The sequence below is a fragment of the Choloepus didactylus genome, chromosome 1 (genome assembly GCF_015220235.1).
Source record: "Choloepus didactylus isolate mChoDid1 chromosome 1, mChoDid1.pri, whole genome shotgun sequence".
NCBI lineage: Eukaryota > Metazoa > Chordata > Mammalia > Pilosa > Megalonychidae > Choloepus > Choloepus didactylus.
This window is the reverse complement of record NC_051307.1, coordinates 66,550,909-66,695,087: the sequence shown is the minus strand read 5'-3', so window position 1 is coordinate 66,695,087 and position 144,179 is coordinate 66,550,909. Positions and strand designations below refer to the sequence as shown.

The window sequence follows — 144,179 nt, the reverse complement described above, 5'->3', positions numbered from 1 at the left end:
AGTGATTTTTGTAAATTACTAATTGGCATCTACCACTCCTATATTGCACTCTAGCTATTCTTTCACCTATATTTTTTCATATATATGGACTACCATCTATCCAATACGTTTTGATTCAATTTAGCCAATGGCACAGATTTCTTTCATTTTAAGGAATATTTCACAGGAAAAAAAGACATCAGTAAGAATCATTTATTAATGAAATTTTAAAATTTCCCTCAGCCAGGAAAGAAAGATCTTAGTGCCAACTACAGAATTTATAGTTCATGCTGCCATTTAGTTGGACCTCTGTGTTCTGCACTAACTGAACTCAAGTTAGATAAAGGATGATCTGGGGAACACAACCTTGTGAATATTAATCCCTCCCTCAATACATCTTGTTTGGTAATCCTGTTGCAGTTTATATATCTCATAAACAAATTCTAATTCTTTCAGAAACAAGTCATATTTTAAATTAAAATATATAAAAGGAGTCATATATCTAGAAATATTTTATTAAAAATGATTTCTGAAAAGAACAACATTTGGATTTTGAAGAGAAAGTATTTGTAGAAGCCTATTAGTTCATTTTCATATTTCACTAACCCAAAAAGGCAAAATAAAATATTGTGGTGGTTTTCTCAATCAAAATGCTTAATTCCAGAAATGCAACATTTATCATTTTGCAGTTTAGTTTATTTGAAATACAAATATAAGAATATCCAATATTTTAGTTAAAGTTTAATTTGAAGTACCTAAGTCAGGTTTTACTAAGAAAGTATAATAATTACTAAAGATTATTTCTGAGCTACCATTTAGTATAATCTCCCTCACTTTGAAAAACAGTAAATTGTAGTCTTTAAATTTGAAAAAAAAGTAAGAAAATATTTAAACAGTTTTTAAAGAATATATTTCTTAGAAACTTTTTTAACAGAATTCAGATTCTAAAATCCTATGAGATAAATTATTCTTGCAATTTAAAAACTTGAAATCAAAATTATAGCAAATTTTATATCTGCACTAGATATTGTACAGAACTTATATTATGGATAGTTGTCCCTTTGTCTCTAATCATAGAATAAACATGTTTCAGTTTGTTGCTTAGCTGCCTTCCTCCATTCTGAGTCTGTTCATATCTGTACCACAAAATTCAAGGTAACTCCATACTGTGTGCTATGTTGAAAGAGACTGGCCAAGTAGGGGAGGAATTAAAGTTTTCCTCAACCAAGCAGATTACTAATACTTAACACTTACTGTCCATTATGTTCACAAATTGCCATTTCAATAATTGTTAGGGATAGGGTATTTTATTTTCCCCTTTTGTCAATTATCTAATCTTATGAAGGACTACAGAAAAAAAATTGTATTATTTTTCTAGTGGACATACATAATATTTTAACTCTGCACAAATCTAATCTGAAATTTAACCAAATTACTAAATAATAAAGTTGGAAATGAAAATTATAAGATAGTAAAATAATAAAGAATAAAGTGCTTAATGCAAAATATATACCAGAAAATGAAACTGAGATTGTCTTCGTGATAAAAATGACAAAAGCCAAAGACTTTTTAATACAGTGCCATTCAGCGTATTCTGCCCTTGTATATTATCCAATTCTTCCACATCTAAACCTACATATCCTTATAATGTAGCCTTTAGCAGCTGCTCCTGATGAGAAACATTGTACTTTAGAAAAGGTTTATTGATAGCAAACATTTTCAAACTGATAACTGTATAAATCTATACCATATCCCACTGATATAATCCAGAATAAAATCGACTTTTAGGGATTTATACTCAGAAGGCAGTTCTGTTTTTATTTAAATAATGTTGTCATTGGTTATTGAGAATAAAAATGAAAAAGATACATTCTGCTATTTAATTTTCTACAGTTTCTATATTTTCCAAATGTTTAGAAGATAAATCATTATAAGTATCTATATCTGTACTTATCTATAAAAGTAATGACAATTTCAAAAGGTAAATATAAATATTTCTGGATCCTGATGACTCAAAAGTTTTGCTTCTTCAAAGATTGATACAGTTTAAAGATTCAAAGGGTAACTGTACATTTACAAATAGTTCTGCCTTTCCCTCCAGAAATTCAAGAGCATTGAAAGATTGTAAAACAAAACAAAGCAAGCAAGCATCTATGAAAATTGTCTGTTAAGATAGATAAAATTCTCAGGCCAGGCTTTACCTTTTGCTGATTGAGTAAAAAATTACATTTGAAACAAAGAAGCAGAATTTTTAATATGAATCTAATTCCATGAGAGATGTATCAACTATATTCAAAGAATATAGTTCTTTGTGTGTGCACGTGTGGATCGATACAAACAATAAAAATTAGAACCATTTTTATCCTATGGATTTATGTATCAGGGTGTGATGAATACATGGGAAAAATATGTTTTTCAAATCCAATACAAAATTGCAAAATCATTCTTGAAATGCCACACTTGTAGTAATAAAATTGGACACCTCTTAAATGAAGCAGTTTCAACAGGACAGCAAGAAAGATATTTTAATTAAAGAGTTAATTAAATTTGTTGCTTGTACATAAAAATAAATAAACATGAGAGAGAGAGTGATAACTTCAGAAGGAAATACAATGAACTTTATGGAAATAGTACAAATCAGTGTAGTTATAAACACACAAGTCCTGGACTTACCAAGACTGGAAGACTGGCTTTACCATTTAGTAGATATCATCTATTATTTAGCAAGTTACTTAATTCTACGAATCTCAATTTTATCAAGACAGGATTGTGGTGAAAAATCAACAAAAAAAAAATACATGTTAACTGTTTAGCATCATGGTAGAGTATGCTTTCTCAATGTGTTAGCTGATTTTTTTGTTTAAGTCCATCAATCTGATCATTTCACTCTTCACTTTGAGAAGATCTCTGGAGTCACACTGTGTGTGTTCCTTATGGCAAGAAGGGCATTATCTGTTTCACATTTTTCTTTTCTTCATATTTCCTTAAATACAACTTTGTTGGTCTTTTCTCAAAATAAAGTGATGCACCTTTGCAATTAAAATAATTTGGAAAAATATTAAGTAAACTTTTTATGTCTTTCTCCCATTTTCCAATTATACCATCCTAAAATAACTAGTATTAATGTTGTGGTGTTTATCCATACATAATATTTTCCACAGCACACAAACCCACACATTTATCTGTAGGAGCTTCTTTTTCCAAAAATGTGTTCTGCAACTTTCTTTCACTATTTAAAAATGTATACCATGAGCCTCTTTTGCAAGCCAATACATGGGAATTTTTTTTCAAATTCTGATTACATACTATGATTGGACCATAAGGTACTCATCCCTTTATCTGTTAGAAGCATGTTTAGGTCATTTCTGACATTTTCTCCTTATAAACAATGCTCTCGTTTTTTGTGTCTTTATTTGCATCTGTAAATAGCCATACCTTTCAGTATACAAATCCCTATGGATTGGCTCACTTGTCTTGTATGGAATTCCTCTCAATTGTTAATGGTATTAGAAAATTAGAAATGTACAAGCAATCACTTTTTTCTCCAGCAAACATGCTACAACTTACCCACACAAAGCATTGATCTTAAAATAATGAGCCCTGGGAAGTGTATGCAATATTTTCATCTTTTTTTTCATTTTTTAAAACATTCTTGGTATTTTCTTAGAAGAGCTTTCAGAATTCAACCTCATGGATAACAGAGAGTTTATTTACTCATATGGTTTTTAATCATGGAGAAGTTTGTCGATTGAAATCAGACAGTTTATCAGTAACCCTAGAAAATCAATCTCATTCTTTAGTTAGAATCTTTTTTTTTTTTAACTAAAAATATCACACACACACACACACAAAAGGAGCTTTACATAATTTGGAATATTCAAAAGAACATACTTCCAATTGCAATCATGATTTCCAAAAATTAGTTACACATAATGTTTTGAGCTGTTGTGGAGAAATGCACAACATTCCAGGAGATTATATTGAGGCAAATTGCACTCATTTTGTTGTTAATATTCTGATATGTTTAATTAAAATTCGGTCACATTACTATTTAGCTAGAATTGTTTTAAGTATTTTTTAATAGTGGATTTGACTATTTTTGAAGGATATGAAAGGACAGGTCAAAGGAATGCTTTCTGATAACAGAAGTTTAAAAATCCTTCCTCTTTTTTTTTTTTTTTTCTTTTATTTATAACCAAAGTTCCTGTGTCAGGAATGTACAAAATTCAGTTTATATTTACATACAAATCAAATAGATAACATTCTGACCAATCAACAACCAATGGTTTTAATAGTTTCACATTCTATCTAATGCAACCATCTCAGTGTTTAAAATAAATGAAAAAGCCAAATGCCCACTTGGAATCCAGTTCTTATTACAAAAGGAAAAATAGAACTAAGTTTCTGTTCCATAATGTGAATATACACTTCACAATATTTTAAAATCACTCTTACTGTCTAATGTGTCCATTATTTTGAAACTTTAATTAATGTTGATATTCAGCTCCTGATAAGTGTAGAGTTTACAGCAATCATCTTCTTTAATACAATAGCTATTTGCCTTCATGAGAAGTTTTAAGCTTTCAAAGTTTACTAGTCTATTAGTTTCTAATTACATTTTAATAAAATATCACTCCAGCTTCTCTTATAATCAGATGAAAATACTTTATCTTTCCTTTAAAAAACAGCTGTCTTATTAATGCTACTGGACACAAAATCAAACCATCTTTTCCTTTTTCAAGTTTTTAATATAATTGGGATCAAATACCAAAAGATTCAGGTCTAGATTTTATGATCTCATCCTGCAGCATGGAATAAACCCTGAACCTTCTGTGTCTACATTTAGCATTACTACTTTGCATTCATTCCATGTCCATTATTCTTTTTCTTCTAATTGAGTTGCCTTAACTTCAGTAAATTGCTTTGGTGAACAGATTTTTTTGGCATGTATACAAATTCTCAACAACATTTCTTGGCAATTTATCCATATTAGCAATGATTTTTAATTTCTAATAACCCAGGAGAATACTTTATGGTTGTTTTCTTCTTTTTGTTCTAGTGATCATAGAATAAGCCTCAATCTTCTGTTAATGGATTTGAGATTGCAACTCTTATAAACTGCTTCCAATTTTGGCTTCCTTGAGGACAGAGACTCTCTTAGCTATAGGTGTGTTTTTCTAATTGCCTAACATATTACATTATGCCCAGTAGGCAAATAATATCCTTTGAATTCTTGAATTAAAACATAATTGATGGAAAAGTAGAGAGGGTTATTTGGTGTAATGTGTATCTAAAAGTATGCATGTCCAAACGTTAAATAGTTGGGTGGTTAGGGGAATGGACTAAGAAACACCTGAAGGTAACTGATAGAAAGAAGCATTATACCTTAAAACGCTCACCCGGTTGTGGAGGAGAAAAGAATTTATTCACGATCTTGCAAGAACAGAGGCACAGCAAGAAACATGGTGGGTGCACCCAAAATAAAGAACATGGTGATAGTTATATCCTACACCTAATATGCATGTCCCTCCCCTGCTTCCCCATTGGCTGGGTACTCCAGAGGTTGTAGCCTATCTGAGAGAGCTAACTAGCCGGTCTTTGAAATTTTGAATTGTACAGCCTATCCAAGAGAGCTCATCTAGTTTAAATTTCCCATCTAGAGTTCCCGCCTTTGCTTATAGCTAGCACCAACTCTGGGCTTACATCAGGGGGCGCTCTCCTTCCCTTTAACAGCGGAGCCTGTTTGAGCCAGTCTTGTTTAGTTTCCATTTTCCCTACTCCATGTTGCCTTTATGTGAAAGCTGAACTTAACCCTTTCTTACAGTAACTAATATCATTGAACCTCAGTATCTCATATTCCACCACTCTATAATGGGGATAAAAAATAGCAGAAACTACCCTATAAAAGAGTTGTGAGGATTAAGTGAAACAATACAATTAAAGCAATCAGATACTCTCCAGTCCACAAAATGCACCAAATAAAGGTAATGTTTTTATAAAGCATAATGACTCTAGAACTTTTCTTGGGGAGGAAAAGAACAAGGAATGTTTTTGAATCCCTACCACATACGTGGTGATAAATGCTTTACTTAGGTAACCTTTTTTTTCTCATGAAAAGCCCATCAGACGAATAATCAAATCCACCTATAATAAATAAAAATTGAGACTCAAGGGAAGTATAGTTACTTACTGAGATGTGGTTAATGTATTCAGGATTCAAACCCAGATATGTCTGAGAGCAGAGACCTTTCCCCTTTGAGTCTGAAAGCCAAGCTACTAGAAGGCTTGAAGACAAAGAGAATGAGGGGAACAGGCTCTGACACAGCTTGCAGCAACTAATTCATGGTGGATGGTCTGGTAGGTTCATTGTGAGATCATGATCATTTGGAGGAAGTAAAAAAGAAACTTACGTTTTCACATACTGCTTAGATATTTTAAAAATGTACATTTATAAGCAAGTGGTAAGCATACAACACATATTAACCATTGCTGCTATTATCTGATATAGAGGTTATAGAGTTATTTTTACAGCTTTGACCATAACTGTAAAGTGGTTACAAACTGATGAGGTCAAGTGACCCAGTAAAGTTCCTTTTCATTTTCCTTTACTTCCCACCACTACTCATGATAAAGACAAATCCTGCTGACTTAGTCACTAATGAGAGAAAGGCACTGTGAAAAAATAACAGTTTTTGAAAATGCTAAGTGAAACAGTCAAACCTTCCTCGTTGAGGAAAATAGGATATTCTCAGCACCTAATGCAGTCTCCAATCTAGCATAAACCAAAAATTTCAGCTATTTATGAAAATTACTTGCAGCAATTTTAATTTTAAAGCTTTTAAAATGCAGGGACCCCCTAATGAGAATCCTTTTCTACTTCAAAGTTTTCAATGTTGTTATTTCACTTAACATGGTTCCTAAGTTTTCATATTTCTTTTTCATGTTCCTAATATATTAGTGCCTTACTGTGGATTAATGAAGACAAAAAAGACAAAAATTCATTTTTATATTATTCTTGCACCTATAGTTAGCATCTTTCTTATATGGTTTTGCAGTACCACAAAAAACACAATGGCAAAAGAAAAGGCTAAATTATACATGTTAAGCTTGATTTTAAATTTCTTTGTTGGTCCTTTAAAAAAAAAAGTGAATCTTATGTCTACCTATATGGCTAAATTCCTTCATAGAGAGAAAGCCAAAAAAACAAAGCATTAAGTGAGTATTTAGGAAGTTCTAGATTAAACACTCTTACTAGAAATGCTGTCTGGGCACCCTGAGATTCCAACATATCCCAGAAACTGATTTTCATGTTTTCTTACTCTCAGAGACAAATAAAATCAGGTCTCTGGTTCCTGGTCATTTTTCCACCTGGAGACCATGTTACTCCAGCCCAAAATGGATCTCTTCCATGATACTAATTATATGAGGAGAACTAAAGTCCATAGAGTCCATTAAGATAACTTTATACTCTAATTAAGATTCATGCATGTATTTAAAAACACTTGTATTGAGCACCTGTGGGCATTATATAGAATGATTAGGGCTTTGAGCAGAATCTCAAAGAAATAAAAAGTTACATCTTATGAAATAGATTATAATCTGACTATAAAATTTAAATTTTATGTTATTTTTCATGATCCTGTGTCTCTATATGTGAATGTTTTTCATGAATTTAAAAAGTGTGAAGGGAAGGGGACCACGGCACCATCGTTTTTATCCATTTAGGTAGGGAATGCATATAGGTTAACATTGCCAGATAAAATACAGAATGCCCAGTTAAATTTGAATTTCAGATAAACAGTCAATTTTAGTATATGTCCAATATATGGAGTGGAACATACTCATACTAAAATATTATTTATTGTTTATCTGAAATTCAAATTTAACTGGGTGCCCTTTTTTTTTTTTTTTTTTTTTTTTAATTTGCTAAATCTGGCAACCCCAATACAGGTACAAATATTCTGGAAAAATTTGGCCAAGTCTCAATTATTCCATTTATAGGAATATATTATAAGGAAATAGCATCCTCAGAAATGCAGGAAAAGATGTGTCTTTACAAAGACATTGCTTTTCACACACAGGGTATTTCACACATTTACAAGGCACTGGAAAAGCAGAGAAGAATACAGGAAAGATCATTGCTCTCATGGAGGTGACATTCTCATAGAAAACAAACAAACAAAAAAAATTAAACCTAATAAAAATAAATTAATTAAGAAATTATCAAATCCATGATGTAAATAAAACCAGGTAATGTGAAGGGGGAGAATAAGGAGCTACTTTTTATTGAGTGTTAAGGGAAAGCCTCAGTGGAGATAAGATATTTAGACTGAGAAATGAATAAAAAGTAAGAGCCAGCAATGGGAAAAAGGAAAGACAAACCAAACATAGGGAATAAAAGTAAAAGTTGGAAGACTTGGCATGTAAAGTAGCAGAAAGTAAAAAAAATGACAATACTGCTGGAGACTATAAATTCTAGGGGAGACCATAAATTCTAGGACAGTAGTAGGAGATGAAGTCAGAGGTGCATGCAAAGTCTGAGTAATTTGGGATCCAAAAGGTCAGGGTAATGAAATGGATTTTATGGTAAATGTTTTGTGAAGCAAATGGAAGGGGATTAAACAGATAAGAGGGGAAAAAATTGAATTTGTGTTTTACAATGATAACTCTAGTAAACAAATTGTAAGCAGTAAAGTGTGCAATCCAAGAGACCAGTGAGGAGTTTCTTGTGGTCAGAGGCCAGGGTGTTAGTAGGAAAGACAGAGAGGATTAGACATAAAGGGAACATAATGAGGTCGAGCTGACTAAACTTTCTGACAGATTCCATGGGGGGATTAAATTAAGAGAGGAATCAGTGGTACTTGGTATGATTTGCTTTAAGAAACTGGTAGATGGTGATACATTACTGAAGTGTGCATAACGAAAGGGGAAGTAGAATTGGATTTTGAGTCCCAAGAGTTGAGTTTGGGATATGTTAACTCTGAGATGCCTGTTAGATATTCACTGGAGATGCAATGTGGTGGCCGACTATAAATTTGGAGTTCAGGAGAGAGATTAGGGCTGGAGATGGAAATTAGCATTTAGATATATAAAGTCATGGCAATGGATGAGACTTGCTAGAAGACAGTATAAATAAATAAAGAAATTGTAACAAATTTGAGTCCTGAAAAACCCAAAGGAGCAGCCAGCAAAGGAGACTTAAAATGTGATGGGTCAAACAGTACAGAATGTACCTAGAGATGAGATACAGTGACATTAGAGAAGGGTTCAGTGTATGTGGCAATATTATGGTCATTGATGATTGGATAAGAGCAATTTCAGTGGTGCAATTAAGAACAGAATTCTGGCAGAATTTCATCAAGGGAAAAATGCAGGTGAGGAAGTGGATATGAAGGTATTAAAAATTCTTTCAAGAAGCTTTGGTATAAAAGGGAGGAAAGAAATGTGACTGTTTTTTAAGAAAGAGGAATTTTTTTAATAGATAGAAGAACCTAAAGGATGTTTTAAATTGATGGAAATACTGCAATCAAAAAGGAGGAATTGATGATGCAGAAGAAAGAAATTTTAAGATCAATGACCTTGAAAGATAAGACATATTAGGATTTGAAGCACAAGAGTAGGGATTGGGCTTTGATAAGAGCAGGGTGTTTCATTAATTGTAGCAGGTAGTAAAACAAAGATTATGGGCACAAATGTTGAAAAAATGGGAGAATTCCCTCATAATTCCTTCTATTTTCCCAGTGAAAAATGAGGAAAGTGATCAGATGAGAGCATAGGGTGAGAAAAGTACACAGAACTTTTGAAATAAAAGAAAACATTTAATATTTTGTAAATTGGATTCAACTTTACAAATGTAAGAAATGATAAAATAATCCATACCATGAAATATAATGCAGCCATTGAATATGGATCTTTTAGTGAAGTAGGGAAAAAACCCTCATGACAGAATGTTAATTCAAAAAAGAGGATTAAATCTGGGAATATATGGTATAAAAGAAATATGTAAGAAATGTGTAATAGGCACACCTATGTGAAAATATGAATTGTAGATAAATATAGGTTTGTTACATGAGAATAGTTATCTCATATTTTGTGTCCATATAATCAGGGAATAATTTTAAAAGGTATTTCATAATAACTGATTAATAATACAACATGAAGAGTAATTCTCTATCCCACTTCACAAAACTCCCCCATATAAGCAGACACTAATTCCTAATGTTAATTAGTATGCTTTTTAGAAATATCAGGTGGAAAGCCAAGTACTAAAGGAATTATATATAATCAAGGGCTGCTTTTAGAAATGTCTGAGTATACTGAAAAAGAATCTGTAGAAATAAAACAATTTGGATCCAGTATTTCAGAATGATAAACTAGTGAGAACTATTTTTCACCATGAGAAGAGGAGGAAATGGTCAATAGTTCACATGTAAGGGCCAGAAGAAGACATTATAGAACTAAATACACATCCAATCGCCACGTGTATCTGCACAAGGAAAATTACAGAGGAGATTTTAGGGAGGGAACTTGATTTGCTTAACATTGAGGATTCTGCAATTTCAATTATTTGTATGTACTGTGACATGGTCTCATTGACACAGCTTTAATTCAGAGGGAAGAGATTTTCACTTTCAGTGGGTTTTTTTGTCTGTTTGTTTGTTTTTATTGTAAGTCCCCTCACTCAACATATGTTACTGAATATCTGCTATTAAAATATGAAGTTTTTAATTAAAGTTTGAGGCTTGTCTATTGCCATCTTAAATGGTAAAAGGAAAACACTCTTTTTAGGACATAAATCTGGTAGGATTTTTTAAAAGATATATCTTTGATAGCGCTTTTAAAGTAAGTATTTTGTTATTTTTTTTTTAATAACAAGTGAAGATCTATCAGAAAGGATGTGGTACTCTGCTGGGTATTTTATTCTTAGTCGTTCATCTCACTATATAGACTGTTAGGTCCTGGAAGATAGGACTTGTGTTTTATTCCTGCTAACATACCCAGAATGCAGCATGGGGCCTGCAATATGGTAAGTGCCCAAAACAGGTTTGTAGAAAAAAATTTAAAAAGAAGACAGGAAAGAGGAAAGAGTACATGTCCTCCAGAAACCCTAGAATCTATAAAGATGTTAAATACTTTTTAAAACATAATGTTTCTTTTCATGGCTTCTGAAGAAATCATTCTCCAAAATTTCATGGCGCAATCATATTCATTGACCATGACTGGGGATTTGAGAGGCCATCAGTCTTTAAGGCTGTTTGCTGATCTGGAAACTTTCATCAAAAACAAGTTGTTTTGAAAATTAGAAATGAAAAAAAAAAAAAAATCCTTTCTACTATCCTAAGGGAAACTTATTTCTAATCGATTGAACATGTCTGAATGCATTCTTCAGTCTTTGTAGGAATAGTAAAACAATGGCTCATCTTGTAGTAACATACTAGACAGCATTAGTTGTCAATATAGGGCAATCAGCCTCTTATAAACATCATGAATATATCCAAAGCAGCCCCTGGGCCAGATGTTAAGTGACTTATCTCACAGTAACAAAACTCGTTCTGTAGAACTAACCAGATCAAAACAGGAAAAAAAAGTGGCATAATTCAAAATTCAAGCACTTAACCTTACATTTTTTAATCTTTCATATATGGGTGTTTAATATGTAGTAGTACAGAAGTATAGGTGAAAGGAGAATGCTATTTTTGACCTTTATGATATAATTATCCTTTATTTAGGGATCAATTGCTTGAATATATTAACAGAGCTATTCTTAAAACCCTGATTTGAGTATCTTCCATAGTTAAGAAAGCCAAGTGATATTCTGAATCATCACTTTTTCCTTTGCTCTTTAAAACAATAAAAAATATATAATTATCTTTATCCCATTTCAATCTTGAATGGATTCTTAAGAAAGCCTGTTCTAAACAAAATGGATCCTTAAATGTCTTTTAAAAAAGAAAAAAAAAGGTCCATAAATCATAATATACTGAAGAAACAGTATCTATAAACAGCAGTTTGACACGGAAGGTCCCCTGGCTCGATAGATTATACATTGGGCCCATTTCCTAAAATCTGGAAGCCTGAAGGTAGGCTCCGGGCAAAGAAAAGGCCAAAAGCTTTGCATGTCTGAAAGCGGACTGCAATTTAGATGAGGGAATAGTCTCTGAGCTCCTGCTGGGCTCCTTCTGTGCTCCTGTCTCCTGCCCCCACTATTTCCCATCTAGCCCCCAAAGAAATTGTCCCTTAAGACTAAAGATATGTAAATACACCTCATGACTTTAGAAAAAATGTACCCCTCCCGGAGATAACAGACTGAAAACAAACTGATAACAAACTGAAAACAGTCACTTAGGAAACTACCTTGTATGCTATAAAGACCTGTAGAAATGAGTAGAATAAAACTTTCTTTTGCATGAACACTGGAGTGCGCTCCCCTTCTTTCACAATTGGTGCCCCGTGTGAGGATCACCAATCCTGACCTTGACGTTTGGAAGCTGTGCAGTAAGTACAAGTGAGTTGTCTCGTGGTGGGTCAGAAGTTTCAGCCACTCAACAATATGGGTCAGTCTCTCAGTGTTCCCCAGCGCTGGTATGTGTTAGTTTTACAACAGCTGTTGCAGGCTAGTGGAGCTTTTGTTTCAGAAGATAATTTGTATTCTTTACTGCATGAGGTGGTTCAGTATAACCCCTGGTTTCCTGAGGAAGGCACGTTAGACTTAGAATGTGTGGGAGTGCGTTGGATGAAATTTAAAGCGCCAGTTTAAGCGAGGACAAAAGCTTTTCTCTGAAACATTTACTACATGGGCTCTTATTCACACTGCCCTGGCCCTTCTTCATATTGCTGAGACTGAGAGTTCTAAAACTGATGTCCCTGAAAGAGAAACCGCCGCTCTCTCTGATAAATGCCTCCCGCCTCCCAAGCCCTCTGTCCCCATACTGCCAGCTGATAAAGGTAGCAGGGAAATGACCATAGCCTCTCTCCTTCCCCTTTCTCCTTTACCACCGCCTTCACGGCCACCGCTGGCTCCGCCGCCACTGCCACCACCGCTGCCTTCCATCCCTAAAAGTGCTGCACCAGTTTTGCAATACCGTCTTCACAAAGCAGCATTAGCCAGAAATTTTGTTTGCCCCATTATGCTTAACCAGTTGCTCAGAAATTCTTCCTAGAGTACCAGGACTGGAAAATCCAGATGAAAGTGACTGCCACAATCACCAAATGCATCTGAGTTAAGGTAGCTTTACAATTCAAACTTTCCCTGTGCTGGGTAAGTGTGTAATTTTTTGTTTATTGTCTTCACTTTGCTTTCTTTTATTTCAATTAGTCTATTGTGTAGTAAAGCTAATTAAGTTAATCCAAGGTTTGTGCATGCAAACTCAGTGGGTTTGAGCCCCACTAACAGTAACCCCAGTTCTCCTTTTAAAAATTCAGTGGGTTTGAGCCCCACTAACAGTAACCCCAGTTCTCCTTTTAAATTTTGTGCAGTTTGCAGTTTGCATTTGTGTGAAAAACCAGTGTCATAAAATAATCTCTACTAAGAAATCTGATAATGAAAACTTTGACTCCCTCTCTCTATAAAGAATGTTTTGTTTTAAATATTAAGCATCATTCTAGCAAGTTTGATTTTGGTGGTAATAGCATGTTGTATAGAAGGTATAAAGAATGTTTTTCTAATTAAGGGAAAAAGGCAAGTAGCTTTGTCCTAAATGACTAATTGTTTAGAAATGTAAAATAAAGCCTGGAAGGATAGGAATGTGGAATAAAGCTTAGATGGATACAGAAAGTTGTAGAAGGTTTGTAGAAAGTGGAAAATTTATTTCTGTAGTCAAGGTTGAAAGACAGGTACAGAAAGCTGTAAAAAGTTTATGAAAACAATTATTTCTGTGGTCAAAGTTAAAAAATGGTAAAAACTAGTAATAACATTGCTTAACAATAAAACCTCACAACTTAAAGAAAAAAAGGTGGTTTTATAAAACAAAATAGCATTAAATATTTTAACCACCACCCAAAGCAGTAGTTAATATTCAATGTTGTGGGTATGTGCCTAATAATTCACAAAATATAAAACATTCCTCACCGTACTACAAGCTCCTCATGTTACAGTCTCCTACTGTTTTTATTAAGAAAAGGTTTCCTTAAATTATTAAGGTGTTATTTAAGTTTGTCATGTCCTTGGTTGTTTAAAAATAGTCTTCTCACTTTTTAAAAAAAAAGCTAAGTCTTTTCCTTAACTTTAACTAAATAAAAAATATGTATATACTGTTTCAAACCTAATCACTTTTAACATTTTGCTTTCTCAAAGTCAAACCCTAAAGAATATCTTTTTATTTCCAGGAGTTACAAAGAATTTATTCTTTCACCTTGAAAAGTAAATAAACTACTAAAAATTATTAAATATATGCAGTATGTTATAAATTGCAGAAAAAATGTTTAGATAATGTTATAAAAATTAAAAACTTCTAAACTTCTTTTGGTTCCTAATGTGCATAACATCAAACTACAATATAATACTAATAATTATAATTTCAGTTATTTTTAAAAGGTTATCTGTCACAAAATAGCCCAGTGGAACCTTGGAGCCCACTGTCCTGCTTCCCAGAGGACCAGTGATGCTGTAACAACTGGACAAAGATGATACCTCCCAAAGCTGACTCTGGTGTGGATGGACCAGCCTAAGAAGATGTGACACCTGTTCCCAGAACCCCCATGATATCCCTATGAATAAGCTTTATGTCACTACACCAAATTGTAATCATAATAAAAAGGGGGGAGATGTGGAGACACGGAAGTCCCCCTGGCTCTATAGATTATACATAGGGCCCATTTCCTAAAATCTGGAAGCCTGAAGCTGGGCTCCAGGCTAGGAAAAGGCCAAAAGCTTTGCATGTCTGAAAGCAGACTGCAATTTAGATGAGGGAATAGTGTCTGAGCTCCTGCTGGGCTCCTTCCGTACTCCTATCTCCCGCCCCCACTGTCTAGCCCTCAAAGAAATTGTCCCTTAAGACTAAAGATATGTAAATACACCTCATGACTTTAGAAAAAATGTACCCTCCCGGAGATAACAGACTGAAAACAAACTGATAACAAACTGAAAACAGTCACTTAGGAAACTACCTTGTATGCTATAAAGACCTGTAGAAATGAGTAGAATAAAACTTTCTTTTGCATGAACACTGAGGACGGAGTGTGCTCCCCTTCTTTCACAGTCAATAAATCATAATATACTGAAGAAACAGTATTTATAACAGCAGTTCATTATAATGAAATGGGTACAGAAAAATCAACAAATTAATTATATTATTTGTCATAAAATTGTTCCTGGACTACTGTTCTAGTTTGCTAATGCTGCAGAATGCAAAACACCAGAGATGGATAGGCTTTTATAAAACGGGGGTTTATTTCACTACACAGTTACAGTCTTAAGGCCACAAAGCGTCCAAGGTAACACCTCAGCAATCGGGTACCCTCACCGGAGGATGGCCAATGGCGTCCGCTAAACCTCTGCTAGCTAGGAAGGCAGCTGGCATCTGCTCCAAAATTCTGGCCTCAAAACGGCTTTCTCCCAGGACATTCCTTTCCAGCAAGCTTGCTTCTCTTCAAAGCATCACTCCCAGCTGCACTCCGTTTCCAGTCTCTGAGTCAGCTCATTTACATAGCTCCACCGATCAAGGCCCACCCTGAATGGGCGGGGCCACGCCTCCATGGGAACATCTTATCAGAATCATCTCCCACAGCTGGGTGGGGCACATTCCAAACAAATCTAACCAGCACCGAAACTTCTGCCCCACAAAACTACAGATAATGGCATTTGGGGGACACAATACATTCAAACCGGCACAACTACCAAATACTTTTTAAATGACTCCCCAACTAAAAGGAATATATAATCATTCCATAAGGTATGTTGTATTCATTCATTTTAAATACATTGATAGAGCGCTTACTTCATATCAGAATCTCTGCAAGGAACCAGGGATGCACAGCCCTCTGCTCATGAAGATTCTAGTTTAGTGTGTTAGGAGGAATAGATGTTAATCATATTATTGGAAATGGATGTAAAGTTGCACCCATGGCAAGTCATGGATTTGGCACACCTGTAATAGGCAGTTTGATTTGTATATAAATCTTCTTAAAATCTCACACATGCACAATCCAAAAAGGCTAGAACATTTGCATTAGTACCTAGCCAACTAAAAGCTATCTTCCATTGCCAGTTTCCCAAAAAAAAAAAAAGTTTCAAGATAAAATTGCAAACAGTTTTGAAATTTTAGTCATCTGAAAATAATAAAAATGCATGCGTCTAATGTAAGATAATAATATAAAGAAAACAATCATTATATTTAAGGGGTTTCACATCAGTTAGAACAAATTTAAATTTAAAGAGGAAATGAATATATGCTATTATTGGTTTGACTACTTTTCTCAAGGAATTTGTCTAGTTATGATAGACTTTTTATTTGCCTAAACATTTGCCTGTAAAGGGAAACAAGGGCCTATCTCCTCTTACTCAGATTATTTGCATAGCAAAACACCTCCATTATTAACGTAGTCTATTGTCCTGAAGAATAAACTTTGTGAGAGGCTAGTGGCACGCTTTGTAAGTACAGGGACAAGAAATCAAATAACATAACTGTGAACCTTGGCAGTTCTGAGCCTGCCTACTCATTTGCAAAAAATGGAATGAGGTTCTGGAGTCAGAATGCCTGGGTTCAAATCTGAGCTCTCCCACTCAGGAACAACTCCATAAAATTGGGCAAGCCACTTCTCTCTAAGCATCCTTTTGTTTTCTGGTAAGCAAAGCAAATTTGCCCTGAGACTACATAAGATAATGTGGTAAAGGTTTAGCAAAAGATTTGGCACACAGTAAGCACACAGTACATGTTAGCCTTTTTTAATAAGAGGTACAACTATAGGAAGAGCCATAGGGCAATAAGCAGGACATGGACCTTAAATCTTCTTCCTCTGTGCTCTTTTTAAACATAACCACCTATTATTGACCTTATAACATATAGTGTCTGTCATCCTTAATTTACAATGACAAAGCATGTTCACCCTACAGATACGTGACAAGGATTTTAGTTTGCTAAAAGCCTAACTCTTCTGTGTAGATGTAAATTAAAATTACGGGGGAAAAATAAGATTTTCCTAGAATTTGCTATTTCTACGTCATCGACTAGAATTCCTCAAAAGTATTGCACGGTCGGGATTGATTAGCCATGTCTGAAGTGGGAGGCTGGGGGTGGGGGGGGTTTGGGCTGAGATTGATTAGCGATGCCTGAGGCTGGAGGCGGTGGGTAGGGGAGTTTGGTACTGGTTAGCGGCGGGCTGTGGGCCGCAGAGCGTGGAAGTGGGGCAGACCCTGGATCTGCCACCCTAAGCTCGGGCAGACCAGGCTGTGGGTGTGGCACTGTAATGAGAGGTGCCGGCTGTCATGTGACAGAGAAGTGACAACGATCAGCTCCTCAGCCTCTGAAGAATCATGCTCAGGTCTATCATGCACCTGCCTGCCGGAGTCTGACTCAATCTCCCCAACAAACCCCTGCTGCTGGGGTCACTGTCCAGCACCCGGCGCCTCCTGTCCACCCCGAGGCACCCACCTCTACTCCAACAGGCTGTTGCGCATGGACTCCTCCTTCTGCAGGGCAGCCATGGCCAGACGGAGGTGCTCTTTCAGCTGCTCCGTCTCCCGCTCTGACAGCATTTCGATGTGGTTCCACTCCACATACACGTCCGGCAATGCAGTTTATTCTTCACTGGAATGATGATCCGCACGGGCAGGTGTATCCCCAGCATCTAGCACAGTACCTGGCATATATGGAGATAAGGATACCAACTTGAAAGGGGCACCAGGAAAGCCTGGTGATATGAAGCAAGGAGAGGGCCTGACACAGAGTAGGTGTTCAAGGTGACTGGACACTGAGGTGGACCTAGAGGCTCTCGTCCTGCAGACACCCCCAACGCAGCTTGCTGTGACTTACCGTCTGCATCATCTGGAGCTCATCCTGGAGACACTGTACCTTTTTTTCAGCCCTTACATGTCAGGGCAGTGATCTCCAGGCACTTCTGCAAGTACTGCTCCAACAGGACCTGCAGCTCCCACTTCAGGGCCTCCATGTCTGATCTGCCTAGCAGAAGGGGAAGTATGGCATGGTCTCATTTGCCCTCTGCCAGGCTGGGATTCAGGTCATGGAAAACTCAAAGACTCCTGGGCTCCGTTCCTAGTTCTGCCTTCATTCAGCCCACTCTGGAACTATGAACAGATGACTTGGCTTCTCTGGGCAGCAGGTGCCTCCCCTAAGAGCAGGTGGGTGGGCAGAACCCATCTCTAAAACCCCTAGAGCCGCAACATTTCAAAACTGTGCTTTGTGGCAGGGAGAGACACCTCCTGGCCAAGGGCAATACTGCAGCCCAACTCTCCAGGACACATACCACGTATGGCAGTCTCGGGGACACAAAGGAAGGGAAAAGGAGAGTGGCGGCAGCGTCTGACCCAGACAATAAAAGGCCTGAAGAATCATCTATGTGGACTGTCATGGAGGTCAGTGAAGGACCCACTGCTTCATTACTTCTCTTCCCTGTATCCACTCTACAGCAGCACAAGATGATGTGCCATCTCCCAAAAGCCTCTGCCTCATTCCTTGACACATAACCACCAGGACAGGCAGCTGGGTCCCTGGCTCATGAGGAAGGCCCAGCTGACAGACCCCAGAGCCCAGATGCCATCTTACTGGTGCTGCTTCCGGAAACTATCCAGGCCCTACTGGGGACTCTGTGTCTTGTTCAACTCATGGCTCAACTCCTCTTGGTAGGCCTTCTTCCTGGCTTTGATGGCTGGAAGCAGGGCAGAGAGGTGAAGGGAGATTGGAGAGTGGTCAGGAGTAGGGAGTAGTGTGCAAAGAGCACTGAACCAGGAGTACAGAGCTGTGCAGGCTGTGTCACAAAGTGAGGAGCCATGGGCAAGTTGCTCAACCTCTCTGAGCCTGTCAAGGGAGGATAATAATTCCTGCTGTGGAGACACCTCAGTGTCTGACCAGTGTACCTCTGGCTGTTAGGATTATCAGGCAAGAGCCCACACAGCCTGTCAGCCCTACATAGCCTGCAGGATTCTTTAGCAAGGCCCAGCTGCCTTGTCCAGTCAAGAGCTCAGGACCTGTGGTCAATAGGAGTCAAAGTTCCCTCATATCTGTGTGATTTGGGGCAAGTGACTTAACCTCTCTGTGCCTTAGGTTCCTTCACTGTAAAATGGGGATAGCAGTAGCACTTTCTCTTCATGGGGTTATCAAAAGATATGTATAAAGCATTTAGAACAGTGCATAGCACTAGGTAAGTTCCCCTCCCCTACCCAATATATTGCATAGTTAGAGCCGTCTTTTATTTTATGCCATTATTGCTCCATTTAGGACCTAGAAAAAAATTTCTTCAGCACTGTCATCTTCTTATTCCCTCCTTTATCTTCTTCAGTTCAATTATCTCTTACATGTTTTAGGTGGTGAAATCCTGAAAGTTATTAAGGATTCTTGGGTTTGCTCTAACAGCAAACAAATTGTGATTCTTCAAGGGGTCACTGGATCATAAAGATTGATTAAAGCATTAAGTAATTTATTTTAGGACTATGGGTTTTCAAAGTATTTTTTATTGTTAGATGATTATTTCTTTTGCCATTTTTGCCTAGGGGCTTTGGACTATTGCGTTCTCTAAGAATCAGTCTAGAAATTAGCCATGTCAAATTTCTCCCCCAACAGTCACAAGCTTCTAAGTGATACTAAGCAAATGGCTTCTCCTTCGTATTCTATTGTTTGCAAAATAGGGATACCAACATCAATATATTTCACCTAAACAAGTATTAGTCTCTGAAGATTGTGTAATCCCCACTTATAGGAAAATAATGGGCAGTTACAAATCACTGCAAAAATGTGGCAGGAAGTGAGTGAGGCTAATTAATATCTTATTCCAAAGTCAACCAAAAAGCTTACCCTTTACACGTAAGACTGAAGAAATAGAGGAACTCAGAATTTGTCCATGGAGAACAAATAACTTCACTGAATACCCAGAACCGATGTGATACTTGTTGTAAAAAGGGAAGATTTTCTCATTACTGCTTTAACACCTCCATAAATTTCAATCACATGAAAAGGGTGGGACATAATACCTTTGGAGTTTTTACTTTTTAGTTCTATTTCCTTTTTCCTTCTTCTATTTCCTTTTTCCTCCCTATTTCAGTTTCTTTTTGTAGTATATTTTGTGATTGCATAATCTACCAGAAGACCATATGGTGCATCATTTGGTCATTCTGATCATAAAATAATAAGTATTGCATTTCACCTTTTTAAATACTTGATTTTCAAGGAAAAGCTTTTTTTGAGAAATGTAACAACTTAAAAAATTCTCTTTTAATTACATAAAAGACAAAAGGAAAGGAAAGTTATTATTCTTAAAGGGAGGCATTATTAATGTTAGTCACAGAGGAAAGGGCAAATATGGACCAACAAACCAACTAATTTTTTTTTTAAAGGAGGCACTTGCCTTTCAGGAGTAATTTTATTCTGAAAAATGCTGAAAACATTGTTTGTTTTTTTCCACCATAAATCAGAGTTCCAAAAACTATTAAAATATTAAACATAAACAATGCAAATATAGAAACTGCCCACTCTCACTTAAATAGCTAGATAATCATCAAAAAAAAAAAAAAAAGAGAAATTGCAAAATAATTATGATAAAAAGGAGGTGGAGTGGGAAGGGGAGTGAAAGTTTAAATTTCAATAATCTGTTTCTACTCTAAACTGCCCTATTATGTATATTACAGAATATTTAATAATAGGAAAAAACTATCTTCTGTGGAGTGCAAGGTGGCTCTCCAAAGCATGGCTGGATCACGCAATTCTGGCTAACACTGTCAGAGTGAACATACCAATGTCTTCCATTCATCTTCTTCATGGTATTCAAAAGTGTTGAATTCACAAATTGAAACAGAGAATAACTTGGAAAACTGTCTGATGTATCTTCACAGAGAGGTACAAAACCAGTTTTCTGTTCAATTTGGTAATCTCACTCTTTGGCAGTATTTAAATATGCACAACAGCTGCAACTACTTTCAGATCTAACGCTTTATCCACTGAGAGCAACTTTCATCAGGAGTAAACACTTAGAAAATGATGGAACAGCATTTGGGCACTGCACCATGTTGTTAATCAAGCAATAACAGAAACTCTTTCTAAATCATTAGAAGTGTCATCTTACATCATCATGCATGTATGATAACCCAATTATAAATGCCATATTAAAATCGCCTCATTTTCAAAAGGACTATGCAAAAGTCCTTTGTCTATCACCATATTTTAGCTATTTTATCTAAAAAACATTGACTATTTATATTATCTCTGTAGCCATCAATGTTAAATTCACCTTGGAATCTTGTTTATCTTGAGGTTTTGCCCATTAAAGCAAGTAAAATGACTGGACCAAGCATCATGTTACCCATGGAATCAGAACACAACTAATTTTCACCAATCAGTTGAAGATTCAGGTAAAAGCCAATATGGTTTAATTAATATTCTCAATTTAATAATGAGGCACCTGGGCTCACTTTTGAACATAGAGTTCCTACAGATTTTGGCTTTAGAAACTAATCAATGCATTACTGCTTTGTTCATGGCATCTGAAGAAGTTTAGTCTTTTATGAGCCTGGATTTGGCACTTTATTTTCCTGTTATAATTTATGTCTTGTCACTTTATGTTTGGAGATAGAACAAGGGCTTTAAAACCCTTTATACCAGAAATCTACAATAAATTACCAAAATTGACTCAAAAGAAATTTAGAGAAGCATAAGCCTATAATCACTAAAGGTATTGAATGGGTAGTAAAGTCTCTCAAGCAAAAAGATACCCAAAAGGTAACATGGCCAAACTGATTTGCAGGCAAATTCTCTTTTTTTTTTTTTTTTTTTAACTTGAAGGGTCAGATCACTTCTATCTTATGCTAAATATTTTAAATAAATGAAAAGGGGGAAAGTATACAACTAGTTTTGTAACATTGGTATAATACCATTAACCAAAAATGGCAAGGACTAGTATAAAAAAAAAGAAATTGTAGGCCATATAAATATATAAATATATAATATATAAATATTCTAACTAAACTTATAAAAAATTGAATCCAACAGTTTATTTATACATTAAAAGAACAATGACTACAAATTATCGTTAGCTGAATAAGCTTTACCCTAAGTATAAAATGTTCAATATCAAAAAATTTATCAGTATCATTGAACAAATTAACAAACTATAGGAAAAAAGCCATGGGGCTAAATGTATAATATATAAATTCAACACATATTCATGAAAACAATTTAGCAAGGCAGGAGTAAAGGGAACTTCCTCAGGCTGATAGGAGATATCAATCAAAAGTCTACCCCCCAAAAAAATCTACCGAAAAATGTTGAGAACATTTTATTTGAAATCAAAATAAAGATAAATATTCCAGGTGAAACTTAATACTTATATTTGAAATGTTATAACTTATATAAGTGAAAAGAATTGGAAACAATAGACAAAACTATTCTTAGTAACAGAAAAGATAACGTATCCAAATTAGAAAATGGAGGAAAATTTATTTTTAAAAACTGATTGCAGTTAATTATGTATTTCAGCATTGCCACTGTATACAAGATCACCATATAAATCTTATGCTGTACCTGTATACCTTCAATTAACATGTAATAGAATTAAAAAAGAAAACACTACTTTCATATAAACAACAAATACCAGAAGATAATGTTAAATTAAGAACTAGAACAAAATAGACTTTCTATGGCTAAGAGATTTAAAATGGAGTTGGAGAGTCATTCTGGACTCTTAGGGAGGTCTCAGCCAGATATCACAAACTGCCAAAGTATGCAAAGCTTCAAGCAACAATGTTCCTCAAAACCCTAGGGATATCTGGACACCACAAACAAACCACAATATAAAGAACTCAGTTAGCAAACTAACCTGAAGGACAATTAGAGTACCCCAAATATCCATTGTACCCCAAATATCACTTGTCTAGTCTCATTCTTTTCCTTTAAAAACCCTTACCTGGAAATGCCAAATGGGACATAATTTGGATTGCTACCTGAATCTGTGCTCCCCAAATTTCAATTCTAAGACCCTAAATAAATGCTTTTATTACCTTGCAGCTCAGTTTGTTATTTCTCAGTTGACAATAACTAGAAATAAATTGACCAAAATGTAATCAAGAAATGCATAGGGAAAATTACAAAGAATTACTGAAGATCTTAAAATAAAATCTTTATAAATGGAGAGATTTAAAATACATGAGTTTTGAAGATTCAGTCTATGAAGATGTAGTTTTTCCTATAACTAAACCATAAATTCAATGCAGTACAAACAAAACTCCAGGTACTTTTCATATATTAAAGCTGAAGCTCAAATTCATATTAAAGAATAAGATACCATAAATAGCCAGCATAACTTTGGGAAAGGAAAATAATCAGATAAAACTTTAGTAATTAATACAATATGGCACTAGCCTAAGAATTCACGAGACAATGGAAAGAACAAAACCCACGCTACATAGAAACTTAGTACAAGACATTTGCAGCATAAAAATCATTAGGAAAGGGTTTAATCAATATTCTTGGGAAAAGTGACTAACCATACAGAAAATGTTAAATTTAGTCCCTTTTTTAAAACCAAATTCCATGAAATTTAATAATAAAAAGAAAAAAATAAAACCTTTTAGGGAAGAAAGTAGTACTTTTAACATTTAAGACATGGAAAGATTTTTTTAATGTGACATCAAAAGCCAAACCATAAAATATTTAAGTTTGACAACTTAGAAAAAATAATATTTAAAAATTTCAACAAAAGACATCAAAACTTAAAAACTAAGCCACATAGTGGGGTATGATGATTAGAATATATATTTATTTAACATTCCACAAGTATCTGCTAGGTATCAACAAAATAGCATGAACTGATTTTTACAGAAAGTTGGAGTATATTACTGAAAAAAATTAAATGACCTGACCTTATGGAACTTACATTCTGATAGAAGTAGAGATAGAAAATAAACAGTAAATATGATAAATAAGTTAATTGCCTAGTAAGTTAGAAGGTGTTAGTGCTATGGTCTGCAAAGGAAACAGTATCTTCGGGAGACTTATGTTTCCATTAGGGCAAGAGGGAGAAGGGAACATTGAATGGAGTTGAAGAAGTGGGTATAGAAGAAGAGATTGCTAATAAATCTAAGGTACTTTTATCCTCCCACTTCTGATATGGCATCCTTTGGAGTAAATAAGCTAATGAAAATTAAACCTGCTATTGGAGAAAATGGATCAGTGAGTACACTTTGACAGCTCTAGACTAGAGTGAAACTGAGGTCTAATCACATGCTAAGATACCATCTAACCCTTAAGGTTCTAAGGTTCATTCTGGAAAACAACACCCAAGGAACATTCACCAGGAAAATATATTGCTGGGAAGGTCTTCCTTCTTGACAATAACAATCATCATCATCACCATCTTATCAGCATCATCATTGTAACATTTACTGAGTGTGACTACTGCCAGACACTATTGTGAATTCTCTATGCAGCAATTTATGCCCACCTCACAATATCCTTGTAATGTAGGGAATACTATTATCTCCATTTTACCAATGAGAAAACTGAGTATAAATAGGTTAAGTAAATTGCTCTATGTTCTGAGGTACAGAACCTTAAGTTCTATGGTTAAGTAAATTGCCAGTGACACAGCTAATAAGTGAGTCATGTTTGAATGAACTTTACTTTTTAAAACAGTTTTAAATTTACAGAAAAATTGCAAAGATAGTACAGAGAGTTCCTATGTATCTTCCACCCACTTTTCCCTATTATTAACATTCTAGTAAATATCTACAAAATGGCATGAATTCTTTACTAGGGGCACCTGGAATACATAAATGAAAAAATTAATTAAAGATCTGTGACCTTATGGAAATTGTATTTTGGTGAGACAGGGAAGGGGAAAGAAAATAATAAGTATGATAAGTATGTATGGAATATTTGGTGCAATTAATGAGTTAATAATTATCCATAATTTATTCATATTTCTTTAGTTTTTACCTAATGTCCTTTATCTGTGCCAGGAACTTGATCAAGACATTACATTTAGTCCTTGTGTCTACTTAGGACTCCTTGATTATGACAGTATCCCAAGCATTCCTTGTGGTTTAATTACCTTGAGAGTTTTGAGGAGTACTTGTTAGGTATTTTGTAGAATCCTCCTCTACTATGATTTGTCTGATTTTTTCTCATGATTAGACTGGGGTTTCAGTTTTGGGGGAGATAGACCACAGAGCTACAGTGTTATTTGTATGACATCATATGAAGGGCACATAAAACAAACATACTTACACTGTTGATGATAACTTTGACCACCGAGCTGAGTGTCTTGGTTTATAGGGTTGCCATAAAAAAGTACCACAAATATGTGGCTTCAAACATCAGAAATTTATTGTCTCACCGTTCTGGAGGCCAGAAGTCCAAATAAAGTTATCAGCAAGGCCCTGCTTATTCTGAAGTCAGTAGGGTCCTGGTGGTGGTTTGACGATAATACATGGCATAACTCAATCCCTGCCTCCATTGAGTGGTCTTTTGTCTGTCTGTGTTCAAATTTCCTCTCCTTAGATGGACACCTGTCATTCTGGATTAAGACCCACCCTAATTCAGTTTGGCCTCTTTTTAATAATTACAACTTCAAAGATCTGATTTCCAAAAGGATTATATTCCTGAGACTGGGGGTTAGGAACTGAACGTATCTTTTGGGGGAACATACTTCAATCTTATAACACTGAGGTAGTGAAATTGTGAAGAAGTGCTGTTATTTCTTTTTTTAAATGTTTTGTGGAATTCACCAGGGAAACAATCTGGTCATGGTGCTTTTTTTTTTTTTTTTTTTTTTTTTGGTAAGGTTATTATTATTGATTCATTTTTAAAAATAGATATAGACCTTTTTAAATGATAAAGTTCTCTAGTTCTTTTTGTGTGAGTCTTAGGAATTGTCTTTTAAAGAGTTGTTCCATTTCAATGAAGTTATCAAGTTTGTGGGCATAGAGTTGTTTATACTATTCTTTAATTATGCTTTTAATATCTATGGAATAGTAGTGATTACCCTGTTTCATTTCTGATAATGCTACTTTATGTCTTCTCTCTTTTTCTCTTGTTTAGTCTGGCTACAGTTATGTTGAAATTTTACGGATCTTTTCAAAGAACTAGCTCTTGGTTTCGATTTTCTCTATTTTCCTGTTTTGACTCTTGTTCATACATGCTCTAATTTAAATTTTTCTTTTATTCTGCTTGAAGCAGACCTAAATTTCTCTGTTATCTAGCTTCCTAAGATGGAAACATCAATTACTGATTTTAGCTCATCCTTCTCCTAATATATATGCATTTAATTCTAAAAATTTTCCTCTAAGCCCTGCTTTTCCTAGGTCTTACCAATTTTGATAAGTTATATTTAAATTTCATTGCTTCAAAATATTTTTAAATTTCTCTTAAGACTCTTATTTGACCAATGTGTAATTTAAAATTATGCTATATAATCTCCAAATATACAGGGAATTCCTAGCTCTCTCAAATTGAAAACTGAGTAGAATGTGTATTTTGCTGTTGTGGAGGACACTATTCCAAATATGCCAACAAGATCAATTTTACTGACAGTACTCTCTGGGTCATCTATATCCTTACTAATTTTCTGCCTGCTAGATCTATCAGTTACTAAAAGAGTGGGGGATTTCTCTATTTCTTCTTGCAGTTCTATCATTTTTTGCCTCTTGTATTTTGACATTTTGCTTTTAGGTGCTATTTTACTTTCCCAGGCTGCTCAAAGCAAATACTATGACATGAGTTGTTTTAAACAATGGAAATTTATTCGCTCATGGTTTTGAGACCAGAAAAATGTCTGAATCAAGGCATCATCACAGTCTTCTCAAAGACTGGCTGCCAGTGATCTTTGGCTCCTCTGTCCCATGGCAAGGCACATGGCAGCATCTGCTGGTCTCTCCTTTCTCTTCTGGATTTTGTTGACCTTGACCTTCATGCTTCCATAGCTTTCTCTTCTCTCTCTTCTCTCTCTTTCTTTTCTCGTCTCTATTCTTCTCTTCCGTTCTCTTCTCTTCTCTTATCTCTCTGTCTCTTCATTCAATTTATAAAGGACCCCAGTAACAGGATTAAGACCCATCTTGCTTGAGGTGAGGCACATCTTAACTGAAGTAGCTTCATCAAAAGGTCCTACTTACAATGAGTTTACACACACAAGGATGGATTAAATTTAAGAACATATTTTTCTGGGGCACATTAAGGGTCAAAACACCACAGGTGCTACATGTTAAAATGTATGAATTCTTGGAGAAGTGACTCCTTTATTATTATGTAACGGCCTTCTTTAACCCTGATAGTTTCCTTTGTTCTAAAGTCTGCTTTGCCTAAACTACATATAGCTATTCCAATTCTCTTTTGATTAGTGTTAGCCTGGAATACATCTTTCTCCATCCATTTCTGTTTAAGCTATCTTAATATTTATATATAAAATGGATGACAACATATAGATATATAGACAATATATAGCTGGGTCTTATGTTTTATTAACCACTGTGACAATTTATGTGGTTTTTTTTTTTTTGAGGGTGTAATGAATTTTTCATTTTACTTCTCTAGAGTACCACATAAATCTCAACAGTGCTATGAAGATAAAAATCAATGGGGGGCACAGATAAACCTTGAATATACAGTTTAACAATTTAGGAATCCAAAATATCTATTTTCAATATAATTTGCCAGCAATTCATTATATAATGTCATATTTTTAAATTCACTTTGATTCTTTGTGAATGTTTTGTTTAGAATTTAAAATACTAGAAAGTTTGTTACTATAAAAAAACTCAGTTGCAATGATGCTTTAAAGGCCTAAAAATAAACTAACCAGTGGTATGTCTGTTATTTTGCTCCAGGTTTTTAAAAATTTACTCTTGGTTCTTGATCATTCACTTCTGTTTCCTCATTTCAGGCAACTATTTCAAGAAGATGTTTTTAACCATAGATATCTCTTTCTGTTAGTTTTACTTTATGATTTAATTAGTAATATTATGGTCCTCAGAACCTTTGTACCTCTGAATATAGACACATACTGTGATTTTGACAGTATCCTCAAATTTATAAGGAAAAATTCTATGGTACAGAATTAGGGAGTGTGATTTTTAGATATTATTGATAGGTAAAAGTCTAGCTTATTTATTTTAAATTTAAACATGGTGTATATATAATCATAAAATATGGAGCCACAGGGAGACCCAAAATCAAATTAATATGTAAATGGGAATTCTGTGTTACCAAATTCCATGCTACATTAGGTTGCATTATACCAAAGTTCCCAAAATTACTGATGGGAATTGTCCCAAACTAAACTTCTCTTCCTCTGTTTTGCAGCTGTTTCTTTCAACTTGTTTGTTTCTGCCTGTCATTCTTTAAAGCTCCCCTGCTTTTGAAGGAAAATGGGGCTGTGGCTGAATGATGAAAGTATATGTCCCACATGACAGCTGAGATGATATACCAGTGAGCAAATACTCTTGATCTCAGCATTCAGAGAGGACATTACTATAGAGATGGGGAACAGGAATGAGTGGGCCATATCATAATTATAGGAATAGGGAGGAACAGACCAGCACCACTATACCTACTGGTTTTACTTTTAATGAGTACCATGGAGTATAATTCATCCACTGCAAATATGCATACTACATACATGTTTCAAAAAGTAATTATTTCTGCAAAAAAATCCTCATAGATACAAATATTATTCCTCAACATAAGAGCATATGATAGGGGCAAGATTGTGGCAAAGAGATGTGTGGAATTTAGTTAGTAATCTAGAGAAACTAGTAAAAAGCCAGGAAAAACTGCTAAATTGCCTGGAACAACTGTTGGGGGACACCCGTCACTGGACACACAATGTACACCAGACTGGAATGGGTGGAATGGCTGAGATTGCAGCACAGAACTGTAAGTAAAGCTCCCCAAACTGTGGAGCTAGTGTCCTTCCCCCACCAGCATGGAAGGCTGAGCTGAAACACTTCCCTGTGGAGAAAAGAAGTAGGTTACCTGGAGCAAGGGAAAGTAACTTAACCAAGCTCCAATGGTGGTTTTAATTAACAAATTTAGATTACTGAATATAAGCTACAAGCACAGATAAACCCAGAGCAAGCAGGAAAGGAACCTGAGGTTCCTCACAGCAGAGAGGAGACAGGGCTGATGGAAAATAAATAAATAAATAAATAAATAAATAAATAAGTAAAAACAGAGGCTTTTGGAGATGACTGACTGCAGAACACTGGAAAATGGCTATGTCCCAAGAAAAGGGGCACAGAGAACTGGGTGTCAACATCAGTCAATCAGCAAAACTGGGGGGCTGGGCCCTGACTCTGAAAAGAGGCTTTCTCTCTTTTTCCTTTTTTTTTCCTCTCATTCTAAGTAGCTCATTAGAGAAAGCACTTCAGGCATTTTCAGTTTTCAGCACTAACTCAGGCAAGGGTGGAGTTAACAGAATCAGAGACAAAAGAGTAACTCAAGTGTAGAAGATAACTCCCTAAATTGTGTATCTTTCCTAAGAAAAGGAGGCAGGCCCAAAAAAGTGGCTGCCATCCTGTGGAGAATTCAGACCCCAGAGATGGGGGTAGGGGTGGGGAAACAAACAACTGAAGCTTGGCTTCAGAAACCCTCAACCCCTGGCCAGGACAGGGTCCACTGAGAATCAAAGGGACGACACTTCTTTACACCAGTGGGGAGCTGCAGGCTGACAAGCAACACCTGCTGGGCAGGATAGGAAAAGCACAGAGTCTAGAGGCCTCACAGGAAGGTCTGACAATCTTCTGAGTCTCAACCTCAGGGAAACCTCGTACTGAATAAAACTTCCTCCTGAGACTTGAGCCCATCTGGTCTAGGAAAATCTGATTGGGGTAATCAAGGAAACCAGATGTCTAGACAACAAAAAATTACAAATCACACTAGGAAAAATGAAGATATGGCCCAGTAAAAGGAACAAGCATACACTTTAACTGAGATGTAGGAATTGAAACAACTAATTATGAATCAAACAAATCTAAATCAATTCAAAAATCAAATCAATGAGTTCAGGGAAGATAGGGAAAAAGAGATGAAGGATATAAAGAATACATTGTGCAAATATAAAGAAGAATTTGAAAGTCTGAAAAAACAATTGGCAGAACTTATGGGAATGAAAGTACAAGAGATGAAAAATACACCACAGTAGAATTGAAGAGGCAGAAGAAAAGATTCATGAATTAGAGGACAGGACATTTGAAATTCTACACACAAAAGAACAGAGGGAAAAGAATGGAAAAATATGAGCAGCATCTTAGGAATTGAATGACAACATGAAGTGTGTGAATGTTGTGTCATGGGTGTTTCAGAAGGAGAAGAGAAGGAAAGGAGTGCAGAAACAATAATGGAGGAAATAATCACCAAAACTTCCCCATCTCCTATGAAAGACATAAAATTACAGATCCAAGAAGCACAGTTAACCCCAAACAGAATAGACCTGAATAGACCTACACCAAGATGCTTAATAACCAGTTTATCAAATGTCAAAGATAAAGAGAGAATTCTGAAAGCAGCAAGAGAAAAGCAATCCATCAAATACAAGGGAAGTTCAATAAGATTCTGTACAGATTTCTCCACAGAAAACCTGGAGGCAAGACAGTGGTATGATATATTTAAGATACTGAAAGATAAGAACTGCAAACCAAGAATTCTATATCCAGCAAAACTGTCCTTCATAATAGAGGGAGAGTTTAAAATATTCTCAGACAACAGACACTGAGAGAGTTTGTGAACAAGATACCTGCTCTATAGGAAATACTAAAGGAAGCACTACAGACAGATAGGAAAAGACAGGAGAAAGAGGTTTGAAGCACAGTATTGGGTGATGGTAGCACAATAATGTAAGTACACTGAAGAAGGATGACTGTGAGTACTGTTAAAAGAGGGAGGTTAGGGGCATGTAGGACACCAGAAGGAAAGCTAGAAGATAAAGATTGGGGCTGTAAACTTAGTGAAACCTAGAGTGGCCAATGATTGTAATTAAATGTACAAATATGTTTTATGTTTTTATATGAGGGAGAACAAATAAATGTCAACTTTGCAAAGTGTTAAAAATGGGGTGGTATTGGGAAAAACATACAATCAATGCAAACTAGAGGCTATAGTTAACAATAACATTGTAATATGCCTCCATTAATTGTAACAAAGGCAATATACCAAAGCTAAATGTCTATAAGAGGGGGATGTAAGGGAGGGATATGGGATTCTTGGCTTTGGTGTTGTTGTCTGACATTTTTATTGTACTTTATTTTAACTTTTTTCTTTTGTTGCTTTTTAGTCATTTTTTTCTCTACTTTTTTCTTTTTACTTTTTTTCACCTCTTCCTCTTTCTTTGTGGAATAAATGGAAATGTCCTCATATAGATTGTTGTGGTGAATGCATAACTATGTGATTATACAGGAACCATTGATTGTTTACTTAGGCTGGAATATATGGTTTGTATAAAACCATCTAAAATATAAGCAGAGGGATACAAGTGTTGGAGAAAATGTGGAGAAAGGGATGTACCTAATCACCTTTGGTGGGGAAGTAGAATGGTGCAGCCCATGTGGAGGGCAGTGTGTCGGTTCCACAAGTAGTTAAGCATGGGGTTGCGATATGGTCCAGTAACTCAGTTATTGGATATATACTTGGAAGAACTGAAAAGAAGGACATGAATGGACATTTGCACAGGGGTTTATAGTGTCAGTATTCACCATATGCAGTGGATAGAGGTGGCCTAAAGGTACATTGATTGATGAATGGAATGGTGAACTGTGTTGTATGCATACAATGGTATTTTGAGCTGCTACAAGAAGGAGTGAAGTTGTGAGGTTAATGGACATTGAGGAAAGTATATTGAGTTAAATAAACCAGAAATAAAAAGAAATACATTATAATGCCTCACTAATATGAACTAACAATAATGCACAAACTCTGAGAATTGAGTCTGACAACATAGGTTATCCGGGGAAGGCTTATTGTAAAGTTTCCTAGATTGTAAGCTCTTACAACAGATACATCTATTCCTGAGTTGTAATGGTTATTTCTAAATTCCGAGATGCTGAGCTCTTTGTGTATAACTTGGTCAGTCACTGGAACTTTAGTTATCTGTGTGACACCTGAGACTCAGAGGCAGAATCCAGCAGCTACAAATATCAGCATTACTCCATACAGTAAATATTAAGGAGTCTGAAAAAAGAAATCAGACTTCAGTTAAAGATATGAATGAAATGGACTTGGTTAGGACTGAAGGGAAAAGGACGATATTGATGGTGTTTTTACAACTTTAACTTCCGTGTGAGACCAAAGGAAGAGATGGTTATTAGGTGCAAAATCTATATTTTTTGTAACACATTATACATTTTAACTTGTATTGTCAGTTTATTCAAATAACATAATCACATGGAACATTGAATAGGGAGTGAAAACTTGTTGGTTTGCATAGTTCAGTGTGAAGCCCCAATACATCCCAGAGTAATCTGGGCAGAGAATAAAAATATATTGCAAAGCCCTCTTGAGGGAATATTACATTTCCCCTCTTGGGTATTTAAGGATATTCTCATAAGCATTGGGAGCTACCAATTTAGAAGTCTGAACCCTCAATCTTGGACTTGCCCTTATGAAATGTTACTGCAAAGGAGAGGCTAAGCCTACTTATATTGTGCCTAACAGTCACCCCCAGAGAACCTCTTTTGTTGTTCTCTCTAAACCTCTCTCTCTAAACCAACTTGGCAGGTATTCTTAGTGCCCTCCCCCTTACATGGGACATGACTCCCAGGAGTGTAAATCTCCCTGGAAAAGTGGGACATGACTCATGGGGATAAGCTTGGCCCTGGCATTGTGGAATTGAGAAAGACTTTTTGGGCCAAAATGGGGAAGAGAAATGAAATAAAATAAAGTTTTAGTGGCTGAGAGATCTCAAATCAAGTCAAGTGGTCATTCTGGAGGTTATTCTTGTGCATTATATAGATATCCCTTTTTTAGTTTTTAGTTATTGAAATAGCTAGAAGGAAATACCTGAAACTGTTGAACTGCAACCCAGTAGCCTTTATTCTTGAGGACGATTGTATAATTATGTAGCTTACACAGTGCGACTGCGTGATTGTGAAAACTTTGTGGCTCACACTCCATTTATACAACGTATGGACAGATGAATAGAAAAATGAGGACAAAAAGTAAATGAATAATAGGAAGGGATGGGGGGTATGGGATGCTTTATGTATTCTTGTTTATTTTCACTTTTATTCTTATTCTTTTTTGTGTATGGTAATGAAAATGTTCAAAAATTGATTGTGGGATGAATGCACAACTATATAATGGTACTGTGAACAATTGATTGTATACTGTGGATGATTGTATGTATGTGAATATATCTCAATAAAATTGAATTAAAAAAGAGCAAATGATAAATGCATTATTTTCACATGTGTATTCTCTATGTCATTTTTAGTCAAACTTCTTTTTATGGTCTTTTGTATGTTTCTGTGACTAACAAATAAGTCTCTCTACAGTTTCAAGATGAAAGTCTATGAAGCTTCCTAATATTTCTGCCTCTTCTTTCCTACTATCAATTTATTTTCTTCTTTCTCTTTCCCAACTACCTAGAAAGTAGCCCTCAAACCTCAGATGATCATTCTAACCCTCCATTTTGAGGGGGGATGATGGATCATTCTTTTTGTCTACAAGTAGATCTGTGAATTTTGGGCTACTTAGACTGGCATAAAGCACTGCATGCTAGAAACTAGAACATCAGAAACTACTCTATCATGTTAAACACCGAGGCTCTAACCACATGGCCTTGGGTTAAGACTCATTAGAAGAAAGTATTTGAGAATTTTCCAGTTGGGCTTTATCCATGCTGAATAAAGCCCAGGCAACACCCTTTATCCTTACATAGACATCAGCTTCCCAAACGTAACAGTGTTCAGATAATTCTTTTCTTCTGTCCCAAAGCATGCATCAGTTGTATTACTTCTTTCTTAAGGCAGAATGAACACCTGCTGAATCAGGGTTTCTTTGTCTCCATTTTGGAATATTTTCACTCAGGGCCTTTCACTAGGAAAGGTAATAATGGTGCTACTATTTAGCCAAGTATGATGAGAGTGGTAAAAGTAGTATTGCAATGTTAGAGGTTTGATCTTCTGATATGTGAATTCCTTTCAAGGAGGCAATGGGACTCAGTTGAAATAATGGTTTCAGTTCTTATTTTCTTTTCCCTTATGTAATCTTGAAATAATAAGCTCTATTATAATCATACCTTTAACCAGGTAATCTAGATTTCATCTCTTGCTGAAATTTTTCTCCAGCCATCGCTGAACTTCTCAAAGATTGTAGTAGAAGGGACACTTTTCTCCCTGATAAGCAATTTTTGTCTCTGCACAATGCACACGTGTTCAAAGCCTACCCCATAAGCTATGCTGGCATTATTGTTCATGCAGTCAGCCAACTGGGGTGGCAAAGAGAAACAATCAGGAAGCATGTGGGCTGCTGCACATCAGTCTTCCTGCTCCAGTGCTGCTTCACCTCAGAAGACAAAGAGAAGTCCCCAGGCACTGCTCAATTATCTGAAGGATGAGCCTCATCACTGTAGACCAACAGGAAGTCAGCCACTGATGAGAACTCTTCTACCAGTTTACAGAAGGCTGGCAACTGGCTAGTAAAAGGAGGTCAAGTGGCTGAGCCAAAGTTGACCACCAGTGGGTGTACAGGGCTGGCAAAGTCAAGAATATGGCACTCTGCTCCATCCTCCGCCTTCTCCAGAGCACCATTTCCACTACTGCCACCTCCTTTAGGATTGGCAAAGTGAGGGCACAGAAATCCTGCAGCTTCAGCCCTGCCCAGCCAGATTGGGACTCCTGGAGGCAATTCAGCCTCTACGCTTTTTAATTAGTATTATAGACCATTCATATTTAAAGTGATTATTGTTACAGTTGGGTAAATATCTACCATATTGGCAACATTCTTTGTGCCCCCCTTTTATACTTTTATACTTTCTATGATCATTTTATATGATTCCAGTTTATTTTATATCTTAGCATATCAATTGCACATCTTTCATTTTAAAACCTGTTTTTTTAGTGATTTCCCCAGAGTTTGTAACATACATTTTTAACCAATCTTAAGTCCACTTTCAAGTAACAATATACTACTTCACATGTAGGCTGGTACCTTATAAGCAAATATTCCCAATTCCTCCCTCCTATTCCTTATGACATTGCTATCATTCATTTCATTCATCAGTATGCTACCATAAGTCCATACATTGTTACTGCTATTTTAAACAAACAGTTATCTTTTGAATCAATTATGAGTAATAAAAATAAAACATTTTATTTTGCCTTCATTTATTACTTTTCTGGAGCTTTTCATTTCTTTATGTATATCCAAGTTTCTGAGTTTGGCATTTCCTATAGGACAGGTTAATGGTGATGAATTCTCTAAGCTTCTGTTTATCCAAGTCTTCATCCTTCACTTTTGAAGGATAATTTTGTTAGATATAGAATTCCAGGCTGGTGATTTTTAACTCTTTCAACACTTCAAATATTTCACTCCACTATACTCCTACTTGCATGATGTCTAAAGAGAAGTACCCTGTAATCCTTATCATTGCTCCTTTAAAGTTTTTGTTTTCTCTGGCTTCTTTCAAGATATTCTCTTTGTTTTGGTTTTCTGCAGTTTGAGTATGATATGCCTGACATAGATTTGTGGTTCCTGATTGGTATTTTCTGAGCTCTCTATGAGACTTTTCAATCTATCATTTATTTTTGAAAATTCTCTGTCATTACTACTTCAAACATTTCTCCTACTCTGTCTCTCTTTCTTCTCCTTCTGGTACATGAATTACATGTAAATTACACATTTTCAAAATGTCCCACCATTTTTGGTTCTTTTTTATGTTTTGATTTGTTGAATTTTCTTCATTTTTTTTTCTCTTTGCATTTTGGTTTGGGAGGTTTCTATTGACCTATCTGCAAGCATGCCAGGCCTACTGAGGAGCCCACCAAGCGTGCTTCATTTCTGTTACAGAGTTTTCTGTTTGTTTGTTTGTTTGTTTGTTTTCTAACATTTTCTTTTATTCTTTCTTAGAGTTTCTATTTGTTTACATTATGCATCTTTTCTCACAGGTTGTCTACTTTTTTCATTAGAGATCTAAACATATTAATCAGAGTTATTTTAAATTCCCTGTCTAATTTCAAAATATGTGCCATATCTGAATCCAATTTTGAAGCTTATTTCATCTCTTCAGATTGTGGTTTTTGTTTATTTGTCTTTTAATGTGTCTTCTACTTTTTGCTGAAAGCCAGACAAGAAATATGGGGTGATAGAAATTGAGGTAAATATGTTTCGTATGAGTTTTATGTTAATGTGGCTTAGAGTTTAGCTGTATGTAATGTTTTCTGTGTTTTCTGTAGCTGTAGATGCCAGAAGTTTCAAACTCCTCTAATGTCCTAATTTTCTTTTTCTTTTTTTTTTTTTTTTTTGTTTCCCCATTTGAGTTTGGTCTTCTCTGAGTACTCCTCCTCACCTCCTCAGAAAAAGTCTGTATTTTGTAACTCTTTCAGCTATAATTATACTGGATCTGTATTGTGGTAAAGTTTCAGGGAGGAGAAGCAGGGCTAAAAGGAGCTAAGTCAGCTAAATGCTTCCTTCTTGATATGATAAGGAGCTAGTAATGTTTTTTTTACCCTGGGAATTAGACCTTCGGTGCAGAAAATACTCCGGGCATATTTCACAATAGTTGCTTTTGCCTTACCCCTGCCAGGGCCATGATCTTCCTTAGCTCTTCATAGTGAGAAACTTTAAGGTCCCTGGAGGTAAAAATCCATGAAAAAGTGCCCTCCCCAATACCATGGCCCCCAGGAAATTCTCATTCTTATGCTGGACCACACTCAGCCTCCAGCAATTCATCACAATTAACATTTAAATGTTCCTACTAGTTAATGGCTCCAGTGGCTTCTCTTCCAGGTAAGCAGGTCCCATTTTTGACTCTATAGACTCACCTGTCTCTCCAGATTTCAGGGTGATGATTTACCCTGTCACTTCAATTCTCTGATGGGTCCAATAACAATTGTTGATATTCAGTCCTGAGCTTTTGCTTATACGGACAATACAATGACTTCTAAGCTCTGTACATGTTCGAACGGAAATCAGAGGCCTCCAGAGCCACTTTTTAATACAGAAATTTGCACCCCAGGCTCTACACTCTTAACTATTTCATTATGCTAACCTTCCACATAATGACCCACTGTACCTTCATAACCACATCTCTGCTTTTAAGAGATGTGTCATAAAGAGTGCTTGATTCAGTTTCTGAATAAGAAAGTCACTTAATTCATTTTGTAAATGTAAAAAGTGTGAATAAGCTGTTTTTACTGCTGCAACATTTAGGCAATTTTCTGAGCTTAAGATGCAAATTTCTCGAGGACAAGTTTTTTTTGCCAGTGTCTAGAACTGTGTTTTATAGGCACTTACTATTAAAAAATTTTTTCTTGACTAAATAATTGCTCCAGGGAGATAAAGGAATTATATCCTGAGGATGGTTAAAATAAATTGACAACAATAAAACTCTGTGACCCCAACTCGACCTTGGCCAACAATATTAGTGTTCAGGACCGTCACCGACACTAAAAAAGGCTGCTTGCAGACAGTTTTCCTTAGTATATCCTGTGGATTACACCAGGATTCTTCAAAGCCAGGGATCCCCCTTGATGTCTGAAGTCATTAAAAACTAACAGGACATATATATATATATACACACACACATATATATATGTATATGAAAAAAACTATAACAATGAACTAGAGCAAAAATTAAGTTCCAAGGTAAGAAAATAAATTTTGAAGATTTCAGGAAAAAGAAAAATTCCTGAAAGGTCAGAAGATAAGGTTTGTGGAAGTTGGAACAAAAACTGCACCCTGAAAATATCACAGAAAGCATTTTTTTTTTAAGAGAGAAGAGAAGGAAGGAAGAAGAAAGAGGAAGAAATTAGTATGGAAGGAAGGGTAAAAGAAGGCAGGCAGGAATTCCAAACAGAAAATTCAGGATTAGCCAAAACATGGAAGCAGGTGGTTCATGGAATGAAAGGAAATAGCAAGGAGAATGATTGGAGGGCACAGAGGATTTAGGATGATGTACAGTATTAAATCAGTTTAGAAAGGTAAATAAAGGTCAAGTGCTTATTTAAATCTTAAACATAAAACCGAATGGTAGGATTAAAATGCACTTTCTGAAGACATTCTGGGCATCTTCAGCAGCACTTTTTTTCAAGGATAGCAAATTGCTGGGGCACTAGATCATTTGGCATGAAAAATCCAGTATGTGGTAGGCACAATTCAATTAAGTTTCAATCAATATCTTAGAATTTGGGAGCATTTGCTGTAAATTTTTATATGAAACCATATCATCAAATTTGAGTGCAGTTCTGTGAAAATCCCAGGTTCCCACCATTGTTGAAATATTCTTTGACCCTAAACACATCAATCTAAAATATAAGGAAACACTGGGGGATACATTCTGAGAAATAGAATTTTTTAAAATCCAGATAAATAATACCTGGAAAAATAATGAAAACTATATACAAATATTTAGGGATCCATCCAGAAAAAATGTTTTATCTATTCTTTAAATTCTAATAAAACCAAACATTCTCAATGCATTTTTTTTATTAGTTACAGTCTCTGGTTTATGCTAATTGCATTCCTCCCCCAATGCCTCCCCATTTTTAACACCTTGTAAGGTTGACATTTGCTTGTTCTCCCTCGTAAAAGAACATATTTGTACATTTTGTCACAATTGTTGAAAACTCTAGATTTCACCAAGTTACACAGTCCCAGTCTTTATCTTTCCTTCTTTCTTGTGGTGTCTCACATGCTCCCCACCTTCCTCTCTCAACCATATTCATAGTTATCTTTGTTCAGTGTACATACATTGTTGTGCTACCATCTCCCAAAATTGTGTTCCAAACCACGCACTCCTGTCTTCTATCACCCTGTAGTGCTCCCTTTAGTATTTCCTGTAGGGCAGGTGTCTTGTTCACAAAGTCTTTCATTGTCTGTTTGTCAGAAAATATTTTGAGCTCTCCATCATATTTGAAGGACAGCTTTGCTGGATACAGGAGTCTTGGTTGGTGATTTTTCTCTTTCAGTATCTTAAATATATCACACCACTTCCTTCTTGCCTCCATGGTTTCTGCTGAGAGATCTGCACATAGTCTTATTAAGCTTCCTTTGTATGTAGTGGATCACTTTTCTCTTGCTGCTTTCAGGATTCTCTCTTTGTCTTTGACATTTGATAATCTGATTATTAAGTGTCTTGGCGTAGGCCTATTCAGATCTCTTCTATTTGGAGCACGCTGCGCTTCTTGGATCTGTAATTTTATGTCTTTCATAAGAGATGGGAAATTTTCATGAATTATTTCCTCTATTATTGCTTCTGCCCCTTTTCCCTTCTCTTCTCCTTCTGGGACACCAATGATACGTACATTATTGTACTTTGTTTCATCCTTAATTTCCCGTAGATGTTGCTTATATTTTTTCATTCTTTTCTCCATCTGCTCCTTTGCATGTAGGCTTTCAGGTGCCTTATTCTCCAGTTCCTGAGTATTTTCTTCTGCCTCTTGAGATCTGCTGTTGTATGTTTCCACTGTGTCTTTCATCTCTTGTGTTGTGCCTTTCATTTCCATAGATTCTACTAGTTTTTTGGAACTTTTGATTTCTGCCGTATATATGCGCAGTGATTCCTTTACAGCCTCTATCTCTTTTTCAATATCTTCTCTAAACTTTTTAAATTGATTTAGCATTAGTTGTTTAAATTCCTGTATCTCAGTTGAAGTGTATGTTTGTTCCTTTGACTGGGCCATAACTTTGTTCTTCTTAGTGTAGGTTGTAATTTTCTGTTGTCTAGGCATGGTTTCCTTGGTTATCCAAATCAGGTTTTCCCAGACCAGAACAGGCTCAGGTCCCAAAGGGAAGAAATATTCAGTATCTGGTTTCCCTGAGGGTGTGTCTTAAAAAATTGCTCCACCCTTTGATGCCTCAGGTCACTGTGCTTTTCTGCCCAGCAGGTGATGCCTGTTAGCCTATAATCCTTGACTGGTGTGAGGAGGTATGGCCTGTTACCCCAGGCTCTAGGGTCTGGTTCTGAATGGAAAGGGCCCCACCCCTTTCCTCCTAGAGAAGACAGACCCCCCAGGTAGAGGTCATTAGCATTTCAATGGTCTCTCTCTCTCTCTGCTTGTGCTGTCTCCACCCTTCCCCAAGTCATAGCCCTGGAAACTGAAAATGACTGGGGCTTTCTCCACTGAGCCAAAAAAGAAACAGACAGTCCCCTTCAGACCCAGTCCAAGGCGACCTTCCGGCTCTCCAAGGTCAGTCGTCACCCAAAGACTCTGTATGTTTTTGGGGGATTCGTACCTGTAGTGAGCAGTTCACACTCGCTACTTAAAACTTAAAACCCCAGTTGGAGCTCAGCTGAGTTATATTCACTTGCTGGGAGAGAGCTTCTCTCTGGCACCACGAGGCTTTGCAGCTCGGGCTATGGGGGAGGGGGTCTCACAACTTGGATCTGTAGGTTTTACTTACAGATTTTATGCTGTGTTCTTGGGCATTCCTCCCAATTCAGGTTGGTGTATGATGAGTGGATGTTCTCGTTCCCCCACAGTTATTCTGGATTATTTACTAGTTGTTTCTGGTTTTTTGTAGTTGTTCCAGGGGGACTACTTAGCTTCCACTCTTCTCTATGCCTCCATCTTGCCCCTTCCTCTGTCTCTATGCATTATTAAAGAGATGTTAACTATGTAGTGAATTAAACCCACATGACTCATGCCTTAAACACATTCATCAAATCAAACATTTTTAAATTATGAGGCTATCGTTTCCTTCAAAGGAAAATTTTCAGCAGCTTCAGATTTGATTTACCATTAAATATTATTATGTAAGACCCTGTGAATCAGAGCTCTGCCCAAAACTAAGGAACCTCTAAGTTCTAAATGTAAGTAAAGAAAGTTCTTTCCCTAAAAGCTGGCCCATTTTATGACGAGCCTTGCATTTTAGAAATAGCATTTTTCTCATCCACAAGTTCTATTTCCATGTTGACTTTTGTTCATTTGTTATTAAACTACATCAATACACAATCACATCTTGAGCAATAGAAAAGCACATTCATTTATATCTATTAAGCTATGTTGTTATCTGCTGTGTTGCCAAAAGTACTCACATATCATTTCATATTCCAGAAAGCCTAATCACTAGAAACTTTTTGATAATGCCATGTTATTTTGCCTTTGACTTCTGACAGCAATGATATTAGTGACATATAATAAGATTTAAAAGCAAAAAGTGGGCTATGTCTAAATAAAATGATAGCAACACTATTTGAACACTGTAGAAAATACTGAGGTCTAAAAACAATTGATCCTTCCATGACAAATTCCTTAAATATTTGTGTAAAAAGTATTGTTGAGAAGGAACTCAAATCATTATCAGAAACTATTTCTTGATGCTTTTTAGTCACACTATTAGTGTTATTTAAATTTTTATGTTTTAACATCATAAGGGTTTCATGTCTATAAAAATAGGTCACAGACACAAAAAAACTTTCAAATTCAAAACTCAGCAGACCAAGAAATACAAACTTCAGTTACTGGAGATTTTATTACTTCTCCATAATTCATTTTTCTGTCATTCTATAAAATCTAGCTACAGAAAAATTCATAACAAGTGGCCATATGAGGACCAATATAATGTACTTACAAAAATATAAGTTAACAGTTAACTTAACATGCATATTTTCTGTTACATTATTCAAAGAAATTGCATATACTATGTCACCATAGAACTCTTCTTAATATGATTATGTACCATTAATTCATGGTACATATATGGTCAAAATACTAATTATTTAACTATTTTAAAAAGGCTAAGATAAAATTCAGCATTCATTCTTCTTTAAAAAAAAATCTGTGAAATGTCCTTAATCATAGACAAATTAGGTATTTTCACATACTTTAAAATGAAAACTTGGTTATTATTTCATTTGATTTTGACAGTTATTTCTTCTTAAAGGATTTGATATCATTTTCAAAATAATTGATCCTAATGATCAGTTCCTTTGCTGTTTTGATTTTATCTTTTAAAGTCTTAAGACATTAACTTCAATTTTCCATTATATCTGTGAATCATGTAGAATGCTTTAGACTTCTCAGAAAGATCCATATTACTGTTTATATCATATTTATTTTGATTAATATATTTAAACATCATATTAATATCACCATCTTCAGATCCTGAATATCTTTCATCCTTTAGTTTTTTAATATACTATAATCTGGCATTCTTTATCTCATGCTTCCTTATATTCCCATATTCTTAGTTTATTTCCTCAGTTCTTCTGTAAGATCTGATATTTAGAAAATCTTATGTATTATTTTATGATATTAGCAAATTGCTCAATAATTTATGTAATAATTGAATGGCCATTATTTAAAATCAGCTCTTTAAGATTCCTAACACTATGACCTAAAAATCTAGATTTGTGTTCTTAAAATTCTTTGAACAGCTCTATAGAGGACTTAAGCAGTAACTACATTTATGTTTCCATAAAGCTCGCAACAAGGCTGCAGCATCCCAATTAGTCACTAATGCACTTCTCTATATAACTGAACTAACAATGTGGATGGCTATCTCTCATGATCACCACACCAGCAGAGAATTTTGTCCCCCTATTCTCTTCCCAGTGCTGTGCTGCGCAGTTCCTTGGAGACTTAAAGCAATCCTGTGGTTAGCTCAGGCCCCAGTTTTAACATCACAGTAAACTCTGCTCCTGATTCCCAGTCACGGCCTCACCCCAACTCCTCTGCATGGTCTGGTCCTGGGCATCAAATTGAAACACTAGTCTAATGTACGGATCACAATTTTCTTTTTGCTAACTGATTAATTCTTTCCTACATTATGAATTTTCAGAAAACAATCAGAAACATCTGCCCCTAAGAGGAGGTAACCATTTTGAAGGAAAAAGAAGGAAAGAAAGTTACAATGCTGCACTACAACTAGTACATACTCATTAGATTTGTTCATTAAATGACTTGAAAACACTTCTTTGCAAATGAACATACTAGACCATTCTTTGGTTCCTTTACAGCAATTGGAAAACCTTACATATTTTCAACTCTTTCATCCAGTGTAATCCTCACCAAATATGATCTTAATTCTCTTTTTTTGCATACTGCAGTATTGTATCATTTCATAAAAATATTTATGATGATAATGCTTTATGCTGTAAAATCCATCCTGTAACATCATCTTAAGAAGTGAAATATCTGTTTGTGAAAAATGTTTCTGAATTTTAACCTCATTCATTCACAAAATTCAAGCAGCAGCAACCTAATTTCTACTAATTGCCAGCAAATTTGCCAAATTCTGGGAATACTACAGCAAATTTTAATATGGTCTTTAGCCTTGAGGAACACTAACTATGAAAGAGATGAGTTTTCAGATAATAAACTACACCATACTTCAATAAATAGAATATACTGAAATTGTCAAAATACACTAAAATCATGGAAAAAAGTCTCAGATAATAATTTTGTTGACATTTGTGAATACACAAAGATCATTCCATTTTAGAATTAAGATATTAGAGAATGTTTGGAACAGAGATCAGAAAACTATAGCCCACTGCTACTTAGTCTATGACCTGAGAGTTAAGAATAGTTTTTACAATTTAATGGTTGAAAAATAAACAAAAGAATAGCATTATATGTCATGTGAAATTACATATAATTCAGATTTCATTGTCCATACATAAAATGTTATTGGAACAAGTTCAATTTTGCATGAATTGTCTATGGCCACTTTGGTGTTATAACAGCAGTGTTGAGTAGTTGCAATACAGACTGGTCCGGCCTAAGAAGACTAAAATATTTACTATGTGGCCCTTCACAGTAAAAGTCTGCTGATGCCTGATCTGGATCAATGTTGTTGAACAGAGCTTTCTAGAATGATGACAATGTCCTGTATCTGCACAAATATGGTATCCACTAGCTATATGCAACTATCGAGCAACTGAAATGTGACCTGGCATGATGGAGAAACTGATTTTTAAAGAATAATTAATTTTAATTAATTCAAGTGTAGTTCATTTTAAAGCATTAATTTAATCATTTTAAATTTTGCTCACATTGAGAGATGTCATGTAGTATTAATATTAAGGGACTCCATTCTGGATTCAGACTGCAAGGGTATTAATTCCACCTCTAATACAAACTGGTTCTGAAACCTAGAGAAATTGACCTAACCTCTCTGTGAGTAGCAGCACCTCCCTTAACCTACTGAAGAGCATTGAATGAGTTAATATCTATAGAGCACATAAAATTTTACTTAGCAAACAGATGCTCAATAAATGATAATGATATTGTTATTATCCTTATTATAATTATTTTGTTTTGACATCAAAATGTATTCAACAAATGAATGCACCAAATATTTGCATTCTCAGCACCTACAATAGACAAGGTAATAGTTAACAAATAGTTATCTATATGAATCAAGATCATGTTGATACCATGAATGAGAATTAAACAAATTATCTGGCTGCAGAATCTGGTTTTTAACCTGTAACCATCTATAGCCTCTGATTCTAAAATTTTCTTTGCGTCGAATCTTCATTGCTCCTATTTATTTTTTTTTTTCATTTTTATTGAGATTGTTCAGATACCATACAATTATCCAAAGATCCAAAGTGTACAATCACTTGCCCCTGGGTACCCTCATACAGCTGTGCATCCATTACACTTAATTTTGGTTCAATTTTTAGAAACTTTACATTACTCCAGACAAGAAATAGAGTGAAAGATGAAAAAAGAAAAAAATAAAAGGAAACTCTAATCCTCCCCTATCCCTAACCAACCCCCCTCAATTGTTGACTCGTAGTATTGATATAGTACATTTGTTCCTGTTTATGAAAAAATGTTGAAATACTACTAACTGTAGTATATAGTTTGTAATAGGTATATAGTTCTTCCCTATATGCCCCTCTATTATTAACTTCTAATTGTATTGTCATGTATTTGTTCTGGTTCATGGAAGTGATTTCTAGTATTTGTACAGTTGATCATGGACATTGCCCACCATAGGATTCAGTTTTATACATTCCCATCTTTTGACCTCCAACTTTCCTTCTGGTGACATATATGACTCTGAGCTTCCCCTTTCCACCTCATTCATACACCATTCGGCACTGTTAGTTCTTCTCACATCTTGCTACCAACACCCCTGTTCATTTCCAAACATTTAAGTTCATCCTAATTGAACATTCTGCTCATACTAAGCAACTGCTCCCCATTCTTAAGCCTTGTCCTATATCTTGGTACCTTATATTTCATGTCTATGAGTTTACATATTATAATTAGTTCCTATCAGTGAGACCCTGCAATAATTGTCCTAAGGTGTCTGGCTTATTTCACTCAGTATATTGCCCTCGAGGTTTTGTCATCAACCCATTTTTTTTTTAATATGGTTTTGTTCACTCACCATACATTCCATCCCAAGTAAATAATTGATGGTTTTCTGCATGGTCATACATTTATGTGTTCACCACCTTCACCACTATCTATACAAGAGCATCTACATTTCTTCCACAAGGCAGGAGGGAGAGTCAAAGAAGGTAGAGAAGCAAAAGAAAGAGGAAAAAAAAAATGACATCTAGGAAGCAGCAAAAGGAAAAATAACCTTAAATTAAAGTAGAATAAAGAATCAGACAATACCACCAATGTCAAGTGTCTAACATGCCTCCCCTATCCCCCCTTCTTATCTTCATTCACCTTGGTATATCACCTTTGTTACATTAAAGGAAGCATAATACAATGATTCTATTAGCTACAGCCTCTAGTTTATGCTGATTGCATCCCTCCCCCAATGCCTCCCTATTTTAACACCTTGCAAGGTAGACATTTGCTTGTTCTCCCTCGTAAAAGGACATATTTGTACATTTTATCACAATTGTTGAATACTCTAGATTTCACCAAGTTACACAGTCCCAGTCTTTATCTTTCCTCCTTTCTTGTGGTGTCTCACATGCTCCCCACCTTCCTCTCTCATCCATATTCATAGTTATCTTTGTTCAGTGTACTTACATTGTTGTGCTACCATCACCCAAAATTGTGTTCCAAACCACGCACTCCTGTCTTCTATCACCCCGTAGTGCTCCCTTTAGTATTTCCTATAGGGCAGGTGTCTTGTTCACAAAGTCTTTCATTGTCTGTTTGTCAGAAAATATTTTGAGCTTTCCCTCATATTTTAAGGACAGCTTTGCTGGATACAGGAGTCTTGGTTGGTGGTTTTTCTCTTTCAGTATCTTAAATATATCACACCACTTCCTTCTGGCCTCCATGGTTTCTGCTGACAGATCCACACATAGTCTTATTAAGCTTCCTTTGTATGTAATGGATCGCTTTTCTCTTGCTGCTTTCAGGATTCTCTCTTTGTCTTTGACATTTGGTAATCTGATTTTTAAGTGTCTTGGCGTAGGCCTATTCATATCTCTTCTGTTTGGAGTACGCTGCACTTCTTGGATCTGTAATTTTATGTCTTTCATAAGAGATGGGAAATTTTCATTAATTATTTCCTCTGTTATTGCTTCTGCCCCCTTTCCCTTCTCTTCTCCTTCTGGGACACCAATGATATGTACATTATTGTACTTTGTTTCATCCTTGAGTTCCCAGAGACATTGCTCATATTTTTTCATTCTTTTCTCCATCTGCTCCTTTGCATGTAGGCTTTCAGGTGTTTTGTTCTGCAGTTCCTGAGTGTTTTCTTCTGCCTCTTGAGATCTGCTGTTGTATGTTTCCACTGTGTCTTTCATCTCGTGTTGTGCCTTTCATTTCCATAGTTTCTACTAGTTGTTTTTTTGAACTTTTGCTTTCTGCCGTATGCATGCCCAGTGCTTCCTTTACAGCCTCTATCTCTTTTGCAATATCTTCTCTAAACTTTTTGAATTGATTTAGCGTTAGTTGTTTAAATTCCTGTATCTCAGTTGGAGTGTACGTTTGTTCCTTTGACTGGGCCATAACTTTGTTCTTCTTAGTGTAGGTTGTAATTTTCTGTTGTCTAGGCATGGTTTCCTTGGTTATCCAAATCAGGTTTTCCCAGACCAGAACAGGCTCAGGTCCCAAAGGGAAGAAATATTCAGTATCTGGTTTCCCTGCGGGTGTGTCTTAGAAAATTGCTCCACGCTTTGATGCCTGGGGTCACTGCGCTTTTCTGCCCAGCAGGTGATGCCTGTTAGCCTATAATTCTTGACTGGTGTGAGGAGGTATGGCCATGTTCCCCCAGGCTCTGGGGTCTGGTTCTGAATGGAAAGGGCCCCACCCCTTTCCTCCTAGAGAAGACAGACCCCCCAGGTGGAGGTCATTAGCATTTCAATGGTCTCTCTCTCTCTCTCTGCTTGTGCTGTCTCCACCCTTCCCGGAGTCATAGCCCTGGAAACTGAAAATGACTGGGGCTTTCTCCACTGAGCCGAAAAAGAAACAGACAGTCTCCTTCAGACCCAGTGCAAGGCGACCCTCCGGCTCTCCAAGGTCAGTCATCACCCAAAGCCTCTGTCTGTTTTTGGGGGATGCGTACCTGTAGTGAGCAGTTCACACTCGCTACTTAAAACCCCAGTTGGAGCTCAGCTGGGCTATATTCGCTTGCTGGGAGAGAGCTTCTCTCTGGCACCATGGGGCTTTGCAGCTCAGGCTATGGGGGAGGGGGTCTCACGACTTGGTTCCGCAGGTTTTACTTACAGATTTTATGCTGTGTTCTCGGGCATTCCTCCCAATTCAGGTTGGTGTATGATGAGTGGATGGTCTTGTTTGTCCCCCCGCAGTTATTCTGGATTATTTACTAGTTGTTTCTGGTTTTTGTAGTTGTTCCAGGGGGACTACTTAGCTTCCACTCCTTTCTATGCCGCCATCTTGCCCCTCCCTATTTATTTTGTATCAAGAAAATATAAATTGAATTTAAAATGAAAATTTATACTAATAAAAAACCACTGTTATCTCTTTAATATGTTGGGGTTCTCTAAGGTTTTATTTTTAAACAGTTTTCCACTGCTGACATGCATATATCCATATACACAAGTATAATATCACTGCTTAGTCTAGAGAACATACAATTAGGACATTGAGAAACAGAGAGGTTATGTAATTTGCTTAAGCAGTTAATTGCTGTCAGGGCTTGGTTGAGGACCCAGGAGATCAAGAGACTTCTGATGACCCATCATTCTTTTCTAAAGAAATGTCACATTTAGTAGTTGTTGGAATGGGTAACTAAAGTAACCACATGAGGTTGCAGTTGAGATTTGAAAATTGTATTCAGCCTGCCGAGAAGAACTAATAAAATATTTCTGGAAGTAGGCCTGAGTATTGTCTGTAAGTTCATTTAAAAGGTATCCTTATCCACAGAAGAAATATCCAACCAATTTACTTCAACTAACACCCCCAAGATTTTCTCTTAGGGCATTTTGTTATAATAAAGTGTCTCCCATGTAACGAGGCACTTTCCTCTTTTTTGTTTCCTGTTGTCTGGTTTGTAGGCAAACCAGAATTGATCTTATGTAGCTACCAAAGCAGAGCCACCACATGAGACACCTGGCTCCTACCTTAATTGACAGGGAACTGTATCAATAGGTCACTTCTGGTGAAAGCGAAAGGGCTCATTACAATTCAACACTCAAACAGAATAAAGGAGGATCATTGTTTCCAAATGGTGTAATCTAGTTGATGAAATCGAATGATTCCTAAAACACATCCTGGGAAAGCAAAATGTGCCTCTATAAAACTAGCTCCTTTATCAAACACTGAATGTCCAAACTTTACTTAAGGCTACAATCATGAAAACTAACTAACTCAATCGATCAAAACCCTCCCAAGTATATAACAACCACAGAAGGACACAGAAGGAATAAATAATTTGTGATGTGTTGATACAGTGAACTACTCCAAAGCAAGGGGAGGGGGAAGGAATTAGCAAGATATGGCATCACAGATGAATCTCACAGACATTAAGTTAATCAAAAGCAGCCAGACCCCTCCCAAAAAGGGGGGGGTGGCTTAAATTTCTCCAAGTGTATCAAATGAAAGAATGGTGATTAACCACACTTAAGAGGAAAAAATTAAACCTTTCCAAGTAGTTCTTATATGTATAGCTAATCATAAACCCCTGCTCTAGAGGAATATAAGGAATTACAATAGAGTGAATTACATGTTGTCTTAAATGAAATAAAGCAAGAGAAGAGAAAAACTCAGCATTTGAGTCAAGAAGGAATTCTTGGTGAAATTATTAATAAGCCAAAAACTATTGAGTAAGAATATATCCAATGAAGAAGTAGGGAAGTAAGTATGTGGAAGCTTATTTCATGAAGTTAAAAAAAAATCTTGTTCAAAAGTCCTGATGCAACAGAGTGGTCTAAATTCAACAACAATAACTTGATTCAACACGCTGATATTAGCATTAATATTAGCAACATATATTTACTTCCAGAAAACATTTCTCAAGGAATTTACAGAATTTTTATTTAAAAAACCAACAACAAATTCTAAAAAAGTCTATTCTGAGATATGCACAAGTAGCCTTGAAAAAAAAGCAGTGGCATACCATATAATTGAATAAGAAACCCAATCTTATAAAGATTCAAATCTTCTCCAATTTAGTGTGTAGAGAGAGAAAAAAAATCCATTATTATATGGGTTGTATTAATTCTACAGTATTTCTTTCGAGTATATGCATTAAAATATATTAAGTTTCTTTACTTTGGTTTTTCAGCATCCAGATCATCTGGATTCACACTAAGTTTATATCAGATTTTTTTTAAAATATCATTTCATTTATTTTAATGTCATTTTATTTAATTTTGTAGATGGCATATTTAGTTCCTAAAGATAAGATACTTTACATGTTATATTCAATATTCAATATTCAAATATTAATAGACTATAATATAGAATAGAATATAACAACTCTAAACCAAAAATAAGTGATAATCTAGAAGAATAGATTTCCAACCAAATTATGAAATATCATATTTGACCTAAAACAAAGACTAAACATGAATTGAGTCTTTGCCGTATTAGAAATAAATTACCTTTAAAACAGTTGCCTTGGGGCTCTGGCAATGACTGAATAGATTATTTCATACAAAACTCAGGCTAGAAAAAGTAGAAAGGGTAAACTATTGGAAAGCTACCAGTGTAAGGGATTAGTGAAGAAGATTCAGAAAAAAGAGATAAAATAAGAGAGATGAGCTTGGCATTTTGGCCCACTATTCCTCTTGATAAGAAATAGAAAAGCCCTGTTTAGTAAAACATTTATGAAAACTGTCACAAAGGGAAAACACAAAGGGAGAACACAAAGGGAAAAAATTAAAGATGTATAATAATTGAACATAATGAGTAACAAAATAAATGGACTCAATTGATACTTATACAATATGCACACACAAATGGCACATGTTCATATTCACATTAAACATTTATCAAAATTAGCCCTTTTTGTGCTATAAAATAAGTCTCAACTAGTTTAAGAGGATTAAATTATACAGAGTATGCTCGCTGACTTTAGAGCAATTAAGCTAGCAAGCAGTAATAAAATGTTAACAAGAAAATCCCCTTATATTTTCAAATTAAGCAACACAGTTCAAAATAACCCAAGGTCAAGAAGAAATCACAATGAGTTACAAAGCTCTCTGAGCTAAAAAAATAATGAAAATACTACACATCACACCCTGCAAAATCCAGACATAAATGCATAATTCAAAATAATAAAAACTGAAAATTAATGCTCTATGCATAAATCTCAAGAAAATAAAAAAGAATAACAAAAGAATGAAGAATGATAGAAATAACAAATATAAGTAAAAAAAAAATTAAGGAAACATTAACAACAAACAGAGGCTATCTACTTAGCCAAAAATCATAATAATTTATATTCCTGGCAAATAGGATGAAGAAAAAAAGGAAGATGCCACAAATAGCCAATATCAAGAATTAATAGAGACATCATTAAAGGGCATAAAAGAAGAAAAGTGAATATTATGAGAAAAACTTTATTAAAAAACTTTATTTAAAATATCCTTCAGTTACATGAATAATTTTTTCCAAAAGTGATCTCACATAACTTCATTTGTGTTAGGCAAATATTTGTAAGTTCTTAATATGTATCAGTCACTTTGCTAGACTTGTGGGATACAAAGATGGAAACATCATGACCCTAAACTCACAAACAAGTGGGGTAAATACTCCTAAGATAATTTTGGAAAAATCTTAAATGCTGTCACCCAGGTCAATCCAGAGTGACAAGAGAACATCTATAAGAGTAGTGAACCCAAGCCTTGGAATTGCCCATGAAGGCTTTCTGAAGGAGCTTAACAATTAATGTGAGTCTTGAAAGAAAGATAGGACTTTGCTAGCAGAAATGACAACGAAAAAGTACTATTCATGGCATGGCACATTTGGGGGAAATACAAAATAGTTCAGAATTGGTAGATTATATAGTAAGATCTGTATCTGAGAAAGACAGGGAGCTTAAGAGAAGTGGTTGCAAATTTAAAGATACAATGATGTACATCCTAGATCACTTTGTAATCCATGCTAAGGAACATTAACTATAATGGAACAGCAATGTGCTGCCATGATGAATTTAATTGGAAAAGAGTAACATAGAAATTAAATTTTTTTTATATCCTTGCTTCTCAGAGTGTGAACTTCAAAAACATCATCAGCCTCACCAGTAAGCTAGTAAATGCAGACTCTTAGGCTGTATTCCACATCTTTTGAATCAGAAGCAGCATTTTAACAAGATCCCCAGGTAAATATCTCTAAGCATGTTTAATTTTGAGAAATGTTGAACTAGATGATTCAAAGGGGATATTTTGTGCATTGGTGGAGGAAAGATCCAAGTGAAGAGACCAATTAGAAATGTATTTGTAATGGTGAAGATAGGAGATGAAAGGGGTTTGATGAGTCATGGAAGATGTATAGGAGGGAAATTTTGAGCAAATAATTTAGGAGTAACATCAGTTGTGTATTTATTGGGTTACATTTGGGGATGAAGGGAGGGGAGGAAGTCAAGAATTATGTCCAGACTAATAGCTTGGATAGGGGTGGTAATGAAAAGATAGATGATGAATATATAAAAAGGAATAGGCTTTGAAAGCTCCTAACTATCTAGAGAAAACACCAGAGCAGTATAAAACTAAATAACCAATGATAATGCCAAAAGGCTTTATAAAGTAAATCACTAATTTTGTTGTATTTTACAGTTTACAAACCCTTCTGCATTTATCCAATTTTTAATTTACTGTATCATAATATTAACTTGAATTTATCTCTTTAAGGAAGTTTACATTTTATAAAATAATAGTTATTTTATTTGACTTTTAATAGTAATTGTGCTCAAATCAAGAGGGTTAGGGTAGTGTAATTTATTTTCACAAATTCATGAATCATGTTTTCTTATGCACTGAATGTGTGCCTACTACTCAAGAAATACCTGACAAATTTAAAGATTTTTTCCATGGTATTAAGCATTTAAAGGAGAAATTATCTGAGTTTTCATATTATGATACTACTCTTGAGGACTATTCTGCAAGCTAAGCCCATATAAGCTATTCTTCAGCAAATGTCTCCATATCAGCATTACCTAATATATCACCATTACTTCTGCTGATAGTAGCTTTCCTGTTTGTTTTTTTAACTGAGGCAGTCTGAAAGATGCAGCAGAAAATGTGTAGAAGAATTGCTGCTATAATATCAGTGATAGAAAATACAAACAGCCACATGTCATAGGGTTTGTTCAATATATCTGAATTAGAGATCTTGTCACCAAAGTGGAAAATTATACATAGATAAATAGATGTAGATAAAGACATATAGATGGTAGATACTTACATAGATAGATACAAAGATAAATAGATATATAACTTCCAGTTATTTGACTCCACATGAAAAGTTAATTGAATTGTATGTCTTCATTCTAGACACCTTGAAAGTTTCATGTACAAAGCAAAAGGAAGGACCAATTGCTTAAATAGATCAAATAGGTAAGTTAATTCCTTTGAACATCAAGTCTTAATTAAACATCCAACGATGAATAACCAAATCAAGCTGTCTTGCCAATTCCGAGACTATGTTAACATTCTTTTTTCTATGTGCAAGATACATTTCCCTGCTTACATTCTCTTCTTACTCTACAAATATTGTGGTGGTGTTTTCATTTCACATTAAATTGAAATATATGTATTATAATCATATGTTTTATGTAACCTTACTGTAACTAGATCTCTGTTATAAGGAATAGTTTTTTTTTCAACCTGAAGTTTGAAATAAAATTTGATATGCTAATTTATGACAAAATTAACCTTTATGTAATATACTTTGATTAGGCACTTATGGTAGACAAGGCATTGTTCTAGGCATGTTATTGTTGATGCATAAGAACAGGAATATGAAGATTAAAATGATATAAATTCCACTTAAGGTAATGTAAAATCAAACCAAATGGGTAATAGTTAAAAAGGCAAATGATAATATAATGCAGGAGAATAATCTGTGAACCAAAGATAGCTTGGATTGCATAGTGGAATTTGGAAACCTCTTCATAATAATTTGACATTCAAAACTGTTTTTTGTTTTCCAGGCTTCTATGACAAATACTACCCAATGGGTTGACTTAGGCAACAGGGATTTATGAGCTTGTGATTTCACCAGCTAGAAGGCTTGCTTCCTCCCAGGTTTGGTAACATTCTAGCTGCTGGCAATCCTTGGGTTTCTTGGCTTTCCCAGTACATGGCAACATTTTCTCCTTTCTCTTCCGGGTTCTGTTCACTTCTGGCTTCCAGCATCTCCCCATGGCTTTCTATATCTGTGTCTGAATTTCGTCTGCTATAAGACTCCAGTAGTCCAAATTAAGCACCATACCTTAACTTAAAATATCATCTTCAAGAGATCCTATTTACTTGGGTTCATGACCACAGGAATACATATTAAGAACATGTCTAAATGGGGCTATATAATTCAACCTAGCACAACAATCAATAGCATTTTGTACATACTGGCTTCTATCTTTCTTCAGTAACAATGGAGCGAAAAGTCTTTAATAGTAAGTTAATTAAATGCAATATGAGTTTGACATAGTTTATACTTAAGCTTAAATCCATTCTTAAGGAGAATAAAGGGGAAAAAATCATGTAACTTCTGTTATAGCAATGAGTTGTTTATGTACTATATCCATGAATGAAGGCATGAATATTGTATTTTTACATAGATAAACTCTTCTGAATGGCCTCCTTCCTGCAGCCACTGGTACCACTGCAAATTTCAAACACAGTTTAAATCAGGGTGGTGAAGAGGTTTTTGTTTTGTTTTGCGTGTGTGCATGCATGTTTGTGTGTGCTTTAATTGGTTTGAACATGTAATAAACAAATTCAAGTAAGTTTCCAAAAGCCTATGGAAATTGAGCAAATTGCCAATAGTAAAATGCCATTTATTGAAATATTTCTCTTCCTTTTCTATTATTCTTTCAAAGGGAATTGAACTGAAGAGATTCCCTTCAAATTATATCCATTAAAACAAGAAATACATTCTATAGGATTACTCAAGTATTCACCTACCCCACATAGACAGACATGTATCTTAAACTTTTTAATAAGGGTAAATCTATTTCATATAATTCTAGTTGATTTTTAGTATTAAGATATTTTAAGCATCTAGGTTATTTTCTGTTGTTTGCCTTTTACAACTTAAAGAGGAAAACAAAATGAGGAAAGAATACCAATTTGTCAATCAAGAATTCAGATGTATACATCAATTCAGTTGTTTTCCTGGTTTTTAATATTACTAAAAACCAGCCATGTTCATGATTTCTGCTTCTGCATTAACATAAAGATCAACAGCATATAGATAGAACAGAAACCAGAGGGGAATTTTTTTCTCTGTGATGTTTTGCATTATTTATTCACAGCTTAAAGTGTTTTTCCTCTTTTCAAAAGCAACAGCCTTCAATTTAAAATCTACACAGATTCTATTACCAAAGGAGATTCATAGACTGTATCTACATGTGGTAAAATAGGTTGAAAAGTATACAAGCCCGTCATGAAGCTACTCGACAGCCTGAAGGCAAAACAACAATAAATATTTGTCCAACTGAAATCTACCAGGCTCATTCTTCATATCTTCACATTTTCTTTTCTCAGTTTCATAAAACATAGTACAAGAATAAATTGAATAAATGAAATTTTAAAGTAAAAATACCATCTCAAACTCATATTTTACTACAAGGTACTTATTTGAATTTTGCCTTGGCTTCCTTAATGACACAAGTTACATAAACTTTTGTCTCTAGGAGGATGCTTTCTTAGTTTACCTAAAATCTTGAAATTTTGACTGAAGTATAAAGAGGAATTTGGATTGTATAAAAACAATAGGATTTCCATGCCCCTTTCCTGGTGAATAGTATCTTCATGGGCAAGTGTTTTTGAGGTAAATTATAAAAGGTTAATATACCAAAGATTGTTAGATAAGGATTTCAATCCTCATAAAGCCAATTAGCATTGCTCAGAAAAGTAGATCCATCAAAGTAGTCGTCTATATGTCTATGGAATGAAAGGGCTCTTAACAACATAAATTAAGTTAAATTCCAAAATCTTGTATTAAAGGGAAAAAATAAACAATGTGGACAGAAAAAAATAAAATCAACAAAGTTTAATTCTTCCCCTTATGTAGTTTACATTCTAGTAGGAGAGGTGAATTTAATCTTTGATATACTTGGGATTTAAAAAAAAAGTTTTGTGCAATTGGGCTTAAAACAGGTAAATCTTGACCCACCATTCAGCTAATTATTATATTCTGTCAGAAACATTCCCCGAAGATATTACCAACCATTTTTTTAAATGAACACATATTTAATGCTTTATAATTACTGTAATTAACTAACTGTTTAGTAATAGGACACTACTATGATTAACATCTATCATGCATGCTAACTGAGTAACCTTGTTACTTTGTTAAAACTTAACTTTTTTTTGGCATATTTTTTGCTTCAATACTTGAAAGATGAGACTTCCTATCCATGTCTAGTCTACTCGTTTGCATGCACCCTTGGTGATTTGGTCATCAGTTGAAATAAAGTGTTCATCTGTGCATTAGATGTTTCTATACGTAGTAAATCTTTCCCAGGTGATACTGTCATTAGTAAAATACTAAATGGTATATCTTTGTTTCCATGTAAATGTAGATTAAAAGAAGAAATTTTGTTTTGTTTCTCATAATGTGATTTAAAAACTTTAGAATAACTTTTGACTTTTTACTTTATCACAGGTGGAACTGCACAAAGAACATGGGCTTTGAGAGAAATTAGGTCTGAGGTGAAATGACAACTTGGCATCTTTTCTGGTTCTGTCACCTCAACCAAACATTCTTAAATTAAGTGTAAAGTCATCTATAAAATTATAACTGTAAGTAATGTGCAAGAATTAAATGTTAATTTCCATGCAAAATATTTTGTAGGATGCCTAGTTAGGTGAAAAGTATAAAATAAATGTTTGTTTCCTTCTCCTCCTTTACCAAAGAACATTAGAATTCTATTGAATAGTATTATTATTCAGAATACATTTTTAGGTTATTTCCATGTGTATTGCAAATACACTCTAAATAGACTAAAACTGTCTCTAGGGAAGATGTTTTTAGTTTCTTTATATGTATGCTCTTCGTATATCTTTCCATATTCCTACTCCTCAGCCATGGTGATGGAGCTTAGTATAGCATCTACTGGGTGAATCAATGAATATTGACAAGTGAGTGAAAGAAGAAACAAGTAAAACATTGATAACAACTTGCATCTCTAGTAGCACATTATTTATTCATATTGCACATTTTTGATAGAGGGAGAAAAAACACTTTTTTAGTGTTTTTTTTTTAACTGAATATTTAGAAATGACATTTTTCAAAATATGTGTTTATTAGCTGGCATTTTGTTTAAGTTGAGCAAAGTTTGGATTTGGAATTTTTTAAGTAGCTTCATTATTACTTGAAGACCCTGGATAAGTTGTTAAACAGAATATTAACCTGGAAAATTAAGAAAATGCCTATTTTAATAACCATCAGAAAGATAAGTAACTGAGATAAGACATTTGAAGATCTGTAGGCCTTGGGTATCAAAGAAGAATAATGTAATGTTTCTCTTTTTAAAACAGCTTCAAGGAATAAAATATTACATGAAGTGCTCAGAGAAAAGATCAACAGAGGATCTGAACTTTTACCCTGACAAGGGACACATGGGAATATGATGCTATGTTTCCCTTCTCACAACTCTGAAAGGAACTAGCTTATGATATAAGGAGAATATTACCTTTATGCCATGAGGTATCAAGCAAACCAAATCTGGTTATCCAAGTTGTTTATTATGAAACTCCTAATATAGAAGTTACTTCATCAATGGTAGGATGTGCTCTGCCTCCATGTAGCAGAGGAAAATATAGGCAAGAAATGAAGGCAGTTTCTTCCCTGCATTGATGTGGTTCACACCTGCTTCCAGCTCATCTCATACAACCTAACAAATCAAATTTAAAATTCCAATCAAATTAAATGCAAAAATAGCATGGTAGAGGGACAGAGAGGCCTCTCCTGAGGTGGTAAGAGACCTTTCTTTTAAATCTCTGTAAACAAGTGATGGGTACATAATGGGTCTTGTGAATCTTCAGTCAGTTACAAATTTAGGCTTTACTGAAACTGAGTCAGGGAACTTGTGGCAAGCATATTGTTGTCAATGGAGTGCAGTTAACATAAAGACACTGACTCAAAATATAAATCAGTTTATGGAGCACAAGAAAGGATGGGAAAAGAGAAATTGATGAAATACTGATGTCCAAATGGTTGCTGACCTATCCGTGTTTTGTGCAGCAACAGCTTTGCATTATGCAACAGGAAACCAATCTTACCAATAGCTAATGTAAAGAAAAGCAAGATAAACCAAGGGGAAAATGGTAAGGAAAAAAAGTAATCTACTGATAACACCTTTGAAAATAATGAAACTATTAAGCAAGAAGGGAAATTCTGAGTAGAGCACTTAAGGCCTGTACTTAAAACGACATCTTACTCACACTGTCGTCATAGTGCTGTTTTGGGGACTTGGGAAAAAATCAAGTTCAATTATGATATCACCCAACTGACACCTCCAGTTATGAATACCAACCTGCAGTTAGGTGCAGTCTTCAGCATTCAATCCATCAACAACCTGAATGTAGTATTTCTGTCTTCCTTAGAGTTGCTGAAAGCCACAGATAGATAAATATAAACAGTAAGGAGTATTTGTCTTCTCTCTCCCACAATAATATGGAATGCAGCCACTGGAAAAAAATGGAAATACTTAGGGCAACAGCTTAGGGGAATTGATTATACTATAATCAAAACAGATCCTCCTCTAAATATAAGAGTTAGAAAAGAACACACTAAAACAAGTCACAATATTCACTTCATTCATGAAATAATAGAATTGAATAATTAAAGACCAGGAGGATTTACAATATTCCCAGCAAAAGATCCAAGGTTGTACGTCCCTTTTGGAGTTGGATACGCTGCATATACTGCATACACTATTATCTCTACCAGTGATGCTGAGTGCTTATTAGAGGGACCCATTTGAAACTGAATGGTTTATGGAGAAATCGAAGTAAAGGCACCTGGTTAAGGATAAAATGAGAAATTGGAAAACAAGAAGATCCTGAGGTAGAATCTTCCACATCTCAATGTATAATTAGATGTGTAAGTGATGGATATATCCATAATCAGCTTGAGGTCAAATATGAAAAGGCCTATCTTTTTTCTAATATTAATTGGAAATATAAAGTGAAAAATTGTAGAACTTTCTTGGCTATCTTCTATGGTAAATATTTTTTAAAATATCCCAGAAGACAGTAGGGAATTAAACTTTGGTTAACTAAATGAAGGAAATAGAGGTCTAAATGCCAACCAAGTCTCTGTCATTCAGTGTGGTAATTGGCTGGAATCCTAATTTGGTTTCATGGGCTTAAAGGAAGTGATATTAAGACTGCTGACTTTTGAAAGAAAAGATGACAATGGAATGAATCTTTAAAGTGAAGGGAAAAAATGACTGAACATAAAATTCTATACACAGCTAAGACATCTTTCAACACTGAGGGTGAAATAAAGACATTTTCAGACAAAAATATCTGAAAGAATCATTTGTAAGTAGGAGTGCACTAAAGGAAACATTTAATGAGAGTACTTTAGGCAGAAAGGAAATAATCCTAGATGGAAACCTAAAAATGAAAAAAAAAAAAAAAGAATGAATAATACCAAAAAGGCAAATATATAGGCAGATATACATAAATATTAAATATATAAAATAATTATAATGTCTTGTGAGATTCTAAGTATATGTAAAATGAAAATCCATTGTTCATTTATAAGACATTTTAGCAAACCAGAAGTACAAGGGAACTTGTGTAACATAGCATGATACGTAACTATGGATACTCAATGCTTTAAATATGCCAGTACTGCCCCAAATTAATCTATAGCAATGCCAAACAAAATTCCAAACAACATATGTGTTTTCATGAAAGTTAAGGCTTATTCCAAATTTTTATGGAAATAGAAAGGGCCAAGAATACACAAATCAGACTTGAAGAACAAAGCTGGAAGAATTATACTATCTATTATAAAGACCCATTATTAAGCTATAAAAATAAGACTGTAGATTTGGGCACAAGAATAGATCAATAGAACAATGGAACAGAGAAAAGAATTCAGAATCAAAATTAGCTAATTCATGACAAGGGAGATACTGCAGGGTAATGGGGAACAATGGTCTTTAAAATAAATGTTGCTGAATTAATTCAATTTCCATATGTAAAAATATTATCTTGACACCCTATCTCATGCCATATGCAAAGATCAATTCCATATGCATTGCAATTTAAAGAGGTAAAGTAAAACAATAAAATCTTAAGAAGAAAACATAGAAAAACATCCTGCTGACCCCTTTGAGTAGAAAAGATTTCTAAAACATGATATAGGAAGCTAATTGTAAAGGAAAACAATGATAGATTAGACAACATGAAAATTAAGAGCATTCATTCATCAAAAGACAGTCCGAAGAGAATGAAAAAGTAACCCATAGAATGAAAAACATATTTGCCCCACATATTTCTGACAAAATGCTCATGTCTAGAATATGTAGAGTGGTATAAATCAATAGAAAAATGATAAGCAAATCAATAGAAAATGTCCAACAGACTTGAACAAGCAAAAATAAGGTATCCAGACTTATAATATATATATTATATATATATATATATAATATATATATGAAACAATGCCCAATGTCATTAATCATCAGAAAAACGCAAATTAAATCAGGATATATTATTACTATGTGAAACAAATGAACAAAAACACCCAGAAAATAACAACTGTTGGCAAGAATAAGGAGCAGCCATTCTCTTCTAGTAGTGAGGGGAGTATAAATTTGTGCAACCAATTTGAAATGCTGTTGACAGTACTTACTGTAGCTGAACATATGCATATACTATAATCTAGCTATTCTACTCCTAAGTATATAACCAATAAAAATGTCTGCATATGTTCATGAAAAACATTATGTGCCAAAATGTTCATAGCAGTACTATTCAGAAATTACCAATAAGCTGAAAAATAATATAATGCTGAAATAAATTACAGTATATTCTCATAGTGGAACACTGTGTAGCAATGAGAATGAACAATGCAACTACATGCAACAATATGGATATATTACAAACAATAAATATCAAAAGAAAGAAGACAAATATGAAGGAGTTAATATTGTATCATCCCATATACATAAATGCCCAATACAGATAAGCTCATCTATGCTGTTAGAGGACAGGAAAGTGGTTTTAGTTTTGCAATAGTGACCAGAAGTGGACAAAATGGGATATCTGGACTCTGGCAGTGTTCTGTTTCTTGATCTGGGTTTTGGTTTTCACTACTATGTTCAATTTTTGGAAGTTCATCATCCTGAACTACTTGTAAACATTTACTAATGTATGTTGTAGTTTAATAAAAAGCTCTTAGAATGGCAACCAAGGAAAGACAGGTGAGTGATTCGGTGTTCCAGTAACAAAATGGAATAAGAAAGAGCTAAATTATGGAACACCAGGAACTTTTATTTATAGTTGGTGAAAGTCAAGCTGCAGGGACCCTTGGTGACAGGACAACAATCAGAAGAACTGGAGGGTGAGTGCAGAAGCAGAATGAATTAAAGAGAGAAGGCAAGGGAGAACCTCAATCCTAGAGTAATGGTGGAACTTTGTCACACGGAGAAACGTGAGATTTGATAACCACATCTGAAATACTGCTGCTGGGGTGGGGGAAGAGTATCAACTCCATTGGATCTAGGATATAACAGTCAGGTTAACAATTAGCAATGTCAGTTATCCCAAACCCCTGATCTACAAATACAGGAAGGGATGTGTTCTAGTTTGCTAATGCTGCCAGAATGCAAAACACCAGAAATGGATTGGCTTTTATAAAAGGGGGTTTATTTGGTTACACAGTTACAGGCTTAAGGCCATAAAGTGTCCATGGTAATGCATCACCAGTCGGGTACCTTCACTGGAGGATGGCCAGTGGTGTCCAGAAAACCTCTGTTAGCTGGGAAGGAATGTCGCTGGCGTCTGCTTTGCTCCCAGGTTGCATTTCAAAATGTCTGCATCAGCTTCCAACGGCAGTCTTCAAACTGTTTCTCATCTGCAGCAACTCTGTCAGCTCCCATGCATTCTTCAAAGTATCCCTCTTGGCTGTAGCAGGCATCTGGGCCTGTGTGGCTCTTTTTAAAGTACTCCAGTGATCCAATTAACACCCATGGAACACCTCCATGGAAATTATCCAATTAAATGTTTCACTCACAGTTGATTGAGTCACATCTCCATGGAAACACTCAGTCAAAGGATTCCAATCTAATCAACACTAAATGCATCTGCCCCTACAAGATTGCATCAAAGAATATGGCATTTTGGGGGACATAATACATTCAAATGGGCACAGTATGTATATAATCTTTTCATCTGAATCCAGGTAAGAGATCCTCAGGCTTCATCTGGCACAAGGATTATCTTCCCCCTGACACCTTAGTTACAATAGTCAAGAGAATAGACCTGAAAAGCAAGGACCAGTTCTTCAGATAAGGGAAAATGAAAAAGTTACAAACCACAGTGGAGTAGAGCAAGGGTCAAATGTCCAGAAAGAAAAGAATATAGATCAGATGACCAAGAAACCCTGTAAGGCATAGGACCTGGAAAAATACCTGGACCCATTACTAACCAGAGCTGGCTTCTCAGCTTTTTCTGTGTTAGCACCTAGACTTGGCTATACTTAAAGATTCAAGATGAGGATAGGCATTCTCTACACTGGTGGTTCTCAAACGTTTGGCTTCAGAACTCCTATACATACTTTAAAGACATACAAGATTCCAAAGAGCTTTGATTTATGAAAGCTACTGTCTATACTTAACTGTGTTATAAATTAAAGCTGAGAAAAATTTTTAAATAGTTATTCATTATTTAATTTAAAATTAATATTAGCAAAGCCATTACATTGTAACATAAATTAAATATTTTATAAAAATGTGTATACTTCCTGAAAGAACAAAATTTAGAGAAATGTCATTGTTTTACATTTTTGCAATTCTCCTTAATGCCTGCCTTAATAGGGTCAGCTGAATTTTCATATCTGCTTCTGCCTACACTGGTACTGCAATATCACAAATCATGTAACCTCTGGAAAACTCTATTCTTCACTCATGAGAACACGAATGTAAAGAGGCAAATGTTTCTTAGTATAATTATGAAAATAGTTTGGATCTTGCTGACCCACTGAAAGCATCTCAGAGAACCCTAAGGGTTGCTAAACATTATCCTAAGACTCACTGTTCCATTATGTGCCAATTTGATCTTAGAGCCCAAGTTGTGATCGAGCCTATAGAAGAAAGTTATCTGAGCCCACATTCAAGTGTCAGAGAAATGGATCAACATTTTTGAAAGAATATGAAAATTCACTCTCAGAATAATGTGTCAGGAAAGAGCACATTCAGGACTTGACAGCACATGACATAAAATTTTGTCATAGGAATAAGGTAAATCTTTCAAAACAAGGTTCATCTGTCATCCTTGTGATGCTTTGGGAACTCTTTGGTTAAACTAGGAAAGGATTTATAGGGACTCTGATGAAAAATACTTTCCAAAAGAGAATAATGCAGGAAACTAAAGATGAGCTTTTTTTACAGGGATAATGGAAATTTAAGCAGATCCATGTGACAGCTGAGGAGAGCATTTTGGGGCTAGAGTTGATCATAAGGTAAAAATATTTTATTAAGTGAGTGATTTTATTTTAGGTAATATATAGAAAGAAATATGCCATTAAAAATAATTGGTACAAAATTAGTGAATTTAGGAGAGTATGTCTTGGTCAGTAATCTTTTCTAGAGAAGTGTTAAAGGGAAGGCAGTTGCCCAATATTCATGATTTCTGCTATCACAGGAATGAGAGGGGCCGAAACAAACAAACAAAGAAGGTGGAGTTCAATCAACTGAGCAGAGGGATCAACTGGGATTGAATTAATTAATATGAAATATCACTCGCATAAATCTCAATTTTGGTCATTCAGAAGGAGAGAAAGGATAATATTTAAAGGGATGGATCCAGGATGTCCTTTAATGGCTCTTCATACCTAAAAGGACTCCATATAAAATGATCATTATAAGTGCAAATAAACCAGGAGGTGATGAATCTGTCTCCTCATTGGTTGTTTCTGATATTATCACTACATGGAGATAATCTCTGGAAAGCCAATTCTTAGGATGGGTTTGATACATTAGCTTGGCCTGTGAACAACTGCATGAACACTTTTCCTTTCTTGCTATCCCTGGCCTTTGGTTCCACTGAAGGATGATTGAGGTGATCCGAAAAGCTAATGAAAGGTATAAGACAGAGTCAGCTATTTGAGCTCCCCAGGACTGGAAGAAGTATTTCTCCAGGCTGAAGTCAGGAATCACAAAGTCTTGTCAGTTTCTACAGGGAGAAATACTGAAGGACTCTTTTGAAAGCTAATTCTCATTACATTTTAAAATTAAATTGTAGATTTAAATATTTTCTTGCTGAAATAGTCAGCATCAATAATGTCATATTGTGGAAAATGGCCTCATACATTTAAAAAGAAAGGACATGATTTTTCTGTAAATCTACAACTTCTCTAATTCAAAAAATATATAATAAAAAAAGAAATGAAAGAAAATAATGTAACATGAATCTGACTCAGAGAATCTTGGAAAAATTAGGAATCCCTTGATTTAACTAATCCTTGCTTGGTAACATGAGCTAGAGGAATTGTGATTTGATGTACTTCTGTGAACCTCTGTGAATCAGGTTAGCAACTTTTATTACCATCAAAATGAAAAGTTGGAAAGCTCAATTGGGTGTTAAAGATGACATGAGCCTTGCTATGTCAAATTCAAATCCAAAATATCAACTTCTTGTTCCAGTCAAATACCAGCAGTTAATTCATTTAAATACACAGTTTAGCAGAATTAACTTTCCTCTTTGGGGTTTTATTTGCACATGCATTTATGTCCTTTTTATTTAATAAATGCAAGCCATTATTTTCATTCAATAATATTGTAATACTTTACTTAAAGTTATTATATATCTGTACATAGGAAATCTGTTTCTAATGCAAACAAAAGTAAATGGCATAAAAATATTTTGTGTGTTTCTGTGCATTTTATTTTGGAAGATAGGAAGTAGTGGGCAGGTTCACAAATTATCATCAGGTTCTCAAAATTGTGTATAGAGCATAAGGAACGAAAAGCTGATTATTGTACATTTGATATTTGAACAATGCAAATGAAAACTATTGTGGAAAAGGAAAATTTTACTCATGAGATTTGGGTTATGTTATCTTTAAATTAAGTCATTAGCTTTCAAAGTTTAGTTCAGGATGCTACTTGCTACTTTTTACTTGGAAGAAATTTAAGAATAATACGTAGTTCATTTGGTGTGCAGCACTCTATAATGAGGATAGTCTTTAACAAATTATGGAAACTTGATGAACATTTTGACCATTATTGTCTTGTATGCTACTATATTTTAACAGAAATGCCATTTCTGTGATAGACATATATCTTATCAGAATGTTTTACAATTGTTTAAAACATCTATTTGTTTTGGTAGGTAATATAATCATATTCTATGACTAATAATCTACTTAGATAAATAATATGGTACATGAAGAAACTGGAAAACAATCTAAGCTAGAGTCCAGTTTGAGATTATATGACATAAACCAGTTAAAGAATTCAGAGAAGAGAACATCATAGTAGAGATTAGTCAATTGGGTGAGACTTCATGGGGGAAATGGGTATATGTTGGACATGAAGAAAGGGCAGCATTTGGCTTATCTGAGGAGCAGTATGAGCAATAACAACAAAACTGATTGTAACATCTCTTCTTATTCATAGAGAAACTGTCCTAGCCAAGGAGTGCAGAGAGCTGATCAATTGATCAAGTGAGACTGGAGTTTTAAATAGGGACAGCCAAATAAAAGTGATGTGGTGTGTTTTTTTCTTTTGGTGTTTTTTTTTTTTTTTTTTTTTAAATATCTGCCTGGAAGCATTTTGAAAATAAGATGAGTTTCATGGTAATAAATATAATTACAAGCTTATTGAAGTTACCTAAATGTGAAGTTATCAAAGTTTGATGAAGCTGGTTTCATTAAAAATGTAAAGGAAGAAATACATATAAGAGACTGTAAGGGGGAACCTATTGGATAATTTATTGCACATAGGAAGTAAAACTACTTCCCCAATAGTGTATTAATTTTGAGCACTGCTGCTCAAATTATTTTTGAATAATTTTCTATCTTCCTTTACCCTTGGTTTGCCAATTCAAGATTACTTGTATGATAAGTAAGGAGGAGATAGCTACGAAAGCATTTTTTTTCATTCTGTTGTTTTTCTACACACTCTATTCATGTCAGATTCCAGTGTTAAACAATAATAAATATACACATTGACAGAAAAAATATTTTCTAAGTTTAAAGATAAATTATTTTATGTTTTTCCTGTAAAATTAATTCCTAAACTATTACAAATATAATTTGCTCAAATTGTTTTTTTATTTAGATTCCTGTGAAACAGAGAAATTAATGTGAAACGAATTTTGCAACTGTGTGTCAGTGAAATTAGTAATTTTATATAATATATTTTCAATCCAGTGGGAGCATATTCTTTTGTGTACTGCAAAACAGATTCTCTGAAACTGCAAAGACCATGAAGCAAAACAAGAAAAAAACAGTGGCTAATTTTTTCAGATAAAACCCTTTACTTAAAATGAAATCCTTCACTTAAATGTTATAACCTGTTTCCTCATGACATTCAGTAACAGATGCTACAATTTATGGATGAAAACATGTTAAAGAAACAAGGCAATGTCTCAGACAGGTAATTGCTTAGCTTCAGCAGTGAAAAACTATTACTGACATTATTAAAGTTTCAATTTGTTTTTCAGCCATTGCAATTTTAAGTAATTAATTTTCAAATATAGCTTTGGAAATTTGATGCTTGGACCAAGAAAGAGAGAAATAGGTAAAACCTTTTTTTAACAAGTATACTGCTTTATTTGGACATACACATCCAGAAACATTTATTATACTGTAGAAGAGAACTTTCTATTCCTGATTTAAGAGGCCAGCTTTATTATCTGAATGCCTCTGGCCCTGTATCAATGATTCTAATTCAAGTAGGATTGAAACTACAAGGAAAAAAATGCATACAATTCTGTTTGAGGGTTATGATCATAGCCATAACCAAAAATAGTTACCCTGAAGCATCAATAAATGTAAGCACTAAGCCATATGTTCAAGGTCTGAAAGAAATCATGTATCTAAGGATAGCCTTGTATAGACATAGGATCATTTTTTTCTACAAATAGACAGTGCTATTTCTTTATCTATTAAAATGGAGAACTGCAAAAGGAGATGATAATGGTAAATCTGTGAACATACTGAAAATGTGGGCCATATTTATAAAAAATATTTTATAAAAAATATTTATAAACCAATATACTTAGTATCCAGCAGAAAGGTATAATACGGTAATAAAAAGAATTATAAGTCTGTCAGGTTTCTCTGTGGCTCCACATTTCATTGTGTAAATTAAGTCAAGTTAAATTACCTAGGCTCCATTTTCCTCATCTGTAAAATTGGAAGCATAATAAAAATATATCTTATGGTATTGTAAATGATCAAATATGAAATTTCTTAAAGCTGTCAGAACAGGATCTAGTTCCTGGCACTTGATGGTGATGGTGGTAATAATTGCAATTATTATTATTTTCTCATTTTTATCTCTGACACAGCCAGGCATGGCTTTGTTAAATAAGAGTAGGGCAAGATGTATTGAAGAAAGTACAGATCTGAGACTAGACCTGCACATTGGAGTGGGAAAAGAGTTGAGGGCATGGACCCAGGACAAATAGGAGAAAATTCTGCTCTTCAAATTCTAAATTCTACACTTGGTGTTAGATTGGGTAAAGCCACAGATATATGGGGATTTTCTAGTTCTACACCATTCATTCAGGAAGTGGAATATCCTAATAGGCAAGTAAAGGCACTCTAATAAGGAATGCAGTTAAAGGCCCTCGTGTGGAGGCTAGTTTTATACGGAGGTTTAATCCTAAAGTTGGTGAATAAAGCTTAAATTCCCTGAAGTCCAAAGCACCCTTATCCCATATCAGTGGACTACTTTGTAGAACCACATATCATCTCTCGATATAAAAAGTTCAGTGCATTCAATTTCTCCTCTTAATTTGGGCACTTGATGAAGTAGTTCAATGGGATTTGAGACTAATGCGACAATGGATATATAAAATTAAAATCAAACTCAGTATGTTTAAGAGCATAAGAAACACATGGTTATTGAAATCTGCCCAGGGAAAAATAAATCCATATCTTACATATCTCCTCTCATATCTAAGTCACCCATAAATATTTACTTGAAATTTTTTGAAATTCTATCTCTCTCTATCCCTAAAAGTGTGTTTACATATGTGGTGCGTATATTTATCTGTATTTATGCACAAACATACCACTATAAGACATAAGATTCCTCTATACTCAGAAACATAGACTTGAAAAGAAAAATAGAGTTAAGGAAGATCCTCAGCAGAAAGATTTCTTGTTTGAATGGGTGAAACTAAAGTCCCTTCAGGAACTCATCTCTATTGACAGATTAGATTGCATGTTTCTTCATTACAACTGCTTGGTGAATGCTTCAATTTATTTATCCCTCTCTCCCTTCATATTACTACGCTGGAAATCCCCAAACCTACTTAAGAATAGAATTCCAGTTCCTCCTTACATGCATCATCGCAGCTAAACATTGCTGGAAAGAAACTCACAACCATGTTGATCATGGTGAACATGGACACAGGCAATTCGGATCTCCCTTCATGAAAACCTGCTGCACTGAGCAGTTAACTGAAAGCCCTCTGCACCTAGAGATTCTTCTTTATGCTGACACCAAGGCCAAACTTCCCCCAGGCTGCTTCCAGCCAGTAACTGGGCATGATTGAAATATCAGAACTGGACCATTTTCTATCCAACATGGGATTCTTCTAACAGTCAGCATTTCCTACTCTCGCAATTGCACAGCTGTCAGAAGCCCTTTTTACCCAATATGTCTGTTTCTTCATGCTCTCACTTCACAGGTGATAGAACTGCATCTCACTCTGAAGACTCTTCTCACTTATATCTAACCCTCTCCCTTATCTTGCCCAGATATTTCTACCAATAAATCTCTCGCATGTCCAATTCCAACATGGCGTCTGCTTCTTGAAGATGACTCAGACTAAATTCTTGAGCATGTTTCTTCAAGAAATAACTCTGTTCAACCCCACTGAATTTCCTTAGTCAATTCAGTCACCTACTCCTAGAAAAAGTCTATCCATTTCCTTCTCTCCTTAAATTAACAAAACCTCCTCCCCACTCCTCATCTGTAAATATTTTACTGACAAAATAGAAGCATTCAACACCTGACACACCAATCCACCTACTTTTATTCTAATATATTGTCTTCCCTCCTGCTTTTACTCTGTATCAATAATCTGATCCAAGGTCAATCTCTCCAACTATACATTGGGTTCTATCCTTTCTCAGTTACTCCAGATGTTGCTTTTGATACCATCTTCTTTACCTTCTGTAACACCATTTTTTCTCTCTCTCAAGTATTTTCTACCAAAATCAAACATACTGTCTTAGCACCTATTAAGTGATAATCTTGACCCCAACCCCTCCCCAGCTACAGTCTCTACCCAGCCTGTCTTTCTATTCTTCCCACTCTCTCTTGACCCCCCTTTAATTTGAGGCTTATCATACTACTCCATTAATCTGCTCTTGCCAAAATCACCAGGGAGGCATGCACTGACAAACACAGTGGAAAATTCTCAGACTTCAATTGATTCAAATCAGCAACATTTGACAATGTTGATCACTTCTTCCTTATTTAAAGGTTTTCTTTAAAAGGTTTATTCTTTAAAAGGTTTCTTTAAAAGGTTTTATTTAAAGGTTTTCTTTTTTCTTGAGACCACTCTTCTTGGTTTTCCTGTCTTTTGGCTACTCCTTGTCATTCTCCTTTGCAAGTGTCTACTCATCTTTCAACTAGGACCTTATAACTTTTCCCATTTCTATTCTAACTATGCTTTGTGATCTTGCTTTCCCATAGTTTTCCCACTTTTAATTTTATGATTCCCAATTTTTGATTTCTAGCCCATTATCAACCCATATATCCAATGGCCTAATCAACATCTCCACTTAGTTTTTAAATAGGTTTCCCAAACGTATATGTCCAAATATGAACTCTTGATTTCACCTTCACCAAACTTGCTTCCTTCTCAGTCTTCTACATTTCAATAAATATCGTCTCCTTTCTTCCAATTACTTAGACCAGAAATCTTAAGTTCCTTTAAAAAGTCATCAAAGAAAAAGAGTCTATCTTTCCTATCCTTTTCCTATTGGTTCCACCTTCCAAATATATACAGTCCATCTCTTCTGACCATTTCCACTCACTGCTACTATTTGGTTTTTGCCATCATCTTTTTTTTTCTGGATTATTGTCATATTTTCCTGATATCCTCTGTACTTCCACCCTTTTCCCATGAATCTATTCTTCATTCTGGCTTTTAAAATACATAAGGTCATATCACTCTGCAAAACACTCCAGGAATCCTTCTCATTCAGAGGAAAATTCAAAGTTGCTAACATGATCTACAATTCCCTACCATCCCTCTACTCTTTCTTTCCCTATCTTATTTCATCCCTTAGCTAAATCTTGATCTTGTTTATTTCACAGGGGTTACAATGGCCTCCTTGCCCTTCTCGCATCAGTGTCTGCGCCCAGAGCATTGAAGTGTCTGGAAGGAACATCACCCAGATGTCTGTGTAATTTAACTCCCTCTCTTCCTACCATTCTCTGCTCAATGTCACCCTGCCAAAGAGAGCTTCCTTGAAAACAACATATAAAACAGCTCAACTCACACTCTGCTGTTCTAACTCTCTATTCCCCTTAGGTTTGTTTTGTTTTGTTTGTTTGTTTGTTCGTTTTTTCATATTTTTGAGCACAAGCTGACACTCTCCATACTCCAATATACACATGTAACACATAACTGCATAAGTATAAGTTCCTACAGCAGGAATTTTGTACTATTCTATACCATGTATTTAGTATTATTTTGATGGTATGTAGAGCAGTGAATATTTATTGAAGGCATAAATGCATAAAATGAATAACAGGATAAGCAAAGAAAAGAATGGAGGGATCCAGTTATCAGAATTGGGGAGTAGGTGGGCAATAATATGAACAGGTTAATATGATCTGGTTAATAACTGTAATCTGATTATTATAATAAAGATGCAAATGCAGTTAGAAACTTCATTTCTATAACTACCATGTAAGGTTATTAAAATTAGGTTATGAGAAACAAAGCTAATAATGCAGGAAAGAGTTAACGTAGCAGACCTGAGACTGTTTTCTGTAGAAAAGCCTCTTGCAAGGTTGGCACTTGGCGGGTGGTCTGATAACTTCCATCTAGGGGGTACATTCACCATTCGCTAAATGATAAGGTTATTTTACTGTACCTAGGCTGCTATATATGCAAATAATGTGGTGTATGTTGAACATCTATGTACTGGTTTACTAGGGCTGCCATAACAAAGTACCACAAATTGGGAGACCAGGAATCTGAAATCATGTTTTGGCAGGGCTGTGCCAGCTCTGAAGTCTGTAGGACTCTGGCTGTGGCAGGCAATCCATGATGTTCCTTGGTATGTGGCATAATTCAATCTCTGCCTCTGTTATATGGCTGCACTTTTTCAGAACTTGGTACCTCAACAAAGGGACTTGGTCATAGGCTTGTAACAAAGTCTTAAGGAGTAGAGAGAGAAAAAAAATTTCTTCAATATCCTCTCCCTATGGGCTATGACTCAAGATGGAGAGAGGCTTCATAGAACCACATTCCTCAGGCTAAAAGTCGGTAATGTGCTGGGAAACCCTGGTTTGTAACATTTGCCAACTTCTGTGGTGTAAATACTTCACTGTGGCAGATTTTAAGCCATCGGTGATTCAGCAAAAGCTCTCATATCTCCTGAAAATTTGACAATTGGCTTTCACCAAGCCAGCATACCACATAAAAACCAGAAATTAACAATATGTAAATGCAACCTTAAATATAGACCTGGTAAAGGGATTCCTTTCTTCTGTTGCTCAGACTGCTGAAAGCTAGTACTGTCTCATGCTGGAGAGTGCTGAGAAGAGCCACACAAATATCTTACACCATAAAGGGGAAATTTATGAATGAAACTACATAAACCTTTGTTGAACCAAATAATTTATGTTCTATTCTGCTTTTCCACTAATTTTGTTCCTTAGTTTGGCAACATTAGACAATAAAATACATATATCTTCTCCAATTAATTGTCCAAATAAAAAAATAGGAACATTTATTTCCTAATCTAGACAATAATATAGCAGTTGAATCTGCATTGAATTGCTAATATGTATTAATAGCTTGAAACTTAATCTATCCCATTTGAGAGCTCTTCAAGAAAAAGTGCAGAGTGCTTGTAATTTTTGTTTAAAAGTGGAGAGCTATATGTAAAACAGGGCTTGTTCTCTCTTTCAATCACTGCTGTATCTATAGTTCCTTAAACAGCACTTCTCATATAACAGCCACTCAATAAATATAGTTTGGATTAATGAATAATATCTAGCTCAAAAACAATGAGGGGGACATTATTAAATTTATTCCACTCCTATTTTCTTATCCAATTCTTGACAATGAGAACATAAAAAGATAATGTGAGGCCATATCATTTTCATGATAAACAGCTGTTATTTACATTTTTCAGTTTCACTCTGCTTCTGCTTTTTTGACCTAACTGAAGTAATATAGAACATTTTCTGTTCATTACTTATAACAGCTTTTGAAAAAAATATTTTTGAGTGCATTAGACTGTAACTTTATTCATTGGAAGTCAAGAGTGCATTAGTCTCTTCTTTTATGTAAACTGTATTTTCAAGTAGTTTTCACACTAAGTTAAATGTGATAATGGCAAGAGTGATAAAATAAAATTTAATGGAAATGATGTGATACATTTGGATTTAGAATCCTGATGTGCTAAAATTAATGGTTTGAGGAACACTGTTCACATCCTGAAATGCTTCAAAGATAAATAAAATTTCCAAAATTTTAAATGAACAGGTAGGAAAATCAGGTGTCCTGCTGTGAGATTGTATATAAATATGTTTTTATAATTTCTAATTCCTCCATATACATAACAAAATCCAATTAATCTATCACTCTAATAGTCAAAATAAATAATTAAAAGGGAATTCAAAGTCTACAGCTTAATAATGATAGGTCAGGGCATCACATTTATGATATAACATTACAATACATATTTTGGTCATAGAAATATTTTGTTCAGGACTTTTAAAGAAGACCTAAGTTTTCAAAGGAGTGATTCTAACCTCACCCCATGTCACACATACCCTATAAAATAATAGAAGCAAAATCTCAACAGCCCAATACAAGTGTGAGCAACTTTCTCCTTAATTTATAAAGTAAGCACCAATTTTTATGCATTCCATTCTGAACAAAATTCTTCTGGGGAAAGTCTTGTCTTCCAATTAGAATGTAGAAAGCTGGGAAAATTATTGTCCCCACCCAAAAAAAGAAAAAAAGATAATCTGCAAAGTTATAACATATTTTTAACAAATCAGGAATAAAATAGCCTAAAATCTGAGAAAAGAAAGGGACTTCCAAGGAGATCTGAGTGCTGTCTTACCTGAGGCAGGACACAGGAAGAAAATGGGCCTGACATATAAGCCAGTAAGAAGATTTCAGTTCACATTTTTAACAAATTTCTGAAGACCAAGTGTGGGTTAGTACCTGAGTATAGAACTCCTGGGAGCCACAGCCATGGAAGAGTTCACACCAATTCTCATGTTTTTTTCCTGTATTTACCAAGTGATCACCAGAAAGATTTTTGGAAGAGTGATAGACTGGAAAAAGCCTCTTTGTGTTGGTGAAGAAAGGAAGTAGCTGCCCTTGCAGTAAAGCACAAAGTTCCACCTGGAACTTTTTCCCCTACAGAAAATGTGAGCCAAGGAGAGAGAAGGGCAGAAAATACAGGTGAAAACCCATTTCAGTTGGGGGAAGGAACCATAAAGAAACAAACAAACAACTGGCAGGAGCATATCAATATCAAGCTGTATGATGCAGACCACCAGAGTATAGGAGTTCATCGAAGAAAGACTCAGTGTAGTATTTGGAAGGTGTAGAAAGCCTGATAGGTGGAAGAAGAGGAAATAGATTTTATCATATATAACCTTAAGTGGCAATATATAATTAACTAGTTGGAGAATAGGGAGTTTATTCCTTGAAAGGAGAAATAATACAAGCAGAAGGAGTAAGAAAGTAATAAATTGTGGGCTGTGAATCTACTGCTCCTAGGGCAGTGCCCTGTATATGAATGAGGCCTTCAACACAATTTTGATAGATGAATTAAAGATTATCAGCTTAAATGAAGCAGAATATGTGTACAACTGCAGTGGGAAAATCAGATTGGATAATATAAGACACAGACAAACTTTGGAGTACTCAAAAATCAGGCAAGTGATTTAGGAGTTTGAACTTGAGATAAGGTTTATAAGTCCCTGAAAACTTATATCCAAAATTCATTCATCTCCATGCCAGAGTTACATACTCATAGTTTTCTATCACTTTGAAATTTGCATAAGATTATTTCATTAATACCCCCCATTTAAAAATGCACCTTTCCCCTGAACATGGGCAACACTATGTACACAAAAATGCTCCTTGAGCCTGAAATATTTTGTTTTCTCTATTTTCCCCTATCTTGCAATAATTTTGTATTACCCACACAGCAGGTACACAACAACTGTCTCTTAAAATGAAATATAAATCTGTCTAGAAAAGAATAGTTTATGAGCACCCTATTTGGTTTTATCATTTGCCAGACTTCAGAAAGCTATTTTCAGGATTCATAGCATTTGTTTTTCCTGATTTGCTCCTTGTGCATTTGCCTTCCTTGAAATTTGTGTAGGATTTTAAGGAGATGATGTAGTCTCTCAGCTTTTGCAGTGTCAAAACAAGTAGGAGATTGGATGAAATCCAATTGACTTAATCACAGTTGATCTTAAAATACAGAACATCCTATGCTTAGAATGTAAAATTACAGGTCAAAGATGAAATCATTTGCTAGTATGAGAAATAAGAGACATTTAAACTCTGAGCAATTTCTCAAAGATGCTCACAATTGTCCTACTTTGCCTGATATCTCAGCCACAATGCCACAAGCCTTACTTGCAGTGATGGGAGTAGAACATTGTTAAATTGATATCTGCTTGTTTCAAATAAGAGTAGGAAATAGTACCTCAAGTTTTTCACCTCACTTTCCCACAAAATATCCATAAAAATGCAATTGGGAAAGAGCTCTAGAATTTTCTTTAGACTGTAGGAATTGCAGTGTAAGGAATTGTTATAACATAAATTGGATGAAATTAAAAACATCAGTAAATGATGTACACCTGACCTTCTAAACCAAAATGAGACATGCAGGAAGAGCTGTATTAGAACATTGCCAGCAGTATACAAAAAAATGCTCACAAAAAGAGAATTACAGCATCCTAGGCTCACAATGGAAAACTCTTCCCTCTATATATATGTAAAAAATCTTTCTGTAGTAGTAGAAATCTTCTGGACCTCCATTTTTCTTCAAGAATTTGAGGTTTCAGAGTCCAGGATATTGAGGTGATTCAAAAACATAAACACATTCATGCACGCACACACAGGTAAAGCAATTGAGGCAACTTACAAAATGCATGCCATTAAAAAAATGAATTAGTGTTAAATCTAAATTAAAATAAGAGTTTACAATTAATGGAGGGAGGAGAATGTGTATATGGTATTCATGGAATCCTTTGTATATAAAGTTGTCACGAATTAGATCTGATTTCCTGGTTACCAAAGCTTAAAAGGATAGACATCCATTAACATGACTAGCATCATCCAAAAGAATATGTAACGGTTTCCAAGTGGAAGCAAATTTCTCCTAGGATTTCATTCTGGAAAATTTTGGTTTTTTTTCAGTGTGTGTTGGTGTGTGTGTAATGTATAGTAAGGATTTAAGGCGGGGGGGGGCACTAAATAAGGTAGTTCATGTTGCTCTTGCCAATGTCTCTACAGTAAATTTAATAGTGAACAATAATGCCAAGTCATTGAACAAAATTGGAAGTCATAATATTACACAATGATGACACTTAAATTCATTATCTCTATTTAATCTTCAAAATTCTTTTTACATCAGAAATAAACTGAAATTTCAAGACTATGTAAATTGCCCAGTACCACTAAAGTAGCAAATGACCGAGTAGTATCCAAAGACTGGGTAGTCTGACTCCAGTGTCCATGTTTTTATATGTAATACTATCTTGGCCTCATTAAAAGTAATTCTGTAAAAGAGGCAGAGAAATGAGTCAAGAAAATTCCAAAAAGAACTTTTGACTATTCTGGCTTCAGAATATTAATAATAACATGGGAATAGATGGATTCAATGTTCTTCGGATGTTTTTTAAACGCCTTGGCCTTTCAGTTTGACAATTTGCTCATAGTTTGGTGATTTTGCTTTTCCTTTATATCTCCTCAACCATTCACTTCTATGATCACACCTGGATCTTGAGATCAGAAGGAAATGAACCCTGTCAAATCTGGATTCTAAACATCCACTTTAAGACACCAGTCCACATTCTTCTCACTTGTTCAAATAGCCTCACAATAATTTCACTCCTAAATATCGTAAATTTATTTACCCTACAACTTTCTCACTATCAACCCCTACCTGTTTTTCGCCAACCTAAATTTCATGATTCATCATCTAATCACTACATTGCTTATTCCCACATTTTCCTTTCCCCTTCTAGCATTCTTTTCTAATAAACCCAAAATCTTCATGAATCAAACTATATAAGTCAACACAAGCTAAATGCTCTCATTTGTTTCACATGGTTAAAAACAATATAAAAATTATTTCTTTTTTTACAGCAGTCAGCGTAGATGTTCCTAACAGGGCTCTCTCTTGTGTGACTTCCCTTCAAGCAGCTGCACAGGGATGCCGAGATCATCTGTCTTGTGACGCTGCCACCTTTAGCATACAGCTTCCACGGTTGCCACAGGAGAGGAAGAGACCAAGGAGAATCCTAAGGGAGGTTTTATGTGCCATGCTTGGAAGTCACTTTTGTCCCATTTCCACTAGTCAAACTCAATCACATGGCCATATATACCTGTAGTGGACTCTAAGAAATGTAGTTCAAATGAAAGCCTAGGAAGAGGAAATAGGTTTGATGAACTTATATCTGTTTCTGACATAGGTACCTTCTACATTCTATATGCAGGCTCTCAAGCCTTGAATCTTGCTGGAAAAAAAACAACATATTTGTTTTCTACTTCACCATAAATTCAGCAGAACAACCCTACCCCCACTCACTGCCTCTGATTCCTACCGTATTTCTCAAATTGGCCAACTTTCTCACCCCCTGAGCATACTTTTAAATCATGTTCTCTCTATTCAAGACTGCCCTATACCCTTCATTCTGAGTGATGATTTTATTTCACACTCTGTTTAGAAAATAGAAATCATCAAACTGGAACTTTCTATTTCCCTCTTAAAACTTTAAATCAATTGTTTTATCTGTTAAATCTATTCCAATTTATTTTTTGCTAACTCCACTGCAAACACCTTAATCACAGTCAACATTAAATTATACCTGGACTACTTCAATAGTTGTTTAATGCTCACAAGATGCCAACATGTTCCTATAGAGAGTAATAATTTGAGGAAGAAAGGAAGGAAGGAAGGAGAAAAGAAGGGAGGAAAGGGAGGGAGAAAAGGAGGAAGAGAAGAAAGAAAAGGAAAGAAAGGGAAGAAAAGGAAAGAAAGGAAAGAAAAAGAAAGGGCAGGAAGGAAATGGAAGGGAAGGAGGGAAGGCAGAAGGAAGAAATGGGAAGGAGGGAGGAAAAATAAAAGATTGTTGTTACTCCTAAAAATTTCTATGGCTCCAACCACACTATCAGGTTCTGCACAACCTGGTCTCTGCCCACTTCAATACCATGTACACTACCTTACCCCATATTTGTGTGCATGCATGTGCACATATAGACATAAATATAGACACATGCACACACACACATACACACAAATGTATACATATTGACTTCTAGTCTCCATTTAAATGGCACGTAGTCAGAGAAGTCCTCCCTGCAATCATATCTAAGGTAATAAACCAACAGTTTTCCTTCAGCCCCCATTTCCCCCCATCATTTTACCCAGAAAAAGGAGCCTAAGAAATAGCAGGCAGTGTGTAGAGACAAAAAGGATAAAAATACCATTACATGGTAAGCAAGGGCAGAAAGTACTTTAAAAAAGAAAAAAAAACTAAATTATGTCAAGTTGAGGCTGAAGAGGATTAGTATAATGTATCCCTCCCATGCCCCACACTGTACTTCAATAGCTAAAAGGCTAAAAGTTACTTTTCTTAGACTCTTGTGGATAAGCTTCTGGAAGCAATATGAGTTTTGCCAATGATATGTGTTTGTGCATGACGTGAAAGGGAGAAATGGAATAGAAGTCAGCTTTCTCTGGTTGGTGGCAACTAAACAAGTTTAAAAAACCTGAGTGTTTACAGTGGTAGATGCCATGTTCCTGTATCCCATTACCAATATCATGAGTGGAAGGTAAGGAGGTAGCAGTGTTGGTAAAAGCAGGAGCAGCAACTTACTAACTGAATCACAACCAAGACAATTTGATCTTTAAATAAAAGGCTTAGTGACATTCTCCCAATTTTCCTTAATACAACACTTCTGATAATATTTTACTACCTAAATCCCTAAATTAAACCCCTTTCTGATTAAAAAAAGTACTAGAACATTGTCTGGTAGAGTATTTGTCTCCTGGAGACATTGCAGGAAACTGACTCTCACCCATGAGGTTCTAGAATTGGTTTATCTTATTTGGTTGGCTTTGAAAGTTAGAAAATGGGATATTGTTAGTGGAAAATGGGATACCATTTAAGTGCCAAGACATTTAAATTCATTATCTCTCATATCTCTCAAGGGATAAATTCATTATCTCTCAAAGGTGGGAGGGAGACCTAGAGAATACATTCTTCATGAAGGAATTGAAAAATATGTTGGAGAGAGAAGTGTCATCATTTATTAACAGATATAGTAGCTTTCCTCTGTAAACAAGGATTTAAGGCAGGAGATGCTACATTGAAATATATACCTCAAGTGAATACAGAATGTGAGGTTCCACAGCGGCAGAGACTATGTGGTGACATTTAATTGCTAGAGATAAAGGGGGACATGTTCTAAAATGAGCCCCAAAACTAGAGTGGCCATTAGAATGGTTTAACTTTAATGATTTGGGGCAGTTGATCATTAGGTCTCTAGTCCTTAAGCCCAAAATAGATGAAAAAAATAGAAATGTCATACTTAGTTTGTATAACTTTAAAAACTTCTAGGTCTGACTTGAATGACAATAATTGAAAGACTTAGAACCTTACCCAAAACTCAGACACAAGCCTGTTCACCTAGCCCTTTGAATGATTAGAAAGAGACCAGCTAATTTAAATCTCCCTACAAGCTTTACCTAAAAGAACATATAATAAGAGTGTATATGCACTAGGGAAGGGTATGCACCCAATATTTGAGTGATTAATAAACACTGGATCTGAGCTATTATGTTTCTCTGGACAAAATGTCATTAAGTTCCTCCAGTAAAGGCATATGGAGTTTTGAATTTGCATACCTCACAGTAGGCCTATGGGTTCAGGGTCTCATCCTGTGGCTTTTAATGCAGATCTAGAATGCATGATACAATTGACTTAGTAACTGGCAGAAAGTCCATCATATTTACCTGACCAATAGAATGAGGGCTCTTATGGTAGGAAGAAACAAGTGCAAGAGTATAATAAAAACCTTTTTATATTTTTGAGGTGACTCACACCAGTTTTGAGTGTGTAGCTTTGAATCATGTACTTCATAATCTACGAAACTGCAAGTTTTGTGTAAGAGCCTAAAACATGTGCTATCTCTACAGAAGGTCCAGGTACAGGTAGCTTTGCTTCTTGGTAATTTAAACCCAAAAGACCCAATGTTGTCTTTGGGTCTAAAGACACCCGAAGTGTCTGGCAAAACAGGATCCTATATGGAGCTTCTGGAAAGCTGCAAAAAAGTATTGAGTTAAAGATAACTAGGGATTGGGAGCCATGTTATGCACTCTTTGGAAAATAAATATTTTTAGTTGAGAAATATAACCCAGCTTACTTCTTAGCCCTAAAAGAAAATGAATAATAGATGATGGGTCACCAAATATCCATGGAACCTATAAAGCTCATCAAAAGCTGGGTGTGAAAAGTCCATAGTTCTGATTGCATAAAAATTTTATGCATGCTTATCAAAAAATCATTGCCAAAATTCAAAAAGCAATATCAAAAATGAAAATATTTATAGCAATTATGACAAAAATACAAACTTTAATGTTAAAGGAAATCCTATTAATCAATAAGAAGAATTTCTTAGACCAAGAGCCAAAAATATTTTATGAAAAACTATTTATCAAATAAAGTTTTAAAAAGTAGCTTAAATAGAGATTAAAAAAAAAAAAAGAAGCTTCAATTGACATTGTTTGTTATAAACAGGCACATAGGAACAAAGCAAAAACAGTTTCTTGAGGTTCAAACCACTTATGTATTACTGAGTTTCCTAAGAAAAGTCACTGAAAAAAATGGTAGATAAAATCAACTTTTGAAAACATAGTTTAAAATTTTAATGGACAAGCCTTTTATCAAATTTATTTTCTTATAACAAACAATCATAAATCAAAATTACAAGTAGTCCTTGAAAACATTAAGGGAAAAATTTTAACATTATTGGAGAGGTCTGTGCCCATCTACGTAAGCACAGAAACACAACTGTAATGATAAGATCCAAAATAACATATAAATTCAACTTAAATTTCATGGAAATGAATCCAAAAATTAATTCTCCTTATTCTATAATTACTTTAACAAAACATAAAGACTAGCAGAATGCTTGGTCTTTTCAAAGCCCTAGTGGAAAGAGTGTTCCTATTTTTTACAAAGTTATTACTTAGAATTTTTAGTCCATGAGTCAAGTGACACTGAGTCAAGAATGAATTTAAAAAAACAAAACAAAACAAACAAACAAAAAAACCTCCCCAAACTTTCTTTTATCAAAAATAATAGGCAAAGGAATAAACATCGTAACAAAATTCTAATATCATTTTTCACCTATAAAAATTATAGAACTTCAAAAATAAAAGCATTCAGGGGTACAGGGCGAGATGGCAGAGTGGTGAGGTGTGTGTTTTAGTTCCTCCTCTGAGGCAATTTTTACATAATGAGGAACTGCGTGGACCAGACACTGCAGAGGAATTTGAGTTGGACATATTTCATACAACACGAACGAGTAGAACAGCTGAGATCAGTGAAATCTGTAAGTTCTCATGGCCAGGGGCCTGTGTCCCTCCATGCCAGGCAAAATCCTGAGGGAGGAGGGGCCATCAGTGCTGGGAACTAGGAAGGAGAACTGCAGTTGCAGCACTGACTAAAAAGCTCAGATTGCTGATCAAAAACTCCAAACACTGATAAACTGAGACCAGACACCAGAGAATCTGGGATCAGTCAGCCTGCAGAGAGGAGATAGGACTAGCAAAAAAAAAAATTGAAAAAAAAATTGAAAACAGAGACTTTTGGAGCTGAGGTAAACAGAATACAGAGAAAGACCAGGCTTGAACAAAATAAAGCACATATGCAAACCCAGGAGGCTGGGGCCCTTCTCTGAAAAGCCCATTTTTCTGGTATCTTGACTGTTCCTTAATTGCCCTACACTGCTACTTGTCTTTTTGCATCTCAATAGCCCATCAGAACTGCAAGAACTGTAAATAGTCTATACTGGGCCCTTCTTTTTCTTTTTTCTTTCTTTTTTAACTTTTTCTCTCTTTTTTTAAAAAATAGCTATTCTAAGAATCTAAGAAGCCCATTACAGAAAGCCTCGAAGATTTGAATTTGGTCCCAGGCAAGAGCAGAGTTAAGATAGCTCTAAGAGTGCAATAAATCTAGTGGTAGCAAAAATTCACTAAAGACCACAGCTTCACAAGAAACAGGGGGTTTGGCCCAGCTCCAGTGGCAGCTCTCTCTTGGGGAACTCAGACCCCAGGGGCTGGAATTCAGAAACCAGCTTCAGTCAGCCACACCCCTGACAGGGTCAGAGTCACCAGGAGAACTAAAGGCTCCATACCATCTCACACTGGTGGGGGAGCTGTGGGCTGGCAAGTGCCACCTGCTGGACAGCATAGGAAAAGCACAGAATCTAAAGACCTCTCAGGAGAGTCTCATTCTCAAGGAAATTCCATATCCTCTTCCTGAGACCTGGGCCTCTCTGGACTGGGAAAACTTGACTGGGGTTGGCCATATCTGAGGAGATCCTCACACAAAAAGGCTACATAGAGGCAGAGCAAGAAACAGAAAATCAAGAGGTGAAAAACTCTGATCAACTAAATAGAACCTAAGTTAGAGGCCTAGAATAAGCTGAACTAAAAACCAAAGGTTAGACAACAAAGCCAACCAACAAGAAAACATTAGGAAAAAAGAGTGAAAATGAGCTCCAGAATAAAGTAATCAAGAAAGTCAGATGCCTAGATAGCTAAAGATAATGAGCCACATTACGAAACAAGAAAATCTGGACCAGCCAAAGGAACAAACTATTAGTTCAACCGAGATACTGGAGCTGGGCAACTAATGCCAAGTCAATTCAATAAACTGAAGGAAGAACTAATTAAAGATGTTCAAACAAATCTCCTAAATCAATTCAAAAATCAAGTCAATGAACTGAGGGAAGATATAGCCAAAGAGATGAAGGATACAAGGAAGACACTGGATGACCATAAAGAAGAAGTCACAAACTTGAAAAAACAAATGGCAGAACTTATGGGAATGAAGGGCATAATGGAAGAGGTTTAAAAGACAACGGAGGGATACAACAGTAGATTTGAACAGGCAGAAGAAAACATCAGTGAATTGGAAGACCAGACATTTGAATTCATACACACAAAAGAACAGATGATGAAAGGAATAGAAAAATATGAGCAGGGTCTTAGGGAGCTGAGTGACACCATGAAGTGCACAAATATACATATTATGTGTGTTCCAGAGGGAGAAGAGAGGGGAAAGGGGGCAGAAATAATAATAGACAAAATAATAACTGAAAATTTCCCAACTCTTATGGAAAACAGAAAATTACAGATTCAGGAAGTACAGAACACCCCAAACAGAATAGACCACAAAAGACCTACTCCAAGACACTTACTGATCAGATTGTCTAATGTCAAAGACAAAGACAGAATTCTGAAAGCAGCAAGAGGAAAGTAATCCATCACACACAAGGGAAGCTCTGTAAGACTATGCACAGATTTCTCTGCAGAAGCCATGGAGACAAGAAGACAGTGGTATGATACATTTAAGATACTGAAAGAGAACTGCAAACCAAGAATTCCATATCTGGCAAAACCATCCTTCAAAAATGAGGGAGAGATTAAAATATTTTCACACAGACACCGAGAGAGTTTGTGAATAAGAGACAAGCACTACAAGAAATACTAAAGGGAGTGCGACAGGCTAATAGGCAAAGACATGAGAGGGAGGTTTGGAGAAGAGTATAGAAATGAAGATTATCCAGAAGGGTAAAGAGAGAAAGAGGAAAAAATAAGACATGACATATAAAATCCAAAAGACAAAATGGTAGAGAAAGTACTGCCCTTACGGTAATAACACTAAAAGTTAATGGATTAAACTCCCCAATAAAAAGACACAGACTGAGAGAATGGATTAAAAAACAGGACCCATCTATAGGCTGTCTACAAGAACTTCACTTTAGACACAAGGACAAAAATAGGCTGAAAGTGAAAGGTTGGAAAAAGATATTTCATGCAAGCAGCAACCAGAAAAAAAGTGGGAGTAGCTATATTAATATCAGACAAATTAGGCTTCAAAAGTAAAACAATTAAAAGAGACAAAAAGGACACTATATATTAATAAAAGGGTCAATTCATCAAGAAAACATAACAATCACAAATATTAATTAACGAAGCCAGAGTGCCACAAAATCCATGAGGCAAACACTGAGAACACTGAAAGGAGAAATAGATACCTCTACAATAATAGTTGGAGACTTCAATACACCACTCTTATCAATGGATAGAACATCTAGACAGAGGATCAATAAAGAAACAGAGACGTTGAATTCTTTGATAAATGAACTAGACTTGACAGACATGTATAGAACACTCCACCCCACAACAGGAGGATACATGTTTTTCTCAAATGCTCATGGAACATTTTCTGGGATAGACCACATGTTGGGCCACAAAGAAAATCTCAACAAATTTAAAAATATTGATATCATACAAAAAACTTTCTCAGATCATAATGGAATGAAGTTGGAAATAAATAACAGACAGAAGATTGTACAATTCACAAATATTTGGAGGCTAAACAACACCCTTTTAGAAAATCAGTGGGTAAAGGAAGAAATTATAAGAGAAATTAGTAAATACCTCTAGGCAAATGACAATAAAAACACAACATATCAAAACTTATGGGATGCAGTAAAGGCAGTGCTGAGAGGGAAATTTATTGCCCTAAACACCTATATTAAAACAGAAGACAGAGCAAAAATTAAGGAATTAACTGTCCACTTGGAGAAACTAGAGAAAGAACAGCAAACTAACCCCAAAGCAAACAGAAGGAAAGAAATGACAAAGATTAGAGCAGAAATAAATGAAACTGAGAACAGGAAAACAATAGAATCAACAAAAGCAGAAAGTGGTTCAAAATATTGATGGACCCCTAGCTAGGCTAACAAACAAACAAACAAACAAAAAGAGACCATATTACAAATAAATGCAATCAGAAATGGGAAAGGAAACACAACTAGTGAACCTGCAGAAATAAAGGAGATAATGAGAAATACTACGAGCAACTCTCTGCTAATAAACTAGACAACTTACATGAAATGTACAGCTTCCTAGAAAAGCAGAAACAACCAAAGTTGACCCAATAAGAAATAGATGACCTCAACAAACCAGTCACAAGTAAAGGGAGTGAGTCAGTCATCAAATAGCTCCCCAAAAAGGAAAGCCCAGGACCAGATGGCTTCACATGTGAATTCTACCAAGCATTCAAGAAAGAATTAATACCAATCCTGCTCAAATTCTTCAAAAAAATTGAAGAGGAGGGAAAGCTACCCAACACATTCTATGAAGCCAACATCACCCTAATAACCAAATCAGATGATACTACCAAAAAAAAAAAATTGTAAACCAATCTCTTTAATGAATATAGATGCAAAAATCCTCAACAAAATACTCACAAATCAAATCCAGCAGCACATTAAAAGAATCATACACCACAACCAGGTAGGGTTTATTCCAGGTATGCAAGGCTGGTTCAACACAAGAAAAACAATTAATGTAATACACCACATCAATAAATTAGAGCAGAAGAACCACATGATCATCATGATCAATGCAGAAAAGGCATTTGACAAAATTCAAAATACTTTCTTGATGAAAACACTTCAAAGGATAGGAATAGATGGGACTTTTCTGAATATGATAAAGGCAATATATGAAAACCACATAGCTAACATTGTACTTAATGGGGAGAGACTGAAAGCTTTCCCTCTAAGATCAGAAAAAAGACAGGGATGCCCACTGTCACCATTATTATTTAACATTGTGCTGGAAGTTCTAGCTAGAGCAATTAGGCAAGAAAAAGAAATAAAAGGCAGCCAAATTGGAGAGGAAGAAGTAAAACTTTCACTCTTCGCAGATGACATGATTCTATATGTAGAAAATCCAGAAAAATCTACAGCAAAGCTATTAGAGCTAATTAATGAATACAGCAAAGTGGCAGTCTACAAGATCAAAATGCAAAAATCTATAGTGTTCTTATACACAAGTAATGTGCAACAAGAGGAAGAATTTTTTTTAAAAATTCCTTTTACAATAGCAACCAAAAGAATCAAGTATTTAGTAATAAACTTAACATAGGACTCAAAAGACCTATACAAAGGAAATGACAAGAAACTGCTAAAAGAAATTGAACTGGACCAGAAAAAAGTGGATGAACATACTGTGTTCATGCATTAGAAGACTAAATATAATTAAGATGTCAACTCTACCTAAACTGATTTATAGATTCAATGCAATACCAGTTAAAATCTCAACAACTTTCTTTGCAGAAATAGAAAAACCAATAACCAAATTTATTTGGAAGGGCAAGGTGCCGTGAATAGTCAAAAATATTTGAGAAAGAGGAACAAACTGGTACATCTCACACTACCTGACTGTGAAGCATAATACAAAGCTAGAGTGCTCAAAACAGCATGGTACTGGCATGAGGATAGAGATACTGACCAGTGGAACTGAATTTAATGTTCAAAAATAGACTCTCGCATCTATAAAATACAGACAAATGATCTTTGATAAGGCAGTTGAGCCAAAGCAACTGGAACAGAGCAGCCTCTTCAATAAATGATGTTTGGAGAACTAGATACCCATTTCCAAAAGAATGAAAGAAGACCGCTATCTCACACCTTATACAAAAATTAACTCAAAATGGATCAAAGACCTAAACATTCACACTAAGACCATAAGACTCAGAACAAAATGAAGGGCAATTTCCTAAAGATCTTGTGATAGGGGGTAGTTTCCTAGACCTTATACCCAAATTGCAAGCAACCAGAGAACAAATAGACAAATGGGATCTCCTCAAAACCAAACAATTTTGTACAACAAAGGACTTTGTTAGAAAGGTAAAATGGCAGCCAACACAGGGAGACAATATTTGGAAACCACATATCAGATAAGGGTTTAATATCCCAAATATATAAAGCAACCCTACAACTCAACAACAGAAAGACAAACAATCCAATTAAAAAATGGGTGAAAGACATGGACAGACACTTTTCTGAAGAGGAAATACAAAGGGCTAAAAACATTTGATAAAATGCTCAACTTCACTGGCTATTAGGGAAATGCAAATCAAAATCACAATGAGATATCATCTTACACCTACCCGAATGGCCATTATCCAAAAAAGCAGAAAATGACAAGTGCTGGAGAGGATGTGGAGAAAGAGGCACACTTATTCATTGTTGGTGGGAATGTAGAATGGTGCAACCATTCTGGAAGACACTGTGGAGGTTCTTCAGAAAGCTAAGTATAGATTTTCCATATGACCCAGCTATTCCATTTCTAGGTATATACCCAAAGGAACTGAAAGTTAAGACACAAACGGACATTTGTAAACCAATGTTTATTGTGGCATTATTCATGATTGTCAAGAAATGGAAACAGCCCAAATGTCCATCAACAGATGAGTGGATAAACAAACTGTGGTGTATACACATGATGGAATATTATGCAGCTGTAAGACAGAACAAAGACATGGGACATATAATAATGTGGATGAAACTTGAGGACATTATGTCATGTGAACTTAGCTAGAAACAGAAGGACAAATACTGTATGGTCTCACTAATATGAACTGACTTTAATGAGCAAACTTTGAGAGTTAAAAGCTGATAATACAGGCCACCAGGAGATAGAAGGAGGGTAGAGATCAGGCATTTGATGCTGAAGGACTACAGAATGTTCAGTAGGATTGATTATATAGATCCAGAAATAGATGGCATAATACTGTGTGAAGGTAGCACAATATTGTAAGTACACTGAACAAAGATGCCCATGAGTAAACCTGAAAGATGTGGGGTAGGGAAATGTATGACACCAGAGGTAAAGATAGATGATAAAGACTGGGACTGTATAATTTAGCAAAAACTGGAGTGGCCAGTGACTGTTCCTAAATGTACAATTATAAAAATGTTTTTGCATGTGGGAGAATAAATGTATGTCAACCATAAGGAGTGTTGAAAATGGATGGTATTTAGGAAAAAACACAACCAAAGCAAGCTGGAGTCTATGGTCAACAGTAACATTGTAATATGCTTCCATTAAATGTAACAAAGGCAATATATCAAAGCTAATTGTGTATGAGAGGGGGATATATGGGAGGGATATGGGAATCTTGGTAGTGGTGTTGTTTTCTGTCCTTACTATTGTATTCTATGACATTTTATTTTTCTTTTTATTACCTTTTTTATTATTCACTAAAAAAACCCTTTTTCATAGTAATCAATATCTTCAAGTGCTGACTGTGGTGATAAATTTACAACTATATGATAATTCCATGAACAACTGACTGTACACTGTGGATAATTGTGTGGTATGTGAATATATCTCTATAAAATCATAGGAAAATATATAAATAGGGGTAAAAGTGCTGGAAAAAACATGGAGAGAGGGATATACTTAGTTACTGTTGATGAGGAGGCAGAATGGTGTAGCCTTTCTGGAGGTCAGTGTGGTGGTTCCATAAGAAGCTAGGTATGCGGGGGCCATAAGGTCCTGCAACCTCATTATGGGGGATGTTCTTGGAAGATCTGAGCACAGAAGTATAAATGGACATTTGCACACTGGTGTTTATAGAGGGAGTATTCTTAATTTGCAATGCGTGGAGGTGTCCTCAGTGTACATCAACTGAGGAACAGAATGGTGAACTGTGGTGTAAGCATACAATGGAATATTGACAACTGCAAGAAGGACTGAAACTGTGAGACACGCAAAGTGGTGAATGTATTCTGTAGACAGCATTTTAAGTGAAGTACACCAGAAACAAAGGCAAACACTATAATATCTCACCAATATGGACTAAATATAATGTGTAAACTCTGAATTGAATCTTAGAGCACAGCCTAACTGGGAAACAATTATTGCAATAGTCCCTAGATTGTCCCTTACAGCAGTCAAATCTATTCCTGAATTGTAATGACTACCTCCAAACTCTGAGATGCTGATCCCTTTGTGTATAACCTGACTGGTCTCTGGAACACTGGGTATCTGTGACAGCTGAAACTCAGATCTAGAGCTTGGGAAACATGAATGTATTAACGCATACAGCAACTGTTAAAGAAAACAAAAAAAATGAAAATGAGCCCAGACTTCAATTAGAGATATGAATGAAGCAGATCTGGTTAAGACTAGGGCAAACAGGGCCAAAGGGTAAAGGTTGAAACTGACTGTGTGTTCAGACTTCTACTTCCATGTGAGACCAAGGGAAGAAATGTTTATTTGGTACAGGATCTGTATTTTCTAAACAATATAACTTTTAAAGTCAGTTTGTTCAAAGAACACAATTATACGGAACTTTAAATAGGAAGTGAGATATGGTAGGTTTGTATAGGTTAGAGTGAAATAGCAACAAAGCCTAAAGGAATTTGGGTGGAGAATAAAAATATATGCAGGGCCCCCCTGAGGAGCTGGGGGAAAATGCGGAAGTGTTGGATTTCCTCTCCTGGATCATTGCTGATGTTCTCACAAACATTGAGGACTGACAGCTTGGTATGCTGAGCCCTCTATCTTGGGGCTTGCCCTTAGGAAGCTTGTTACTGCAAAGGAGAGGCTAAACCTGCTTATAACTGTGTGTAAGTGTCTCCCCCTGAGTACCACTTTGTTGCTCAGATGTGGCCCCCTCTCTCTCTAGCTAAACCACGCTGGCAGGTGAACTCACTGCCCTCCCCACTACGTGGGACCTGACTCCCAGGGGTGTAAATCTCTCTGGCAACGCAGAATATGACTCCCAGGGATGAATCTGAACCCGGCATCATGGGATTGAGAACACCTTCTTGACCAAAAGGGGGTTATGAGATGAAATGAAGTGAAGCTTCAGTAGCTGAGAGATTTCAAATAGAGTCGAGAGGTCACTCTGGTAGACATTCTTACGCACTATGTAGATTACCCTCTTTAGGTTTTAATGTATTGGAATAGCTAGAAGTAATTACCTAAAACTATCAAACTCCAACCCAGTAGCCTTAACTCTTGAAGATGAGTGTATGACAATATAGCTTACCAGGGGTGACAGTGTGATTGTGAAAACCTTGTGGATCACACTCCCTTTATCCGGTGTATGGAAGGATGAGTAGAAAAATGGGGACAAAAACTAAATGAAAAATAGGGTGGGATGGGGGTATGATTTGGATGTTCTTTTTTACTTTTACTTTTTATTCTTTTTCTGATTCTTTCTGGTGTAAGGAAAATGTTCAAAAATATATTGGGGTGATGAATGCATAACTATATGATGGTACTGTGAACAGTTGATTGTACACCAATGATGATTGTATGGTATGTGAATACATCTCAATAAAACTGAATTTAATTTTTTAAAAAGGCAAAAAATAAATAAACATAAATAAAAGCATTCAATATTGTAAATGTGTGATGTTAAGTATAACATCATCGTTTCTCAGAGAAGTGCTAAACTTTTAAAGATAACTTTTAGAAAGTACCTTAACTGTGTTTTTAAATGTTGATGGTCTTTAACCCAATGACTTTACTTTTGGGAATTCATTTAAATAAGTTAATTCTATATATGAAAATATATTTGTGTTCAAAGAAAGTCAAAGCAGCATTCTTGTAACACAGAAAGGTAGGGGAGAGGCAAGGAAAATGTTCAGCTAAGAATAAACTATTAGATTAATGGCATTCCATTTTTAAACAATATTGTGTAAAATTTTAACATTATATTTGTTGATAGTTAATGGCATGAAAACATTATTAAGACATAATAAGTGAAAAAGAGTACACAATTTATTTAAAATATATGTTTAACTTACTAAAAAAGCTGGAAAGTACATCAAAATATTCTCCAAAGTTTTCTTTAGCTAATTTTACATGGAATCATTATTCATTCTTTAACATTTTTGTTCTCCCAAGTTTAAAAATATTTAAAGACAAACAATGAAAAAATATCCAGTCATTGCTTATCAGTCCTGTATTTATTATCTATGCTTGAAGGAAAACTTAGATTGTTGATGTTTCCTGCTACTAGACAACTGTGATAATGGTACCTGATTAAAAATAATGTCTGGTAGAAAATAACCTCTAAGAAAACTTCAGATTCCTGCCAAAGAGTTTAACCTTGAATTCTCTCAGTACTATTCTTAGCAAAAATTACTAGGAAGAAAATTATATTCTATTCATTTCTCTAAATCAGAGATTCTATCATTTAGAATCAATTAATTAGAATATATGAATGTTCTGACCCAAAATCAATTACCAGATTAACTACGTGAATGATAAAAAATATTAGTAAATGTTGAGGAGAAAATGATTTTAAAAGGAACTTTATATTTAAGGTAAGCTAGATACATTTTAACTGTTTTTGTAACTTTTTTCTAGCCATTGGGTTTCTTTAATTGAAACAGTATGAATATAAGGAAAAGTAAAACCTTTCTCCAAATATCGGTTCATAAACAATGTACCTGTAGCTTTTATTGTAGCAAACCTAACAGTTAAAAATAAATCTAGACATATACTAAGTAAATGGTAACTTTAAATAAAATATTATGAATACCAAAAATAAAGGGACTTTCATCTCTGACATTCTTGACGCTAATGGCAAATCCCTTAAATACTAACAAATCAACAAAAGACAGAACTATACATGCTAGTTCAGAATTGAAATAATTAAGTCAATAAACTCATGGTGGATGATGATTCTGTAAATTTTGTGGACCACAGTTCATTTTGAGAATGCTATGTGACACCCAAAGTAGGAAAAATACACAAAGGTATTCATAATATTGACATATAATTTAAGTGGTTCATAAAATCTCTGAACCTCATGATTGGAATATCACCTACAGCAATCCTCATCTTGAGTTGAGAAGCTCTGTTAAGCTCTAAATTATTTCCTTGATTAAGTCAGGTTATCAAAGACCAGAGTATTTTATTAGTTAACTTTATACACCCAACTCACCACACACAGAATTCCCATTACTGAATTTTGTTTTATTAGGCATAAAGTGCTATAGTGATAGCTACTGTAGGGATATTTTTAGAGTTATCATTCACTATAATGTTCTTTTTGGGGGTCACAAAAGAATTCTCCATCAGGTTTTGACATCAAGGAAAGTTGTGCAAATGAAGATTAAGCAGATTTTTAAATGGTTCTTAACCCAATGAACAAAAAGGTGATATATTTTCTTTCCCAATGCCAAACATTTTTTATTAGAGAGGTTTTAGGTTTACAGAAAAATTATGCAGAAAATACAGAGTTCCCATATTACACCCCTCATACTCAAACAATTAAACTTTTATTCAGTGATTAAAACTTGACTTCATGAAACTATCATTCTGGAATCCATTTGTAGCAAATGTATATATCATATGGTCTTCATTTATCTGGCTTTACTATTTTCCCATATCTATTTTGCCTTTGCCTAAAACTCTGTTTTATCATTTATTACACACATTTTGTAAGAAATTTTAAAGAAATGATAAAAGGGTAATGGATATAAATCTTGAAATAAATCTAATAACTTCTTATTTGATTACATATCACAGAGAAATGCTTTTCAAAAAAACTTCATTCTGGACATCATTTAATATGTACCTTCTAGAGTGCAAGATTACATATGGGGTGTTTTTCATTGCATATTATCTGAAATATAAATTAAGGATTGCATACATTTTATCAACAGCCTGTTTTCTTAATATCCAATCCAAAAGAGCAAATAAAAACAAATTGATATTCTTTGCTGTGTTAGATAAATGATGAGAGAATAGTTTTCTATTTGATATTTGGCCAAAATAGTATAGCATAGCCAAATCTGTCATGTACCTTGATCTTGGTTACCTGGTCAAAAATAAAGCATCTTTATAGGTGTCATAAATGTTTCCAGTAACACTATCTTCAAAAAAAATAGCTACAGTTATTTCTGACACTCACCCTCACTCAACTCACACAGCTTATTTCTGGTAGTAACTACAAATTATGAGAATAGTGTCACAAGTGTCTCAGCTTCTAAAGTCTTTTTTTTTTTTTTCTTTATTCTATTACTTCTATTTTAGGAAATATGTTGGTTCTAAATTCCAAGTTTTCAATGAGATCCTGAATTTTATGTTATATGTGTTGATAGCTAAAACTTTATTTGGAGATTATTTCCAGTTACCAATGCAATCTAAATTCTCCCATATGTATGGCTATATAGATACATTAGATAGATAGATATGTAGATAGATAGATAGATACATAGATAGATAGATAGATAGATAGATAGATAGATAGATAGATGATAGATAGATAGATAGATGAAGGTAGATATAGATACTTAGCAATGCTTTCTCCCACTTAACATAATTTAAAATTTCTCTTTAATTGTTTTCATTTTATCACATCTGTCTGCCTATGCATATATTCACATATTCATTCTTTTATTCAATAAACAAAAGACATGGCTTGAAAGAATCTTGACTTTCTAGTAAAGGAGAAAGCCCAGTAATCAAGTTGCACACCTACATGATAAACATTGTCACAGATCATTTTTCATTTTTGAATTTAGGTTAATATTATTCTTAAAATAGAATTATATTCTTATTCTTAGTATACCCAATACTCCACTTCTTTTAATGGATAATATTTATCTGTTACAGTTTCATATAGTCAATTTTTAATCATTGATTTTATTTCTTGTCAAGCTCAATCAGTTTCATTACCAGAGTTTCTCTATATCAGTTCATAACTAGTCTCAGGTATTGTAAAGAGTTTATAAATGCTGTTTTTTGCTTAGAATGTTAAATCATATCATAATATATTTCAGCTGTATTAAAAAAAAAAAAAAAAAAACTTTTCCCTATATGTACTATCCCTGTTCAGATTCTTTTCACTAGTACCAGACATCTATACCTTCAATTCAAGGTATATATTTTCTCTTCTATTGTTTTTAAATCACAAATAAACAAGATTTGCCTTCATGAAATAACTTTTACTTTTAAAAATCACTTCTAAACCTATTAAGTTTTTAAGGTTTTATATATTAATATCATGATGTATATTAGCTCATAAAGTGCTTTAGAAACATAATTTGATCTCTTTATGAGATACGTTTATTAAATTTACATTACTTGCTAAGCTCTCCCATTTCCAAATTAGAGCCACAAATGTCATGATCAATAGCAAACACAGTAGAAAATAAGCAAGATGACAACATTTTATTCTTTTTTTAATAAACCCTGTTTTTAATTACATATCTGGTACATGGTGGTTGCAATTCAACCTCTAATATGTTTGCTAGCTAGCACTAATTTCTCAGGCTAAGCAAATCATCTAAAAGAAGGTAACTCGGAATTACCAGAGTAACATAAGGGTGAAAAAAACCACCTTAGTTTAGTATTTTGGAAGACTTTAATGTCTTTGTGAAGCCAATAAGCCCCTTGAGAAGAATCTTTGGACAAGACTTTTATAGATCACAGAAATCCCTCCTCTCATTGCCAAGACTCCAATTTCAGCCCACCACATCCAAATGTATCATCTGTACTGCATGACAAAGTGGGGAGAGGATAGGAATGTGATGATGAGGTTTTGTTTTTTTTCCCCTTTAATGGAATTCAGATATACAAAATTGGGTTAATCATTTTAATCTCATAATTCATTTGGGCAATGATCAGCTTTTCTTTTCTCTAATAATTTTTCATTTTCATTCTTGCTCAAAGGCCCCCTTCCCACAAAAGCACATACTAGTGTGTGTAGTAAATGTCTTTCCTATATTCCAAGTATTTATTTGGATATAGACATATCCTTAAAAATCATACTGCTTTATTTCTTGTGGGTGTTTTTTTAAATTGTACTTTACTTCAAATCCCATCCTGTTTTTGCCTATCATTATATAGTGATAGTCATTGCATGGTCGTCATTAACATGCTTATAAGCATCCTCTTTACTATATGCTCTCTTCTGGGGCACACCTTTTTGAGGGAATATAACTATAAGTGAGAAAGCTAGATCTACCAGAAACTTAATTTCACTTGATATTGCCAAATTGTTCCCCATATTTATATTCTTAATAGCAAAGCATGTTAGTTTATATCCTCATCAGGCTTAGGTATTAAGTGGCTTTCTAATTTTTGTCCATCAGAAGAATGCAAAGTATTCTCTCATTTTAACTCATATTTCCCTGATTAGTAGTGAGAAAGATAAATGTCTCCTTCAATTACTTACTGATTTCCTGATTTCCAACTCTCAGAATTGCTTTTTCATTTTCCATATTTTCTCTTCTCTTGAATAACTTATTGCTTAAAGACTTCCTTAAACATTCTAGATATCTATCTCATAATTTTTATTACAAATATCTTCTTCCCATCTATCAAACTTCTGTATATTTTTTAATGGATTCCTTTTTAAAACACAAATTCTTAATTTTGTTGCAATCAAGACTTTCACCTTTTAGTTTATCAGATTACAACCAGAAAATATGAGAAGAGTCAGGGAGTGCCAAAGCCCCATTTCAGAAGCATAAATGGTCCCAGCTGTAAAAAGCATTCTTGGCACATTCTTGAATCTCTTCTCAGCACCAAAAAGCAGATAAATTCCAAAATATATCATTCCCATTTACCAACTTGAAGAAAAGTGACTCTCAATCAAGATAAATGGGTAACCATCCCATGACCTTTTTGCAGAAAAAGATATGTGTGGCTATAAGCATGTTTGGTTCAGAGCGGCAGGGTGCTAATATAAGTAGGCTGAAAACCAAAGGAGAAGTTTTGCTTGAAGTTTCAGACTATCTCCTTAAATTTCAATAAACTTTTTTTTGTGGTTGCTGTTTTTTATTTTATTTTCTACCTATGAAAACAATGATAGATATCACTTTTTACACTGCATATAATCAAGGAAGATGTTTCCTTTAATGTCCTTAAACCGATGAAAAAAGAACTTAATTTTTAGATTTACAGCTTTAAAAAAACGATTATGGGTGAAAATAGTTTTGCACTGTAGTAGACACTACTTTGTCAAAGAACACACCAATGTCTCCTTTTGTATATTATGTTTCAGGGTTGTCACTAAGAACCCACTGATTATAGGTAACTGCCACACTATTTCACTGCAGAGACTACTGAGTGATGCGTTTTTAGATGTTAATGACTGCAAATCACTGCCTCTTCTCCCACTGTCAGACTGCAAGCAATCCCTTCTTTCTGCCTTAGTTTTCTCATCTGTAAAATAAGGTTAACAACAGTAACCATCTCACAATGGGTTTGTGAAGAGTAAATTAATTTATGCATATGAACCATTTAGAGAGCTGGGTACTAGTAAACACTAGATAAGTACCAGCTATAAGATACATTTTTATTACTAATGATACTATAATTGTTGTTTTCAGTGTGCCTCTATGTGGTAATCCAATTTTACTCATATCATATTTGTGGTCTAGTGAAATAAATAGCAACATTGTTAGTATTATGTGTAAAATTAAGGCAAATCACCTCTAAGAGGATTATGCAAACTCTATATCAGTGTGACACCAGGCAGAATGTGAATGTGTATAAATGGTTGTGTATGTGCGTATATTTGTGTGTATATATGTGAGTATATGCACAAACTCATTAGGAGGTGGCTACTGTTATTAGCTTTGCTTTATATATGAGGAAACAAAGACAGAAGGAATTGATTGCTCACAGTCTGACTGCTGGAGAAGAGGCAAAAAAAAAAAAAAAGAAAAGAAAACAGTAGCTATCAGGTACACAAACAAAAAGCAGAGTTTTGCAGATATACACGCCCCATACCCACAAACATATAAGATACTTTGTTTTTTAGTTTTAGTATCTGGGTCGATTTGTGGGGTCATTGTGAAATCTGGGTGAAAGTCTCCTGTATAAGTGAGCTGTTAGTATCAATGCTAATTATAGTTTTCATACGTATGGTTCTCAAGCAACAACATAGAAATGTTACTAAGATTGCACATAGCCAGCCCTGAAGAATTTCATCCCCAAAATCTTCCATCTCACTTAATGAATCTATTCTACCACCCAGTATGTGACTATCATTTATGACATAATAAATTCTAAACATTTACTGTCTGATTGATCACAAGTTAACAGTTATAAAATATAATGCTCTGAAATATATTCTGTTGCCATTACCTTGTCATTACACAGATGCCCTTTAAGAGAGAGAACATACCAAAGCATGAGATTTAGGGAGGTATACAATGCAATCTTAAGATAGTAAAGTCAAGCTGTATAATAAAACCATATAATTGGCCTAGACCAGTATTTAACAAAGTTTCCACTCTGACATGGTTAGCAAACTTGTTTGAGTCCTGAGAACCCAGAATAATAGACGAACATTTTGAGGACATTACATAAAACTTAATTTGGAAGAGACAGTACATACATTTTTCCACCCTGCATTAAATGTTCTAGATCTAGTCACAGATAATGTATTTTTACAAACCCTACAGTAAAATTAGCCAGTTATACCAGCAGAGAAGAAAGAAAATCCTGAGCTTAAGTTTTCTCCTTATTCTTAAATCAGTTGGTTGTGTCTAGATATCACCGCCCATATGTTCAATAAGATTAAGTGCTTTTATAAAATACCTGAAAGGAAAACTATAGCCTGTCTGAGAATACAGCATTCTGAAAAAGGTGAATGGTTGTTATCTTTTTTCAAAGATGAAATAATAAACCTATGAGCCATTTACCATGCCTATTTTCCAGACAGCTGTTTTCTCAACAATATTAAGGTATTGAATAAGGCTCTAATCTCAGCTCAAGCTATTCTTAGGTATCTGCACTGAAAAAAAATCAATGAAGTGTTAAGAGCCTCAGTTTCCTCTAATGATATGGTCAGCCTTACTCTCCTTCTTGCACCTTGGAGACAGGGTGATTGCAGGGTATATAGGGCTATGTTAAGAATATTTATATTTGAGCATACAGAAATAGCAGATGTCTCATCCACACACAGTGCACAATATAACCAAAACAAATTGTTCCATGAATGATTTCCCCATTGTACCAAAAGACAGGAAAAAAGATACTAAAATTCTATTCTACTGCCATGTAAGGGATTAAGAAGAAAATTTAAAGACAAGAATATACAAGAAATATACCAGAAATAGAAGAACCTGAAGTTAAAAAGAATCTAACATAATAATTCCCAGTCTTCCACCAAAGAGAGCTTATTAATAAATACCTTATCCTGAGAAATTTTAATACAGTAGCTTGTATTGGTAATTTTGCTGTGAGTGGTCTGAGGACCATGTTATGAAAAATGTTTATATAGCCACTATCAGCTTGGCCATTATGCCTGAGGTCATGTGTTATACTTTAGAATGTATAACCACAAATACACACATTTCTTTTATTTGTGCTCACAATAAGCCAATGATCATTGAAATGAACATGAAGATCAATGACTTCAGGGAATTTGGAGTATAAAAAAAGGGGGACCTATTCTAGCTGTATCATGATTAAAAGTGCTGGCCTTACACAATTCTGAGCAAAACCACACTAGCTTCGTATAACAGGTACCTCTGCTTCCCACATGGGAGAATTCCCCAGTCTACCTCTGATTTCAGTCACAGCTCCGACTTACCTGCTGCTGTCTACTGAGAGTCTTCCACTTGTTGAGGATGCTCACAGCACCTTTCCACTTTCTATTGAGGCTTTTCCCAATGCTATGGGAACTCCCTCAATCCTCATGCACGTTCAGCCCAGAAGTGTGGGCTAAAGACCACAGGGCAATCTTCACCAAATGTCTTTGTTAGCCCCTCTCTCAGCCAGTCTTTCATCAGAGGGGTTCTCTTTTCTTCTCAGCAAGTCTTGGGAATCAACTACCAATGAACACAGTGACAACCTTGAAAACCCACTTGCACATTGACTTTTCTTCCCTCCTGTCTCATTTTCCCAACCATGTCATCCCTGCTTCCTCAAGTTCTGGTTTCAAGGACCTAAGACACTTTCCTAAGCCTTCATTGTGACTTCTGCTAAATAGTGAGAGAAAGAAGTGAGGTTATCATATGTCCCTGTCTCCTTTTAAAGTCATCCATTTCATAAATATTTGATCAATGACTGTGATGCTAATCTCACCTTCGACTGAAGATCCAGGCTATGCATGTGATTTATTCAAGATCACAAAGCTAGACTTTGACAAAGGTTATCCATGCACACCTGAAGTGGAGAGAGTACAGTTCAAGGAAATCCTTCTCTTTATATAAATTATCATTTCTGGACCCAAAAAGTTTGTCTATAATACTGTTGAAATAGTTTTCTGGTTGCTTATTACCTTTTAAAATATGATTTAAAATCCACGATGTCAGATATGTTGCTACATGTTGTACATGCATTATTATATTCAGTTGTCATAATATCCTATGAATTAGATTTTAGTCCCATTTTACAGTTGATGAAGCTGTGATTCTGGGAGTGGAAACAACTTGCCCAACATCACCAAACTCATAAATAGCTTAGTCAGCATTCAAATCCAGAACTGAATATCTCTGAAGCCAATATTCTGTCTACTTCTTTATAAAACACAATCATTCTAAATGAATATAATGGCATTTATTGCCTGTTAGGTTTATCCAGGAACCAAGGCTCTTCTTTTTAACTATCAAATACCTCTTAGATAGCAGTTCTGCCTTTGCCTGGAAACAATGTGCTGATTTAACCCAGCATATATGCACTCAGTAGGGAACAGGTGCCACCTGGTAGAGTTAATCCTCATGAAAGAGATGGGCAAGACTTCATGGTGGACATGCTACAGGATGATCCAGACAGTTTCCATCTGATTATCTGATTTGCTTGATGTTTGCTACTTAATTCAGATAACTTCCACTCTATCAGGTCCTGAGCCAAAGAAGTCATTCCGATAAAAAAGGATTCTAAACAACCACCTAAAACATCCAGCCTTAGGGTCTCTCTCACTAACCTTAACTTCTCCCTGTGATACTCACTCTCAATGAAGTGAATGTGTCAAATTTTGCTTTATAATTATTAATATTATATTTTAATAACAGTGGTTGTTTCAGTTCACATCATGTCTCCTAAATAGTGAAAGAAGTGAGGTTATCATATCTCCCTGTCTCCTTTTAATCTCATCCCCTTTCATAAATATTTGATCAATGACTGTGATGATAATCTCATTTTAGACCGAAGATCCAGGCAATGCATGTGATTTATTCAAGATCACAAAGTTAGATTTCAGCAAAGCTGAGACAGAACCTTATTCTCAGGCCTGTGAGCTCACACATTGATTAAAATGCTCATAAAGAGCTGTCTGCAAATGTTATCATGTATATACAGTCTGCAACCTTACCTGTGTGGACAGTTGCATACCAGTACCTAGCACAGAATCTGGCAAATGAAGATCTCAATGAACCAATCTTCAGTGCTTGAATGAAGGTACAAGTAAGAACAGCACAATGAAAATTAAAACAAACAAGCCAAAAAAAACAAAACAAAACAAAAAAAAAACCCAGTGCTTCCAAAATGCTCTGGGAAGAAAACTGCATCTACATATGCTCTTAATTTCTAAGGATGGAAGAGCAATATGTGCTTGTTTTTCACATGTTTCCTCCAAGGAGATGCAACACTACTTTAGAAGAATTTGAGATTCCCATCAAGCCATGGTTCTTAAAGTGTAGTCCCCAAAAAAGCACCATCAGCATCATCTGAGAACTTGTTAGAAATTCAAATACCCAGGCTCCTTCCCAAGTCTACTGAATCAGAAACTCCAGAAGCAGCGTCTGGCAATCTGTTGTAACAAGCCATCCAGGTGGTTTGAGACCACTTGCCATACAAAATCACTGTAAAGCATTCCTTGGAGGATAAAACCACCACCACAAAAAAACAAAAAATAAAAATCCTACATAGTTATGAAATGAGAATAAAATTATCATTCAAACTTTAAAAAGATTGATAAAGGCTGTGTGATTTTTTTGTTATTGTTACTAAAATGCTTCCTGGGGTTAAAATTTTAGGATACCTGAAATCCAGAGAGTAACTTTGGTTATATAGTATCAAATCATGCAGAAGAGAATAAAGCAAACAAACTGAATCCTACCCATCAGTCAAAGGAAAACATTTCCTGCCACATGGCTCTAATCAGCCTCAGTGGCCTCAAATCCCTACTGTCTTCATCACACATCATATAGGCTTTAACCTAGCTTGCACCCAAGGTTGGTAAGCATCTAACTTCGTAAATACAAGAGAGGAAATAACATTGACTACAATAAGAATGCCATTTCATTTTCAATTTTCTTTCATTTTTTTTCTGACTGTATTGCTTTGGGTACAAGAGACTTTTTATGTATTTCTAACACTTTCTAACGTCCGTTTTATAATAGAGCACAGACTTCAGTTCAGAGCTTTCCACAGGCAATGCTATTTGGCTATAATTTAATAACAGAGTTTAGTTTTCATTGCATGTATTTGTAGAGCAGCCTTTTATTTTTGGCTATGAGGCATGCTTTTCATTTACAGTGGAGATATAAAAACATTTATTTGAATGCAGATAATTGACTTAAATAAAAATATTTTTAAAATATTTTAATGATAGAGATGAAATTCAAATGACTGGATTTTAGAAAAATTATCCTAAAAAATTTGAAAAAAATGTTTTCTGTATATTCTCACTACATGCTTTTACTTATTAATTTATTCAACTAAGATTTTTGTATTTCTCTGTCAGAAATGGCACTCAAATAGGCACTGGTGATACTGAAGTGAGTATGATACAGTCTCCCAAGGGACTCACAAAACCATGGGGGAGAAGAGGAAAAGGTTAACGAATGTTTCGTGTCATAAGTGATCTTTCAGTGGTGCAAAGGGTAATTCAAAACAGTTGGTCCAGTGGTGCCTCACCCAGACTGGAAGTTTAGTAAAGTCTTTATGCATGACTGTAGCCTGAGCTTAAACTCAAAGGATGAGTGAAGGAGTGAGAATTATTGTGAGTAAGAGGATGGGGTACCAAAGGCATTACAGGCAGAACAAAGAGAATAATATAGCCACAGTGTGAAGAAACAGTATTGTGCATGCACCATGGACACATAAAAAGTGGGGAGAGACCAATGAGCAGGAAAAGAAAATCCAGATAGATAAACACCTTTTTTTTTTTTTTTAAACCATATTAGAAATCTTCGATGTAATCCTGGGGGTAATGCCCTACACTGGGGTTTCTTAGCCTCAACACTATTGACATTTTGAACTGGGTAATTCTTTTTTGTGGACATCTGTTCCGTGCATTGTGAGACGTTTATCAGCATTCCTGGACTCTACCCTCTAGATGCCACTAGTTGCACTCCTAGTTGTGGCAACCCAAACTGTCTGCAGATTCTAACAACTATACCCCGGAGAGGTAAAAACCTCTCAGCTGAGAAGCACTGCCCTAGGTTTTAAATGTAGATATAACATGAGTAGATTGACATTTTTCACTATATTGAGAGCAGTATAGCACAATGGTGTAAAACAAGGATTCTTTGAAGCCAGTGTCTGGGCTCAAACTCTGGTTGTGCCACTTACTAGTTGTGCATAGCTATTAAGTTACTTGACTTCTGTGTCTTAGTATTTTCACATACAAAATGAGATAATAAGAGCACAGCTACCTCACAGACTTGTTGTGAGGGCTAAATGAGTTAAGATATGTAAAGGATTTAGAATAGTGCTTGACAGTAAGTGCTATGTAAATGTTTTTGAATGAATAAAAAGCTTTGTATGGAGAATGGAATTAAGGGCGACAGATCAAAGACAGAGGGAAGGATGATAAATCTGACTTTAAAAATAAGACATTCTTCAGTGCCCTCAGCAGAAGGTAGTCTTGCTCTCCCTTGATTTCACATGGAATTCTAAATATTGTATTATGGCTTATCTTATTCTATAGGTTATTATGTACATGTCACATTATCTTTGTATCCAACCACAGTGCTTTATTAATAGCATATGCTCAGAAAATATATTTTAAATGAAGGAATAGCAAAGAATAGTATGTCAAATAGTAGCTTCTCTGCTGAAGGCCGGTATCAGTTTTACATGAAGTGTGAATGCTCTGGGTCAGTTTAAGTACCAACAGTGGAGACACTGGAATCCTGGTCTCTAAATCATAAAATTCTTCATTTCTTCACTTCTGTGATAGGCAGAATTCAAAGAATACCCTCAATGACACTCACCTTGTAAAATCTCCTTCCTTTTGAATGTGGGTGAAATCAATGAATATATCACTCCCATGACTATGCAATATTATATGACAAGAGGGAGATTTTCCAGGTATGCTTAATCTAATCCCCTGAGTCTAATCACATAAAAGCAGAGTTTTCTCCAACAGGTGGCAGAAGCAGAAAGATTCCAAGCCCAAGACATTCCCTTCCTGGCTTTGAAAATGGAGGAAACTGCATGGAAGGTCCTAGCATCCTCTACGAGCTGAGAGTGACTCCCTGGCTACAACCAGGAGGTCTCCAATTTCAAGGAAATGAATTCTATCAGCAATTTGAATGAACTTGGAAGTGGATTCTTCCTCAAAGCTTACAGATGAAAACTCAGTTCCACCAATTCCTTAATTTTGACCTTGTGAGACCCAGATCTGGGAGACCATTGACTTTACCCAGACGTCTGGCCTACAGAACTGTAAAATAATAAATGGGCGGTGTTTTAAGCCAGTAACTTTATGGTAATTTGTTATGCAGCAATATACAAGTAACTCCTTTAGGAGCTGACAAGTGTTCATCTTAACTGCAATTCTATTAAGAAATGTTACCTGAAATCCACTTACTTACACATTCCTGCTATAATGTATGTGTGCAAAATCTATTAGAGTGAATACAAAAACAATTGCAGAACCATAGTAACACCATGAATGAATTCTATATACATATCATTAAGAGAGGAAAAAAAATCAGACACAAAAGAATATTTACATATAATTCCATTTATATAACATTAAGAAAATGGGCAAAACTGAATTACAGTATTCATGTAATGCATATGTAGGTGTCAAATTTATGAAGAAGAACAATAAAATGATTGGCATGAAACTCAGTATAGTTGTGTCCTTTTGGTGAGATGAAGGAATAGTGATGGAGAGGGATGCAATGCATGGAATAGTCTTCTGTGCCCCTGGCAATGTGATATCTTGTGACCTGAGTTGATTGCAACTTATGTTCACCCTATGATCTTTCACTGACAGTACATTTTGTTATATAAACTTTTCTGTATGTTATACTTAAAAAATATTTTAAACCCAATAAAAACCTGCAGGATATTGTGCTTATTCATCTGATTTTAGTGCATGGAGTTGGAAGCTCATGAACACATTAGGAAGGAAAATGTGTGAAAAACACTATGCAATGGCTTTTGCACGCCAAGAGCCCTGACATAGCTCTGTTGGATCTGCAACTCTTCTGAAGCATCAGAGAAATGTAGCTGGAAGACTCCCCATTGCCTAAAAACCCCATGCCTTCCCTTACTTTCTCTAAGCTCATGAAATGGACTATTTTTTCTCTTTTATTTATTTATTTTATTCTATATTTTTAGGAAGGAGTCACCGTCTTTTGAATATGAACTTAGATTTTCTCTGAAGGGGGCTTATGACTCTCCCTGATTACCATCTCTGCTATTTTCCTGAATCATCTCATTTACTACTTCCTGTGTTTTTGCTCCTAGCCAAAAGAAAGCTGAGATTTTGCTAGGGATGCTGGTGCTAATGCATCTCACAATACTACTTCCACTGATATTATGGCTCCTTTATATTAATGTGACTGGGCAGAGGCAGTAATAAAGATAAACTGCTGCTTGCTTTGTTTCTTCACCAATCCAGTCCCTTTGTTAAGAAATGTTACCTGAAATCCACTTACTTACATATCCCTTCTATGATGCACGTGTGCAAAATCTGTTAGAGTGAATAAAAAAACACTCTGAATGGTGCCGATCTACTCCTAAGCCTATCATATTTTTTTTTCTTTTTAAAAATAACTAAAATCGAAACATCACTATACTAATGACCTCCATTATCGGAGAGCCCAAACAATTTGGCAGGGTAGAGGGTGTGTTTTGGTTTGCTAACACTGCTGGAATGCAATATACCAGAAATGGGTTAACTTTTAAAAATGGGGATTTATTAAGTTACAAGTTACAATTCTAAGGCCATGAAAATATCCAAATTAAGCATCAGTAAGAGGATAGATACCTTCTCTGCCTTTTAGCTTCTCATAAAGCACTCCAGTAAAGGATTAAGACCTACCTTGAGTGGGCTGGGTCACATCTCAATTGAAACAACCTAAGCAAAAGTCCCACCCATAATAGGTCTGCCCCCACAGGGATGAATTAAAAGAACTTGGTGTTTTATGGGGTATATGACAACTTCCAAACAGCACAGGATGCATCTCTATCAACCTTGGCATCTTGTTCTGGGATGCCCATCTGATTTTTATAAACAACTAGAAAGAAACGCCTTTTTGTTGAACTTACAGATATGCTGGTATGGGTTTCTAAGGATGTTCAGGAATACAATGGAATAAGCAGGGTTTGAAATACCTGCAAAGTCTAACCCCTCATTAGCATTCAACCTTAACCCCATCCTCATATTTACTGATACCATCACTGTTTTCCTTGCAAATCCTACCTGTACCTATCTCTAAGTGGACTCAATGCATTCCCTCAACCCCATCCCCTCCCCATTCTCAGGTGTTTGCTTCTTCTCCCTTTCCCATCCCAATTCTACCAATCCTTCAAATCACAATTCAAGACTTAACTTCCTCCTTAAAGCCTTTTCCAAATGTATCAACATACAGCTCTTTCTACTATAACTCTTGTTCTGTAATTGTACTCCATTTAATTGTCATCTAATCATACTCAGCTTGTTATAATCGATGAAAAACTTCTTAAGAGGAAAATATTTCTTTTATATCATGTGCAAAGGGATGCTAGGTTCTCCAATGAGGAAGCAGTAGAGAGCCACGGGACCATTAGACTATCAAAAGCAGCATTTCGTTGGAGGGAAAAATAACCTCATCCAAACCTAACCTACAAATTATAGGAAACTCTAGAGAAATAAGATTGAGCCAAGTTATTCCTGGCACATATAGCATTGGATAGTTTGTAGATGATCAAAAAGTTCTTGTTAATGTGATTGATTGATTTAATATGGGAACAAGAATATAGCCTATTTTTCCTGGAAACACAGATAAAGGAGAGAGTTTATTATCTAGGGGTACAACTGAAGGCAGAAAATGATAAAAGTGATCTAATTCAAATGAGTTAAGAATAACCCTCATTTTTAGCAATGACTGAGACTATGCCCAACAAGAAGTAGTAAAGCAGAGTTGTCCTTGTCATCATCATCACCATCATCTTTATCATCAGCATCTATATTTAATGTGTACTGATACATGCTTCACATGATATATCTCATTTGATCTATTAAAAAATCCTAAGGAATAGGAATGATGACTCTTTCCAACAAATTGAGATTTAGTGAGGTTCTATTAATAGCCAATTGCTGATGTAACATGATACCACAAACTTAGTGGCTTAAAGCAACATAAATTTATTATATTTCATTTTTGGAGGTCAGAAGTCTAAAATGGCTTTCACTGGCCCAAACTCAAGGTTCAGGCAGGGCTGCATTCCTTTTGGAAGTTCTAAGGGACAATCCATTTGCTGCACTTTTTCAGTTTTTACAGGACTCCTACTTTCCTTTGCTTGTAGCCCCTTCCTCTGTTTTCAAGCCAGCAGTGTAGCATCTTCAAACATCTCTCTCCCCCCACCCTCTCATGATTACATTGGTCCCACCTAGGTAACCCAGAATTATCTCCCCAATTCAAAGTCCTTAACTTAATCACATCTGTGACGTCCTTTTTGGCACATGAGGGAACATGCTCACAGGTTCTAGGGATTAGGATGTGGACATCTTGGGGGAGGGGGAGAACTCTGCTAGCTCAGAAATTAAGCAATTTGCCCAAGGTCTAGCAACTGGAGGGCAGCAGAGCTAGAATTTAAAGCCCTTGACACACAAACTTGTGCATTTAGGCTCTGAAGAATACTTAATTCTCTTATTTCTTCCAGCTTTCTCATTAGTTTCTTATTTTCAAACTGGGAAGCATAAGAAACTAGGGAAAAGGTATCAACATAGAAACTAAGGAACCCAAACTTTATCTCTGAGTTAAACAAGTTTTAACGATATGCCCTTTGTGCCAGTTGGGATCTATTATGTCCCCCAGAAAAATCATGTTTTTTAATGCAATCATGTGAGGGCAGACTTATTAGTCTTCTTGATTAGGATAGAACCTTTTGATTCAGTGTCTCCATGGAGACATGACTCACCCAACTGTGGGTGACAGCTTTGATTAAATTATTTCCATGGAGGTGTGGAATCCACGCATTCAGGGAGGGTCTTGACTAGTTCACTGGATTACTTAAGAGAGCTCAAGAACTGATACAGACACAGATGTTTGGAGACACTTGGAGAAGCAGACAGCAAGATGTTTGGAAATGCTAAGCTAAGAGATGAAGCCCAGAGTTTGCCTCTGGAGAAGCTAAGAGAGGACTCCCAGACAAAGAGAAATGACCCAGGAGAACCAAGCAGAGAGCTGAGAGAGGCTAAGAGAGACAAGCCCAGAGACATTTTGGAGGAAACCAGAAGCCCAGAGACATTTTGGAGAATGCCATTTTGAAAAGCAACCTGGGAGAAAAGGACCAGCAGATGCCAGCCACATGCCTTTCCAGCTCACAGAGTATTCTAGATGCCATCAGCTTTCCTTCAGTGAAGGTATCTTTGTGTTGATGCCTTAGTTTGGACACTTTTATAGCTTCAGAAGTATACATTTGTAACCTAATAAATCCCCCTTATAAAAGCCAATCAATTTCTGGTATTTTGCATAATGGCAGCATTAGCAAACTGGGACAGGTACAAATGGGTAACTCTGAAAAAAACATTTTCAATGTCTATCCTTTTGTACATTTCAATTTTCAGACCATGTGAATGTATTATCTGTACAAAAGTATATTATGAAATTAAAATTTAAGAAAATTTAAGAATAGAAATAGAAATAGAACATAAATTGCTGGAGCATTCTTAATTCCAGATATGCATTCTCTGCAGACATAAACTCAACATTTATATCTACATAAAATGATTGCTTTATAAATCATATGCAGAAAATGTATCAAGGGTCAAAGAATGCTGGTAAGTAGCAATAGATTTCCAATCTATAGAAAGGTATGATTGCTAGAAGTCATATGCTGAAATTTCACACATCTGTGTCTTCGCATGTGCTGTTTGTTGTACCCAAATTTCCTTCTCCTGTGTCTCCTATTTGTCTATCCAAGGAATGCTATTCATCCTCTGAATAGAACATCCCCTGTTCAATCACTACTTTAAAATTTTTAAAAAGATACACCTAGTAAAATTAGTTTGCTGCTTTGTTCATTTCTCATTATGACCACCCTGCTAAATTTTCTAATGGATGATAAGTGACCTAGTTTTACCTAGCACTTTTTCCTGGCAAATTTAATATATTGGCAAATCCTATTTGGTTTGTCTCCTTTTAATCCCAGATATTTAACCAGTAAGCCCCAATATTTACTGTTTTGCCTGAAATATTTCCCATTGTTAGCCATGAAATATTTCCATTGTTAGCCAATATCCTATGCTTATGTAAGTGATAATCAATGACAGCTTTCCCCTTTGAGATTGACAGGCGATCTTCAAGAATAAGAACTTGATTTCTTTTCTCATGTTAAATTGTAGCCCAGAGTTTATTCAAGACACAAATGAAAGTCATAAATTACACCTTCCGAAAAAGGCTTAAATAAAATTTCATTTTTAAAGTATAACATGTCAGCTGAATTGCCCTTTCTGTATGTCTCATCCCTAGAGATGTCCTCCTTATATACAACCTCATAGCAGATTGGAAATTTTTCTTTAAATTTTCAACGTTCTAACAAACAAGGTTCCAAAACAAAGACAAATTATCAATAGTAAATGTGATTTTTCTTAACATTTTCTACTTTTTGCCATCTCCTCTACCTTCTTAACATGCACACACATGCACACATATACACACTCACATGCTCACATGCTTTGGCAACTGCCAAACAAATCTATTTCATTCCAAGTCACAGCAAGTTCTTTAGAGGTCATCAAAACTCAGACTTTTCTCTCAGAGCCTCGAGGTCTTGCAATATGAATAACTGCCAAGGCTTTACTAGGAGTTGAGAAAAGCATAGGCACAGGGGTAGTTTGGCAAATTATTCTGTACCCATTTGGGGGCAGGAGTGTCGCACCACTGTGATAAGTGCCCCTAAAAAGTTCTGTTTGCTGCAGGGCTCCCCTTCCTCCATCAGCTGAGAGAGGGAAAGGGAAAGAGGAGAACCAAAGGTACCCTTTGATCTATTGTGCCCCAAATGATTTATTTTCAGATTTTCCCAATGACTTTATTATGATTCCATGAAGAGGAAAATATTTAAAGAGCATCAGTACGTTAATAGACATATTATCACTTGATAAGTTGGTGATGTCATATATTAAATGGGCCCATATTGCTGATCTCAGCAGATATCATCATGGATTTTGTCATTAAATGAACAATCCATTACTGTCAAAGCTGCTCACCAGTGAGATGAAATTTGTATTAAAAATGCCAATGTAACTTTGTCCTTAGCCCACACGAAACAAAGGCAAACTTACAGAGAATAACAAATCAGAAAAGACCTAAGATCCAAAATCAGATGACTGCATTTGAATGAGGAGGGCAGCCACCACATGAGATGATGTTCTTCATCTTCTTTATTAGAAAATTCTGAAATGCAGCAAAGCAGCCCCTATGTCTAGAACCCACAATTGCATAACAAGGTTTCAAAGTTAAAAATTCATATAAAATATATACTTCAATAACTGAGTTTCCACTATTCATGAGTCTTTTGGATGTCTGTTCATTCATTCATAAAATATTTATTAAAGCTTACTAGATGCAGATTCCTATTTTAGATGCTAGGGATACCATAATAGGCAAAACTGACATGTTCCCTACCCTTAGTTTGGGACTTTACCCAGGTCTCTAAAATATCTACCATCCTTAGGATCATTGATGCCTTAAGGCACAACCAGATGTTACGGGAAGGAATAATTTTACAACTTAATATCAAAAAAAAATAACAAAAGCAAAACAAAACTCAGGAGCAAGTCCTTTTGAGAAAAGAAAGAAATGTGCAAGGAATTGGGAGGAGGATAATGAGTTAGATTTACTATGGGTTGGACTAATCTAAAAGCTTTGCACGTCCCTTGCTATTTAATCAGCAAAGTCAAGCATCTATATGTCTGGTAGAAAATTCATTTTAGGTCTCCAATAATGTTGATTGACTGTTTTAGCAATTCATCAGAAATATATGTGAGGAAAATAATAACTTCCTTGCCAAATGTTATGAGTAATCATCAATGGAGCCAAGTCTCCCAAAATGGTGACTAAGTGATGATGCTAAGAAGAGGTTAGTTCACATACACACAGGCACATCAACCCAGTAAAAAAAATGGGTTCTTAAGTAAAGGTTGTAACAAATACCAGATTTAGTGAAAATCCCAACATCATTAGAACTTCATCTTTTTTTTCTTAAAAGGTAAAGAAGTGCATTTCACATAGAGCATATTCGATGGCCCCTTACTCATGCGATGAGTAAATGATTAGCATATATGTTAAGTCCTTTTAAAAACCACACAATCAGCCTATACAACAATGTGTGGTTCTCATCCAATAAGAGACAACCTTTGGAGGCCTTCGGGAAGAAACACGGCAGTTTGATTAGAGATCACTGTATCTATTTACTTGCTAAACATTGTCTAAAGGCTTAAGAGAATATACCTCATATCTTTCTATATTCTTTGCATTAATATGGAAATTATTTGATGGTTAATAAAATACATTCAAAATATTTACTGAACTTACAGTAAAAGGTAATTGCATATTTTTTCAGTCAACAAATATTAGAAGCATAACTATTATATCAGAAAGAGTATATGTTATCTGGATTTTTTGCACTAAAATAAAGGGCTTCATTCTTGAGAACATAAGTGTTTTGCTTCCTTGGCTGCTTAAGCAAATACCACACAATGGGTTGGCTTAAACATGGAAATTTATTAGCGCGCAGTTTGAGGCTAGGAAAAAGTACAAATCAAGGCAGCATTAAGGTGAGGCTTTCTTCCCAAAGACTGGAGTTCTGGGACTGGCTGCCAATGATTTTCAGTCCTGGGCTCCTCTGTCACATGGCAATGCACATGGCAGCAACTCTTGGCCTCTACCTTTTCTTCTGCAATTCCCATGGCTTTCTTTATATCTGCATGAATTCCATTCCACATAAAAAGGATTCCAGTAAAAGGATCAAGACCTATCCTGAATGAGGTGGGTCAAACCTTAACTGAAGTAACCTCATCAAAAGGTCCTACTTACAAAGGGTTCTCACCCACAGGAATACATTAAATTTAGGAATATGCTTTTCTGGGATACATAGCTCCAAACCACTATAGTAGGGAATGGTTTACAAAGCTGTCCCCACATCAAAACCCAAACACACACAGACCTTTACACCATTCACTGAACTGCAGAGGAGAGAGTCCTCTAAAACAAAAGGAATAAAGAAACAAATAAATATTCCAGGACCACACAGTTAAGCTTTTTAAAAGTAAAAGACATTCCAGCAGGGTTTGCAATTGATTTCAAATATCTGCCACAGCAAATAGGAAAGACTTATCACCCCTCACACTTGGAAGCTTTGGTATTTCAGATCCATATTAGTCTTGTGATCTTGGGATAAAACTGTAGTCTGAGACAACCTGATAACAATGCAACTATCCCCACTTGCAGGCTTTTCTCTTCACTAAATAAGAAAACAATGAGAAGATTTTCTGGTATCCGTGGTTCACTGACCATGACTCCGCTTCAAGAAAATCAGGTTATGATAAATGATAGAAAGGGGAAAACATTGCAGATATTGTCAGTGTAGCCACTGGATGATTGCAATAGCAAGAGACCCAAGTCCAAACTTTTCCAGTCTTTGCCAAGAACAAATATTTACTTCTTTTAAAAGAAAAGTTGATTTAAAGCAAGGAAGTAGATGATGACAGGATTTGAGCAGAAGGGGAGGGTAAATAGAAGCAGCAAATTCCTGTCAAATTATTAAAGAAAAAATGTGAGAGACAAATTCTGGCAGGTTGTAAAACTAGAAGTCTAACTTGTTGTGCTCCTGAGATTGAATTTTCTCAAAAACAGCACAACAGTAAGTGATCCTTAGTGCTCCAATCCACATTCTAGCTAGTCCCATCTCTTAACCTCTAATCAGAGAGAAGAAAATTAAAGTGTTGGAAATTAAAGGGGGAAAAAAAAGACAAAACCTCTCCTCCTCTGCAGGTGGCCCTGGAGGAGAACCCATGTAGGTTTTACAAAACAGAGGAGCATAACACATTAAACTGACAGGAGCCAGCAGGAGGCCAAGGGATGGTGTGTGCAAGTGAGGTTGCCATGTGACACCAGGAATCTTAACCTCTTCAGAAGAGTGTGGCAATTATTGCAAATAATTACTTCCAGAAACAAATCTTCTTTTGGCAAGTCAGAGTTAATTTTTAAGTTTCAAAATTTCTGCTACCAAAATGCATATTGCAAAGAAATCATGAAGTATACTAAAATGATAACACTGGCTTGAATAAAAAACAATTTGAAAACTTCAAACCCAAGAAATAGTGAAGTACTGCAGTATAAAATCGTTGTTCTAATTAAATGCATCTTTCCAATTTTCACAATCCAGAAACAAGATAGCACAGTTTCTAAAATGGGTCCAAGAAATGAAACAGAAAGCCCAGAAGATATAAAATAAGTATTTATAATTTATAAATAATTGTGTTACAAAGCACACCCACATAAGTTTAAAGTGGCTTCTCTTCATGAATGCAAGACTTTTATTTCTCAATTCTGAACACCTGGAGAGTGATTGTCCTGAGGCACACTTTACGTTATATAGATACAGAAATGAATTGAATAATTAAAAAAGTGTTTCTTAATGGCTCCCAGGTGTAACCCTGCCCTACTGCCAATGAAATCCTGCTCTACATTGCAGCTTGAAACTGTTGCTACTACTAGAGGAAAGACTTATAAATTAAAAAAAAAAACAATAAAAATGTAAAAGAAGAAAATCTGTTCCATAGAAATAATGGGAAACATGATGGCCAGACATATTTGAAACAATTCCAATATATTTAGGTACGTTTTGTGTTAAAGATATTTTGGAAGACTGGTCAGGAATCATCATAATTATTCATCATGTTATTTGTATGGGAAAATATCTTCCAAGGTCTAACCAACTTAATTAAAAATGATTTTCACAATGCCACTGACTCCTCATCACTTGAAAAGAGTCTACTTAGATAATAAGTGAGTGACTTGGAAAAAAAGGAAATGATCCAGGATGCTTCCCTGCTGGCAGAGAATTGCACTAATATATCTTGCTAGTTTGTCTTCATTTGAAATGTCCTAAATTTCCTGGAGGGAGATTTTGGTGTGATTCCTTTTTCCCTCCTTCCATTCCAAATATATATCAAATGTCTGTAATGACAGGTTAACAAGGTGAGAGACAGAACAAGTGGTGTCCTTGAGATGAATCAACACAGTGCAGATTGGCCTTATCCTATATTCACCTCATGGGTCAAGTGACTGGGGCCTTTTTCTCAACTACATATTGAACCATGTAATAATTATGTTTTGAAAATTGAAACAGGTCAAATATTGGCTGTTTTATTCACTTCTGTTTTGATAAAATAATATTTTATTAGATGGACTCAGTTCCTTTCCAGCCCTGATATTCTATGGTTGTATGAGTCTATTCTTGGTGAAATCTAAGTAAATCTAAGAGCCATAGAGATAGTTCTGCACTTTCTGGAGACCAAGGTTAATCAGTACACAAGCAACTTCTGAAAACATTCTTGCCAATTGCTTTATATATATTTATCCTCATCTATACTCAACATAGGAAGTTGGGCTCCCAAAGATAGGCGGCTTGACATGTTTGACTTACACAACTGTGTACCATGGACCTTGGTAAATGATCTTCTATTTAAAGACAATACGTAGGTTAGAGTTTCTGTAGATTGAAAAAACAACAAAAGAAATGAACTAGAAGTAAGGTCATAATGGAGCTCCATGAATAAAGAAAAATATAAATCATGAACTAATTAAAGAAATAGGATTGTGATACATCTGAAAACATAAAGACTAATTAGTAGGAAATACAAATGAGTTTTTTCTGAAGAAAGGTGTAGCAGAGACTTTCATCCAACAGGGGACATATCCATAGACTATTCCAAATCAAAAATTGCACTGGTTAACTTGGCATTTCTCATATTACCCAAGCATAATGCCATAGATCACTTGTTGCTGAGTAATTTTGTTATAGTAATGACCCAACTAAAGCAATTATTAAAACAATAAAGTTAAATCACTGATGTTCAATGTGAACAACTGCTCATAAAGACAGTGGGTTTAGTAAAATGAAAAAATAGAAGGGAACAATCTTTATAAAAAAAAATTGGCCTTTTTATTTAGGAAAATCACCAGGAAAAAAAAAATACTGAATTGGATTAGCTCTAACAGGGGCAAGGCAGAATCAAGGAGCAAAGAACACAGGACAAGTTTGTTAAAGATGAGTTAAGAGATAGAGATGCAGAAAGAAATAGTTCTAAAACAAATGATCCATCAAGAATCCATACTCCCAAATATTAAGGACACATAAGTAGGAAACAGACAGCAAGCAAACAAAAAATCAAGTGAACCCAAATACCAGAGAGTAAGTAGGGCCAAGCAAATCCAAAGTAAAAGTCAAGGGTTCAGACTTTTAAGATGAAAGAGAAAAATAGAACACGTTAGTGATACTACCAATGATAAGGACTTTAACAATCTCAGAGGGAGGTTTTATGCTCCACCTGGACTAAGCTGCAAACAGCAGAGGGGAATAATGGAAATAACACTGGAGCAGGTGATTGTCGGAAATAAAGCGGTACCTGTAAGGGAGTAAACACTCACTCAGTTCTGGAGGAGAAAGGAATTTATTTATGATCTCGCAAGAAAGGGCATACAGCCAAAAACGTGGTAGGCTGGCGCGAGAGAGGAAGAAAATGGTGATCTTTTAATCTCCTATTCCCAATGCGCAAGACCCTCTCCTGTTTCCCCATTGGCTGGGTACTACAGAAGTTACAGCCTATCCGAGAGAACTAACTAGCCCATCTTTGAGATTTTAATTTGTACAGCCTATCTGAGAGAGCCAACTAGCTCATTATAAGAGATTTTGAATTGATCAGCCTATCCAAGAGAGTTCATTTGGTTTAAATTTCCTGCTGGGAGTTCCCGCCTCTGATTTTACCTCATATCTCTTTACATTCCAGTAACCATGGTTACTTTTCCATATAAGGAGCTGGCACAGATTCTCTCTTTGTTCCCTTTACCACAGGGCCTGTTTAAGCCGGTTCTGCCTCTATTTTCCCTATTCCGTGCTGTCTCTATGTGAAAGCTAAACTTATCCCTTTCTTACAGTGATGAAAAGACCAAGGATAAGGAAGGCACTTTCTGACTGACTACACTCAGTAAAGAAAAACTCAGTAAGAAATGCTAAGTGTACTAATTTTATAACAAAAACATGACTTAGGATTTTTCAGAAAAGAAAAACAATAAAATTGATATTAACATGAACTTGTTTAACTTACATTAGAAATGAAGTTCCTGTTGGAATGTCTAAGTCAGGAACAATGGCTAAGGGAATAGACAATTAAAACAGGGATTAGAGGACCATCTCTCAAAGAACATACACTTTTGTGGTGAATTAAAATAGAGTTCCTCAATAACTGTAACAAACACATTATAAATATGGGTCCAAAGAGATGTAGAAACACTTTAGGATTTGAGAAAAAAAGATATTCTGCTTTTCTCATCTGAAGGAATTAGGGCTATTGCTGAATAACAAACCACTCCAAAACTCAATGGCTTAATAAAGTACCTACTTATTATTTCTCACATCATCTTCATAACAAGGAGAAACTTGAATGTATAATAGCTATGAAAATGGAAAAAAGAGAAAACTGTATAAGGGCAAATAAATTGTGGTAAATCCAGGAAATGGACTACTTAAGTGACAAAGTGAATGAATTACATATACAAATATTCACAGGAAAAATATTCTAAACACGTAAAGAAAATAAGTTTCAGAAGAAAAGTTACATTGTGATAGCTTTTATATACTTTAAAAACATAAAAATCAACATTAAATATTGGTCCAGAATAACCATATAAGTAGAAAAGATATAAAACATATTATTCTGATAAATGACAAAGTTTTCAGTTACTTCTGGAGATAAGAAGAGGAAACATGCACCAAGCCAGAGTGCTCCAAAATTCATGAGGCAAACACTGAGAACACTGAAAGAAATAGATAACCTCTACAATAATAGTTGGAGACTTCAATACACCAGTCTCATCAATGGATAGAACATCTAAACAGAGTATCAATAAGGAAGCAGAGATGTTGAATTCTATGATAAATGAGCAGACTTGACAGATATTTATAGAACACTACACCCCACAACAGCAGGATACACTTTTTTCTCAAGTGTTCATGGAACATTCTCTAGGATAGACCACATTTTGGGTCTTAACACCAGTCTCAACAAATTTAAAAATATTTATATTATACAAAACACTTTCTCAGATCATAATAGAATGAAGTTGGAAATAAATAACAGGCAGAAGGTCATAAAATTCACATATATGTGGAGGCTAAACAACACCCTCTTAGAAAACTAGTGGGTAAAGGAAGAAATTACAAGAGAAATTAGTAAATACCTCAAGGCAAATGACAATGAAAACACAACATATCAAAACATATGGGATGCAGTTAAGGCAGTGCTGAGAAGGAAATTTGTTGCCCTAAAAACCTATATTAAAAGAGAAGAGAGAGCAAAAATTGAGGAATTAACTCTCCACCTGGAGGAACTAGAGAAGAAACAGCAAACTAACCCCAAAGCAAACAGAAAGGAAGAAATAACAACGATTAGAACAGAAATAAAAGAAATTGAGAGCAGGAAAACAATAGAGAAAAACAACAGAACCAGAAGTTGGTTCTTTGAGAAAATCAATAAAATTGATGGACTGATAGGTAGGCTAACAAAAGAAAAAGAGAGCAGATGCAAATAAATACAATCAGAAATGGGAAAGGAAACACAACTACTGACCATGCAGAAATAAAGGAGATAAATGAGAAGATACAATGAGCAAGAATATGCTAATAAACCAGACAACTTAGATGTAATGGACAACTTCCTAGAAAAACAAAAACAACCAACATTGACTCAAGAAGAAATAGATGACCTCAACAAACCAATCACAAGTAAAGAGATTGAGTCAGTCATCAAAAAGCTCCCAAAGACAGAGCGGCAGGGCAAGAAGGCGGAGTGGTGAGGTGCATGTTTTACTTACTCCTCTGGGGCAGTTGGTAGATAACTAGGAACTGCATGGACCGGACACCACAGAGGAATTTGAATTTGGACATACTTCATACGACTCTCACAAACAAGAGGAGTAGCTGAGGTCAGTGAAATCTGTAAGTTCTTGTGGCCAGGGGCCTGCGCCCGTCCCTGCCAGGCACATTCCCAAGGGAGGAGGGGCTGTCAGTGCTGGGAACCAGGAGAGAGAACTGCAGTTGCAGCACTGATTAACAAACTCAGATTGCTGATCAAAAACTCCAACCATAGATAAACTGAGACCAGACAGCAGAGAATCTGGAAGCAGTCAGCCCAGTGGAAAGAGATAGGACTAGAAAAAAACAGCAAGAATAATAAAAATAGAGACTGTTGGAGTTGGGGTAAACATAATACAGAGAAAGGCCAGGCTCAAACAGAATCAGGCACATATGCAAATTCAGTGGGTTGGGACCCTTCTCTGAAAAACCATTTTTTCTGGTTTCTTGATTGTTCCTTAATCACCCTTAACTACTTGTCTTTTTGCATCTCAATAACCCATCAGAAGGGAAAGGACTATAAATAGTCTATACTGGGCCCTTCTTTTTCTTTTTTCTTTTCTTTTCTTTTTTTTTTTTTAATCTTTTTCTCTTTTTTAAAAAACTAACTATTCTAAGAATCTAAGAAGCCCATTACAGAAAGCCTCAAAGACTTGCAATTAGGGCCCAGGCAAGAGCAGACTTAAGATAGCTCTGAGAGACAGAGCAATAAGTCTAGTGGCAGAAAAAATTTACTAAAGACCATAACTTCCCAAGTAAAGGGGGGTGTGACCCAGCTCCGGTGGCAGCCCACCTTTGGGGAACTCAGGCCCAAGGGGCTGGAATTCAGAAAGCAGCTTCAGTCATCTGTACCCCCAAAAGGGTCAGGGTCGCCAGGAGAGCTAAAGGCTCCATACCTTCTCACACTGGTGGGGGAGCTGTGGGGTGGCAAACACCACCTGCTGGACAGGGTAGGAAAAGCACAGAGTCTAGAGGCCTCACAGGAGGGTCTCATTCTCAAGGAAACTCCAAATTCTCCTCCTGAGACCTAGGCCTCTCTGGAATGGGAAAACCTGACTGGGGTTGACCATATCTGAGGAGACCCTCACACAAAAAGGCTACACAGAGGCAGAGCAAGAAGCAGAAAAACAAGAGGTGAAAAAGCCCAATCAACTAAATAGAACCTAAGTTAGAGGCCTAGAATAAGCTGAACTAAACACCAAAGGTTAGAGAACAAAGCCAACCAACAAGAAAACCTTAGGTGAAAGAGTGAAAATGAGCTCCAGAATAAACTAATCAAGAAGGTCAGATGCCTAGAAAGCTCAAGATAACAAGCCATACTAGGAAACATGAAAATATGGACCAGCCAAAGGAACAAACTAATAGGTCAACCAAGATACAGGAGTTGAGGCAAAGCATATAGGTAAAATATTAAGACCCAACAAAACTGGGTGATGGTAGATAGATGTCCATTATGGTTTTCTCTATATTTTGATCTATTCTTAAAACATTTCACAAATAATGTTTTAAAAATGGTTCTTATTTAGAGAACAGTATTATCAACAGAATATGAAGCATAATTAAATCTGTTAAAGGCTTCCTTAAAAAAGATGGAATTCTTTCTACTCAGTCTGACACTGCTCTTATATATGTAAAGCTGTTGTTTATTTCATGATACTTAAGTATGTCATAAAATCTTTGAAAGAATTATAAGATTTATAGAGAGCTTAAAATCAAGCACTGAAGACAATATGTTACAGACTACTGCAGATGTCCTAAGTTCAAATAATATTTTAATGAAAAATTGTGTGTAGGGTATGGCCTGGAGCAAGAAAGGACAGTTGAATGGATTTGCAACATGGCTTTAAAATAAATAAATAAATCTACCCACTCAAGTCTGTGAACATGCTGTTTTTTCCTGCAGATATTTTGAATTTAAATATAACCATAAACTTAACACAGTGTTGCAGATGAGGTAAAATTCTGTCATTTGTATAATTTCGTGTGAATAGTGAGAAAATTCAATGGCTATCAGGCTTACTGAAGAAAGAATATTATGTTCTAGAGGCTTAGCTTTGAGAAAACAGGGTGTTAAAATGCATGCTAATAAGTCTGCTTGAGGGACTGGGGAAAAATACAGAAATATTAAACTTCCCCACCTGGGGAATTCCTGATATTCTCATAAGCATTGGGACTACCAATTTAATAGGCCAAGCCCTGGATCTTGGGGCTTGCCCATATGAAACTTATTCCCACAATGATGAAGCTAAGCCTAGTTATAAATATGCTTAAGAGTCACCCTAGAGAACATCCTTTGTTGCTCAGATGTGGCCTCTCTAAGCCAGCTCTGCAGGTAAACTCACTGCCCTCCCCACTATATGGGACATGACTCACAGGGGTGTAAATCTCCCTGGCAATATGGGGCTTATCTCCCAGGGATGACCCTGGACCCAGCATTTTAGGATTGAGAAAGCCTTCTTAACCAAAATAGGGAAGAGAAATGAAACAAAATAAAGTTTCAGTGGCTGACAGATTCCAAATGGAGTCGAGAGGTCATTTTTGAGGTTATTCTTATGCATTACAGACCTATATACCTTTTTAGTTTTTAGTGCATTGGAATGGTTAGAAGGAAATACCTGAAACTGTTGAACTGCAATCCAGTAATCAAGATGCTTGAAGATGACTGCATAACTATATAGCTTTACAGTGTAACTGTGTAACTATGAAAACTTTGTGACTGATACTCCCTTTTTCCAGTGTATGGACAGATGAGTAAGAAAACAAAGACAAAAAATAAATAACTAATAGGAAGGGATCAGGGTTATGGGATGTTTGGGGTGTCCTTTTTTCCTTTTTATTCTTTTTTTTTTTTTTTTTTTGGAGTAATGAAAATGTTCAAAAATTGGTTCTGGTGATGAATACACAGCTATATGGTATATATGATACCATGCACCATTATTTGTACACTTTAGATGTGTATCTGGTATGTGAATATATTTCAATAAAATTGCTTAAAAATGCATGCTAATATATTCTTTATGTCAAATAGGAAATACAAGTATAGTACGCTCTACTTACTCTCACAAATGTGAGGATCTCTAAGGGTATCACACACATATGGTATAATATAAGCAATATCTCTTGGAAGCAACCTACCAAAAACCTTGTTCTTTACTGACCAGTCTCATCTCTGAAAATCCCATAAGCTGTAGGATTGGTTGTGGTACAGTGAGGAGGCCTCTGAGTGGATTTTCACTTTTCTCTTTTCTGTCCTATAGAAAACAAAATCAAATGGTACTAAGAAAAGGAGAGGCACTTGAAAAGAGTGTCAGAAAATGAGTAAGAAAACAAAGATGCTCCTGGAGTGATGAGGACAACCTGCATCAGACTCCTTTTTTTGCCTATGGATTCAGAGGCATGAGGAACCAAAAGTGGCCTAGTGGCAGTCTTAACATCCAGTTCAATGGAATCATTGTGCCTCCTGGTGGAAACACTCTACCCTTCATAACTAAGCCCTCTAAACCAGCAGAGCCTAAGATCGCAGAGACAAGAAGGAAAAGTTTTGCAGGTGGACCACAAGGTAGGGAATAGTGAGTGGTGCTACTCCTATTTCCACCCCCTGATTCCTGGGCTCATGAATTCTGGATATGGGGGAAACAACACTATATAGGGGACAGAGTCAGAAAATATACAGCCTCCTGGAGAACAGTGTCCCAGCACTGCAAGCTATTGCCACCCAGTTGGCAACATAATTGAGTTTTCAATAGTTAATTCCACCCTTCTATCAATCACCTGTTTCAGGATGGTGGGGCACAGGGTAAGACCAGTGAATTCCAGGGACAAGGGTGCATTGCCACACTTCATTTGCTATGAAGTTATTTCCTTGATCATGAAGCAATATTGGGTGGAGTACCATGATATTGAATAAGGCATTCTGTAATCCCCAGATGGTAGTTTAGGAAGAAGCATTATTGAAGGGAATGCAAATCCATATCTAGACTAAGTGTCTATTCCAGTAAGAACAAAATATTGCCCTTCTATGATATAAGTGGTCCAATGTAATCAAACTGCCAACAGGTTAGCTCCCTGATCACCTTGTGGATTGGTGCCATATCAGGGTCTGAGTGTTGGTCTCTACTGCTTAAAGATTGGACACTCAGCAGTGGCTGTAGCCAGATCAGCTTTGGTGAGAGAAAGTCCATGCTGCTGAGCCCATACATTATCTCCATGCTTACCATCATGGCCACTTTATTCATGAGCCCATTGGGCAATGACAGGAATAATTGGGGAAAGATGCTTACTGGCATCCACAGAACAGGTCATCCTACCCACTTGATTATAAAAGCCCACATCTGCTGAGGTCAGCCTATGGTGAGCATCCACATGGGACACAAATATCTTCATGTTCTTGACCCATTCAGAAGGTCTATACATATACCTCTTTCCCAACCACCTTGTCTCCACTTTTACAATCATGTTCCTTTCGAGTCCCTGACCATCCATCATCTAAAATTGACCGTTCAAACCATTGCCCATAGCCTACAAATCAGTATACAAATGTACCACTATCCATTCCTTTTTCCAAGAAAAGTGGGCAACCAGGTTCACTACTCAATGTTTTGATCACCAGGAGGATATCCCTTTGCCACTGTCCTTCAGGGATGTCTAAGAAGGGGGCTGTTTTGCTGCAGTTCTCCACTTTTGAGTGGTACCTGAAAATCAGGCACAACCATCTATAACCAGACCCAAGTTTTCTCTTCCTCAGTCAACTATGGCCACTTGGAGAATGAGGAATTCTCTGAGAGGCCATAGCTGTGAACTGGGAAAGAGAAGGTAATGTGGTAGGAGTAGGGGTCATGGACATTTTTAGGCCCCTTCCTCCTGTTCTTTTACGGCCTACTCAATCTGATATTGTATATACCATTTCCCTTTGATGACAGAGTGCTGTTGTGTACACTCAAGTTTATGGCTTGGTGGTTCAGACAATGCCCAGGTCATAATGGGCAGCTCAGATGTCACAGTAACTTGGTGGCCCATGATCAAGCATTTAGTCTCTAATGAAGCCCAGTAGCAAGGTCAAAAGCTTTTTTCAAAAGGAGAATAATTAACTGCAAGGGGTGGCAGGGCTTTGCTCCAAAGTCCCAAGGATCTGAGTTGTGATTCTCCTATAGGACCTGCCAAAGGCTCCAGACAGCATCTCTATTTGCTATTAACACTTAAAACATTATTGGATCTGCTGGATCATATGGCCCAACTGGCAGAGCAGCTTGAACGGCAGCCTGGGTCTATTATTGCAGAGCCTCTTCTTGTTTCAGTCCCCGTTCAAAACTAAAAGCTTTTCTGGTCACTTGGTAAATGGGCCATAATAGTATATCCAAATGTGGATAGTGTTGTCTCCAAAATCCAAAGAGGCCAACTAGGCATTGTGTCTGTTTTTAGGTTGTAGGAGGAGGCAGATGCAACAGCTTATCTTTCACCTTAGAAGGGATATCTCAACCTGCCCCCACACCACTGAAAACCTATAAATTTAACTTAGGTGGAAGACCACATAATTTTTGTTGAATTTATTTCCCACCCTCTAACTGGCAAAAAGTCTCATCAATAAGTTTAGAGTGGTTGCTACCTCTTGTTCTCTAGACCAAACATCATAATGCCATCAATGCAATGGACACAAGCATTGTGGAAGGGAAAGGCAGTTAAGTTTCATGCAGAACAAATTATGAAATAGGGCTGAAGAGCTGATATAATCCTGAGGTAGGACAGTGAAAATCCATTCTGACCTTGCCATCTCAAAGCAAGCTGTTTCTAATGGTCTTTATTAACCAGTATCAAAAAAAAAAGGCATTGTCAGTTTCATGCCACATGCATGGTATTTGCAATCAGAATCCCCAGCTGTTAAGTTTAGCATAATCTACTATCATCCTTGAAGATCCATCTTTTTTCTGCATGGGCCAAATAGGAAAGTTAAGTTAGGGTGTGGTAGGAATCACCACCCCTACATTCTTCAAGTACTTGATAGTGGCACTAATGTGTATTGTGGTTTTGCTTCTGGTTTACTATTTTGCTAAATAGAGGTAGTTCTAGCGGCTTCAACTTTGCCTTTCCTACCATAATAGTCCTCACTCCACAATGCAAGGAATGAAGGTGGGTATTCCTCCAGTTGCTGACTATGTCTGTTCCAATTATGCATACTGGAACTGCAGAAATATCCACAGAAAGGGTTTAGAGACACACTAGACACACTGTAAGATGGACCTGAAATTAAATCACCTGGCTTGCATAGACCCCTGCTCTGACTGGTGAACCACAGTGATGTTTAGAATCTCCTGGAATTAGTGTCAGTTCAAAGCCAGTATCCAAAATGTCTGATCTTTTCCTTTTTCCCAAAGTACAGTCACCCTAGTAAAAGGCTCCCCTTCAGGGAAGTCTGGGAGAAATCTTAACAGTATAAACTTTTGGCAATGTATCAGGGTCCTTCCCCAAGGATACCCAGCCTTCTCTTCATTCAAGGGGCTCTGGGTCTGTAAACTGTCTCAAATATGGAATTGACTTGAATGAGGGACAATGATCCTATGTCTCGTGATTCAGGTTAGACTTTTGTTCACTTGACCTATAAATATTCTACTTATACAGATCAAATAAGAAATTAGTAGACTGTCCACTTCACTTCTAGGTACCCCATGATAAACTAGCCAAACCCATAGGTCTCTGAAAGTCAGAATATTCTAATTACTACTTTCACTCTGCTGTCCAGTGCAGTAGCTACACCCCCCTTGTCTTTGGTGATTAAGTGCTGCCAATTGGCTTCTGCCAACCCAGAATCTGATCACCCCCATTGCATTTAAGGGTCTTGGTTCAGGGGCAGTATGTCTGACAAGAATACCTGGCCTGTAGATAAGAGTGACCACAGAACTCTTCAGGGATGCCGGCTCTCTTCTCACAAATTTGTTCTTCACAACCATGGTGAAAGGTGTATCCTGTGGACACTACTAGTTTGGATGAGCAGATCTTATATGATAAATCCACTCTAACTTCCCAATCTCTCTAAGCCTTTGAATACAATTTTATACATTATACCAAGGGAGCTCTAGCATTTTAACTTGATTTCATGTAGGGCACTTTTTGGTTCATATTTCAACCTGCCAACCAGTTAGAGCCCTTTCTAATCCCTCAAGCTGCAACACTGAATCCAGACTCTCTGCTTAGTGGGCCCGTGTCAGTAAATTCAGCCTAATCCAACTTTTTGTTCCTTCCACTATTATCCACTTAATATCTGTCCGCAAACATATTCACTTGATTCTCCTGTATAAATTTGAAAAAATCATGCGGTTCTTTTGCAGTACAGCACAACTCCTCATGGATCACACTTTGTATCTCAACTTTTGGAGCCTTCTGGAACTTTAATTGTAGACCTGAGAGAAATTAGGAGTGTCTTACAAGCCGTTTACCTCAGGGGATTCCATTAGAGGTTCATTTGGCAAAGCAGGGTTAATCTCCTCAGTTGGAGTTGGGAAGACTGTTTTCTAGGGGGAGGCTGTTACAGGTTTATCCAGCAAAGAAGACTCCAAAGAATTTATGGGTTCAATGCCTCCATTCTCATCCTGACCTGCCCATATGTCCCTATTCCAATTTTCAGAATTCCATCTTTTCCCAATAAATACCCACACTTTAACAGCAGACACCCTGAAAGGTTGAGAATTCAATTTGCATTGCATCTTAGCTACTCACGTGATTAGATTCTGTGTCTGGTTTTCAGAAGACTCAAATCTGTGCCAATAAGAAATAAGTTCTTCTTTCAGGGCACACACAGGAAATTTCCTGTCGTTCATATGGCACTTGAGCTGGGAATTTGAAACCATGAGCTCACTGATTCCCTTAACAACTTTATCTAGCATAATTAGGAACAACCAGCCAAACTCATTACACAGTTTAGCATGACAAAAATACACTAAAGTACCAATACAGCACCACCAGAGCCTCTTATAAGCATTTGAGTAAGTGTATCCAAAAGTGACATTTTGTGTATCACTATTGTCAAATCATGTCATGGGCTATTAGTAGAAAGTTGATAATTGAAAATAGAGTCATTGATGCCTTTAAATCTAATCCAATTAGAGAACCAATTACCAAACTTCCAGAACCAATACAGAAATCTCATCCTTAAGATTCTGTTTTTCAAGAACCACTCTCAGTACTAAAATCAGTATTATTCAGGGCTCTCCAAAGAAACAGAATGGACAGGATAATTTTACTATGTGATTTACTATGATGAATTGGCTCACACAACCATGGCAGCAGGCAAGTTCAAATTCCATAGCGTAGGCCACAAGCTGGAAACTCTGATAAAAGTGATTCTGAAGTCTTGCAAGTCAGTATTCCCCAGAGAAAGCTGGCTGACTGAAGTTGAGGCAGAAATTCCTCTTTCTTAAATCTTCAGTTCTATCTTTTAAGATCTCCAACTGATTGGGTAAGGACTCCCCACTTTGCCAAAGTCAATCTCCTTTATTGACCATAGATGCAATCAGCCATAGATTATAGATGAAAATCTTCTACGAAATACCTTCATAGTAACAATGAAGTCATTGCTTGCTTGATCAAACAACTGAACAAAATAACCTAGCCATGTTGTCAAATGAAATTAATCATCATAGTGGTATATGGAGAAATAAAGGGTATAAGGAAGTGGGAAATTTCCTTATCTGAGTAGCTTGTGAAGGAGAAAACAGCCAAGGGAGGTGACAAATAGATTAAATTCAGAGTGAACCAGAAATTGGAATTAGAGGTGACTGTAAGTCTTGGGAATTTACAAAAAAAATGTTGGGAAAAGCATTGGATTTCTTATTGGGCATAAATTAAGGGGTGCAAATCAATTTTATGCAGCTCAAAGGAAAGAGTAACCTCAAATAATGTCATGATTGTAGTCAGAAACAAAGAAAATCCATCTACTTCCCAGAGTATACCTAATCAACTCCAAAAATGTAACTATAAAAATAAATAGCAATCCTATTTTGTAAATGTTACTTATAGCATAGCTACTTCTGGAAAGAAACATTGCAGATTTCTCTATATAACTAAGCCTTTTTCCATGTCCCAATAGGAAAACATCATAAATATGTGAGTTCTACATTTTCTGAAATAATTAAAACTTTACCACTGAGACTGTGGCCCATATGAAGATCATAAAATAAGCAGAGTAGCTACACAGTCCTCAAGTTCAAGAAGAGAACTAACCCCAAAGGAAGTTCTTACTAAGCTGACATTTCCTCTTAAGGAAGAGTGAGGCTCAGGCTTATCAATACTTGGTGCCCAGTGCTTTCAATATCATAACACACCTGATGGAAAATGTCTCTTCCAATTTTGAGGTTAGAAGACTTCCATTTTTGAGTGTTGCAAATCTCATTCCATATTCTAGGATAGAAATGGCATTTACTTTTAGAGAAGGCCTCCATCTGATCTGCTTGGGGGGGTCACTTAATTGAACCCTTTAATATGTATAACAAGCCTCTCTTGTTCTTGAGTAAAACTTGAGAGAGAGGGTTTTAATCTCTGGTCTGTTAAAGACCAGTTAAATAGGTTTCTTTAGCAGATGAGTATACCCATGTTGAGTTAGAGAAAGGCTTTATTTAATTATTAATTTACTTTATGTTTCCCTCTCAAATAATCTGGACTTTAAAAATCATTAGTACTTAGGAGACATGCATTCTTCTGAGGAAGTATTGGCAGGAATATTAGCACCCAAGATTAGATTTTGCCTGCAGAACTATAAAGTCCCAATCTTGCTTTCACCTAATATAACAGGAAAAACTATGTAAAGGAATTGGCATTGGCTTGTCCCAGCTCTAAATTAGACTAAGAAAATTAATGGTATAATTTATATTTAAATTACTCAGTTTTGGTAAATATATTATAGAATATATTTCTTGACTTACCTGGTAAATAAAATTCACTCCACACATTTGGAGGAAAGGGCAGTTAAAGGTGTGAAGAAGTTGGGGGAATTTCTCCAGAAAAAAATGTGCATGATAGGAAGGAAAACTTATACTGGAGGAAAGAACTTCTGCATTTCTTGGGAGCTGTGTTGGTTTGAAGCTATGTACCCCAGAAGAGGCCACGTTCTTTTAATCCAGTGCTGTGGGTATAGACCTATTGTAAATGGGAAATTTTGGTTAGGTTATTTCAACTGAGATGTGACTTACCCCATTCAAGGGGGTCTTGACCCTTATTGTACCAAGCTGGTGAAGCAGAAGCATATGGTTAAACAGTGCAAAATGAGCACAAGTTACCCATGGAGTGCATCTGCTTTAAATAGACACACCATGCCCACAACAGGACCAGGTACTTCTACAGTGAATGGCCAGCATTTTACTCTTGAGTGACAAATGTAGAAGAACTCTACCTGACTTGAGCCTTCCTTTTGCACAACCCAGATTTTTAATCTCCATGCCACCCTCATCTCTACCCTGCTACTGTCTCTGGCATCCATTTCCAAGGTGCCCTTCACACTCAAGGCCTGAGTTACTTGCAGCTTTCTTGGTTTTCCAATTTTGATATCACTGTCCAGGTTTGCTCCTCAGAGTGCTTTAGGATTGTACTCCCTAAGCTTCAATCTTCTGGGGATCATTGGATCTAGATAATACACCTAAGGTGAGGTATCCAGCCTGGATAGAAGAATTTAAATCTAAACCATGAATGACCAATACCAGAGTTTCCAAAGCAAAATCATGAATAATTCAGTAATTAAATATAAACTCCTTTCTAAATATACTAATATAATTGGGATATAGAAGTCTTAGAATTTTTTCATAGAAATCAATTCCAGTGAGTGAATCTTAAGAGGCCAGAGATCAAGAGAATTAATGGAAGGAAGAGGCTGCAGGGGCCAGGAGCAGATCAGAACACTGACATCCATAAATCAATCTCTTTAAATTATTATTTCACTAATGAAGAGGGGCTATTGACACAATTCTGAGAGAAATCTCCTTGTATCCCTGACTGAACTCTCAGATTAATCTATTGCTTAACTTCAATATTTCTCTGAAGCAAATTTTATAGTTTATGAGTTTTCATTTCATTTTTGAATCATAAAGGGGTATCTGATATTTTCCTCTTGATATCTTTCATAGTGGATTTGTTTTTAGTCTCCTTTTCTCTAATGTAAATGATATTGGCTCATCTCCACTTTATATGCTTTTTTAGCCTCCAAGCATTCTATACATCTTTTTGCCTGTGCTCAAAGACATCTAGCCACTTCTTCAAAAGTAAAATATACTAATAATAACATATTATTATTTTTAAAATCAGTGCCAAATAATCCTTGCCTCACTTATTTATTTAAGTCCTTTGACTTAAAACACTCACCCTGAATGCAATTTGGTCTTTTTTTTTTTTTTTTTTAAGAAATCTGATAAGTAGTATAAAAGAAATACTTTTTTTTCCCTAGAATGCTGTTAATTTTTCAACAAACACCAAAGCCTTGGTGGTTGGATTTATTTATTCTTCTTAAATCCTTGTTGCTTACTGATTTATACCATTAGGTAATCAGAGATTTTCTCTTCTGTAAAGAGTGAGTGGGATCCATGAGAGATTCACATGATACACACACTTCTGGAAGGGAGCAGGAGGCCAAAGGGATTGTGGATAGAAATTATAGGTAAGGGAAATGGTAAAAAACAAGTTGTTTAAAGGAATTTATTGAACAATTTATTGACAAGTTTTAGCTTGAGTCATTTACAAGATGTAAACCTAAGGGGTTTTAGAGACCTGCAAGTTCAATACAAGCTGACAATATGAGGAGATAGCCAAAAAAATCTAACTCAATTTTAGGTTATAATAATTTAAGAATAGTTTCAAGTACAAGAAGGTAATGGCCCTAATGGCTTCTGCAATGATTAGACTCTACTCAAATTATACTCAGTTCTGAGTTCCTAAGTCATTTTATAAAGATGAGGTAGAATAGGCAAAGAATTAGGGTTTGTTTATTACCTACTATATTCAAACCACTAGATTGACATATATAAACTAACACATGAAACGTAACACTTAATTCAACCATTTGGTATATTACTTTTCTCTTTTGGATATCAGGAAACTCATTGAGACTAAGTGATAGAGCTTGTAACTGAACTAAAATCTAAAGACTAAATCTATGTTCTTGCAATTTTAGTACTGAAAATTAAAGCAACCTACATGCCCAAAAATGAGAGAAATATTGAAATAATTATTCCAAATACATGCAATAGATCTATCAACGCATTTCCCTTTTCAAATGTTACCTTTCTCTAATTTCCATCACGAAGGAGAAGCATTGACTCCTATCCTGCCTAGTTGGTCAACTTGGAAGGGTGTCTAAGCACTCTGAGTCTTCATGGCTGATACCAGCTCTGTGACCACTCTGTGACTATAAGGAGGTTTCCTCTTTTAATGAAGGGCTGGGCTGATTAAAAGGAATCGTAATATAAGACTAAAAGCTTAAAGCTATTTGGCAATTATTACTGTTCCTATTTCCCAAAGGAAAATAATTCAATAAGTTAAACCTTTCCCAGAAGATTCCTTTGAGTACATATTATACCATGCTTCCGAGCTCTAGCCGCCTTTCCAGGGTAGGGTATATGGACAAGAGAGTTTATGTTAAAAAGAAGTTTATTTTGGCACATCTATCATACTTCTATGTATTAATAGGGGAAAAAACTTGTGATAATTTCTCTAGTGGCCCTCAATATAGAAAATATTTCTGTTTGAATGTGTTTGATAACTTGTGAACAGTTTTAAAACAGGAACTCATTCACCATGAGATAAATTAATTGGGGGTTAGAAGTATTTAAATAATATTCTGTTTATCGTTTTGTTTCTTTCTTGAGATTTATTTTTTTCTGAATTTATATTAATTCTCAATTTATAAATTATGATGACATAAATTTATAAGTTTATAAACTTTGAATATTCTCTCAACTGTAAATTCTCTCTACTGCTGCTTTTATTTCTAATTATTTATCAAATTCTATGACTTCTATAACCAATTTCCTCTAAAAGTATCTACTTCATCTTTCTCATATCTTGTGGCCCTTAAACTGTTTTAAATGTCCTTAATATTCTCTTTAACCTCTTTGCTAGCATTTTCTTTTCCCTAGCAGCTATAACAGATATCAGCAATTTTTACATTAGCTCCCTAAATATTTATCTTCTATAACCATCATTCAAATCAATCCTACTCATATTTTTCAATGTTGGATATTTCTTTTCCTGTTGATTCCTGACAATTTCTTGGAAGTTTCTGATCCTTTATTGGCAGAAATGTAAAATGCTATTTCTTTAATTTTGGTGTCTTTTAGAATATTCATGAATTTTAATATTTCCTCTCAGTGAAACATCATAACTAGATAATTTAATTCCTGCAAATTTGGTTTATTGGGAGCTAATGGCATTGAAACACTGTTGTATGTGATCTTATTATTTAATTTTCTAAATTTTAATATCTGGTAGGCTCTAAGTGCAAAGCTTTCCTGATTATAATAGAAGTATCCTGGTGGGAGGGGCTTTAGAGGTCATGTGTTCTCTTTCACTGCTTTTGTAGGACATTAATGATGCCACATTAGACAAACATAAAGCTACCTTTCCTCTGTAGCTCTCCAAAGGACATTCAAATTATAACTGGGTGATTTATAATCTTCATCCATGTTATTGAATTATTTAGAATTTAACATAATAATCTCTAAATGTTTTTCAAAAAATAGCAGATAAATTCAGATGGAAGTCTGTCAAAATAGATGGCCTTTATGTCATGTACTTTTTCACTTATATCTACTCTTCAGTTTTCTTGCATCTATTCTACCCACATCCCTTGTATTTTTTTGTCTACATGTAAATATAATATGTATTTTCCTCATTTCAATTTGGTACATCAACATAAAAATTAGTAAAATAGGATATTTTCTTTGCTAGTATTGACTAACAGAATTTCTCTTTTTAGCACATTTCAAAATGCTAAGTAAGACTTATATGCAATAAGATATGTAATGACAGATACATTATCTCAGGTGATAGACCCTAAATCACAAATGTGAACTATAATTTCCTAATAGTTACATTCTTTGTGGTAATCTGAGACAACAATCCATGATTCCACACAATGCCATGGGATACAATCTAACAATTCTATCACATTCACGTGGTTCAGACTTCAGATTGGCATCACCTCCTGTTTTAGTTTCTTAGGTTGCTTAAGCAAATACCATGAAATGGGTCTGGTTAAACAATGGGAGTTTACTCATTCATGGTTAGAGTCCAGGAAAATGTCCAAATCAAAGCATCATCAAGACCCTGCTTTCTTCCCAAAGACCAACCACTGGCAATCCTTGGCTCCTCTGCCACTTGGCAAGGCACATGCGGGGTCTGCTGGTTTCTCCCTTCTCTTCCAGATTTTGTTGATTTCACCTTCTTGTTTCTTTAGTTTTCTCTCTGTGTGTCTGAATTTCGTTCTCTCATTATGTTCTCCAGTAACAGGATTAACACCCATCCTGATTGAGGTAGGACACACCTTAACTGATATAACCTGATCAAAAAGTACTGCTTACTATGGTTTTACACTCACAGGAATGGATTAGATTTAACAGGTTTTCTGGAGCACTGCAGCTTCAAACCACCACAGTGGAAATGAGGCTGCCTAGAATGGAGACAGAGGGGAGAAATTCCCAGGATAGGGGAGAATTCTCTGCAGCAATTCCATCAGAAAATGGGCAAACCTCAGAAAGAACTGTATATACAATGTGCCAATTGAGTTTGGAGTCTAAAAGCCAGATTTATCTTCTCTGTGCCTATTAGTCACAGAGAAGCAGAAAGTCACTGGATTTTAAGGGACCCTATGACCTTAGCCTGATCTGCAGTTGACCCTACAGGGTAGAGAATAAATCATATAGTACCCTGGGAGGCCTCTGTAATCAGTGGCAAAGTCAAGAAAGGAGTAAGCGGGATTGAATGTAGATCCAGATTCAAATCAATTTAAGCCAAGTAAGTTTACATTTCTTGCACATCTGAATGTAAAGTTTTATATTTACTCTCACTATACAAATTTCACTCCAGCTAATGGTTGCAACTAGGTAGACTGAATAAAAGAACCTAGTTGAGTGTGGTGGTTTGAAGCTGTATGTACGCTAAAAAACTTTTCTTAAATTTAATCCATTCCTGTGGGTGTAAACCTATTGTAAGTAGGATCTTTTGATGAGTTTACTTCAGTTAAGCTTTGTCTCACCTCAGTCAGGTTTTAATCCTATTACTGGAGTCCTTTAGAAGAGAAGGGAATTGAGACACACGGAGAGAAAGCCACAGGAAGCAAGAAGCTACATCAACAGAAACAGGAAGGAAGGGAGAAACTAGGAGAGGATGCCAGGTGCCTTTCCATGTGACAAGTTGAAGACCAAGAGTTGCCAGCAACCAGCCCAGAACATCACAGTCTTTAGAGAGAAAGAATCATCTTGATGATGCCTTGATTTGGACTTTCTTTCAGCCTCAAAATTGTAAGCAAATAAATTCACATTGTTTAACCCAACCCATTTCACGATATTTGCTTAAGCAGCCTAAGAAATGAAAACATTGAGTGACCCAAGTTTTCTTTATTTTTGGCTTAGATGTGGGGAAATAGGAAATGAGCACTAGGCTACTGGAATTAATGCTAAGTGTTTTACTCCTGGTTATCTCATCATATACATAGGGAGCTTTGAAATCTCTATTAGTGTTGCTATTTGACAACTGAGGAAATGAAGCTAGAGTGGATAAAGTCACAGAGTTTGTAAGTGGCTGAGATGTGATGTGAACTGCAATCCAGAATCCCTTTACAAAACTCTGCAGCCTCATTCAAAGGCTTTTAAATAATTGGTGCCCATGTTCTATGACACCTGGCCTTTATTGAGGCTGAGCTCCCATAGTGTGGTATGACAAGATTTCTTTTAATTCTGAAATTTTCTGAGCACTGCTAACTCATATCCCATTCCCATTCCCATTCCCATTCCCGTTACATTATCTCTGGCTGTCAATTTTTCAGGCTATTTTTGCCTTTTTGCTTTTCCCCAAAACTTGTGTCACTCACAATATCATCTGTAATGGAAAAGATCTAAATGTCCATCCACAGAGACAAAAATAGGAAGCTATTTTGGTGAACCTCCATTGGATGAAATAGATACTTATTTATAACAAGTTTATTGAAATATATTTCATATACTGTAAAATTCGCCTTTTTAAATTGTAGAATTCAGTGGTTTTTAGTTTATTTACAGGATTGTGAAATCATCACAACCACCTAATTTTAGAAAATTTGCATCACTCCAAAATGAAATATGCCAATAAGTAGTCCCTCTCCCAGTCCCTGACAACCACTAATGTACTTTCTGACACTGGATTTGCCTACTCTAGAACACTTCATATAAATGGGATCAAACAAATCTTATCTTTTGAGACTGGCTTCTTTTACTTAGCATAATGTTTTCAAGGTTTATCCATATTGTAGCATGGATCACTTAATTCATTTTTATTACTGAATTATGTTCCACTGTATAAACATGTCACATTTATCCATTCATCATTTAATGGACATTTGGGTTGTTTCCAGTTTTGACTATTAGGAATAATGATGTATGAATACCTGTATACAACTTTTGTGTATACCTTTGTTCTTGTTTCTCTTGGGTATATATCAAGAGCTGGAATTGCTGGTTCATATGATAACTTTATATAGAAAATTTTAAGGAAATATCAGTTTTTCCAAAACTGTGCATACCATTTAACATTACCTCCTGCAAAGTATGAGGTTTCACTTTTTGTTTACTTTTTTATTTTACCTATCCTAGAGAGTACAAAGTAGTATTTTATTGTGTTTAGAATTTGCATATTCTTACGAGAAGTTGTAGGTTTACAGGACAATCAGGCAGAAAATACAGTTCCTGTGTAACCCTATAATTGTGCTATTAACCTTTAGCTATCATCCATGGTTTGCATAAGGGTTCACTATTTGTGTTGTAAAATTTTATGGTTTGTTTAAAAAAAATTATTCTAGTATCATAAATATGATCTAAAATTTCCCCTTTGACCTACATTCAAATATATAATCAGTGCTGTTAATTACATTCACAATGTTCTGCTACCATCAACACCATCCACTGCCAAAACTTTTCCTTCACCATAAATAGAAACTCTGTACAATTTAATACTTAAACTAATTCTTAGTGCTTAAATTGTGTTTTCTTAATGACTGATGATGTTGAGCATTTTTTCTTGTGCTCATTGAACAATTATATGATATATATTATTTATCTTCTTTAGAGAAATATTTATTTAAATTATTTGCTCAATATTTAACTGGGTTATTTATCATTTTAATATTGGTGTGTAAAAATCCCTTATATACTCTGGATAAAATTCCTTTATCAGATATCTGATTTGCAAATATTTTCTCCCATTCTATTCTTTGTCTTTTCACTTTATTTATGGTATCCTTTCAAGATCAAAAGCTTTTAATTTTGATGGATTTTAATTTATCTATTTTGTCTTTTGTTCTTGTGCTTTTGATGTCCTACTATGTATAACCCAAGGTTATGAAGATTTACTTGTATGTGTTCATCAAAGAGTATTATAGGTTGGGATCTCAGATTTTTTTGCATACATACATCAGTTGTCCCAACACCCTTTTTTTGAAAAGATTGCTCTATATTAAATTCCCTAAACATCCTTGTTGAAAACCAATTGACTATAAGTGTGAGAATTTATATATGGACTCTAAATTCTGCACCATTTTTCTCTATGTCTATCCTTATTCCAGGACTCCATTGTTTTGATTACAAAAGCTTTGTAGTAAGTTTTTAAATTGAGGAGTGTAAATCTTCCAACTTGGTTCTTTTTTAAGATTGTTTTGGCTAGTCTTGATTCCTTTTATTTCTATATGAATTTTAAGAGAAGTTTTTCAATTTCTGTATAAAAGGTAGCTGGGACTTTAAGGGAATGCACTTAAACTGTAGATCAATTTGTGGGAGTATTGCCATTTTAGCAAAATTAAGTCTTTCATTCCATGAACATGGGCTATCTTTCCATTTTTTCAGGTCTTCTTTAATTGCTTTAAATGATGTATTGTAGTTGTCACTGTACAGGTCTTCTACTTCTTTTGCTAAATTAACACCTAAGCATGTTACTCTTTTTGATGCTATTGTAAAGGAAATTATTTTCTTAATTTTATTTTAGGATTATTCATTATTAATGTATGGAATACAATTGATTTTTGTATATGGATCTTGCACCTTGTAATACTACTGAAGTTCATTAGTTCTTTTTCTTTTTTAGTGTATTCCCAAGGATTTTCTATATACAAGATTGTTTTAGCTTCCTAACTACTAAAACAAATACCATACAGTGTGTTGGCTTAAACAGCAGGAATTTATTGGCTCAAAGTTTTGAGGTGAGGAGAACTCCAAAATCACAAGGTAATGTTTATTTCCAGAAGACTGTAGCATTTGGGGGCTGGTTGCTATGGATTCCTGGTCCCTGGACAACGTCCTTTGTCCTGTCACATGGTAATGCACATGCTAGCATCTTCTCTTTTCTCTTCCAGGTTCCATTGACTTTCAGTTACTAGCTGTTCCCTGTGGCTTCTCTCTGTCTGACTTTCACTCTGCTATAAAGGACTCCAGTAATCTAGAATAGAGCCCAATCTTATATAGATAAGCCAAACTTTAACTTAAGTAACATCTTGAAGAGATCTTATTTACAATGGGTCCATACCCACCAAAATGCAGTTGAAGACCAAGAATATGTCCAAACTGGGCTACACAATTCAATCCACATCAGAGATCATGCCATCTGCAAATATAGATACTTTTATTTCTACTGTTCCAATTTGAATAAATTTTACTTGTTTTTTCTTGCCTAATTGCCCTAGATAGAATCTTAAGAAGTGTTTGTATAGAGAGGTAAGAGCAATTATCCTTGTTTATTCCTATTTTTAGGGGAAAACATACAATCTAACATCTTCTAGCATGTTATCAGTTGAGGGTTTTTTGCAGACATCTTTTTTCTGGTTGAGGAAGATCCCTTCTATTCCTGACTTATTGAATATTTTTATCATCAAAGGGCATTGGATTTTGTCAAATGTTTTTTTGTCCTTTATTTTACTAATAGGGTATATTACATTAATTGATTTTAATACATTAAACCAAACTTGCATTCCTATTATAAATCCTACTTGTTCATGGGGAATAATTGTTTTTATAAGTTGCTGGATTTGGTTTTATAGCATTTTAAATCCATTTTTATTGTGAATTTTAACATGTATACATAACAGTAATAACTTTCAAAGTATGATTTAATAAGTAGTTAGAGAGCAAATTTCAAAGAATATCATGGGTCACTGTTCAAAACTTCAGCTATTTCCATTATTGTAAAATATAACATGTATACAGAAAGGAGTTAACTTTTGATGTACAGCTCAACAGTTATATAGGCAATTTCAAAAATTGTTATAGGTTACAGTTCCACAGTTTCAGTTCTTTCCATACTATGCAATATAGGGTGTATACAGAAAGATGAAGACTTTCAAAGCACAATTTAATGAATAGCTCATAGAGCAAATTTCAAAGGATATTATAGGTTACAGTTCACCATGTCATTTACCTCCTTCCAGCTATTCCAACACCCCAGCATCATATAGATATATAAATTCTCAGCATTCATAGACCCTTTGTTAAATCTTACCTCATTTGCTGCTACCCCTTCCTCTCAATCTCTCCATCTTCTGGGGTGTCTAGACAGTGAGCACCCTAACTTGTACATATTGAAAGGGGGAGTTGACAGTATGGGGAAGGGGGCTGCATCTGATTATTGTTTTTAAAGAGGCTGTTACCTCTGGGTTTTAGGACTTGCCAGTTTTAGGAACACTTTGGTGGATTTAATTTTCTACAAGATAAAACTTAGTGAGTGAATATTTTATTGAATCTACTTTTGGTAAGGGCATGCCATACTGTGGCCATTTGGGATGTCTAGCTGGAGCTTGCTTAAGAGAAACCTCCAGGATAGCCTTTTGACTCTATCTGGGATCTCTCAGCCACTGTGACCTCAGGTTCTTACCTTTCTTTTTTCCCCTTTTCGGTCAAGTAGGCATTTTGCTGTTAGGGCCCAGCTCATTCCAGGGCGTCTTGTCCCACATCACCAGGGAGGTTCATTCACCTGGGAGTGATGTCCCTCACTGGGGGAAGGTTAATGAATTTATTTGCCAAGATGGGCTTAAAGAGAGAAAGGCCACATCTGAGCAACAATACAAGTTTGAATTTGGTTATTTAGGAATGTGCTTTTTAATTTCTGTATACTTGTGAAATTTCCAGTTTTCTTCTGTTAATGATTTCCAATTTAATTTCATTGAACTCAGAGAATATTCTTTGTAGGATTTCAAACACATTTTGAGCATTTTTAACCTTATATTACTGTCTAATATATGGTTTATCCTGGAGAATATACCATGTACACTTGAGAAGGATGTGCATTTTGCTGTTTGAGAGTAGAGTGCTCTATAAATGTATGTTAAGTATACTTGGCTTATAGTGTTCTTCAAGTTTTTTATGTCTTTGTATATCTTTTACCAAATTTTTATATCCACTATTGAAAATGGGGTGTTGAAATGTTTAGTTATTATTGCTGAACTATTTCTCCTGTCATTCCTTTCAGTATTTTTAAAACATTATTTTTATTATATTAGGGAGCAACACATTAGGATTATTCTTGTATTATCACTGGTGACTAAAATTAAGGATACACTGAATTTGTCAAAATAATATTGTACAAGTCAAATTAAAAGAAACAATATGCCTCTTGCATTTTTTGCCCATTTTTTGGAGAGTTCACTATATTCAGATTGTTATTTACTTATTTCAGACAAAAGTACATTTGCTGCATTATCTTTCAACCAAATATATACATTTACAATAAACAGTTGTGAATGAGCATTGGCATTCATTCACGTGTTCCCCAGACTAAAATCCGTTGTTCTTATGGAACACAGTAAATTATTAGTCTTTTCATGATTACCATATACATATAGCCCTATACCAATTAACAATATTTTTTTTCTCTTGCATGTTTCCTGGCTTGAGTATGTGTATGTGTGAGTGTATGTATAAGAGTGTGCATGTGTGTGCACACACGTGTGTGCAATGTGAGTGTGTTACATGTGATTGCATGTACCAATATGTGAGTGTGTGTGTGAGTATATGTCTGTATATATTAATCAGAGTCACCAGTGTGGCCATACTTAAACCACTATTTCAAGGACCCAGGCTGATGAAGCTGGAAGGTGCAGACATATTGCTCATAAAAGTTCAGGTCTTTGTTACCATCTTTGCTTAAGTTGAGGAAATGAAAATCTACTGGAAAGATATCATTTGCATCTACAATGGAAATGAGAAAAGAATTGGACAGTTTACCCCAAATGCAACCAGAAATCCCATTATTATGTAGCCCAAAGCCCATATATTGAACATGTTTTGTGTGCCAGGCAGTAGGTATACAAAGATGAATAAGACTTGAACCATGCCCATGAGAGCTCAAGTCTACTGGGGGCCGTAGATACATGAATAATTATAATATAATGTGATAAGTGAAATGACATCAATGCCATCAAGAGACCATGGAATCACAGAGAAAGAATTCTTAACCTAGCCAAAGGATGAAAGCTATTCTGGAGCTTCCAAAGATATTTAATGCCAGAGCTGTGTTTCAACAGAGAAGTGCTAAATTCTGTGGACAATGAGTCCTACTTACAGCCTTAATTTTAATAGCATAATTTGCAAGAATTCTCAATTCTAAGCTTCTGTTTAGTTGCAATGTGCTGAAGAGTTCGTCCACTTTTTTCTGTGTACCTATCTTGTTGTCATTCTTATGATACAATCATATACCTAGTCTTTCCGGATATGTGAAATGTTTATGCTGCTTTCATTTCTAACCAGCTTTAAAAATGGGTCAAGTGAAAGTAAGATCATCTCTCTAATGCAAATCAAGACTCTAATTCTATGATTAAGATTTAGAAAGTCAATAAATGACTTGTCCAAGACCATCCATGCAATAAGTGGATGGCCAAGACAGGTTTAGAAATGAGAGATTCTTAATTCCTGGTAGGGTGTATTTCAAGGCTACAATTGAATAAAAGCGATAAGTGATATTTCTGGCAGGTGATGAGGAAAATCTCAAGAGGGTTGGATGAGCATCCATGAAGTAGATATTTCTCTGTATTTATTTTTACTTCCTGGGATTGAAAATTGGGGTGGCTAAAACCACAACAACCTTCTATTGGCTTCACTTTCTCAAAAAACATTTTTTCTAGTGGCACTAAACATGTCTGTGAAAACCAGGTCAGAAAGCACAGTAGTGTGTGACATTTTCAAAACTTCAGGACACATTTAGTTTATACCCAATTGCAATTGTAGCTGCAGAGTCTGTTTTGCGGGATCTGAAACAGCAACTGAAAAGGGGCCTAGGGCTTTCAGAAGAGACCCTGGGTTGTATCCTGGCTCAGACCCTCAATAAACCTGCAGATAACATAGCTTCCAGGGAGCATCTGTTTCTTCTTCTGTAAAACAAAGGGCTTAGATTATGAAGTGTCTGGTTTCAATGTTATAAATTCTGTTATTTCTTTTATTTGTTCACTGCCAATCACTTCTAGTCAAGCTATAGCTTTCCTTAGCCTGAACATAGCCAATAAAACTTGCTTGAGTCCACTTTATAATGCCAATTTAGAGAGAATTGATTTAAAAGAACATATATCTGCATGACTAATCTCACTACTCAAAAATTATTTCTTGAACTGATGGCACGTATTTTAGCTGTAAATAGTGTGCTTATTGTTAATTATTCTTTATATTACTTTGTCGTCATGCTTTGGCCAGTGTGCAGTGATTCAAGGTATTTAGTATAACTAAAAATTTAGAAAGTCATTGTGACTTTCTAAAAGAAGAACTTGCCAAATAGATTTTTAAAAAAATAACTACAGTTTTCCCTCCCATGCCAGAGAACAATGTAGAATAAAGAGGAAAACTTTTAAACAGACTGTCCAATTGTTAAAAGTTGTAGAAGAGTGGGGCCTACTTAGATTTAATTGCTCTGTATCATGGGTGCAATAAAAATGATTTATCATGGGTGCAATAAAAATGATTTTAGAATGTTCTTATATTAAGAACAACCCAGGATGCCCCAGACACTGATATACCTCCTTGTTATCTCATTTTATCCTTGCAACAACATCAAGAGGAATATAATATTATATCCCTTCAACAAAGAGGAGGCTGAGACATAGGGAAGCTAAGAAATTTACCCAGGATCATACTGTTAGTGGGTTATGGTGGAGGAGTTCAAGCTGAGAGAATTTTGTCTCTCAGCTTGAATGAAAGGCCACTGGTTTTGTTCTTTCCTTCTGTCCCTCAGAGAACTGCTTCTGCAAGCTTTCTAGTGTGTGCCTTTACCACAAGCCTTTATTTCTTTGACTTAGTGTATAGTGTTCTTTCTTTTTAGTCTGAAGAATGCTCTTTAGCATTGCTTGTAGGGAAGGTCTAGTGGTGATTAACTCCCTCAGCTTTTGTTTATCTGGGAAGGTCTTAAACTCTCTTATTTTTGAAAAAAACATCTTGCTGTATATAAAATCATTGGCAGGAAATTTTCTTTCAGCACTTTAAGTATTTCAACCCACTGTCTTCTTGCCTCAATGGTTTCTGGTAAGAAATCAACCCTTAATCTAATCGGGACCCCCTTTTATGTAACACCTTGATTTCCTCTTGCCATTTTCAGAATTCTCTCCTTGTCCTTTGCATTCTACAGTGCCATCAATATATCAGGGGGTATAGTTTTTCTTCATATTTATCCTGCTTGGTATTTTCTGGGCTTCTTGGATGTATATATTCATGTATTTTGCTATGTTTGGGAAGTTCTCTGTCATTATTTGTTTGAATATTCCTTTTTCCACTGTCTTTCTTTCTGGTACTCCCATAAGGTGTATATTGCTGTGCTTAATGGTGTCTCATAACTGTCTTAGTCTATTTTCACTTTTAATAGCTATTTTTTCTTCCTGCTCCTCAGTCTGATTCATGTCAAGTATCTCATTTTTCAGTTCACTGATTTTTTCTTCTGCCAACTCCAATCTGCTCTTGAAACCCACCTGAGCATTTTTCATTTCAGGTATTGTGGTCTTCAACTCCAGTAGCTGGGTTTGGTTCCTTTTTAAAATTTCTGTCTCTTTACTAAGACTCTCATATTGCTTATTTATGGTTTTCCTGATATCCTTTAATTCTTTCTCTGTACTTTCCTTCATGTCCTTGAGTATTTTTAAGATCATTTTTTAAAAGGCTTTTGTTCGGTATGTCCGTATTCTCATCTTCTTCATTGGTGTTTTCTGGATTTTTATCCTCTTCTTCTGGGTGGGCCATTGCTTCCTGTTTCTTTGTTTGTCTTCTACTCTTTTGTTGCACACTATACCTTTTCATATTTTAAAATGTTACTCTGGGTTTTATGCCCTGAGGTGTTTTTGTAACCAGCTGTTGACATTACAGAGATTTTCTTGAGCTTCAGCCATTCTAATAGGAAATTCTACACAAAGTGAATGCAAAATGCAGGGTTCTCCCTGTCTTTTCTGGATCCTTGTTTTGTCCTGGGCTTGTACTTGTTGGTCACTTTGGAATTCTCATGTTTTACAGGGGTTTGAATGTCTCCTTTCTTTCCCAGGAGACAGGCCTTCTCCCTCTCCCCAGGCCCTCTGCCACAATAGTTTCTTACACTGCTTTTGTTGTCTCAAGCAGCTTTTGCCTAGAGAAAAAATTCTGGGGGGGAGGGGCTGCATGTTGCGGTGGACTTTCCCAAGTTAGTCTTTCCTAGCTTGAACAAGGCAGGGACCCATGAAAGGAGTGCATACTGGCTCCAAACTGCCCTGGGGATGGAATCAGGAAGGGCACCAGGAACTTCTTCCACTGCTCCCAAAAATTGCACTTTCTTCCCCAGCCCAGCAAATGCACCCCTTGACCTGAACTGGTCCCTGCAGCTCTGCAGAAGTTTAGCATCTTTAAGTCCTCAGCCACCTTTGTCTGGGGCAGGTTGGAACAATGGCCACCCTCAGAACTAGGCCCCTAGTTATCTGAATTCACTAATCAAAAGCCATGATCAGCCATCGGCCATGCCCACCCCTGATCTTGGAGAAGTGGAGTCCCTTTCTGCCACCAGTGAGCTAGCCAGGGGCCAGAGCCCATGGCAAGATGGGGGGAGGAGTACAGGTATCCATCACCTGGAGAGAGAGCAATTTCCCTCCTAGTCTTTACTGTAATTTACCAGTCTCTTCCTCCTGCTTTTCCCTGAATCCTGTACTGGATTACAGGGTTTTGAAATTGTTGATTCAGACAGTTCCTGACTGTTTAATAGTTGTCCTAGAAGAGAGATTTAATCTATAGATTCCTACTCTGCCATCTTTCCACAATCCCTAGTTGTTGGCTTAAGTTTACAAAGTAGTTAAATTATGCACTGTGCACATAAAGTCAAATTTCTAGAATTAGCTCATCATCTCATTCATAAGGTCTGTATAGATATAACTATTATAAGAAGGCTGCCTCTTCTAATCCATAGAGACAAAATACCTCATCATGATCAACAGAATATAAGAACTGAAAACTTCTGAACCTAATGACAACCCATGAAATTTTTAATCTAGTATTTGCTGTAAGTTCTGTCAATTTAAAGTTATCAAATTCTGATTTCCAAAATTAAAAATTAAAAATATGCAGCTGAGTTCACAAAAGATAATAGAATAAAGTGGAGAAGTGTCTTAATTGTTTCTTTCCGATATCAACAGCCCCAAGAAATCAAACTCATGATACAATCAATAAAGTTGTCACATCATAAATTCTAACATAAAACTGGGTAGTATTAAATCTTCTGATGCAGAACTCTATAATGTGCTCAACAGATTTTACTTTTAGCCTGAAATATAATGCTTTTTGCTTGACTAAAAGTCAAAACACATATAATAGAATGTAACTTCACTATTGAAATATATTGCAGTTCCCCTAGTCATAGAACTTGGGCAAATCAATAAATATATTTCTACCCAGCATCCTAATTTGGAACCACTTTGTGAGGGTTATTTCTCATTTTTAATAACACAGAATTGGAAGGCTAAGATAATGGAAACAAAATTGTTCTAACGGTAATAAAATATTTGTAAACTAAAAAATATTCATTTTGACTGCAGAGAAGAAATTTAAATAATTTAACTGCTGTGAGTAAAATTGAAATGGGACTGTAATTACTCAGATTTTCAGCCTCCCTTATTTTATGAAGAGAAAGAACTGCTGCTGGTTTCCCCATCACAGATACTTCTATCCTGCCAAATAGAAAGATTAAAAATATGTGCCAGCTGCAGGGAGAGTGAGCCTGCAGCAAATTAACAAAATACAGGTGGCACTTTTTCCAATCACTCTTTCTTATTAATGTGATGTCGTACAAATATGTATTTCATTAACTCTATAAGTATATTCATGCAGGGTATATCAACCTTAGGTGAAAGCTAAACAAAAGTTAATATTTTACAGTTTTGAAAATTCTTCTTCTTTGGCTTTTTAGGAAGTATTCAAAGTAACTCTTCAATGCAAGACTACTAAACTGTGGCTACAAAATTGTGAGACATTTTCCTGCTCTTTACTGGGAGGCTGCCCAATAATTTGAGGATCTATGCATATCAAAGTCTAGCATCTAGCTAGTAAAATTAATGAATTTAAATATCATAGTGATAGTTTTTCTTGAGTATTTATAGATGCTAATATGATTTTTTAGAATGGAAGCATTCTTCAAAGGATGTATCTTTCTATTATTCTCCATCACGATTTTTATCCTCTCCTATCCTCCAAGACATGTCTTAAATTACATCTTCTAATAATGATAA

General features: G+C 35.5%; 1 pseudogene; it reads right to left on the bottom strand.

Annotated features, from left to right (window-relative positions):
- Window positions 1–34,384: 34,384 nt before the first annotated feature.
- Window positions 34,385–124,209, bottom strand: LOC119514654 (annotated as a pseudogene).
- Between the last annotated feature and the right edge of the window lie 19,970 nt (window positions 124,210–144,179).